General features: G+C 44.0%; 1 protein-coding gene across 2 annotated transcripts; it reads left to right on the forward strand.

Moving 5' to 3' along the window:
* Positions 1-958: 958 nt before the first annotated feature.
* SPAG6 (sperm associated antigen 6) lies at positions 959-60006 on the forward strand. Of its 2 annotated transcripts, none has more exons than XM_004578878.3 (11): positions 959-1116; positions 1200-1295; positions 18863-19029; positions 23679-23862; positions 38240-38445; positions 39311-39484; positions 40917-41069; positions 44344-44535; positions 52441-52557; positions 55096-55241; positions 59801-60006. In XM_004578878.3, exons 1-11 carry the CDS (start codon positions 1092-1094, stop codon positions 59868-59870), a joined length of 1530 nt encoding a protein of 509 aa, XP_004578935.1. In that variant the 5' UTR covers positions 959-1091; the 3' UTR covers positions 59871-60006. The 2 variants fall into 2 exon arrangements, with proteins under 2 accessions (XP_004578935.1, XP_058525304.1); XM_058669321.1 differs by having other exon boundaries at positions 55096-55236.
* Positions 60007-101079: the final 41073 nt, after the last annotated feature.

A 101079-nucleotide genomic window follows, 5' to 3' on the forward strand; every position in this document is an offset into this window, starting at 1 on the left:
GGTGAGAGCTCAAAAGATTCACAGAGAGCTCACTTCAAATAAGTTTGCAAGCTCTTTGCTCTTGGAGGAGAGATACCTAGAAGTTGGCTCTGCTGGCACTGTTCAAGTCCCAGCGGTGACTAGGTACCCCTCCTACTGCTGGTGAAACTGGTTTCTGGTGACACTGAGGTCCACACTGAACATTTGGTAATGGTTTACAAAGAGGAGCTAGGAACCAGTGACAAAGGATTCCTATTTTGTTAACAAAACCTGAGTTAAGTTATGTAAGCTAGGGGCACCTGGCTCCCCAGGTTAAGATTCTCTCTTTTGCAAATGTCATTCAGCCACACAAAAAATGAAGCCTAAACTCCAAGACCATACAAAATTATGTTTTGAAATCAACATGAAAGCAAGGAAACAGCCAATCAGCAGTACTCAGGGAAAAGCCGCGGAACGCAGAGCACATATACATATACATCTAGCCGTGTCTTGCTCTGTTTCCTGTGTATGCGCCGGGAATCCTGAAACTGCAAGTGCCACGCTGGCAGTCCTGTACCCATGAGATGACACTATCAAGTGGGAAGCGTCTCTTGACCATCGAAGCCCGGTCGGCCTTGCAATTTGCTTTTCTCGCTGCTCACCCTCCACCCACGCTCCCTTCGGGTGCGGCGGGGCTCTCCCGGTGCCGGTCCTTGTCGGGCCCAAAGGCTAGAAGCCAGGCAGGTTGGGGTCGGTTTGTACAAAACATGGCAGCCCTTACCGACGCCCAAACTACCCGCCCCGCCGGCCCTGCAGCGGCTCTGGCAGGTGCACCATCCCCGCAGCAGTCAGGCGGGATGGGCGCTCGCCGGGACTGCCCCTGCCGGCGGAGTTCCCCCGGGGCTGGCCGCGTTCTCGCCGCCCTGCGCGGGCGCCGGGGCCCGGCGGCCGTGACGTCAGGCCGGGGACTGGCCGTCGCCGCGAGACGGCCGCGTTCCGAGCCCGTCGGTTGCGCGGGTGACGCTTGTACACAGAAACGGATCCCGTCGGCGGCACGGTGGTGGCTGCGGCAGTCCCGTCGCGGATTCACGGGTTACCTGGGCGCAGAGGAGCCAGGAGCAGCGGCAAGCACCATGAGCCAGAGGCAGGTGTTTCAAGGTAGGGCCGGGGAGCGCGCGGGGCGCCCCAGCGGGCAGGTGGCGGGCCACGGGGCAGCTCCACCGACTCTGACTCCTCCGCAGTGTTCGAGCAGTACCAGAAAGCCCGCGCCCAGTTCGTGCAGATGGTCGCGGAGCTGGCCAACAGACCCCAAAACATCGAGATCCTGCAGAACGCGGGTGAGCTGACTCCCGACCCCGTGGGCGCCGTGCTCCTGCCTCCTCAGCCCGCTGCTCATACCCTGGGCAACCCTGTTCCTTCAGTTCTGCCTTGTACCCTCTCGGGCTATCCTCAGCCTCTCCTCGCCCAGCGCTTCTGGCCTCGCCTTCCCAGTGCCTCAGCTCCCCACCTCATCCCAGCTTCTGGCTGAACTTTTGCGGGAGCACCGGGATGGGGTCGCAAGGAACGCGTCCCTAAGCTTACTACGCCCTCAACCCACAAAGGCTTGTAGAAGCGCCCCTTCTCCTGAGAGGATCCTTGAGATGAAACTTCCAGACTGGTGAGAGGGGCCCAGAGTTCTAATTTCCATCTTCATTGAAGTCTGGCAAGTGCCAGGTTGAAAGTCAAGGCCTTACGAATTGCCTGGAAGTCATTTTACATAAATGAAATCTACCCTAATCAGACACATTTTATCCGGGTGCCAGTGCACCTCACCGTGCCTTTGATCACCTTCGAATTCTTCACAGCAAAGGAATTCCAGAGTGGTTTGCACATTATTTCTCAATTCACATTAATGAAAGGGGAATATGCTTGAACCTTTTCCAAGAGATTTAAAGTGGCTAAACGCCTGCCTTTGCCTAAATCCTTATGATATCTATCACCGCAGTCTCTAAGTCCGAGCTCAAGGAGAAGGCAGTGGGATGGAAGGAGAGAGGGGTCTTATCATCTATGAACATAAACGGACAGAGAAAAATCATGGTCCTCCCTCTGTGTGACTAAGGATGATTCTGCCACCATCTGAACTGTAAGGTGGCATTTTATTACTACATTGTATTACTGCTATTCGTGAGACATGTTGTTTATAGGGTGTGAGGATTAAAACTAATCTGAATCAACAGAGAAATAAAGAATAATGACAGAACAAGGATATTTGTAGAGAATGCTTTTTTTTTTTTTAAGGGGAATTACATCTGTGATTTCCCTTGTCGCTGGGGTTTTGGTGTTTACTCCGCATGTGTTTTGACTGCTGTGTGTGTGTGTGTGTGTGTGTGTGTGTGTGTGTGTGTGTGTGTGTGTGTGTGTGTGTGTTGGGGAGTATTTAGAACAGAGAAGGTGCATTTTATAACCTCTAGAACTTTCTAGCCTCCAGTTGCAGATAATTGCAGATTGACAAGCAGTTGTAACAGATGATATCAAGGGACTCCCCCAACCCCAGCACTCAGTTTCCCCAGTGATAGTAGCTTGCCAAACTGGCAGATCATACCTTAGCTGGGCTGCTGACGTTGATAAAGACTTGTGGAACTTATCCAGGTTCTCCTGGTCTGACTTGTGGTCCTTTGTTTGGTCCAACACTCCGCAGTCAAGAGGCAGCACACTTTGATCATCGCAAGGCTCCCTGGTGCACCACACCCACCTGCCCTTTCTGCCCTATTCTGCATTTCTCAAAATTTTGTCCATCTCCAAAGCGATCATTTTGTTTTGTAGTTCTTTCCTGTGGATGAATTCTGTCTTTCTCTCTCTCTCCCTCTCTCTCTCTCTCTCTCTCTCTCTCTCTCTCGTATGCTTGCATTCAGACTGAAAGTGCCCAGAATTATACTGTGCTCATAGTGTTTCAAATATACAGATTAGATTATTAGAGCACATTACATTTTTAAATGCTGTAATAGTTTGAGTCCACTCCTCACATCCCCAGACCTACTCAATGACCTTGTCAGTACAAAGGAACATTTGCTTTCTGGTCAATATTTGTAAAGACAAATTCAAACTTACTGTTTTAAATGGTCAAATAATTGATATTATTTAAACATTTTATAAGGAAAGATTGAAGTATAGGAGTACCACTTTTTAGCATAATAGGGGCAGTTTGCCTCTTTCATGAGAGTGCAGTGTAGACTATAGAATGGAACTTACGGTGAAGTGATTATTGCAGTTTTTCAGCCATGACTTACTATGAGCTCTTACATTTACATTCTTGCTTAGGAAGGAATGAAACCCAAAAGGAATACAACTTAATGTTTCAGAACTATCTGCACTCCAATGTCTTAATGGCATGCTAAGATTTTTTTTTCCCCCCTGAGGAACAGGGAATGTATTTCAGATTATCTAGGTTAAATTTAAGCATTTCTTTAGTAATTTAAAATACGGCATCCATAAACGAGTATTACACTATTTTTCTTTTAATTAACAAGAAATATGTAATTTTTAATGAAGACTTTTCTTTACAATAGTCAATAACTTAACCATGCAAATGGCTTGTCCTTTTGAAAAAATTACCATGACTTAAATTTTTTTCAATAAGTGTCTTCATTTTGGTATGACATTGCAAAGCATTGCATTCCCAACTTGGGTATATTGCCTGTATAAATGGGAAGATTTTCAATGTTTTCTTCCCTTTCACTATATATAGTATATGTAAATACATATCACAGATCAAGATAACATGAAATATATCATGATGTCCTGATCAAACCAGTAATTCTCTAAGAATCATTGAGTTCATCTATATGAAAAGAATTTTAAAGATGAAGGTTGTCAATAGATTTTTCTCACTTAAAATTTCTGATCTTACTTATTGTGTCTTTGATGTGCTAATTAGATGGCTTGTCTTATTAAATATGTTCAAACTCATTTCAAGTGTAATTACAATGAAGTGTTGTAAGATTTCCGTTCAGAGTGTTTGGAAAAGAATGTTTGATTTCTAATCAAAGTTGCTATGAAATGTAACTTTGTACAAAACGTTTATAACCTTGAAGATTTTGTTTTTTTAAAGAAATTGAGATTTTATTCCTTCTAAATCAAAAGAACATGCATAAAAACACTAAAAATTGTTTATTAAATCTTTTTGTGATCCCTCAAAGCATGTATATTTGAACCATTACATCTTGCAGCTATTTAAAAATTAATTTTGAATCCTCCTCTCCCTTAATAATCAGTAGCACATGATTATAATCATGAAGATAATACACTGTAGCTTATCAAGTATACATTTTCAGAAATTGGAGCTGATTGTTTAGTTTTAAAAATTAAGACACATTTTATGGCATATTGAAATACCATGCCACCCTTAGGTGTGTTTAGGTCTTCTGAAATAAGCAACAAAACTCAGAAAACTATTTTTAAACTGCTTAGTTAAAAAAAAAAAAAACCTTCTTATAAGCCTGCTGTTTATACAACTGAGGTAAAGCTTAAAAATATTCTGTAATGCTTTACATATAACATGTAATAAACTAGTAAGACATAGCAAGTCAGTAGTTAGGCACATTTTCAGAAGAATAGTAATAAAGAACATTACATCATGCTTTAAATGTGCATTGCAGAAAGCTTATTTGCATTTTAACGCAACTGAGTGGATTCAGAATTCATGAAAACAAGCAATATATGTTGTTGACATAAAATTATTTTAAATTTCTTCTCTGGAGCATAGTGAAAGTCTTCAGATAAACTAAGACTCTGGTATGCTATAAAAAGAGTTCTTAGTAAGCATTTATAGTGTGTTTAAAACTATTGTGTATGTAAAATTCTCTTGATAAAAGACTTTGTACTGTGATTCTCTTAAAAACTTGCAGCCTCAATGGGTATTGAAACAAAGGAAAATCATCAAAGTGACTTCAAAAAATTAAACAATCATGCTATTTAAGTTTGAACATATTTTGTTGATATAAAAGAACTTATAGTTATCATTGTAGAGGACAATTTACTAAAACATTGACTTTTTAAAAAAGATAATGATATAGAGATTTATTACATATGTTTAAAGGAAAAAGATGCTGGGGGTTATAGCAATTCTGAACTTGTATGCACCTGACAGTATGTCCTAAGAGCGAGAGTGTTCAGAATTTTCTATGTTCCCAACTCTGTCTACATGGATTTTTTTTAAAGACTTATTTGTTGGGGCTAGCATTGTGTGGTAGCGCAGCATCCCATCCGAGCAGTTCAAGTTCCAGCTGCTCCACTTCCAGCCCAGCTCCCTGCTTGTGAACCTGTGCAACGGAAGCTGGTACTTGAACCCGTCACCTGTGGGAGAGACCAGTGTGGCATTTCTGGCTTTGGGCCTTGGCCTGGTCCAGTCCCAGCAGTTGTGGTCATTGGTGAATGAACCTAATGGATGAAAAATTTCTTTCTCCATCTTTCTCTTCCTTTACTTCTCTCCTCTGACTCTGCCTTTTAAATAAATAAATAAATCTTGGAGAGAAAAAAAAAACAGAGCAAGGGCTAAGATCTGTTGGATTTTAGAAAAAATAGATAATTAAAAAATTCAAGTTATGGATGAACCTATAAAAGTCGAGCTTCAAAATGGCAACTTTTGTAGGTTAAACATTTTTTAAAGATTTATTTATTTATTTGGAGGGCAGAATTACAGAAAGAGAGGGAGAGACAGACAGAGACAGAGAGAGATACTGCTTTACTCATCGAATGCATGCCAGGGCTGGATCTGGGCTGGTCTGAAGCCAGGAATCAGGAGCTTCTTCCTGGCCCCCCACATGGGTAATTCTCCACTGCTTTCTCATGCTAGTTAACAGGGAGGGGCATCTGAAGTGGTACAGCCGGGACTCAAATTGGCACCCATGCAGGAATCTGGCATTGCAGGTGACAGCTTTGCTCTCTGTGCCACAACACTGGTCCCTGCGGGTTAAATTTTACTCTCATAGATGAAATCTTTGATTTTTGCCCCCAAAGTTTTAGAAAAATTGCTTTGTTATACCTTAATTCCATTTTACAGTAGAATGCTATTTCAGGGCCTTTCCTCTTCTGCCTGGAAGTTTTTCCTCTAGTTCTTTGCCCGAGTGATTTCCATTCATTCCCATTTATTCATCTGAGAAGCAAGGAGGGAGGCAGAGAGAACAGTTTTTTGTGCGCTGGCTCAGTCTCCCAGTGACCCCCAATGGCTGAAGATAGACCAGCTTCAGGAGTCAGGAACCCAGTGCAAGTTTCCCTCGTGGACAGCCAGGACCAAACCACTTGAGCCGCCTTTCAGCCTTCCTGGGTGTGTATAATAGCAGGAAGGTGAAATAAAAAATGGAGCAGGGTCTCAAACCCAGGTTGCATTCTGATAAACTAACCACATAAGTAAATGTGGGTATTGTGAGTGCCAGTCCCTGGATCCCTCGCAGTAAATGCAGCGGCGTGATTTATGCTGCCATTGTTCCTGTAATGTCTCTTTCTTACCGCAGCTGTAATTATTTAGTTTGTTTTCCCCCCTCGAGCTTTAGATTCCATGCCTACCACAATATTTAGCAAAGAATAGGAGTTCAAGATGTTTAACGAAAACAAAAAGCAAATTGCTTTTCCAAGTGTACATTTTTAAAAAGATTTATTTATTTATTTGAAAGTCACAGAGAGACAGAGAGACAGAGAAAGAGAGAAATCTTCCATTCACTGGTTCACTTCCCAGATAGCTATAATAGCCATGGACAGGCCAAGCTAAAGCCAAGAGTCAGGAGTTGCATCTGGGTCTCCCACATTGGTCCAGGAGTCCAAACAGTTGCACCTTCCTCTGCTACTTTTCTTAGGTCATTAGAGATCTGAATAGGAAGTAGAGCAGTATATGATTGGGTGTCTGTGTGGGATGCCAGTATTAAAGGTGATGGCTTTACCTGCTGTAACCACAAAGATGCGATGTACGTGCAAACCTGTTTAAAAATCAGAACCTAACAGCTTAGACCTTTCTTAAACCCAAGGAAGCTTGGATAATTGTCCTCATTACAAAGCGAGTTAGTGGCTGAACTGGAACAAAACCTGCTTCTTAATTTCTGTTTTATCTTGTGTTTTGTTTTTGTTTTAACTTTACCCTATAGGAATTAGTAAAGTATTTCTAGATGATTCCAGGAGTTCTTTTTTTTTTTTTTAAGATTTATTTATTTTTATTGCCAAGTCAGATATACAGAGAGGAGGAGAGACAGAGAGGAAGATCTTCCGTTCGATGATTCACTCCCCAAGTGACCCAATGGCCAGAGCTGAGCCAATCTGAAGCCAGAAGCCAGGAGCTTCTTTTAGGTCTCGCACATGGGTACAGGGTCCCAAGGCACTGGGCCATCTTCAACTGCTTTCCTAGGCCACAAGCAGGGAGCTGGATGGGAAGCGGGGCCACCAGGATTAGAACTGGCGCCCATATGGGATCCCAGTGTGTTCAAAGTGAGGACTTCAGCTGCTAGGCCACCACACTGGGCCCCAGGAGTTCTTAATAAATCTTGATGTTAACTGTTGAAACAAGCTGTATGTTTAGGTTTCTTAAAAATAGCTGATTTGGGGGCCCAGTACAGTAGCCTAGTGGCTGAAGTCCTCACCTTGCATGTGACAGGATCCCATATGGGCGCAGGAGGACAGCCCAAAGCCTTGGGACCCTACACCCGAGTGGGAGACCCAGAAGAAGCTCTTGGCTCCTGGCTTTGGATTGGATCAGCTCTGGCTATTGCAGCCACTTGGGGAGTGAATTAGCAGACAGATCTTTCTTTCTGTGTGTCTGCCTGTCCAATAAAACAAAGAACTCATAAAAATAGCTTGTTCTTTCTCTTCTCTTCTCTTTTCTTTTCCTTGTTTCTTCTTTCTTTCCTTTTCTTTCTTTCCTTTTCTTTCTTTTCTCTTTCTTTCTTTCTTCTTTCTTTTCCTTCCTTCCTTCCTTTCTTTCAGTGCACTGTGACAGGCACAGAAGGGTAAAGAGAGAGTCTTCCATCTGCTGGTTCCCTCCCCAAACAGCCACAATGCCTGGGGTTACTCCAGGCAAAAGCCTAGAATTCCATCTGGATCTCCTGCATAAGTGGCAGGGGCCCAAGCACTTGGGCCATCTTCTGTTGCCTTCATAGGTACAGTAGCAGGAAGCCAGATCAAAAACACTCAAACTAGTTATCCAGTATGGGATTCTGTTGTCCAAAATGTTACTTTAACCTGATATGCCACAGCACCAACAATTATGAGATGTCCAATAATTGTGTAACAGGTTGTTGAGGTGTTCTTGAGGGTCATCATGGCAGTTTGAGTGAGGACTAATCCTAACTGGGAAGTTGCTGGTAGTCTGGGGGCAGTGATGTAGTGAAATAAGCAAAGCCTCTGCCCGTGGTGCCAGCATCCTGAACGGATACCAGTTCAAGTTCCCATGTCTGCACTTCTGATTCAGCTCCCTTCTTATGGTCTGGGAAAGCAGGGGAGGATGATTCAAGTCCTTGGGCTCCTGCACCCATGTGGGAGATTTGGCTCCTGGTGTGGACTGGCCCAGCTCTGGTTGTTGTGGCCATTTTGAGTGTCTACCAGTGGATAGAATACCTCTCTCTCTGTAAAATCTGCCTTTCAAGTAAAAATAAACACATTTTTAAAGATTACTGATGTGGCTTGAGAGAGTGGGAGTAATATTTAGGGCTTAAGGGTGGGCCATTAGACTTGCTCTGACTCCCAAGGAAAGTCTTTTCGAACAAAGGGTTCTTTCAAAGCACTTGCAAGTCAGTTACAGAGAGAGAGGGAGGTACAGTCAAAGAGATCTCCCATCCAGTGGCTCCCTCCTCAAGTGGCCACAAACAGCCAGAGCTGGGCACGTCTCCCATGTGGTGCAGGGGCTCAAAGCCTCAAGCCATACTCTGCTGCTAGTTCTGGTCTAGCTGCCCATTTCTAGCTATTCTAATCTTCTGCAGCCAGATGGATGTGATAGGTACATGATGAAAGAGAAAGCATAACAGAAAAAGGACTGAGCCTGGCGCAATAGCCTAGTGGTTAAATCCTCACCTTGCAGGCCCAGAATCCCATATACGCGCTGGTGCATGTCCTGGCTGCTCCACTTCCCTCCCAGCTCCCTGCTTGTGGCCTGGGAAAGCAGTCAAGGCCCACAGCTTTGGGACATTGCACAAGTGTGGGAGACCCAGAAGAAGCGGGCTTCAGGTTGCCGCAGCACCGGCTGTTGCGCTCACTTGGGGAGTGAATCATCAGATGGAAGATCTTCCTCTCTGTCTCTCCTCCTCTCTGTATATTTGACTTTCCAATAAAAATAAATGTGTCTCTCAACTTTCAAACTAAATTGAAATTATGCCTATGTGGAATGATTGTGGGTAAGTGAACAGTTTATTATTTTTTGCCTTTTGAAACCTGGTCTTATTGATTTACTGGTTTTTTTTTTTAATTTTTTAAAGATTTGCTTATTTTTTTTCCCCATTCTTTCTGTAGTTGTAACAGGAATGTCCCCTGTCGGCAGGAGGTGGATGTATGCTGTGGGTAAGCCCCCTTGCTGCACTGGGAGCCCTTGCTTTTGCTTCCCACCACAGTTTTGGACAACATAGCTCTTCCACTGGTCACCAGGAACATCGGCTGCCATTTACTTCTGATGCTAAGTACCAAGTTTGCATTCATTGTGCCCATCAGTGAGTTTCTGGCAGCCAGTGACTGGTGAAGAAACAGCTGGTTGACCTGAAAGAGGCCAGGGAAAAGAGGCCTGATTTTGGGGAGGAGCAGCTGTCTGTTTTAGTGGGAAGATAAAGGAACAAAATTCAATGTCAGTCTAAAAGTAATGTCAGCTTTTATTCATTCTCTTTTTTAATTTTTTTTTTTTTTATTGGAAAGGCAAAGTTACAGAGAGGAGGAGAGACAGAAAGACCTTCCATCCACTGGTTCATTCCTTAAGTGGCTGCAAAGGCCAGAGCTGAGACAATCTGAAGCCAGGAGCTTCTTCTGGGTCTCCCACACTGGTGCAGGGTCACAAGGTTTTGGGCTGTCCTCTGCTTTCCCAGGCCACACACAGGGAGCTGGAATCAGAAGTGGAGCAGCCTGGATATGAACTGGCACTCATATGGGATCCCAGTGCATGTAAGGCAAGAACTTTAGCCACTAAGCTACTGTGCCAGGTCCAGCTTTTATTCATTCCAAAGGAGTTAGGAGTTGTAGACTCAGTTTCAGAGGATAGCCGTGTGACACTGGAGTTTTATCAAATGCAGCAGCATGGCCAGCATTAGTATCCAACTAGGAAACCAAGGAATGGCCGTGGGGGCTGTGCACGGCTGGGCTGTTGACGCCGGCAGGCAGGCTGTTCTGTCTGAAATGGGGAGGAAACAGCACTGCAGCCGTATGTGTCACCCAAGGTACTGCTTGGCAGCCTCACTCCACAGCGGCACCACACACACACACAGGTAAGTCTCAGCACGCTCCCGTTCTCCAGGAACTGTGGCTCACCTGGGAGCATGTCTGCTCCTGTTGCGCAGGTGCCTGTCCGTGAGTTTCTGGATAGCTTCAATGCACTTGGCTGGTTCAGCCGTGGCTGCTGGCCTGGATGTGATGTTCTCTGTGTGTGCCCTGCTTCATTGTCACTTTGGGGAGATTCCTCTGCACACTTCCTTTTATCCCAGTGGGAATGTTGTGATCCTCCAGGGCAGACACAAGGGAGCTACCAAGTGCTTACCTCTGCTGATCCTCAGTAACTTCTAGTTAACAGGACATGAGTGGGTGTCTGACTTAGGGGAAGTGTGAGGGGACAATTTGACTTATGACTTGTCTGAGTTTATTAGAGATTTGTGAATTCAGGGTTACCAGTGACTCACAGATATCTGATTTCCTATTTCAAAAAGTACCTCTCAACATAATGTCTTCCATTTTGCTTTAATTTAACTAATTTACCTGAAAGGAGAGAAAAACCACATCAATGTTCACATTAACTCTTTCAACATTTAAGGAATGTTTGTTGAGTATCCAAGCACTGGATGAATGCTTCAAGGCTGATTATTTGAAAATAACTGCCTGATGCCTGCCCTCAGGGAGTTTATTTGCTACTGGGGAGAAATGTAAATAGCCTTTATTTGAAGGGCACCTAACTCAGGCTTTTGGAAGGAGGGGCAGTGGTCAATGAAAACATCTGGGAGGAGTTGATGCTGTCCGAGCTGCCTTTCTCAGGGCTTAGTGGCATGGAACTGCACTCAGGTGGAGGGAACAACAAAAGGTGGTGTAGACAGAAAGAACCAGTGTGTAGGTGTGGCTGGACCTAGGAGTAACAGAAGGGCGAGGGAGAGGGCAAGTCGGCTGTGGCTGGAGAAGAAAGCAGGCTGAATCACAGAGGGTTTCATGTGGAGCTTAGGTTTCTCCTGTAACTGGTGCAGCATCCCTGAGGGTTTTAATTAGGGCAGTGATTGGGTCCATTCAAAAAGATGATATTAACAGTAGTGTGGAGAATAGGATAGAAGAGGTCACAACTTGGTCGCCAAGACTGTATGTTCCTTTTTATTTCAGCAGTTATGTTGGAGAAGAGACATTGGGTAGGTAAAGTCTGCAGAACCTAGTTCCTTAGGAGACGTGGCAGGTTAGAGGTGGAAGCGAGCTGACCCTATGGCTTCTCATCTCGCAGGCACATGGAATTGTTAACAGGGCTACAAAAGGCATTTCACTCTTACAAAGTTGAGATGCAAGCGTGTTGGAGATATCCCTGTGATAAGCAGGTTGAATGTAGCAAGCTGGAGACAAGGAGAAATCTGTCCTGGAGACAAAGGTCTGGATATGCAGAACTTGTATGATCATATGCAAATGCTATTAAAAGCTTACCTCATGTTTATTCATTCCCATCATTTACTCTGGAGTGTAAGATAAATTGAACTTGCCATTAATGTTTTGATCTGTATTTCCACTCTGTTTACGATCTCACAGACAGTAGTGGCCGTGATCTTGTCAAGGGTCAACTGTATGGGAAAAAAAAAACAAGCATTCTTTTAATACAGCGATCATGGAAGACAATTGTGATAGTTTTCCTGTTAGAATAATAGGAATTCAGTGGATTCTAGCCTTTGGATTGATCCCACACACGTAGGCCAGTTTTCATTGGTTGATGGGGTGTGATTGACAGCGAAGAAGAGAAATGGGAGAGGTCAACCCTGAAGCTATAGATAGTAAATCCTACTTCAGAGGATTGAGTGAGGATTAAGTGGGTTAGTATCCGTGCATTTCTTAGCAGAGTGCTTGGCATGTGGCAAATATGCCAGATAAGCATTTGTTAAGGAAATAAGCAAATCTGTGATGTGGTCCCTTGCTTTCTAGTGAAGTTGCAGGCTGCCTTAAGTTAGTTCTTAACTCACCCTGATAGAAACTGATCACCCAGCATTTTGACATAATTGACTTTATGATTATGGCAGTGAAAAGCAATATTTCACAGAAAACAAGGCAAACAGGATATGCCATACCAAAATCAAATGTAATAGTTGTGGCCAGAGGTATATAATCAAAGAAACCAATCATGACTTGAAAATTCTTGTTCTAAAAAAGGCAAGAGAGGAGCACAGATATTTTCAAGTAAAATATGACCAACAAAGGAAGTGAGAGCAAGTTATATGCAGTTCACATGTGTTGTGAAACTTTCTGCAGTAAAAACAGTCATATAAATGAAGGAATCATTATAGGAATAAAAATGTAAAATTCTCTGCAAGTAAGGTTGATAATTGTGATTATAAACAGACTGTAGTAGAGGAACAAATAATACTGCAAGTAATATTAAAGTGGATGACCATTTCAAGGGCAAAAAACAACATGTGTTTAAATAAGGAGTAGCTGTATAGTCAGACTGTGCTACGTCATTTGAGATGTGGAAAAGAACTTTTTTGCTTTTGCTTTTGTTTTTTTAATGCAAGCTGTGTTCCAGAGATGTTTATGTACTTCACTGAGGCTACAAGAAGTTATTCATGTAAAACAAACTCAAGAACCACATAGTGTGCTGTCAAGGATCGCTGCCATGGTGCACAGCTTCAGGGGAGCAGCTTGCCACCTGACGCACAGGAGAAGCATACCCTTGATGTGTGCAGTGCACAACCAGCATAGCCATACATGGCAGACCTGGGAACTATTCACTCTTTAATGTATTCACCTCCCTGGGAGTGAGTGTGGCAAACATCCAAAGCTTCCTAGCAGCATCCCATCCCACTTGGAACAATATTCCAGGATTTAATGTGAGCCATAGATAATCTAATCTGGCCCACAGATGACCTTTCTGGCGTTATTTCTTGTCACACCAATCCTCATACTTTATTTTTCAGGCCAGTATGAATCTATTGAGGTCTCTTCAATAGTCTGCAACAGGCTTCTTTTTTTTTTTTTTTTTTAAAGATTTATTCATTTTTTTATTACAGCCAGATATACACAGAGGAGGAGAGACAGAGAGGAAGATCTTCCGTCCGATGATTCACTCCCCAAGTGAGCCGCAACGGGCCGATGCGCGCCGATCCGATGCCGGGAACCTGGAACCTCTTCCGGGTCTCCCACGCGGGTGCAGTGTCCCAAAGCATTGGGCCGTCCTCAACTGCTTTCCCAGGCCACAAGCAGGGAGCTGGATGGGAAGTGGAGCTGCCGGGATTAGAACCGGCGCCCATATGGGATCCCGGGGCTTTCAAGGCGAGGACTTTAGCCGCTAGACCACGCCGCCGGGCCCAACAGGCTTCTTTTGTCCAACCAGTAACATGGCAGCATTTCTGATTCCTCCCTCTTCATAATGATCAATTTGTCTTCTAAACCTCTCCTTGGCCATTCACTTCTCTGCTTTCCTTTGGTTGGTACCACTCCCCAGGCTCTCTTCAAACCTGTTCGGTTCCTGTTAACCTCCTATATGGTAATCCCACCTCCACCCTTGTCCCCCTGCCACCCTTTCTGCCCACTGTACCCAGAGTGCGCCTTTCTTACACACAGCAGGTTTGATCCTCTCCTTGCACTGACATTAATGCTTAGGCAAAGTTCTAAATATTTCAGTCATTTTCTTGACACCTCAGAGATGTCTCCATGGATCTCTGTCTCATTTCCCAGCCTCTTACCTCCTCACATACAGTGTAGCCACGCTGCCAACTCAGTTTTATTGGCATGTCAGATGTTTTCTACTTCTGCACATAAATTCATTCTGACTGGAATATTCCCCAGTCCTTTCCCTCTCCACTTGCTCCGATTGGTTTCAGCCAGCACTCAGCCTGACAGCCCTCTGACGTTGGATGTTACTTCTGCCTGGTCACCTCAGTGTTCCTCAAAGCCTGTTATGTATTTGCAGAGATGCTCTATGTGTACACTTGCATACATTGTGTGTTGGTATTATCTTTTACACTCCTTTATGAATTGCTTAAGATCAAGAACATTTTCAGTTTCAACACTTCGTAGATTCTTATTAGTGATTTCATGAATGAATTATTCATTCTATACCAGTTCTACAATATATGGCTTAAAAAAGGACTCTGTCTATGGGACTGTGAAACCTGAAACACCTCGTAATTACAATAAAAGGTATTTATTAATGGGACATTTACAAATAATAAGGTAAAAATACACTCAACTTGGGAAACTGATGAGTGCTTCAGTTTTATAAGAACCAACGGTATTTATTTTACCCCAGGTAATCTTCCTAGCATATTAGAAATTTTAACTTTTCATTTTAGGCCTGGCCCTAGTATTTTTCACTTTTTTTTTTTTTTTTTTTTGCAATTGAGGAAATCAATCACCAAGACGCTAAGTGTCCTTGCGGAGGTCCCAGAGGTAGGCAGTGGCAGAGCCCAGAGTACAACCCAATGCCTCTCCCTCTAGGTGCATGCTCTGAACTACCTCACTCTGTTGCCTCGGGACACAGGGAGACATATATCCTTCTAAAGCAGGAGGTTTCCATGATGCTCTCCATGGATCCCAAACAGAATGCTTCTGTCAGACAGAAACACTGAGAGTTCACCGGTGAATCCTTGGCAGTGTAATTGGTTAACTGGATGAAAAAAAATCACTTCTTCCAAAAGCATGAATGAACAGGAGTTTCATAGCTAAAGTTTACTTCAGCTGAAAATCAAACATAATGCTGGGATTTTAATTTTTTTAAGTTTTGTAAACTTTGAAATAATATCTGAATTTTACTAATTTATACATTTGAATGGAATTGGAAAAAAAAATAAGTGGTAGAAATCATTTTAGGAATAAAACGCAAAGGAGAGCTTCAAAGGACACTACCGAGAGAGTGTAAATACAGCCCTCGGAGCAAGAGAAAAAATTTGTAAGGCAAAAGGTGAGGAAGAGGTGCGTAATCAGAACGTGAGCTTGTACAGCTCAGCAGCAACAGCAAAACAGCCCAGTTCAACAATGAGCAAAAGACTTGAATAAGTTACTTCAAGGAAGAAAAATGACCGATAAGCACATGATAAGAGACTCAATACTCACCAGTCGTTAGGGGAATGCAAATGAAAACCATCACGAGACACCACTTAGTGTCATTAGGATGGCTTCGAAGAAGCCAAACCAAAAGCAAATGTTGATGAGAATGCAGAAAAGCTGGAACACTTGTGCTTTGATGGTGGGAATATAAAACTACAATGGAAAACAGTTTGACAGTTCCTCAAAGAGTTAAACGTGAGGGCAGATGTTTAGCCTAGCAGCAATGTGACAGTTTAGAGGTGCATGAACCCGGATTCTACGTCTGACTATGGCTCCTTATTGCAGCTTCCTGTTACTGTGGATCCTGAAAGGTTACAGTGACGTCTCAATTCATCAGGCTCCTGCCCACTCCCACCCACATCTTCCATGGGAAGTCCTGGATGGATTTCTTGGCTATTGCCTGTGGCTGGGGAGAGTCAGGTCTGTTCTGAATGTTGGAGGCAGTGAACCAGCACATGGGAGTTGATGCTCTCCCTTTCTTTTTCTTTCTGCCTCTCATTTTTTTAATGCAAACATATAATTGTTATCGGATCCAGCAAAAGATAAATATACAATTATCATTTGATCCTTTGGTGTGTACTCCAATGTACTAAATGCCTCTGACTTGTACAGTTCAAATAATAAAAATTCTATGTAAGTTTTACCACAATGAAAAAAATAAATATAAACTTAAAAACTTAATAAATAAAAGGAAGGTGGGGGCAGTGTTGTGGCACAGTGGGTTAAGCACCCATTCATGACACCAGCATCCCATATCAAAGTCTGGACTGTTCTGTTTCCCATTCAGCTGCCTGTTAATACATCTGGGAAAGATGCCCAAGTGCTTGGACCCCTGCCACCCACATGGGAGACCTGGATGGAGTGACTGGCTCTTAATATGACTCCTCCCTGGACAGTTCAATCATTTGGGAAGTGAACCAGCGGGTATAGGATCTCTTTCTCCTTTCATTCACTCTATCACTTTATTTTGAATAAATGAAGTTTTCAGAAAAAAGCAGATGGTAGGATGACTAGGGCAACAAGAAATCTTTACCAAGATTTAAATAGATCAAATGTCCAGTTGGCAAATATTCATGCTTATTTTGTATATTATATTTTACTTATTTTCATTGGGATGTCAGAGAGAAAGCATGAAAACTGTAAACTGAAATTTCAAATATTGAGTGATCTGTGATAGATTGGCTGAATACTATAACTTACAACAAATACTTAAAATTAAGTGCTATAACCCCAGAAAAGTCAACTCACACTTTACGTTTTTAAGAAATATTTTTTTTTTATTAGACAGAGAGGAGGAGAGACAGAAAGATCTTCTGTCTGCTGATTCGCTCCCCGAGTGGCTGCAATGGCCAGAGCTGTGCCTATCCAAAGCCAGGAGCCAGGAGCCAGGAGCCTCTTCCTGGTCTCCCACATGACTGCAGGGTCCCAAGACTTTGGGCCGTGCTCTATTGCTTTCCCAGGCTATAAGCAGGGAGCTGGATGGGAATTGGGGATGGCAGGATTAGAACCGGCGCCCTAATGGGATCCTGACAAGGTGAGGACTTTAGCTGCTAGGCTACTGTGCTAGGAAACTCTTTAAATTCTTAAACATACATATTTAATTTTTAAATAATCCAATGTGAAAAGCTCAGGATGGATTGACTGGATTTATTTCCTAATTGTATCTATAAAAACAATGAACCACGGCCTTTACCTAAATGCATGAAGTGGCCAAGGGAAAGGAAATACTAGAACAATCAGGAAAAAGAAGAGCATGGAAACTATTCCAAGCACACTTTATATATTTTTGCGTCATGAACGAATTTCTTGTGAAAAGTTTGTAAGTTGACTAATTTTGGCCTGCTCCTAAGTGTTATTGCGAATGTTTTCTTTTTGCTGTATTTCAACTATGTCTGCATAGTACATTATAAAGCAATACTGACATCATTTGCTTTTATGCATCACTCAAATATGCTTTCAAGGAAAGATGTAGTGACAACAACTTGAATAACCTGGTGTAAATTAAGTTTGCAAAGTCAGAGAACGCTTTGTTGGGGTTGAGTTGGTCCCACCTTCCCTGTAAACTTAGCCTAACACAGCACAATAAAACAGAAGGAATATCTAATGACTTTCCAGATTTTATAGGAAGGTGACATAAATAAAAAAAGATGGACTACCTCATAAAATTACCAAAATGTGCCTATTGACTTCCTTTTTCCTATCCTTTCGATTTTCAGTACATACCTACATTATTTAACAACGAGGAGGACTGTTTGAATTCTAACCTTACTCTACCATTTATTAGTCGCGGGATCATTTAGCTCTTTTCATCCCCAATTTCCTCATCTGCAACAGACAGATGAACAGGGCCTACCACATAGGTTTGCTATGAGAGTTTAGTGAACTGTTTTGGAAAAAGTCTTAGCCCAATGCTTGTATAGTGTGGAAGTGCTCAATAATTAGTTTGTTTAAACAAAGCTAGCTTGCTTAAAATCACTCAAATATTTTATATCAAAAATCATCAATTGTTGAAATGATAATGATTTGATTCCTACTATGTATTTAATCCTAGGATGAACTGTGTGAGAGCTGATAACACATTTTGCTTTCTTAACTTGAAGAATTTATTTGGTAATAGTATTTATACATTTGTGTGTGTGTGTGTGCATGTGAGGCCCTAGCCAAGTGGCCCTGCCAGTTCCCTCACTCTGAGATAAAATCCTGATAAAATTTCTACAATAAACTGTAAATTCGGTTGGAAAAAGCAGCAGCACCAAGCGAAAGACTTCAGGGAGAAGAAAGGACCTGGCTTGGGTCTCAAAAGACAAGATTTGCAAAGGGGCACAAAACCCTTCCTGCCCACCACGACCTCCGCCTAGGCCACTTGCCCCACAGCCTTCCACAGCCTTCCTCAGGGCAACGCCTCTGACTGGACTCCAAAGCCTTTGTTGCTTCCATGTGGTACTGTGCGTTTCATAATTCTGTGTCTTGGCCAGTTAGATGTATCAGAATATCCTATTAGTTCTTTTTTTTTTTTTTAAAGATTTATTCATTTTTATTACAGCCAGATATACACAGAGGAGGAGAGACAGAGAGGAAGGTCTTCCGTCCGATGATTCACTCCCCAAGTGAGCCGCAACGGGCCGGTGCGCGCCGATCTGATGCGGGAACCTGGAACCTCTTCCAGGTCTCCCACGCGGGTGCAGTGTCCCAATGCATTGGGCCGTCCTCAACTGCCTTCCCAGGCCACAAGCAGGGAGCTGGATGGGAAGTGGAGCTGTCAGGATTAGAACCAGCGTCCATATGGGATCCCGGGGCTTTCAAGGCGAGGACTTTAGCCGCTAGGCCACGCCGCCGGGCCCCTCCTATTAGTTCTTAATGGGTGGTGTGTATGGGTGTGATTTTTACCCTTAATCTCCTTGTCTGTGTAGAAGCTGAATTACATGTTTACTTTTTAATTTAAAGTTTGCTGATTCCTGCTTTTCGGGATTTAACTCAGGTGTAATGTCTTTGCTGCGGCCGCTCCTTCTGGACGTAGTCCCCTCCATTCAACAGACGGCTGCACTCGCCCTTGGGAGGCTGGCCAACTACAACGAAGACCTGGCAGAAGCAGTTGTGAAGGGCGACATTCTTCCACAGCTTGTTTATTCGATGTCTGAGCAGAATGTAAGAATTTGATTTTATTTTTTCAGGGAGCAGAGTCAGAGAAAGCTATCTGCTTGCTGGTTCACTCTCTAAATGGGCACAAGGGTCAGAGCTGAGCGAGGCCACAGCCAGGAAATGGGAACTGAAATGAAGTTTCTCCCATTGATGGCCAGAACCCAGTTACCTGAGCCATCGTCTCTGCCTCCCAGGAGGCTGGTGTCAGCAGCTACAGGTGCTAGTTGAGCCTAGGTGCTCTCCTAGGTGATGGAGGTATTTCAACTAGCTAAGCCAAATGCTTACCCACTAAGGTAATAATTTTTAAAACATGAAGTTGCATGTTTTCTGTCTCAGAGGGTTTTTATTTTGTTTTGTTTGTTTTAAGATTTATTTATTTTTATTGGAAAGGCAGATTTGCAGAGAGAAGGAGAGACAGAGAGAGAAAATATTTTCCATCTGCTGGTTCATTCCCCAAAGGGCTGTAAAAGCTTGAGCTGAGATAATCCAAAGCCAGGAACCAAGAACTTCTGCCTGGTCTCCTATGTAGGCGTGGGGTCCTAAAGCTTTGGGCCATCCTCTGCTGCTTTCCCAGATCTCAAGCAGAGAGCTGGATGGGAAGTGGAGCAGCTGGGACTAGAGCTAGTTGCGGGTGGAGGACTAGCCAGTTGAGCCATCACTCTGCTCCCTCTGTTTTAGAGATTTTTTTTTTTAATTCAGTCGTGTAGGCACTACTGTTTATAGGTATCAGAATTTTCAGAATGATAATACAACCTTCAATTGAATCAAAATATCTCTACTGTTTTTTGCTTTTAGGCTGGTATGTAGGTTTTTTTTTTTTTTTTTTTTGGCCACTATTGTTAATATAGGAAGAAAATGGATTTAAACCTTTCCAGGGAATTCTACAGAGAGTTATATTTCTGTTTGTGAGAGCGTTAGGCAAAGCTCTAGGATCTGTTTTAGGGAATCTTGTTTGGCCCTACACAAATACATGGTTGCTTTCAGGACTCCTGGTATGCAGGTGAAACCTGGTTAGTGGCAACAGTGGAAAGAGGCCTTGAAGCAAGGGTTGAAGGCAATCCAAAGGAGAGAGAGAATGTGTTTAATGGAAGGTTTGATAAAACATTTGTTACCAAGTGTACAAGCAAGTCAGATCTTGCAAGCACTGTGTAAAGGTGCCCCAGCTTTCTTCCCCTCTCTGGCACCACTCAGCGTTTCTATACAGTGTCGCCTGCTCGGCTGCTGTGATCACTAAGGACCTCATGCAGGTAGGGTTTTGAACTGTTCTACTGGTTTTTCATAATCTTGCACTACATCTTTCCTGACGTTTGGCTTTGAGATTAAGTCCCTGTTTGGGTAGAGAAAAAGACAGCTCAATTGAAAAATGGACAAATAATTTAAATTAACATTTCCCCAATGAATATCTACAAAAAGCCAATCAGGATATGAAAAATACTCAAATGGCATTAGTCATTAGAACATGCAAATCAAAATGATAATGAAGTGTCATCTCTTCACACTTAGCAGGATGGCTACAATTAAGAAAATACATGCATCAGAAACCCAAGTGTTGCTCAGGAGGTTGAGAAACTAGGCTCATCATCCCTGGCTGGTAGGAATGTAAAATGATTCAGCTGCCCTAAGAAACAGTTTGGCAGGTCCACAGCAAATTAAACATTGTTACCATATGACTCAGCAACTCCACTCCTAATTCTGTATCCAAAAGAATTGAAAACAGGTGTTCAAATAAAATATGTACACAAATGTTCATAGCAGCATTAGTCACAATAGCCCAAAGGCGGAAGCAGGTTCAGTCCATCAGCAGATGAACAGATAAGCAGAGTTTGCTGATCCAGGTATCAAAAGAAATAAGGCATTGCTAACTGCCTTACAGACGAGCCTTTACAAATGCCATGCCAGGTGAAGGAAGCCAGGCTGGAAAGGCCACAGATTGTAGGATTCTATTTTCATGTAATATCCAGAATATGCAAATCCATAGAGACAGAAACAGATCTGTGGTGTGCCTGGGGGCCAGGAGAGAAAGGAATAGGGAGTGATTGCTCAACCCGCCAGGAGTGGCTTGCTGGGGCGATGACAGCATTCTCAAACTAGGTTGTAGTGATGGTTGCACAATATGGAGAAAGCACTAGGTTTTGCTGAATTGTACACTTTAAAACTGTTAGAAGGATAATTAGAATTACGTCTATTTTACCAGGCTACAAAAATAAATAAAAATAAATCCAAATTTTGTGGAAATTTTCTTTGGTTTTATAGATGGGCAGACCATTTACTAATGCTTGTAATGGCTCAAAAAGGAGTCACGGGAATTCTATTTTTGTTATGGATACTCCTGTCATTGGACTTTCTTTTTCCTAGGCACTTAGCTGTTGCCTTTCAGAGCAAAACCTGCCTATATAGGCCACAGAAAAGGCTCTTGGCTGTTTTCTAGGTGTGGATATATGTCTATTAATTGTATTGAGAGCACAATAAGGGGGGAGCGCTGGCACAACGGCTCAATTGCTTAATCCTTGTTTGTCGCCTGGGAAAGCATTGGAGAATGTCCCAAAGTCTTGGAAGCCTGCACCCATGTGGAAGACCCAGAAGGAACTCCTGGTTTCTGGCTTCAGATCAGCTCAGCTTTGGCCATCGTGGTCATTTGGGGAATGAACCAGAAGATATTTCTCTGTCTGTCCTTCTCTCCTTCTCTCTGGCTTTCCAAGAAAAATAAATCTTAAAAACAACAACGAAACCAACTCAGGGGCAGAAAAATGAGATGGCAGTGAGAACACTGGGGAACATAAGGCATTTTTACGTATGTCTGTCTCCTTCACCTATTGGCTATAAGTAATTTCTCTATATTTAATCTCTTGATTTATGAGGCACCAAGTCTTGTGGTTTTATTTTTTCTCACAAGGGTAATTTGTTTTTATTGGAATGTCAGATTTACAGAGAAAAGGAAAGATGGAGAGGAAGATCTTCCATTCCCCCGATTCACTCCCCAGGTGGCTGAAGCCAGGAGCCAGGAGATTCTTCTAGGTCCCCCATGCAGATGCAGGGTTCCAAGGCTTTGGGCCGTCCTGGACTGTTTTCTCAGGCCACAGGCAGGGAGCTGGAAGGGAAGTGGAGCAGCTGGGACATGAACTGGTGCCCTTGCGCATGCAAGGCAAGGACTTTATCCACCAGGCTATTACACCTGGCTCCTGGTGTTTGTTTTCTTTTAAAGGTGTTTCTTTCTGAGGGGGTAGGAAAGAAGAGTGTTAGGAGGTTAGAAAAAGTGGCAAGGAGAATGAGAAAAGAGGCAATGAACAAGTGTGAATTACAGACACTGCAGTTGGGAGTATCCACTTACTGCTACCCATACATTCTCTCAGTGTGACAACGGCAGTAGGAAAAGGTACATGAGGCAGTGTCTGGAGGTCTATCATCACAACTTGTCCACAAATGGTAGGCAAGACTCCACAGATAGCCACTTCGAACCTCTGATTTTTATGGTAGGTTAGTGGAAACTTGATTGCTGATATAACTAAAGAAACAGAACATTAAACAATACTAACAGCATGTTTCCTATATTAGCAACATATATTGATTTTTTTGCATATGTATTCAAATATGGTTGGGGGCATTTTCTTTCCGTCCTGTAACTTTTACCATATCAATATTTTGACTTCAATAAGTAAAATGTTTTAGAAGTAAGTATTGTATTCAGCTAGGCAAAGGAGCAGAAACTCAGACTTTGTGACACAGGGAATCCGCTAAGTTGCAGGATTGAAAGGAAGTGTTAAGAGACCATGACTAACCAATGAAACAAGTGAGTGGGATAGCCAACAATTTCCTATGTATTTGATTTTTTTTTAGTAATATGGAGAGAAGCATGTTGGTCTTATGTTTCAGTCTTATTTTCTCATTCCGTATTCAGATGAAATTTATATATGATAAATATGATAAATATGAAGTGTATTTACAATGCCCATGATGATAAGCAATTTGCTGTTATCTTTTTGAAAAGAGCCTTTCAACAGGAGATAGCGAGCTTACACCCCATTGCTTGGCTAGCTTATTTGCCAGAAAAAGTTCTTAAAGGCATCAGGAATGTTTTGACTATGCGTCAATTTGATAATGGGCAAGTACGTCTTGGAACACGTTCTTATTTCAGGACAGAGTAGGCCACCAGGAAGAGTAGTTGAGGTCGGGAGAGGCCTGTGGTGCTTGGCGGCCGAGAGTGAGGGAGGGGAGTGAGCTGGCTGGCCGCCAGAGAGATTAGCTGCACATGCTGTCTGTCCTACTGGACCCACGTACCCACACCAGCTTCCCCTTGTAAGGCTGACACGCCCAAGCTGGTTATTTCCTTGTGCATTAGTGAACAAATGCTTATGCTACTACTTTATTTTATTTTATTTATACAATCTCTATGTGCGTGCCTCCAAATAAAGCATTATGCTGTAATTTCAAGTTTACCTGGTTTTCAGTTACGCTGCTGAACACAAGTGCTGGTGAGGGTGGTGGGGACCGCAAACAGCCAAAATGACCATGACAGGATGTGCTGGGATGTTTTCCGTCTTCTGCATCCAGAAGCTTCTGAGCCTTCTCTGTGTTGATGTCACTGATTTGGGCTTCCTGGGCACCCGGGCTGTGGAAGTACTCCATTTGTCTGGGGTTTGCCTGTCCTGCCTCTGCAGCGTTTCTACAAGAAAGCAGCCGTGTTCGTGTTCCGCGCAGTCGGCAAGCACTCTCCGCAGCTGGCTCAGGCCGTAGTGGACTGTGGAGCACTGGATATCCTGGTGATGTGCTTGGAAGATTTTGACCCCGGAGTCAAGGAGGCAGCAGCCTGGGCCCTGGGATATATTGCAAGACATAATGCAGGTAATGGAGCATGTTTTAAAACAGAATTATTACCGCTCGGATTGATTGGATACATCTGGTTTTGCTTACTAAGCCATCGATGGGCTTTTAATGATGTTTCTGTTCATTATGAGAGAGAAATTCTGAATGATGGCCAAGTTGATTGGATCACATATAAAAAAAAAAAGAAAAAAATCTATGCACTTCAGTCTCTCTGAATAAGCCTAAGAGAGACTGAAAGAAGGGGAGGCAATAAAAGTGGAACCGTGGGGGTGTAAGTGGAGTGGAACTGATTTTCGGAGGCCTTGGAAAACTGGCTCAGTTAGGAAGATAACTTTAGTTTGTCAGCCCTCCACGGTTATTGGGTCTTTGTTCTCATGTGTGACGGCGTTCTAGACCACCAGGAGTCATATCACATGTGGACGTGATATATGTCAGCTCTGATGGGGCAGGAAGGAGGAGAGAAGGAGCTCCTTGCTTCTCCTAGGAAGTGACAGCTCAGGGATGTTATCCAAAGTGGCCTTGGCCCCTTGTGACTTACTTAGAAACACATGGGGACCAGAACTTCTCCCATCCCTTTGTCGACACAGCTCATGAACAAACAACCTAAGAAGAAAGCACAGCAGTTTTAAAAACAAATATAGGCAAAAATGAATAACTTTGCCAGTGATCAGCAAACCAAAAATTAAGATGTCAGTGAAAATATATTTCCCATGTACCATGGTTTGGAATTTGGAAGAGTAAAGTAAAATTGTAGCCACTAATACTCGTAGCATCAGACAGATTTGAGTTAGAGTCCCATTCCTGACAAATGGTGGCCGGGTGGCTGTGTGACCCTTGGCTGCTGCATTTGAAGAACTTGTGTGTGCTACATCTTTTCTTATTACAATATAAATTGGCTAAGATAATTTCTGAGTTATAACAATACAATAAACAGAAAGGATCTTCTAGAACTCTGGGCAAACTAGGCAGGAATGTAAAGTACTGTATTTAAAAGGTATATCTAATGTATTAGGTAACTATGCATTGTATTAACTGAAAGATGAATCATGTGGTACATTTTGTACTGGAGAAAAGTTTTTGTTTTTAGTGATTATCTTCCATCTTCTGGCTTACTCCCCATGTGGCTGCAACAGCCAGAGCTGGGCCAGACCAAAGCCAGGGATCAGGAGTTCCCTCCATCAGTCGCCAACACCTGCTGCTTCTGCAGCACATTATCAGGAAGCTGAGCTGGAAACAGGGGTGGGTCTTAACCAGACACTTGAAAGTTTAACCCTCTGTGCCACAATATCTGCCCCTTCCTTTTTTTCTTCTTCTTAAGAACTTTATTAAACCAATGTATTTAATCAATATACTATTGGTGCAGAAATACAGGAGGAGGAGACATATACAGTTGTAAGAGGAAAGAAAGCTCTATGCTCCATCAGATACCTCCTCTGGTAGTCCCTGAAACTCCTTTAGTCAGAGGCTCTGTTCCTGCTCCAGCACCTGTGGGAGAAATAGCACCAAATGTGTGAGGGAGCGTGAAGCTCTGGGAAGATGGCGCTCAAACAGGCTCAAACAGGGCCTCATGGCATGCTTCTTGAGTTTGAACAAATTTATTTCTTGACTTGGTTTATTTTCCGGTCATTCATGTTATCAGTCTACATACCACCTTCTAGAAATTGAAGAAAGAACCCATTTTGACTTACATTTGTGTTTCTAGAAGCACATTAGATTTTGAGGCATGAAAGTATTCCAACTGCGTCCTTATAAACATCTACAAGAGTGTTTATCAAAAGCTCAGGACTTTGTTAGCTTAATTGCGCTTTGAAATAAGACTTGCTCAGCAGTGTGTCTGACCATTGGTTTTTAAATTCATTAGAAAATAAGAGCTGTTATTTCTGTCAGCTAATTCTGCAATTAACTTTGGACATCTATTTTGCTAGTTTGTTCTGAATGTATAGAATAAGAATTGGCACATTTTGTTCAAGATACACACTCTAGCTTGCAAAGATAGCCTAACAGTTTGTGTCTTAGCTATAAACTAGCCATTGAATATTGCTCTGGATCTCCTTAGATTTCACAGGATGATTTAATTACTGTGGTAAGTTACTAGTCGTGTGACTTGTTGCACATTTGAACAAGTGGCTAGTGCTTCTGAGCAGCCAAATTTTAAATGTCATTTTAATTCCTGTTTAACAATTGGAACTCAGTGTAGTTAAGAGAAAACTCGAGGTATGATTGAATCAGTTTGGGTAGTTGAGCCTTCTCCTGCTGTGAGCTTTGTGAGATCTGTTAAGCATGTATGAAAACTAAGCAGCTACTGCACCCTCTAGCAAGAGCAGGCCAGGCTGAGCCAAGGTGCAATACCTGCGGGCATGTGCAAGACTTGGGGCTGGGAGCAGGCGTGGTAGGGGAACTTCGTGAACTCCTCTGCTGGGCTGCGGCTTCCACTGGTGAGTGAGAGCTGGGACAGATCCAGGCAGGGCTGCAGCACCCATCAGCCAGCATACGGGCTGGGCCTGTTGGTGGGCCAGGCTGGGATAGGTTGGGAACATGCCTGGCAGAGGCACTGTGAGCACTCCCCTGCTGGGCTGCAGCTCCCACTGGTGAGTGTGTACATGAGGGCTGGGGGTGGGCCAAGCTGAACAAGGCTGTTGCACCTGTTGGCATACATGAGGGATGGGTCTGGGGATGGATCGAGCTGAACTAAGCTGCAGCATCCATGGGTGTGCATGAGAGCTACATGGCATGTGGGGCAAATCATGCAAGACTGCAGAGCATTCTGACACACTGGGGCTAGGAGCAGACCTGGTTAGGGTTAATGGAGGTTCAGCCCAACTAGGCTATGGCATCCACTGTGTCTGTGAAGACCGATTTTTCATTCTGGTGCAATGTCTAAGAACTATTGAAAGTATTCAAGTTACATCCTTGAACATTCTTCCCCATATGAAGGTCTCTAAGGCATCATCAAAGGGCCATGCCCTATCCACGGGGTGCTGTAGTTTGACATGCCCTATCTCCAGGGTGATGTACTTTTACAGCCAGGAGAGTAGCCCCTCCCCTTACTCCCTTTGGACACAGGAGGAAGATAAATAAATTGAAACATTTTCCCCACTCACCTTCCTCCATACCTCAATCCACCCATCCCTAATTGGAAGCCCACATGGGTGTACATCCCTCTCAACTATGTAAACAATATTAAAAATAAAATTAAAAAAACTAAGCACCTGAATGGAATTTAAAACACAAAATACACACAGGATTCCAGGGTTTAGTATGATAAAAAATAATGCAAAATATTCAGTAAGATTTAAAATATAGGTTGCATGTTGAAATTACATTTCAGACAGATCACATTATGAAATTCTACCCATTTCCTTTTGCTTTTTAAGTGTGGCTACTTCCAAATTCTAAGTTACACTTATGTGGTCCACATTTCTTTGGCCAGTGGAATTACTCTGCCTGTGTTTGGCAGGTATTTGTAAGAGGCAATGGTGGTAGTCTCACATTGTAGTCTCAGAGAGTCACACATAATATTTGTATTTTACCAATGAATGTAAACTAGTACACAGATAAGAAGTATGGAACTAGAAATATCATTGGGGGAGAAGTAAATGTTGCTTCAGCTTCCAGCAATTACTTACTTGAAGTGAGAGCTACAATGTGAGGTATGTGGGCCAAACTGCTGGTCTTATGTATTTATGGAGATCCACATTAAGAAACTCCTTTGGAAAAGAGCTTCACAGCATATGTTAGGCTGGTCTCTATGAAACTACTTGTATTTGACTTTTTAAAAGTTTGTTTATTCAAAAAGCAGAATGACAAATGGAGACAATATCTTCCACCCCTGGTTGATGCTGCAATTTCCCACAGCAGTCGGGTCTAGGTCAAGCTAAAAGCAGGAGCCAAGGAACTCCATCCAGACCTCCCAGATGGGGGTAGCAGAAACCCATGTACTTGGACTGTCTCTGGTGTCTCCCAGGAGCATTAAGAGCAGGCTGGATTGGGAGCCTGGGATAGCTGGAACTTAAAATATCTTTACTATTTTATTGTTTTTGATCAGATAATATCAGTGGTCTAATTTAAGAAAATCAAGAGCCTCAACAAACACCCATTTCCCTCAGCCATTTCATTTCTGGACCTGTAACTTCTTTCTCAGGTGCATACACATATGTGTGTGTGTGCGTGTGTGCGTGTGTGTGTGTGTGTACGTGCGTGCAGGACCTGTTTGCCCAGCCTCCAAGGTCTTGTGTTTTGTCTTAATCTTGATAGCTTTGCGTAGTCCTCTGCATGTGGTCCTAGGGTCAGTTTAAGACCAGCAGAAGTCCTGCTGTGTCACTATTGAGAGTAGACTACGAACAGTGAGAGCATCCATCGGCTCACATGCTCTGGGTCCAGCTGCCACGTCCTGAGGACCCTACAAAAAGGCCCACAGAGTATGGACCTGAGCTGTGCGGCGGCCACCTAGGACCCGAGGCCTCCCAACAACTGCGAGAGCAAGAGGCCGTCAGCTGACTGCCACCGCTGCTCCCAGCGGACTGCAGCTGCACCAGAGGCTTTGAGCCCCAGTTTGTCAAGTGAAGTGGTTCCTGGACTCCTGAGCCACAGAACCTGAGATAACAAGTGATGTTTTTCGTAAGCTGCTAATGTTTGGGTTACATAACAAGAACAAACTGATATGTCACATGAATGCAAAAGAAATTCCTTTCTTCATTGTAACCAACAACCCAATGCAACACCAAACACACGTTCTGAGCTATGGCTGACTGGCTCAGTGGGACGTTCACCAGTAGCTAAGAACAGTGGGTCAGCTCCAGCCTCAGGAGCAAAAGTGGATAGCGGAAGCCCAAGGAACACCTCGGGGTAGGTCATGACCCGGAACTACTTTTGTCAAAACACAAGGCAAACTTTTCCATCCCCCATTGTTCTGGTTCTCTTTCCCGTGCTTGCTGTTTTACTGTTCCACTGTTCCACCTCCTCCATCAAGCTGAGCTCTTGTGACTTCCTAGTCCTGGACGGGAACAAAAATTGAAGAGCAGGGATGTTTGAGTCATAAAATATGCATTTCTCCATCAAGTGTTTTTTTTTTCTTGTCAAATGGAATGCAACATCAATAGGTAGAGCGAAACCACAACTATGGTCGCAAATCACTGGGGGAACAAACCTACTAGACACAAAAAGTCTGTTTTGTGGGGCTCGGCAGTGTGGCCTAGTGGCTAAGGTCCTTGCCTTGATCCCATATGGCTGCTGGTTCTAATCCCGGCAGCTCCACTTCCTCTCTGTCTCTCCTCCTCTCAGTATATCTGACTTTGTAATAAAAATAAAATAAATCTTTAAAAAAAAAAAAAGTCTGTTTTGTAAAGATCTGGTTCTAAGTAATTTATTGTCACTCAATTCTTTGTAAGGATACTCTGGAACCTCTGTGCTGTATCTTATTCAACCTAGTCTCAGCTGTTAAGTCTAGTACTAGAGCCCGCTGGCATCCCATATGTGTTCTGTTTTTAGTTCCAGCTGCTCCACTTCTGATCCAGCTCCCTGCTTATGGGAAAGCAATGGAGAATGGTCCAAGTCCTTGGGTTCCTGCACCCATGAGGGAGACTTGGAAGAAACTCCAGGCTCCTTCAGATCAGCCCAGCTCTGGCAGTTATGGCCATTTGGGTAGTAGTGGATGGAAAAATCTCTCCATCTCTCCTCTCTGTGTAAAATCCACCTTTCAAACAAAAATAAATATATTTTTTAAAAAACCTAGTACTGAACTGGGCTACCTACTGCATTCCATGGTCATGCCCAAGTCATGGTCTCGACCTACTTCTTTGACTTTTCCTTGTCGTGTTTGAAGCTGCTTTTAATTTTTCTTTCTTGAAGAGTTATTTATTTATTTATATTTTTAAAGACAGAGTAACAGAGAGGCAGCCAGAGATCTTCCATTTGCTGGTTCACTCCCCAAATGGCTACAGCAGCCAGGGCTGGGCCAGGCCAAAGCCAGGAACTCTATGTGAGTCTCCCACATGGAACGTCTTAAGTCCTTGTGCTATAATCCACTGCTTTCTTAGGCAGTTAGCAGGAAGCTGGGTCAGAAGTGGAGCTGCTAGGACTTGAACCTTTTATGGGATGCCAGTGACACAGTGACTTGATCTGCCATACCACAAAGCAGGCCCTTGCTCTCCGTGGTTGAGCTCCCTAAGAGCTTTCTATGCATCCCAGCTGATTGTAACTTCTCATTAAGCCTCCATTAACTCTGGATCAATGGCTTATTTGACTCACTTGACTTTTTAAAGGAGCCAGACTTATTTTGTCTGCAACACAAATGTGTGTATATATGCTAACCCTTGAACTCTCAGCCAGCCTGCATATCAGGGTTAAACCAACAGCTCTGAAGGCTGCAGAGGAAAGAGTGGACTTGATGCGAGCAGGAAAATGACATGTGTGTAGCAAGGGGAGAGGAGAGGAGAAATAAAAACCATGTGTGAGGCTTTCTCATAATGAGATGCAAACTCCCTCTGCTCATTTTTCTCACTCCCACCTGTCATCAGAGATGCCAGTCTCGGCTCTGAGTTACAGCTATGGGGCCTGCTGTCACCTGTGGAAGGAAGGAAGTATGGCGCCTCTCTTGTCATGTAGGTGCAGAACACAGGTTTTGTGGGAGCCAGCTTCTGGCAGGTTCCCAGTGGTGCTGCCTTCTGCTACTCACCCTGGTGGCTCCTCTGCCCCGATGAAATGTGGCAGGAGTGAGGTGTGCCACTGTCTACAGCTCCCGCCCTGTGCCTTCTCTTTCGGATTGCTCACTCCGGCGAAGGCCTCCTCCTCCTGTTGGGTCCTTGGGGAGCCCACAGCAAGGAGCAAGGCTTCTGGACACTGCCCGAGGGTGCTGGAGTCAGATCCTGCCGGGACCTCGGGCCGTGCTGACACCTGGATCAGAGCCTGCTGAGAGGTAATGAACCCGACACTGCCCCGCCCCCTTCCTGGCTAAGTTCCTCCCAGATTCCTGACCTGCAGGAACCAGAGATGAGACAAGTTTTGCTCTTTGAAACTTTCAGTTCCCTGTATACAATGAAAGCAGCTGTAAACAGCTGGATTCGACCAAAAAAGGAATTTCCTTTTTAATGCTTTGGAAGCATTGTTACTAAAACCACATTTGGAATATGGTCAACTTTGGTGACTGATTTTATTTTCTTGCATCTTAATTTTACGTAATCATACCAATTTTGGTTGAATAGGGTGGCTGATTATTACAAGTGTAAGCTCAATATCGTCATTGGTAGACACCTTTCAAACGTATTTCTTAATCTGCTCTATTTCAGAAAGGTTTTAGCTTTACATTTTTCAGGGCTAGATGTCAAAGCCAGTCCATTAAAATATTCTACAAGTTTTTTTATCTGAGAGGTAGAGAAAGAGAGATTGGAATTTGCCTGCATGTCTGTTTCCTAGATGCCCGGAGGCAGAGGCAGGGTCTCAGTGTGGGTCCCCCAGTGAGTGACAGGAACCCAGTTACTTGAGTTGCAACCACCTGCCTCTCAAATAAATACATGTTTATCAAATTGCAAATCTGAAAGCAGATCAGTATCAAGAGAGCTGAGGTCCAGAGAGCCCTGGCGAAGGTGTGATCCCCTTAGCTTACGGGGTTGTTGCTGGTGCCAGCCGTGCCCGTGCCTGCTGGTGAGCGTTCCTGCTGTCCTTGCCACTCCTCGGCAGGTGGAACTCAGCTCTCACGTTCTGTCCAGAAGCGTCTGCCAGTAATCAGGTTACACATGTTGTGGACTGTAAAAGTTTCCTTTGCTTAATCCACTTTCTTTCATGTTAAATGTGAAAGTTGCATTGAGACCTTTGTTATTCTATGTTGAAGATTTTGATCCATTAAATTATAATGCTTTTCATACTCTCAGTGAGAGACAAATGCAACTCCAGCTTTCTTTAGATAGGATGAAGCCAAACAAGCCAAAACAAAAATAAAACAAAAAAATAAACAAACCCTAGTTTCCCAGGTAGCCCGGGATGAAATTGGTAAGAACACACAATTGGGCAAGCAGCAAAACTGTGCCACCGGGCCTGGTGCGGTAGCCTAGTGACTAAAGTCCTCGCCTAGCATGCACCAGCTTCCCATATGGTCACCGGTTCTAATCCTGGCAGCCCTGCTTCCCATCCAACTCCCTGCTTGTGCTCTGGGAAAGCAGTGTAGGATGACCCAAAATTTTGGGAGCCTGCACCTGCATGGGAGACCTGGAAGAGGCTCTGGGCTCCTGGCTTCAGATTGGCACAGCTCCAGCCGTTGCAGCCACTTGGGGAGTGAATCAATGGACAGAAGATCTTTCTCTCTCTCTCTCCTCTCTGTCTGTCTGACTTTCCAATAAAAATAAAATAAATCTTCAAAAAAAAAAAAAAAAACCCCAAAACTGTGTCACCGCCAAGGTTCTCGTGTTACCACTAGTCAAGAAGCTGTTATTGTGAAGAATTATGGAAACTCCGAGAGGCAGTGGAGTGTGATGCAACCTGCCACACCTCATCAGTCCCAGGGAGAGCATGCCTTAGCTCCTTCACTCGACCGTGAGCTACTCACAAGGCCACGTAGAACTCATTATCGCTTCCCTGAAAACAGCACACCACCAATGCTGAGGACCAGAAAATGTAATCATCTAGAGGCATGCAATAAATGGCCTTAATATTTGTGAGTAAGAAAGGGGCTAATAGATCATTTTACTGTCTAACAATATACAGTCTAAAAATGGTTAGAAATTAACAATAAGGAAACCATCATGCAAATTGTAAGATCAATAACCCATTCCATACTAATTTTTTTTGGTTGCATCCCATGAGTTTTGATGTTTTTTATTTCATTTTCATTTCTTCCAAATAATTTCTTTTCTCTTGTTGAATTCATCACTGGCTCATGGATTGCACAGCGGTATCATTTCACCCGAGACTTTTGTGTTTTCTTTTTGTAACCCATGCGTTGGTTTTTCAGTGGATGTTTTTTGACTCCATGGTACTGTAATTTTGTTCTTGTTGTAGTTCTAATTCATACCGGTTGTTGAAAAAAAAAAGTAACAGAAATTTAATGGAATAATAAGTGCATGCATTATAGCAGAACGAGTGGAAAAAGTGAATGCTTGATGTTTCTAGTATATACCGTAAAACTTCAGAGAAGAATAGTTGTATGGTTTTTCTTAATATCTGAAAGAGACATGCATTCAGCCATTGTTTTCAAAAAGTTACTTAATTTTATTGGAAAGCCAGGAGCCAGGAGCCTCTTCCAAGTCTCTTACATGGGTGCAGGGTCCCAAGGCTTTGGCCCATCCTTGACTGTTTTCTCAGGCCACAGCCAGGAAGTTGGATCAGAAATGGAGCAGCAGGGGTCATGAGCCGGTGCCCATATGGGATCCTGGTTCTTGCAAGGGGAGGATTAAACAACTGAGCCATTGCACAAGGCCTTGTGATTTTTAAAATAAGAAATTTGCTGCTTTAATGAGAAATAAGCAAAAATTTTTGTATTTGCTTTTCTTTGATAGCAGCAATGGTAGTTGCATGTGTGGGCAGAAGACAGGCTTATCTTTTTTAAAAAAAAAAAAAGCTTAACTCACTGAAGAAAATTTGTAAAATTCAAGTAGAGCAGGAAAATGTAGTATCAATTCTACTATCAGCACAGTATAAATATTGTTAGTATGTTTATATAACGTGTAGCTTTTAATCCTCTGTATTCATTAGTCATCATTATAACCACTCCAATTTTCCTTATTATCTAATAATTTAACAATGAATAATTATGTGAAACGCTGTTACATGTTAGAAGACAAATTTTTTTTTGAAAGCTAATTTTCAGACCAGGCACTTGGCACAGTGGTTAAAGCACTGCTTGGGATGGCTGCACCCCATGTTGGAGTGCCTAGGTTTGGTCCTAGCTCCGCTTCCTTTGCGGTTTCCTGCTATTGTGCATCCTGGAAGGCAACAGTCATAGCTAAAGGACAGACTCCCTGCCCCCCAAGAGTTCCACATTTCTCAGCCTGTCCCAGTTCCAGTTGTGGTAGGCCAAATGAGGAGTAAACCAGCCAATGGAATATCTCTCTCCCTCTAGCTCACTCTCTCTCTGTTATATTATACATTATGTAGTATAAATTATGTATTATTAATATGATACAATTATACATGTAAGATTTATATTAAATACATTAAAAAACTTTTCTTGCAATAGAATATTTTTTAAAAGATAAATTTCTTTTTTTGTTGTTGTTGGTGGTAGAAAGTCAGATGTACAGAGAGGAGGAGAGACAGGAAGATCTTCCGTCCAATGATTCACTACCCAAACAGCCTCAACGGACAGAGCTGAGCTGATCGGAAGCCAGGAGCCTAGAATTTCCTCCGGGTCTCCCACACGGGCACAGGGTCCCAAGGCTTTGGGTCAACCTTGGCTGCTTTCCCAGGCCACAAGCAGGGGGCTGGAATGGAAGTGGGACCTCTGGGACACAAACTGGTGTCCATATGGGATCCTGGTGTATGCAAGGCAAGGACTTTAAACTGCTAGGCTACCACTTGGGCCCTAAATGATGAATTTCTTGGATCATTGTTTTTTGTTTTGTCAACTTTTTATACGTATCTAGGTCTACACATCTTTTATTTCTGAAGATGTATTCTTTGGCTACTTCTTTTTAAAATGTTTGCTTTTCTTTATTTGAAGACAGAGCGAACGAGAAAAAGAGATAAGGAGACAGATCTTCCTTGTGCTGCTTCTCACCCCAAATGTCCACAACAGCAGGGACTGGGCCAGACCAAAGCTGGGAGCCAGAAAGTCCAGCAGGCCTTCCATGGGAGTGACAGGAACCCAAGTATTTGAGCCATTATCTGCTGCCTCCTAAGGTGAACATCTGCAGGAAGCTGCTTAAGGTGGCTTAAGCTGTTGTGCTGCAGTGCCCATCCCATAAGTCTTTTGAGTTCATAAATATCATTAATTGAATATATGTGTAGGGTCCGCACAATAGCATAGTGGTTAAAGTCCTCGCCTTGCATGCGCCAGGATCCCATATGGTCGCTGGTTCTAATCCCAGTGGCCCTGCTTCCCATCCAGCTCCCTGCTTGTGGCCTGGGAAAACAGTTGAGGACGGTTGAGGACAAAGTCTTGGGAGCCTGCACCCACGTGGGAGACCCGGAAGAGCTCCTGTCTCCTGACTTCAGATTGGCTCAGCTCCAGCCGTTGCAGCAGCTTAGGGAGTGAACCGTCAGACAGAAGATCTTCCTCTGTCTCTCCTCTTTTCTGTATATCTGCCTTTCCAATAAAAAGAAATAAATCTTAAAAAAATGAATATATGGGTAAACGCAATCTTAAGTGAGAGCAAGTTCTGTGAGATTTCTCCCATGGGAAATAATAATTTTGGATGTGCAGAGTTCTGTATGCATTTTGGTCCTACTGCTTTTCTTAGGACAGAAAGGTAGGGGGGGAAAGAGGGGTGGGTAGGAAATCAGATTAAAAGAATTTCCCAAAATGACAGCCTGCCTATATTGCCTTGAACATCACAGAAGCTGACTCCCAGCCTTGCTGGGTCCTTGTAATGATGGGTCACGTTCTGGCTGCAAGCTACGTCTTCTGAACAGGTGGACGCTTTCCTCTGACCTTGCTTCCCCAACATCTCGGCAAGTTTCCGGCACACAGTGATCACTTCATGAATACTGAATGACTGAAGGAATAGAGGAAACCATGGACATACGCCATGCATGAGAGAGGAACAAACGGTATCAGGATAGTTTGAGCTGTGAGTGGCAGAATGTCAGTGTCAAGGGACTCCCACGTTAAGGATGCTTTTTATTTCATTGGACACAAAGTTCATAGCCAGGGCAGTCCCGAGGTCCATCAGGCATGTGAACAGTGTCATGGAGGGCCCAGCTGGTTTTCATTTTTGTACTCAGCTATCCTCAGCATATTGGTGATTTTAGAGTTGCAAAATGGATATAGGAATTCCAGATGTGAGCTGCAGGCATGACTATGCCCAGCCAAGAAGAGGTGCTGCTGTCTCCCAGGTGTCTGGGATTGCCACAGAAGCAAACTTTGCACAAGAGCTTCCTCACTGACTTCCACTCAGACCCTATTAGCCAGGATTGGTGCACAAGCCCATGCCTTAGTTGACAAAGGCTACAGGCAGACATCAGTAGCACCTGGGCACAGAAACCGCAGAGAAAGCAATGACAAGGAAAAGAAAGATGTGTCATAGAAATAAGAGTGATGGAGGTGGGACAAAGCAGTTAGCCTATGGAATGTGTCATGCGTAGTATGATGTACATTAGTTACACCTGTTGCATTGTTGGCTGTATATACACTGTCTTACACCAGCATCTGTATGAAGGTGGTTGAACAATATGACTTCTTCTAGAAATGGTTTTCATTTTAATTTTATTTGAAAGGCAGTGTGTGTGTGTGTGTGAGAGAGAGAGAGAGAGAGAGAGAGAGAGAGAGAGAGAGAGAGAGAGAGATTGAGATTTATACAGAGAGAAGTGCTGAGTGCCAGGAACTCAGTCTGGGTTTCTTTGAGCCATCATCCGCTTTTCCCTCAGAGTGCCTGTTAGCCAGATTCAGAAGTGGAGCCAGAACAGCAACCAGGCACCTGCTGTGGGATCCAGGTGCCCTAAGCAGTATACTAAAAAGGGTAGTATACAAAGGGGGAGAAGGAAATGGTACTTGAATTAAACTGTTCAAAGGAAAGGTAAAATGGATGAGAATGAGAATGAGAAAACTCTATTTTTTTAAAATGCACTGTAAGTTTTTGTTAACAGTATTTTAAAATTGTGTGGTTTATTGCATATTTTTTATTGTTAGAAGCTACAAAAGTGAAAACATACAAGTAAATTCATTGATCCTCGCACTCTGGAAACAAAGTGGATTTTTGTACAATGCCTGTATAACTTGAATTTTTAAGTTACTTGTTACTAATTAACAGAAAATATAAGTTTAAGTTTAGACATTACATACATCATACACTCTGTTTCCTGCCGCTTCCCTTGGGTGATGTGGAGTTGGAGAGGGGCAAGAAGCGGCGATCACCTGTTACACCTGTTTCAGGCTGTTGGCAACAGCATTGCCCGGGTTGCTTCTAAAGAGCTGTCCTCTTCCTAGCTTGACATGCCGGCCTGCTTTGCCACTGACCTTTTGAAAAACCCCAGAAACATGTTCCTCTTCTCTACCTCTGGTGTTTGAGACCTCATAAGACCTTCCCATTTTATACCATATTTCACAGCAGATTTAAACATCAAAATATATAGCTGTTAATGAATGTGGTGTTGATTTACAGCAGTGTGTCACCGCCCCACAGTCGAGTGAGCCTGGCACATAATAACCTTGCACGAATACTCGCTTAGTGAAAGAAGTGAATTGTTTAGACAATAGTGAGACTTCTAAGATAATTATGATAATTTCAGCAAAACAATGTTGACATTAACCTGCATGTGCTAACCTTATTTTTGTTCAGAAAATTAGATCTTACTAATCTTTTAAAAAATTAAATACTGTATTTTCTTCAAATTAGAGACTTGCAGTGATATGCTGAATAGATACCTAAGCTTGACAATTACAACATTTGTATATTATTTAAGCACTATACGTCTGGGAAAATAAAGACATGATTTGCCAGGAAGAGAGAATGGAATGGGTGTATGAGATAAGAACAGAACCTACAGAGCTCTATGACACATTATGCCCTTCTCCCACTCTCTAAAAGTTCAAACGTGTTACTTTCACAGCTGTTACTCTTGATCACATGAGTAAACATGTTCAAAAGATACTTGCCTGATTTCTGACATGTAACATAGTTAAGATAAATTTATTTTTTAACATTTATACATATAAAAGTTTGTATATTGTGAATCTCATTTATGAAAGTGTTTTTATATGTACAGTGAAGTGCAATTTTAAGTTTTGTATTGTTTTTTAAAATCTCCTAAAAATCCCTAAAAAAGAGATGAAAAGAACTTAAAAATCAACATTATTGGCACAAGATTCATGTTCATGTTTACTCATGTAAATAGCACAAAATAATGCCTAATTAGTGTGGTGGGTAAATTTTTGGTACTTTAATTTTCTCTGTTATTGTAAACCATGCATAAAATGCTTGCCTATTGAGAAGTGCAGAATTGTCAGAGCTTAAACAGCTGACATCTGCTTACTCTCTTAAAAAAAAAAAAAGAATAACAAGCCATTTCAGCCTAATCTACCTCAAATGTGCTCATGTAAATGGAGGTGCATCTATTGACCTGTGTTCTTTTCAGCTCGGGATTGGCCCACATGGTTTATGAGACCAGGAAGGCGGATTTGAAATGCAGATGTCGAGAGAGTGAAGTACACCCTCCCCCTTTTTCCTTTGCTGTATCTGTCAGGGTGAAAAATGGCTTGCACCAGGGTCAGTCACCCATACTCACTTAATTACTTTTCTTGGACCCACAGAACTGTCACAAGCTGTGGTGGATGAGGGAGCCGTCCCTCTTTTAGTCCTCTGTATCCAGGAGCCGGAGATTGCTTTGAAAAGGATCGCCGCTTCAGCCCTCAGTGATATCGCCAAGCATTGTCCAGAATTAGCACACACCGTGGTGGATGCGGGAGCCATCGCTCACTTAGCCCAGATGATCGTCAGTCCCGATGCGAAACTGAAGGTATCGGGAAGCCAGGGCAAAACCATGCACAAGCCTGGCTTCTGACAAATCCAAAGGAAGGAAGCATGTGTCCACCTAAAACAATTAGCCAGTTATCATGGAAAGCAGATAGGAGGCTATAACATGTTTGGTCTCTTAATACGTGAAGGCAACTAAGGATTAGACAACAAAGATGCAACTGGGAAAACAGTGTGATACTGTATTAGAAGTTGCAACATTGTTAACTCTAACACCCAAAATAAAGAATTGAGAATCTCAGGGTCGGGATAATGATTGAATGTTAGGGTGGGGGGGACAGAAGGTTTTCTAGCCCTCACCATAATATTTATGTTTTTTCTGAAAATTGCTGTATTTATATTAATCTTTGTTATAGCTTTCTAAGATCTAACTTTCAGTTAGTAGACATTAATTATGCCGTTATCTTGTAATAGATATTCTGCAACGTTTTTAAATCATTACTAACTAAACAATGGGAGGTTCTTTGAGTTGTTATCCACACCACGCCCCAAATAAGATGTTGCTCAAGTTTAATGGCGTAAGTACTAAATTATTGCATGCATATTTTATACTTAAGACATGGTGTTCACCCAAAAGTCATATTCTTCAATCATCTGCATTAGATAAAGTTCTGAAATAGTCAGCAGAGAACTCTTACGAAAAATCAGAAAATTTTTAAAGTTTGGGTGTGTACCTAGGATGTGAATGCCTCAAGCCTCAGAAATCTTCAGTTATGTTCACTGCGTTATTGCTTTTGCTTCCTTCTGAAGTCGTTTGGATGTGTATAACGCTGTGACAGGGGCGCCTGGACTTTGCCACGGGCGACCAGAGTCCAGGCCAGCTTGGCTTCTGTTTCTCCACCCGCCAGCGTCAGGTCCTGTCCGCACTCAGTCAGATCGCAAAGCACTCGGTAGACCTTGCAGAGATGGTGGTCGAAGCAGAGATCTTCCCAGTTGTTCTTACCTGCCTGAAGGATAAAGACGACTACGTGAAGAAGAACGCTTCTACGTTAATCAGAGAGATTGCAAAACATACACCCGAGGTGAGACATAAGCAAGGGGCCCAGGTCCAGTAACACAGAGTGAGTCTCAGTTTTCAGTCAAGCATCTGTTTGCTTATGGGTCCCTGAGGACTGAACCCCGTGATCTGGAGAGCTCAGGGCATCCCTTGGATCAGCACGGTGGATGTGGGCACCTTGCAGGGAGAGTATGGAGCAGCAGCTCCCCTCCCCAAGGGAATGACAACCAGGAATGTCTCTGTACTTTACTAAATTCCCCGGAGGAATGTTGCACCCAGTTGAGAACAGCGACGTTAAATTAATGGAGTTGGAGTTTACAACTCCAGTTTCCCATCATTCCAAGTTTTCCATGTCTGAATTGTGGGGCTGTGGACCCAGGTATTGTTACCATTTTATGTCGCCTGGGAGTGATGAGGCTATTACACCTGCCTGCGGCACCCACTCTCACGGCTACTGTTAATAGGTATTTCCTGCTCTGAGTTCTGAATTGAAGGATAGAGTCAAAACATGACTGGGTTGGTTCTGAAGGTATATCTTTTTTCTCTGTGTTTGTGTTGACTAATCCATTCTCATTTCATTGCACTTTTAAAGATCTCATCCTTTATTTCACCTGATTTCTTTATTTGGTTGAGAGTTTTCAAAATTGAAGTGCTCCCAACCAATCCTCATGGCTGGCAAAGGGGGCATCATTCAGTGGACATATTTCAAGTTTGACCGTGTCTTTCTGCATCCAGGGATTAATCTGATTCATACTCATGCACTGTGTCTGGGGCTTCCAGTGGTTAGCTACCCAGGAACTAGCTCTAGGCTTGGTGTCTAAGTTAGGCACTTTGACTCCCATTATAAATTGGGATAAAAGTTGTGCCATCAATGCATGAAAAACTGAAGCACTGAGTAAAGCTCATACTGTTTGTATTTGTGCCCTTGACACAACAAGGTTATTATACTAGTAGACTTCTTTAAGAAATGCAATAATTTCACCAGATAGTATTTCTGTTTTTTTTTTCTTTTAAGATTTATCTATTTTCACTACAAAGTCAGATATACAGAGAGGAGGAGAGACAGAGAGGGAGATCCTCCATCCAATGATCCACTCCCCAAGTGGCCACAATGGCTGGAGCTGAACTGATCCAAAGCCAGGAGCCAGGAGCTTCCTCTGGGTCACCCACGCAGGTACAGGGTCCTAAGGCCTTGGGATGTCATTGACTGGTTTCCCAGGCCACAAGCAGGAAACTGGATGGGAAGTGGAGGCACCTGGATTAAAACCAGTGCCCCTATGGGATCCCAGCATGCCCAAGGTGAGGATTTTGGCTGCTAGGCTACTGCTCTGGGTCCCAGTATTTCTGTTTTTACTGGTTCTTATTTGGTCCTAAATGAGTGCGGCAACACTAAACTAATGTTTAAAGATCATCTTATGCTTTATGGTCCCACTTACCCTGCTCTGTCTTTCCCTTAGCTTTCCCAACTGATAGTTAACAGAGGAGGAGTGGCTGCCGTGATTGATTGCATCGGGTCCTGCAAAGGGAACATAAGGCTGCCCGGCATCATGATGCTTGGTTACGTGGCGGCTCATTCCGAGAACCTGGCAATGGCCGTCATCATTTCCAAGGTTGGTGCCCCTTCATTTTTTTCTAGTCATTACAGTAAGACCACACTTGATATTCTTCCACAGATACCACTTATTACTGATCAGAGCAAACGAACATCCTGAAAAAAAAAACCTGTTTCAATGCTGATTGCAACATTAATTGGTAAGTTTTCCAAAGCAGTCCTTGAAATAAGCAAGTTTAATCAAGTCTTGTGTAGTGTTTAATGTCAATAAGCTGTCAACCCTTTTGAATATTATGTGTGTACAAATGTTAGGTATATCGATATGTTGAAGGATTGTGCCTATTTACACAATGTGCAAGGCATAGTTGGATTAAAGGTAACTGGAGGGGTGAGTGCTTGGCCTAGCAGGGAGGAGATCTATTAGGGTGCCCACATGTCACATCGGAGTAACAGGACTCCAGCTCTGGCTCCTAACTCCAGCTTCCTGCTGATACGTTCCCTGAGAGACATCAGACAATGCTTCAAGTACCTAGGACTCTCTGCCACCCATTGGAAGGCACAGGTGGAGTTCTAGGCTCTTCACTTTCAGCTGGCCTACCCTGTCCACTGTGGAAGTAAATCAGCAGACAGGCACAGCTCTTTCCTTTTCCTTTCCTTTTTAAGATTTATTTTATTTTTATTGGAAAGTCAGATACACAGAGAGAAGGAGAGACATAGAGGGAGATCTTCTATCCAATGATCTACTCCCCAAGAAACCACGATGGCCGGAGCTGTGCCAATCTGAAGCCAGGAGCCTGGAGCCTCTTCTGGGTCTCCCATGCAAGTGCAGATTCTCAAAGCTGTAGGCTTTCCTTGATTGCTTTCCCAGGCCACATGTGGGGAGCTGGATGGGAAATGGAGCCACCGGGATTAGAACCGGCGCCCACATGGGGTACCCTGGTGCATGCAAGGCAAGGACTTTAGCTGCTAGGTCATCATGTCGGGGCCTTCTTTTCCTTCCTTCCTTCCTTCTTTCTTTCTTTATTTATTTATGCTCTACCTCTTAAATAAATAAGCAGATAAGAATAATAACAGAAAAACTGTTGTAAATGGCATACCAGTAGTAACTATGCTTATATGACTACATTTTCCCATTCATCTGAGCAGGGGGTGATGGTGGCTAAGTTCTCTCTCTTTATCCAGTTTCCTTTCTTCAGCTTTCATAACCTGATTTATCTTTTTACATGTCTATGATGTCAGATAGCAGTGTTTCTGTTTATTTATTTCTTCAGGAACTTGGCTAGCTCAATTCACAACTCTGTGTGAGCCTACCGCATTTAGGGCAAGCCCTGTCCCATAGTGGTTACTCAGAAAACATGGGTGTGCATGCTGAGCTGGCCTTCTCACCAGCATGGAGCAGTCACTGCTATGCGGCAGGGAAGCGCAGGCGCTCTCCCACCTGCTCCTCACCCAGATGGCTGCTTCCTGCCTGGACCACAGGGCCCGTCTTTGCTCCTGTGTGCTGCTCTTGTCCTTTGGTTTCTGATGAGAGCAGCAGTGCCCTGGCGGTGACTACAGGACAGCTCTTTTTCCTTTTTATCTTATTCTTTAAAAGATTTATTTGTATTGGAAGGACAGATCAGATTTATGGAGAGAAAGATCTTCCATCCTCTTGTTCACTCCTCAAATGGCTACAAGGGCCAGAGCTGAGTTGATCTGAATCCAGGAGCCAGGAGCTTCTTCCTGGTCTCCCACACACAGGTGCGGGGTTCCCAGGCTTTAGGCCATCCTCCACTGCTTTCCCAGGCCACAAGCAGGGAGCTGGATGGGACATAAACCAGTGTTCATATGGGACCCCAGTGCTTACAAGGCGAGGATTTAGCCATTGAACCATCATGCTGTGCTCAGCAGCTCCTCTTGATCCCTGGTCCCTCTGTGGATGGCAGACAGCACCTTCACAGGGAGACTGATAAAAGGAGCAATTGTTGTTGCCACTGGCCACTCCCAGACTGCTTGTGTTTTCCAGTGAGCGGAAGGTCAAGGTGGCAGACGTAGCTGGCCACAAACCACACAGTACTGTAGTCCTCTCTCTCCTGTATCCCCCGCAGCAGGGTCAGGCCTGACAGTGATTGTTTACCCTCAGGTGGTGCATCCCTGCCGGCTGTGCAGCTTGCTGGTGGAGCACCGAGCTCCAAGGGTGGCCCTGGGGAGGGGCCAGCCCCTGCTCTTCCCTGGTCAGTGTTGTGGCAACACCCTGGGTGTGTGGACTTCCCAGGAAGCTGCTGCATGTGGAGGACAGGTCTGGCCTTTTATGCTGGCAGACACACTAAAGAAAGAGACCCAGGAGGAAATCTGCCAGGTCTCTTCAGGAACGGGTCGTAATAACCACATTAAATTGTGGAAGAAAAGGGTGCGTGATGATGTTGGCACGTGATACTAAATTTAAGGTGATGACCAGAGTCTGGAGTTAGAAAATGATGCCTCTACAGAATCCAGAGTTAGAACTTGGTCTGATTATTTGGTTCTTCTGTGGGTTTATGAACGGATTCTTGCAGGACCCTTCAGCCTCTTCTGCTTTCTTAACTAGATAAAATTGGAAATTGCCTGCAGGGTGAAATGTAAGCACATTCTTATAGCATAACACACAGATCATATCTACTTTCACATTCAATCATGGGGAAAAAAAAGGCAGAAGTATAAAAGTTAATGGAAAATTCCCAGAATTAATTGAAAAAATATTTATGTGCTATCAGGGGGTTCCCAAAGTGTGTGAAAAGTTCATGTTATCTTTAAATTGCAATGAACTTTTTGAAGTTCCCTGTGTTTCTGGAATTTGTGAAAATATTTCATGTAAAAGGCACTTAAGATCCTTTTCTTATGCCATTCATTTGATTTTAATTCTATGATCGTGTTTTGTTGTTGTTCTCAGCTTTGTTAGACTTGATAAAATGGCTACTCTTGAAAGATTCTAAAATGACATTTTTTTTTGACAAAGGCAAATGCAAAATTTCAAAACTCCTAGATGTTTCCTGAGTGTCACAGTAGAATTGGGTTTTGCCTATTTCCCAGTCTGCAGCATCTGTTGTCTGGTTAAATGCTCCGCTATTAGAGGGGGGAAGCTAGTGGAGATATTCTTAGTTGGTTGGATTGTTACAGATAATTAAGGTAATTTAGTTGGAGTCATTTTATTGACTTAAAGCAATGACAGCCGCCGTGATGTGCTCATTTATTGAGCCATTTAGGGGAAAAAAGGATGAAGGCTGAAATGATTTCTTCTTATGTTTGAGCGACATGGAAGACTCTTTAATCCTGCTCGAGCTTCCTAACACTTGCTCTTTTGATCAACACCACAGGGTGTACCCCAGTTGTCAATCTGCCTGTCAGAAGAGCCAGAAGATCACATTAAGGCTGCTACCGCTTGGGCGTTAGGGCAGATTGGGAGACACACTCATGAGCACGCCCGCGCCGTCGCTGTCACCAACACTTTGCCAGTCCTGCTTTCTTTGTACATGTCGGCAGAGAGCTCTGAGGACCTTCAAGTGAAAGTAAGTACATGTTTAAAGCCTGATGCAGGTCTGTTTTGACTTGTGTTTGCAAATCTGTGATTTTAAATACTCGAGGTTGTGTAATGAACAATATTGCTTTTAGGAAGCAAGAAATGCAGATCTATCCGGATTAAGGTCACTCTTTGAACATGGGCTGTCCTTGTCTCTAAAAGAAAAAAAAAATCAGTGCTAGTCTTTAAGAAAAGGGCTCCATAAGTGCAAAATGGCTGATCCAAATGAGGATCTGGTTATAGCATCTTACAGTCCTGTTGGTTTTCCTTACGAGGAAAGATTGAGTTAAAATTTGCTAACAAGAATATGGCTCCATTTTACATTTTGAAAGTCGAGTCTAGAGAGAATTTAAGATGGGATTTAAGACCACATTTGGGAAATGTGATCTGTAAGATAGGGTTCTGTGTGTGTTCTAGCTCTCCTAGCCACAAGACACCCTGATCTTTCAGCTGTATGTCTTGTATTTGTTCTTTTAAAAATAAATCACCCACAAAGTTCACTAACTTGCACATTTTAAAATTGTGTGTTTTTAAAGGCAAATTTTCTGAAAAAATATCATCTCTTTTTTTATCATCTATTAAAATGATTCACAAAATATGAGAAAAAGTAAAATGGATTGTTTAATAATTTTAAAAATTGAGAAAAAGGACAAGATGTCATCCAATGTACCTCTTGTTGGGAAACTGACTTTGAATGCAGCCTGCAGAACTGGCCAAACTGAGTAGAAATCACAGGAAAAAAAAAGCAAACTTTCAAGATAAAATTAATATCAGCAAATGAAGTTGTCTAAATTTTACTTAAACGAGCAAATTAACAAATAGAAAAACGCACTGCTGAAACTTTGGATGTCAACAACAAGACAGCAAGGGACTCTGAAAGCTACATATGATGCATCATTTATTTGATGTAAAAGCTTCGTAATGGTGCATTTACATTTATGTGGTTAGATCTGCGTGTTACTTCTCTGCAAACTCAGTGTGGGAAGTTGATTTCTGAGATTAGCATTTTGAAAATTTGTCTAAGACTTTGTGGATCCGAGTAGCGAGCAACTGAGAGCTCAGGGCTACCCTTACACGTCCCCAGTGCCAAGCGTGGTCCTTGGCAAGGCTTGGTAAAGCTAGAGTGGTAGCCTGTGTGCTCACTTGGGTCTTTTCTGCTTAGACCAATCTCTGACTCTTTGTCAGGTGAGAAACATCCAGTTCTGATTTATCCAAGTGTGCCAATTTACATAGCCATATCATCTTAGACTTTCTCGGTAGTCCCCGTTCAGCCTCCTATTTCTGTAACCCATTATCATCATTTTCTTTCTCCTTTTCCACCCAGCTTTTTCCTCCTCATCCTTTTCTTGTCTCTCATGAGCAGTGGTTCTTGGCCTCTTGGACAGGCTGTCTCCAGGCTACAACAGTAACCATGGAAAATTGTTAGTGCCTCTAAGATGATCTCCATCCTTGCAAATTCCTGCATTTAACAGCGTTCAGTTTCTTTCATGTTTTGCAATGCTGTGGTGCAAGAGATGAGCTGACATGTGACCCACTCACTGTGTGGTGACTGGGGCTGAGAGATCCTTGCAGTCTGTGCACGACCTGGAGCCTTGGAAGCTCTCCATAACTTGGTTTGGAAAGAATGAGCATGATGTTATGTTGTAGAAATGCCTCTGGAGTAAGATAAATCTGACAGCTTCATTTTCTGAAGACAGCTCTTACTGGGTTTTAGTTTAACAAAGGTGATTTTATTAGGTTACTTAATGAAAGTTAAGCTCCTTCTGCCTACATTTGATGCACTATTTGCTCTCAGGAAATAGTTTGGGTTTTAAATCATAAAGTGGCATCTTTGTAAGTCATTCTCTTGTGGACAGTGTTTCCAAGGCTTTAGGTCATTCAAACATTTTCCTATTGTATAGCCTTGATCTTTCTTTTTCCTTCTCCAAAGTCTCTCGTCAGTTGTTTTAAAGGCTTTAGGATGAAGTTCCTTCAAGCTGGTTTAATTTGACATTGTCTCAGTAGGGAAGTGTATCCAAGAGTGTCCTGAATTATCTAATGGTGTTTCTTATTTGCTACTCAGTGGCAGCATCTCAATTATAAAGCCATGTTGAAGTTCACCCTCCTCCCCAGCTCCACAAAAAGTATATCTAGTTCTGTAAGCATATTCAGACTGGTTCCAATCTAAAAAGATCCAGCCAACAGTCCCTTGGAGTTTCTCTCTTGTCACACAGCTTCACCATGTGCCCTCGCCTGGATTATTTCAACAACTCAGTAAGAACTTTTAATACACTTTTACTCAATAAGCTTACCTACACGTATGTTGAGAATATTCAGACATCTGTGTTTTCAATGTAGAGACATTGTGTTGCAGCGTTCCATCTTCGTTTGGCGTCTGAGTCAATTGATTGTTTCATTGCAAAACCATTCCTAAGATGATTCCTTGATTTCATCGTTTATACGAGCATAGTGCCTCCTTCACTTTTTGGTAGTTTTATTGAGATATAACTCATGTAGTATATAACTCATCCGTTTAAAGTGTGGTTGTTAGTAAATGGACAGAATCGTGAGATCATCAATACAATCTAATTCTAGCACATTTCTTTCCTCACAAAAGAAATGCTGTACCCGTTAGCAGTCATCCCACAGGCCCTGTGCCTGGCTCCAGGCAACTGTTAATTTGCTTTCTATCTCTGGATTTCCCTCTCCCGGCTATGTCATTTAGGTAGAGTCACAGATTCATTTGGATGGCTCTTTTACTGAGTCTGAGTGTCCAGGTTCTTCTTGTGTTGTTGTGTTTATCAGTATTTTGTTCCTTCTCATTGGTAAACAATATGTACCGTGTTTTGCTTACTCATTCACTAGTTGTTGGATAATTGGTCATTTTCACCCTTTTGTTGGCTATGATGAATAATTTGCGGTGGAGGTTGTTTTTCAAGTTTTTGTGTGGATATGTTTATTGAGCAGACTTGGGGGTCTCCAAAAAGCTCATGGAAAAATATATATTTTGAAAAAACTATGCCTGGCTTTCCCTTTTTTGCACCAAAATAATTCTCTTTCTCTATAACTTTTTGGTGTATTTTCATTTCCACAAGTGAACATTCTGGGTCATTATTGACTGTCAACCAGACTGTTTTCTAATGTGGCTGTGCCTTCTTACATTATCACAAACCATGTATGAGACTTCCAATTTTTCTTCAACCTTGGCAACTTTATTATTATCTTAATTGTTGCTGAGAACCATCTTAGTGGGTATGAACCGCAGCCTCATGGTTTTTATTTGAGCTCCCTAATAACTAATGAAGCTGAGGAGATTTTTGTATTTCTATTGATCACTCATTTATCTTCTTTGGAGAAATGTATCTTCAGACCCTATTCTTTGCCTATCTTAAAATTGGATTATTTATGTTTTTAATATTGACTTTTCAGAAAGGTCATATAAGATCTGTGATTTGCATGTGTTTTCTCTGGTTTTGTGATTCATCAAAATACTTTCTTGGTGGTATTGTTTACAGCATAAAAATTTCAAATTTTAAGGAAATCAAGTTTATTTTATTGTTAGTTTTTTTTTTTTAAGATTTTATTATTATTGGAAAGCCGGATATACAGAGAGGAGGAGAGACAGAGAGGAAGGTCTTCCATCAGATGATTCACTCCCCAAGTGAGCCGCAACGGGCCGGTGCGCGCCAATCCGAAGCCGGGACCAGGAACCTCTTCCGGGTCTCCCACGCGGGTGTAGGCTCCCAAAGCCTTGGGCCGTCCTCGACTGCTTTCCCAGGCCACAAGCAGGGAGCTGGATGGGAAGTGGAGCTGCCAGGATTAGAACCGGCGCCCATATGGGATCCCGGGGCTTTCAAGACGAGGACTTTAGCCGCTAGGCCACGCCGCCGGGCCCTGTTAGTTTTTTAATGTCAAATCTAAGAGAGCTCTGCGTCACTGAAAGTCAGGAAATCGGGCTCCCCAGACTCTCCCTCCGTATTAATAATGGAAACTCTGAACCAGAATGCTTTTCCAGCTTAACTTTTTGTTTAAGTTTTAAAACATTTGAGACAGTTTTCAGCAAAAATTACCCATAAAGGAAAGCAACAATGAGTATTTCTTATCATTCCCCTTTTCTGTGAAAGAACATTGAAGTAGTAGCAAGTATTCACATAGTATTGACAATTCTATTATGTTAATTACTGTTTTTAGGTATTGCTGAGGTTAAAAAATAGTGGTGTTGTCACCTACTGTGTTTTTTACAGTATCCAATTTCAAAATGTGCCACCAAGTTACAGCTGATGGCTCCAATTCAAGGTGATGTGGTACTTGCTTGCAGAAAAACATAATGAATGGAATTGAAAATATGGAATAGATTTTCTTATGGTTAGTTAATTGACTTTTCACAAAGATGCCAAGGCAACTTAACATGGAAAGACTAGTCTTTCCAACAAATGGCACTAGGACACTTCTTAGATTTTCTTGTAGTAATGTGAATGTGGACCCTGGAGAAGATTGGATGCTGAATGAACCCTGAGACCTTTGTGTGGAAGGCTTATTCAACTCACGGTGGCACCGTTGGGAGATGATGGAGTCTTTGGGCAGTGACACCCTGTGGAAGGTCTTTAGGTCAGAGAACCTGTGCTTCAGAAGGTAGTTCTCCCAAGAGGATTGTTTTAAAAGCCCGAATTTGACCCCACTCAGTCTCTGTTTGTTTCTCATCTGGTCTTACGATCATCCCCTCTCCCATATGCTCGTATGTGGTGCCTTTCACCATGTTGCAATACAGTCACAAAGATCTCCCCAACAGATATATGAGGCCATCTGATCTTGGACTTGGTAGGCTCCAAAATAGAAACTCTCCTTCCTTGGTAAATGGTCCACTGCATGTATTTCACTATGGTAACAAAAAGCTGAGCAGAATTAACTCCTTCACCAATTGAAATGTAAACCCCACAACTACAACCCTGTAGAGAAAATGGAGCACCTCTTCATGACCTTAGATTATGGAATGAGCTCTTGGATATGGTGCCTAAAACTCAAGTGATAAAGCAGAGCAGAGGGAGAAACTTGTTAAAGTTTCATTAAGATTTAAACGTTTGGTCCTTCTAAAGATACCTTGACACTTCTGTAAGAGAACACCAAATGGTGGCAATGCTGGTGCGGCAGGAGGGTCCTGGAATGGGATGCTCTGACAGCAGCATCAGGGAAGTGCTAGGAGTGGCTCTCTGACACTAACCTAGAGTGCCTGGCTACGGACACGAGAACCAAGTCCCCAGAGAAGATCCATCTCTTCCCCCTGCTTGTCGAGGAGTCTAACTGAGATCAACTTTGTCCTCAGGGTATCACTCGAGAATTGGGTTTTTAAGATTGTGCTGGTGCCAGCCAGACCAGGATCAAGGCATTTGCCACCATCAGAGACCACAGTGATCTTGTCAGCCTGGGAGTGAAGTGCTCCAGGGAGCTAGCCACCACTGTCCAGGGGTCCATCGTCTGACCAAAGTCTCCACTGTGCCTGTATGGAGAGGTTGTGGTGAGGAACAAAATAGGCCAGTCCCATACCGCTCTGTTACATGGTGACCAGGGGCTTTGTGGTAGTGCCTCCTTCCTACCCCCAGAGGCAGCCAAAGTCTCGGCCCCTGTGTCCAAGAAGCTCCCACTGGTGGTTGGCACTGACGGCTGCCACATCTCAGTCAAAGACTGCAGGGTCACTTTGGGCCCCTTTGATGCCATCTCCAAGGCTACAGCCGCCTGACCCCTAATCTCCTGACCATGTATTCCTATTAGGAATTATAGAGACCCACACCAGAGTGTGTGTGTGAGAATCCAGGCACTTGCTGTGGCTACAACACAGGTTTTTACAGAAGAAAAATAAAGCGAATTAAGACTGTTTAATAGCAACAATTAAAGAAAAGATACTATTAAGAAAATGAAAAAATAAGTTACCTGGGAAAGCAGTGGAGGATATGTCAAGTGCTTGGGCCCCTGTCATCCACAAGGGAAACCTGGATAAGGCTGCTGGATTCTGATTTCAGCGTGGCCCAGTGCTGGCCATTGTGGTCATCTGAGGAATGAACTCACGTATTGTGTAATTTCATATCTACAAAATGTCCAGAAAAGTCAAATATCCTATAGAAGGTAGACCAGTAGTTGTCTGCAGCTGGTTGGTGATGGGTAGCAGGAAAAGATAGGAAGTGCCTTGCACAGGCATGAGATTTATTTTGGGGGATGAGGAAAAGTGTTCTGAAATTAGATTGAGAAGATGATTGCATAATTTTATAAACTTGCTAACAATCATTGAATAGTGTATTTGAACCGAGTGAATTTAGAGTAAGTAAATTATATCTCAATATAAAGTTGCTAAAAAGAAGTCCTAAGATCAGAATTAGACAAGTAAACACAACCTCAATTAGCTAATAGTGGATGATACAGCTGATTATTAATCACAGCACACACATAATTCCTCTCTGGAAGAATATAGTAGGAAACTGAGTTCTTCTAAATGAAAACCAGTAATAGCTTGTGAATTTCCTGTGTCGTTGAATTCCTTCTAGAATTGTTTGTTCATGACTTGACAGTGCATCATCAACCGGGAACTACTAAAATCAGAGTGTGGCACAGTGGATGTGATTTCTGCTATACAGTTAGTAAATCATGTGTCTGATTGGAGTAGTTAGGTTGGCCTGCTAAGATCTGCAGCGTATCAAGGTGGCTTGCATTGATGCTGTAAGGTGTGTTGGGAACTGAGCCAATGTTGGCTATTCTATTTGTGGGGAAAAAGAAGGGTTGGATTCTTTTTTTTTTTCTTGTATCATTGTATTCCATCTGATTCATAAAACAACATTTGAAGACAAATGATGTTGAGAGATAAGAGGTCCAAGACTCCTCAGTCTGGGTCTCTGGGAAATCTTACATTGAAGAGATCTTCAACTGATAACACACATGCTGTGAAAGTATTTTCTGAACCCATTTACTGATTGATTATAAAACTCATGGTGTGGGAATCAAAGATGCTTTTCTCTGAGAGCATCACTAAGCATTCTGATCCCAAAAGACTCAGAGTGAGAACAGGTTAGCAGCGAGGACCCCAAGGATGCACTGAAGTACAGAACCTCACAGGCAGACCGGTTTCCAGCACAGAGCAGCCACACCCACGTGTTGTGAAACGTCAGGGAAGCAGGCCTTCGTGAAGCCAGCGTGGTCTTGGTGGTAAAGCAGTTACAGCAGGGGTCAGGGGGATGGTACTGTGTGTGGGGTCACTTGGAAGAGAGAACTGGAGAAGTGGGCAGTGTGTGTGTGTGTGTGTGTTCAGGGGGACATTTCCTGTTGCCGAGAGGAGCTTTTCTCAGCAATTGAGGAAACTGGATCTGTTGTGCTTTTCTCTTTGAATGGGTAAGTCTGCTCCGTGATCCGTAGCAGCTCTCTGTGACTGCTAAGTGAGTAATGCCCATAGTGGACCTGTTTAACTGCATGCATGGAAGTTGAAAAATGTTTTGGCGTGGAGAGATTACCTGGCAATGACAGGTTAGAATACACTAAGTTATTTTGCTCCTGTTAGCTGACTAAAAGAAACAGGATGGATTCATTATTTCAGTTTCCATACATTTAAAATTTATATTAGTAAAATAAGATACATCTTAATTTACAGGCTATAGCTTTGTGCTTTAAAACTTTAATTTCCTCCCAGGTCTTTTCAGTGACACAGTGTAGCACTCAGGGCTTAACCCCAAGACAGTTGGCAGGGCTTCATGTGATGACTAATCCAAAGTGGAAGGAGTTTTCCTGACAACTATTTTTAAAAACAAGATAGTTGCAGGATGGACTGGGAAATGCATTCTATCTTCAAGTTCCAGGACTTTGAGACATGATGAATTCTTGAGGTGCTTCCATTGACCCACTCATTTTCTTGTTCACATTTTGCTTCATGTCTCATTAGAGTGAAAAAGCCATCAAGAACATCCTCCAGAAGTGCATCTACCTCCCAGCCCTCGAGCCCCTCCTGTATGACGCACCCCCCAACATCCTCAAGCACGTGCTGGAGCAATTCAGCAAGGTGAGAGCTGCTCGGACCAACCCGTGTGTTTGGATACCTCTGAGCTCTGTTCTGCACTGAGACCTTGCACTGATCTACACCACACACAACAAAAATCCACACACTAATAAAACACTCATTGTTTTCACCAGCTTCGTACTGTTTTTGTCGTCAGTGTTCTGAAGAAGTAAGTAGTATACCAATACACAACGTTTTTAGTACAAATAATTCACATAGATGGTAACTTTGAGTCATGTTCCCCGTGTCTTTTAAGTCTCCGTCACCTTGGAGATGCTGCAAAGGTCTTATAAATGACAGTTAGCCATGCTAGGGAAGACAGGTCAGGCTGCTGGAGGTAGGCACATCCAGCAGAGATTACCACTGCTGGCACCGAGGGATGAGGGATGAGGTGGTCAGGTGGCTGTTAAATCATGCTCCACCCAAAACACTCCAGGAACGGGGGTCTGGGCAGATGACAGAGCACAGCAGATAGGCACTCCAGGCTTGGAGTCAGTCAACCCACCCCCAAAATAGAAGCACAAAGAGTGCTTATTTCACGGGATCATTGTCAAGATTAAACAAGAGGCTCCACAATAAGAACTAGATCCCAATGGAGGTTACACACAAAACCAGAAACAACCAAAAAGTCATTTCTTACATTTAATCTTAACCAAAAGGCTGAGAAGTAGTTTATAAAATTGCTTCTTAAGTGATAAAACATGTAAGTGGCTTTGCTTAACTGGAATGGAGCAATTTCATTTTAATGCTGCAGGAAGCATAGTGCTGTTTGCAGGTTGTATTTCTGAAAATAACAGACGACAGCTGTCTGTCGTTCTAGCTAGGTAGACTTGGTTGTCAGCGCCCATCTGAAAGGCAGATTCTGGAGCCTCAGTTTTCTTAGTGCTTCCCTCGGCCTCCAGCTGCTCAGCCTCCAGTGCCAGAAGTCACAGGAAGCAGCCGTTCTCTTGAAGCTGTCTCAAGGTGCCCTTCTGAGTTCATCTCTTCTTTCCAAGAAAAATTGGTCATTTTTTTCCCTCTTTGAGTTAACTTGGACAAAGGAAATTCACTGGGATCCGCCCTTTAGAAGTCAACTAACAGCCAGTAATGCAGAAAAACAGCTTAATTATCCAGGGGAAAATGGAGCCAGTTCTCTTATTGAGATTGATTGATTGATGTGAAGCAGTTAACAGAGTGAGACAGACAGAATGAATCTTCCATCCGGTGGTTCACTCCCCAAATAGCTAAAAAAGCCAGAGTTTGGAGCAGGCTGAAAGCAGGAGCCAGGAGCTTTCCCCCCAGTCTCCTACATGGGTACAAGAGCCCAAGCATTTGGGCCACCTCCTGATGCTTTCCCAGGCGTGTTAGTGGGGAGCTGTTTAGGAAGCTAAGCAGCTGAGACTTGAATTGCCACTGGTTTGCTGGCTCCTAGGGGATGCCTGCATCACAGGTGGCGGCTCAATGGCTGTGCCACAGGACTGGCCCCTCGCTCAAGTTTTAATGCAGTATTGACTTTCTCACCCCACCCCCCGCAAGCTTGCCTCACCTGTAGCAATGTGCTTTCCACACCATGCACTTTCGCCATGCACCTGCTCACGCTTTAGTCTGCAGCACTTTCACATTTGATCACAACTTAGTGATTAGTCCTTCCTGCCCCCATACATTCTCAAAGGTTGATTTTTAAAATACTCTTTTGGATTTGCAGATCCCTACCGTTCCGATTACTCTCTATCTCCTTAACATCTGTCTCCTTAATCTGCTTTTCTTTGCCCATTGCTTGGCTCACTCATTCATTTGTTAAACATCTGTTGAGCATCTGTCGGTCACTGGGCATGAGGGAAATGACTGAATGAGTCACTGAATGAGTGAATGCATAGTTTCTGCCTTCAGTGACATTTATGCATGACAGACCTATAAGCGGGTAATTAAAATCTGATGTGGCAATGCACTGATAGTGTTTTCACAGAGTGTTTGGGGTGGAGGAGATTGGGGGGTTCAGAGGGACCAGGATCCAGTTCATCCTTAGCGAAGGGTGTGTCTGTGTCCCAGGGAAGACTTCTTTGCAAAGGAAACACTTGAGCTGAGTTTTAAAAAGCTGAGTCTTAACAAGGAGGTGATAACCCAGAGATGAGAGTAGGTGGTGGAAGAGGACATTCTGCCGAGAGAAGCAGCTAGCCTATCGGCCCAGTGTGACTGCTTTGATGTCACTGAAACAAAGCTTGAGATGTGGATTGACCAGTTAGGGGGCCAGGGAGGCTTCTGGGATGCCAGTGCTGCAAGCCCCTGCATCTTGCTCTGCAGGTGCTTGCCTGTAGCATCGCAAGCAGTGCCGTGACCTCGCATGGCTCTCCAGCACCTTGAATGGCATTCACACACCCTGTCATCTGCTTCAACCACCTAAGAAGTCTAAAGGACTTCAGGGGGGACTGCGTTTCACTTCAGATGAGCAGCGGATTTGGGCTCACACGCTCTCCTGCATTCTCTCCGACACACTGTGATGACTCTGCAAGGCTCTGACCCAGAGCAGCAGAGCTAACATGTTCCTGGGGTTCTTCCTTCCAGGTGCTGCCGCATGACAGTAAAGCCCGGAGACTTTTTGTGACAAGTGGTGGACTTAAAAAGATTCAAGAGATAAAAGCAGAACCTGGCTCTCTCCTTCAGGAGTACATCAACAATATTAACAATTGCTACCCAGAAGAAATAGTAAGGTGGGGACAAGGGACTTGGAGAAGTTCTCTCTTACAGGGGTGGGCATTTCGTCCTGTGGCTAAGATCTGTGTCCCCTGTTGGAGTACCTTGCTTCCAGCTGTTGCAGACATCGGCAGGGTGAATCAGTGAATAGACATGCTGTTGTTCTTTTCCCCTGATTCTGACTCTGATTCTCAAATAATTTTTAAAAAAACATAATGTAGTTTTTCTGATTTCAAATCCAGATTCACATCTGCTGTCAAAGCATACACTTTGAAATCCGTGAGGCTAGCGTGTCCTTTCGCGGGATTCCTGATCTCATTTCCACCCTTACAAGCTGTGTAATAAAATGGCGATCTGATTGACACGCAGATTTTCATACCGACTTGGAGAGCTATTTCAGATGTTTTCATTTTACTCTCACATGTGTTTACTAATGAGTACACAAATACGGAGTTGAAATTAGACCAGCAGTTGCTAAGTGGTGCATATCTAATTTAGAAGAGGCCTGTAGATTCAGATTTTCATAGTTCCTTGCCTGTTATCTCTCTGCCCTAAGCTCCCTTGTACATGAACAGGGTTACCATGAGTAAAAAAGGGAGAGGGAAAGGCAGTTGGCATTTAAATACCAAATTTTACTTAAATGATGTTTTTTTTATGATATGCAGTTCCCTCTAGTACTGTTGCAGAATGCCACTTTCAAGGCTGATATGTTCTTTAAAGATTTGTTTTATTTTGATTGGAAAGTCAGATATACAGAGAGGGGGAGAGACAGAGAGGGAGATTCTCTGTCCACTGATTCACTCCCCAAGTGGCATCAATAGCCAGAGCTGCGCTGATCTGAAGCTAGGAGCCAGGAGGCCCGTCCAGGTCTCCCATGAGAGTGCAGAGTCCCAAAGCCTCAGGACATCCTCGACTGCTTTCCCAGGCCACAAGCAGGGAGCTGGATGGGAAGCAGGGCTGCCGGGATTAGAACTGACTCCCATATGGGATCCCGGCATGTACAAGGTGAGGATTCCAGCTGCAATGCTACCGTACCGGGCCCTGATATGTTTTTTTTTTTTAATGACATTGATTTGCAGGGTGTTAGACCTAAGCCCCATAGTTCATATAACCCTAATGGACAATGATACCATTAAACCACAAATAAGTAAAAGCAAAATTGCCTGGAAAATTGATTCCAAAAAACTGGAAACTGAACCTTGATAAATGCTTACAAAAATAAAAACATGCTTGTTTATGCTCCTCTAATCCTTCACATCATTAGTAGAAGACATAAATTTCTGTTTTTTAGGGAAATCTATTTGCTTATTTTGAAAGCCAGAATTGTAGAGAGAGGAGTAAGAAAATGCATTTTTGAGAGGCTTATGAGAACTCCTTGACTAAAATGGTTCCAGTGTGTCATCTCTGAAAAAAATATATATAAACCTATATAATGTAGCAAAAGACTAGTGTAGCATAATGTGCAAAACTACTATATATAAAACATATAAATATGTAAAAAGTATATAATATAAAATGTGTGAACTACTAAATAAAGGAAACAAAAATATTTTAGCAGGAAAAATTAATAAGTTGAATTTTTATGCATGGAATATATGTCTCTTTGGGGAGAATTTTATAAGTTTAAAAGAAAACTTTCAATGCAATTTTGTAACATAAAACTATAGAAAAATGGACCTCCAAATGGAATGACCTATTACAATCAACCAATGTGTTTCCTTTAAAAGAAGGGCTTTTTGAAACTTTTCAATTTATGTTTTTACTACTCTCTTTTAGGCATATTTTAATTGAGCACTGGGGGAAATTTAAAAAGCTCTGTGATATTACAATTTAATCAAGTGTTTTGTCAAAATGCCATGGTCAATTTTTAACTTTTCGAATTCTGTGAACCAGGATATCATTTTAAGAATTGGCTGAGTACACCAGCAGTGATTTAAAGTAGGGGTTGGCTCTGCAAGGTGTCTTCCTCCCAAAGCACGCACAGGCAGCAGCAGCTGTTGGCTGAAGTGACTGGACCCCTACCACCCCCGTGGGAGCCTAGACTGACTCCTGGCTCCTGGCTCCAGGCTGGTCCAGCCCTCCTGTTGCAGGCATTTGGGGAGTGAATCAGAAGATGCATGTCCCCCGCCCCTCTTCCTCTAGAGAAGGGGTGGGGGAGGGGGAGGAGATTAAATCTGAATGAATCTACATGAAGAATTTTGACTGATTGGCTTTTTCAAATTTCTGATGGTTTTCTAAAGTGTTGGAATCTGTAAGATGGTACTTCTCATATTTGAAACACTGTCTTTCTATGAAAACGGACAAATGTAATTTTAAAATGGTTTATTTTTGCAATGATGTAATTCTCAAGACGTGCTGCGGTTGGGGAGGCTGGTGTTGGGGGTAACTCTCCCAAGGGAGGGAGTTCTTTACAAGATAGTTTATGGAGGGATCCGGTCTCTCATCTGTCATTAGCCTAAATATTGATTTTGTATTGCTTTCCCAATTTTAGTAATCTTCAGATGTTTTTCAGAAAGGCAGTTGGTTTAGGAGGAAAGAGGCCCAGGCCAGCCTGGAAGGCTGAAGCCTGGCCCCTTCACACCCAGCAGGTGTTTTTTTTTTAACCCTCCTCTGTCTTTTGGGTCTCTGCCCAGATGAAGGAGGGGAAGTGGCTTTGGGGAAGCATCTAATTTGGGGAAGGAGGCCTTCGTGCAGCCTGCCACTCAGCACACTTCTGGCACCATAACAATCTACTACTAGCCCGCAGTCTGCATGGGTCTGCAAGCAAGGGTACCCTCTTGAAGGCCATTCAGAGCTGGGACAGGCAGCAGCGCCGGCAGCTGGAGGGAGGAGTCCCTCTGTCCTCGCGGCCTCTTTTCTGTGGGTATGGCTAATAACTATGGCTGAGGTGTCACACAGACCCGCACTGGGATCTCAGTAGCAAGTAATTACTGCCTGACTTCAGAGATAATATTTAACCCTTTAAGCCACAGTTGTGCATCTGCAAGAATGTGGATGAAGCTAATTACCTGTTTCATCGAGCTAGAATTAAATGAGATAATGTTTAGCCAAAGGGCTTCCACACAGGAAGAATTCAATTCGGTAAACATCTGTTATTGTCCTTCCGCACTTCTGTTTCTTACTGAAATTAAAGGCATTAGGTGTATGAGACCGAATGTTGTAATGATGTTGGAAAACAAAACAGCAGCTCTTAGCCACAGACTTTTCACTTTATTTTGATGATAAATTCTTGTCAGGTGAATTTTTTTTGTCCCCTTTTCTTCCTTCTTTCTTCTCTCTCTCTGTCTCTCTCTCTGTCTCTCTCTTCAAATACAGAAAATGCAGACATTGCTCTGGTTAGGTTTCAATGACTTTTAATGCTACACAGGATACCAAACTTTTTCCTGATGAGAACTTAGCATCAACTGGGCACTAGTTGAGATGGGGCTTTTGCGGGGGGTGGGCTAGAAATGGAAGCCAGCTCTCTCATGAGGGTGGCCCAATTCCCCTCAGGAGACTGGTGTCAGGAACCCAAGCTGGGCATCAAGTCCCAGGCACTCTGATCTGGGACACTGGCATCTTAACTACCAGGCTGCTTGGCCACCCCCAAGGTGTCTTTTCATGCATGGGTGTGTAGTTGTTTAACCCCAACTGCCTACAAGCACAGTGCTGAGAAAACAGTCCTGATTCGCTCATCCTGACCTGACAAGCTTTGGGAGAAATAAGTGTCATGTCTGGTATGAGCTTTTAAATCAAACATCTAATGTCATGATAACGAACAAAGGACAAAGCAAGTCCCTGAAGTTAGGCTTTTTCTGGAGAAAATGCCTTTGCAGATTTAATTTTTTTGAGTGCTGGGGAAATTGTGAAATTGTTATTTCCCTTAAATTTAAAAAATCCATCTATCATATTCTAGAATGACTGCCATATTTTACTTGACATACTTTTATATGCATATAAGTTCTTTCTGTGGCATGTAATACATCCCATACCTCATTAATCAATAATTTAATATTTTTAGTAAATCATTTATGAAATGTTCAATTTATAAATGTAAATATATGTATACATATGGCCAAGAACCAATGAAAATGGTTACCTTTCTAGATTAGTATGATAGAAGTATTTGTTGACTATTTACTACATAGTTCTTCAGTGTGCGTTACACTCCTAGAAACTGTTTCTATGGGTCACCAGGTCTGATGAGAATCCTTAGCGGGATCGTTAATGCCAGAACTTGATTTACGATAGTCTATGGGGTCTAACTTCCATAACAAGTGTATCAGCTGGGCTCTGAACCCACCCTTAGTCACCCCGTACAATACATAGTCTCTCTGACAAGCTCCCCGGCGTGAGCAGCTTGCCCTTGTCACCACCTGCCTATCCCATCGCTGTCTGGCTTTCCTTTCCCTACTATGGGCTAGCACTCTCTTTTCCTCATGCATCTAGCATGACTGGGGCATCGTCAGCATAACTATTCAGGCTGCATTTGGGGTTTGACAGTAGAATAATTTTTAGATAATTACTTGTATTAAACTTTGGTGCCCATGGTGCCAAGTGTTTCCATGAAGATCTAACTGCAATGTTTGTCTTCTAGGTATTACTCCCCTGGGTTTTCAGATACACTTCTGCAGAGAGTGGACAGCTATCAACCATTTACTAATTAAACAAAGTCGCATCTTTATAGCGAAACTGCAAAGCATCCATGAAAGACGAACATGAAAGCTTTTTCTAAATTTTGTTTTACTCACTGCAAGACACCTTTAGGTCATCTTTTCTGGATTAATGCAGTACTTTAAAAATGCTTTTAAAATTACTTTAAAATTAGTACCTTGAATATATGAGGAACTATTTGTCACTTGTATCCAATAGAACTTTCTCTAAAGGTGGGTTTTTTAAAAGACAATTAAAGGGTTTTAGGACATTGGTGGTTGTTCTTTAAAAGCCACACACACCTGCCCGCATCTGCACACGCACCCCTCCAACCTCCTATGCCTGAGAGATGCTGTTTGGGAAACCCTTCGTTCTTTCGCCAATTCCACAGGCACAGGCAAGCAAAAATGGCCTAGTGAGTGAGACCGACTGAAGCGGGAGGCAGCTGAAAGAGAAAGAACACTGGGCGCTTGACAGAAACCCGGGTGCTCTCTGGGAGGAGGCGAGGCTGAGTCTCAGAGCCCATTGTTACCGTGTCGGGAAGGCTGAGACCCCCCATCACCCGCTCAGCCACGCTGTCTGTCCTCACCGAAGCGAAGGACGCCGCCCGGGTGAGCATGCCTCCAGTTGTGCCTGCGCGAACTTGGCCTTGCCAGCTGGCAAGTCACACATTTCCTGGGATTTAAGAGCAAGGATAGGCATCGACAAGAATGCCATTGATCTCGGGCTCTGCGTGCGTTTTCACCACGGAAGCTGTTGCAGGAGCAGCATGGGTTTCAGTAACCTCTGAAGGACACACAGCATTTGCGCTGCCCTTGTCAAGTCTTGGTTAGTCAGGATGCGCGTGTCTTTTAGAGATATCCATTACTTATCTGGCATGTATGGGCTTCTTCAGGAGGCCCAAAGAGCAGGTGGTGGGCCTAGTGTGTGCAGTCCAGCTCTCTATTCAGATCTGCCACTGTACATTTTTGCTTTTGTTCTTCTCAAACTGCAGTGTTGGTGGCGTTTCCAGGTTCACCTCTATCATCGTTTCCCAGTAGTGAGTAGCTTCCTTGCAGCTTTTTAGAAGCTTCACCAGCCCTGAGATTACCTCATTTGTTTTTGCCCTGTATCGGGCTGGCAGTGCTTAGATTTTGGCTTGTTTGTTTGTTTGTTTAATGCTTCCTTGAACCTATTTTGCTTCTTTGCCATAATTTCCCCAATTCTTGAATAGGAACATGTAACTATTGTTCCCAAGTCTTTCTTGCTGCCCACTTCGCCATAAGAATGTTTTAACAATCTGAGAAGATCATTTTTAATCCGTTTTTCTCGACTGTTTGATAGCTGTGCTGCTCACGACAGAAATGAGTTATCTAGGTTAACGCCTAATCTGATGTTATTGAGCATTGGATGTTATTGCAACATATTTTTGCCATTAAACTTTGTACTTGGAAGGTTTCCCCTTCAAATTTCATTTGATATTTGTCAAATAGAACTAAGCTAAGAAAATAAAATGCTATTGAATAGGGCTCAGATGGGTGTTGTCATTTGATCATATACAATTTAGAAATTGATGCTGTAAATTTTTTTAACAAAATGTTTTGTTCAGTAAAATAAAACTCTTTGTTTTTTGAAAAGTCTATTGTGAGCTTTCTTTAAAGAAAAAATGTCATTTGCACTACAGCAAAAATAGTCTCACATGGATCATGTTCTCTAATATCTATTCCCCTGGCTTTAATTTTGTCATTTTAAATTCTCTGCGGAGAGTAATGCCTGCTGTAAACTCTCCTCTTTCCCCCAGTTTACTTAGAATTCAATTCTCATTCAGTTCTCTCGTTTACTATGTATTTAGGGGAATGAGTTTACGAATAGGACTGGTTGAACTGCAGGCCAGTCAGTTCTGCCGTTGTGGAAGTGAGTGGAAGCAATGGTTCCTGAAAACCTTGGTCCCACCGGCCGGCTGACCACAGGCGCTTAGCTCCCTCACGAGCTGCTAGTGAGGACGCGTGCAGTGGAGAAGGTAACCATTTCATGAATGTTCTATACAAGCCACAGGTGTAATTTACAGGAAATCTGATCGTCAATGACCGATGGACACCATTATAGTCAGCAAGTGAGCTGTAGCTCCCAGGCCCCAAACTCAGATAAGAGGGGTTTAAGCCAAATGATTTATGATAAAGAAAAAATGACATTTCCTGCCCTCATGGAGTTTTCTAATGTAAACTCATTTGTCCAGACACAGGGAGTAGAATAGGCTCAAGACACAAAACACAAAACAGGCACATTTAATTCAGTATGAAGAAGCACAAGGGCCACCTGGTGTTTACAGGACGTTGACCTGTTTTTCTAACCCTTTCCTCTCAAAGAAAGTTCTTTCCCGAAAGAAGGCATGAAAGGTTTGCTTGCTTCTAAACGTGACTTGAAATCCTGCTTAACATAAACCCTGACCTTAAATTCCCGAGGAAGGCCATCTCCAATCAGGGCATCATGTTTAGAAGCTAACCTTGAAAGAATGAGGAATTTTCCTGTTGTGTTTCAAATAACCAGACCTTTAAGGACTGGCACTAGCACTTGTTGGGGCTTGTGCTTAGTTTACCACGAAAATCCCTGTTCAGAAAATATTGATTTGTAGCTATTCTGTTCCTTTTTTCAGAGTTTAAAAAGATCAAATGCCAGTCTTAACTGTTGCATTTCCCAGTTGGTGAAGAGACTTTTGACTTTCAAAACCAGATTTGTTCATGTATTTCCGTTTCTGGTACGGATTGCTGTGTCTTGTTCTTAAAGGGTCATGGGGGACCTTAGACTAGATGTACATTCAGCGATAATACTTGAAGAAAGAGCGGGTATTAGTGTTTTTTGTAAATATCAGTATTTCTAAAAATCGAGGCAATCTATGAAAGGATGAAAAAGAAAAAGTAAAAAAATTGCCCCAGTTCTTGTAATTCAGAAAAGAATGGACATGAACACTTTAATGCAACTCCACATGGCTCCCTGAGGCTTTGTACAATGAGAATATTTTGGGGGAAAAATGTATGCTTTACGCATTAGTTTAGAAATAGTGACAGCAGATTGCATGCTTATAGACAGTTTTTTTTTCCTTTCCATGGATTTTTGAAATAGTGTGCCCTCACATTTAAGGATCAATGTGAAATTTTTTTTTAGGTTGACACTACAGCATTTATTAAAAATAATGCAATGACTTAATGAAAACAGCAATGAACCAAAGAATTAAGATGCAAGCTATCTAAAATCTCAGCTAACACCCAAAAGTGTCTAATGTTTTCATTTGTTAGCTAACTAAAAACTCAAGAAAGACAAGACACCCATCTAACTGTAAAACAATTGGCAATTTTCAATTATCAAAATTGTGTATTTTTGCATTTTGTATCCTTTTGTTGATCAAGAAAAAAGTTTGTTGACTGTTATATAATACACATATAAAACAAAATAGGACAATACATTATAAACTTGTAACAATGGCTGTAAATACATTATCTTACATGTTTCTTATAGGCAATAGGTTGGTTGTGGAACATGCATAGCATGAAACTGCTAAGATCATAAAGAAGAGACAAAAATCCGTGTGGGCTGTGCGGTAACAGACAAGCAGCACTCCCACCTACCCACACAAAAACTACATACTACTGTCAGAAAAAAGTCTTTAAAACTATGTACTTTATAAGAAAGAAAAATTCAGTAAAAAATGACAATACTGAGAACCAAGCCATCCAGAGATTTCGTAAGTTTGTTTTTCAGTTGATCCAAAATGTTATCAAAAGTTTTCAAGTTTGTTCAGAGCCATCATTGCTTGTAAATGTCACACATTTATTACTTATATTTATAAACGGGCTCCTGTTATTCATGATCAACATAGCTCCCATACAAAATTTTTAGCAAAGCCGGTCTTCTGTGGTAGCAGCAAAAGTCCTTGCCTTGCACCTGCTAGGATCCCATATAGGCGCTGGTTCTAATCCCGGCCACCCAGCTTTCCATCCAGCTCCCTGCTTGTAGCCTGGGAAAACAGTCGAGGACGGCCCAAAGCCTTGGGACCCTGCACCCACATGGGAGACCTGGAAGAGACTCTGGACCCCTGGCTTTAGATCAGCTCCAGCTGTTGAGGCCGCTTGGGGGGGTGAATCAACGGATGGAAGATCTTCCTCTCTGTCTCTCCTCTTCTCTGTGTATCTGACTTTCCAATAGAAATAAATCTTAAAAAAATTTTTTTTCAGCAAAATTGGATGAAGAATTTCACGTGTAACATCACCTTTTTCCAAGCAGCTAGAGTCTGCAGCAACGTACCCTTGCTCAAATTTATACTAGAATATACAATTTATGTGTTACTGACGATGGGTCTTTATTAATGTATTTGGGGACATAGTGAAATCCAAACTCTTGCAATGCTATGGTCGTTTGCGTTGAGTTCTTGGTTTTTCATCTTCCTGTAGCACGCACGGTGCTGTGTTAGGCACGCGGCTAGAGCTAACGGACAGAGTGCCCCTTCCCTCAGGAGGGGCCCTGTTCTCCCATGGTGAAATGTGCATGCTGTCTGCAGTCCCTGAGTCTCCTCGCCCTGCGACAGGCACACGGCAGGGATGGCGGCAGGCAGGACTGAGGGTCCGGCTTGCCCCAAACATGGGCAGAGCTGAGCCACTGAGTAGAGACAAGTCTCTTCCAGTCCGCATAGGTCTCAGTTTTCCAAAATATCTTGTGAAGTACAGAGCTCAGCCTGCTCACAGAGCTCCACAGCCTGAGGCAACCAGTCACCAAGGGCACCCACCTGAGGGACTGTCAGGCTCAGAGCGTGAGTACAGGGTGTGGCTTGCGGGAAGCAAGGCCACCATCAAAACAGGTGGGACCTTTGTGGAAATGGAGAGAGGTGATATGTCTCCAAGGCATTTACTTTTTTTATCTGGCAGAAAGTATCATAATGGTCTCATTTTGTTAGAGCAAGACACTTTACTGCCATCTGCTGGAAAATTCTCTTTATAAATATGCAAATCAATAATGGTTAGTATGTAAACCATGCCATCCTGGAAGTGTGGGTGCTCTTGTATAGTGCGCAACCTGCACAACTGTACACATGCAATAAACTGTATTCACGATTCTCTTTCTCATGGGTGAATGAGGTCAGGAAGAGGCTCTGATAAATGGTACAAATCTGGTGGGTGGCACTTAAAAGGTTCATGGAAAATGCAATTAAAAGAAGCTAATTTGAATCTAAAAATTTTTTAACCCATGCATCTTTTTTCCTAACAATATGCATCTTCTATAAATTTTAAAGTCCCTCAGATACATGCATTTCAAAAGTTTTTTTTTTTTTTTTTTTGCATCAAAGCATCCTTTAATTCCAGTTTCTATGAACTTTATGGAGTACTCCTATAAGAAAATTTTAATGTCAAAGAATCCAAGTTAATCTCAGTGAAAGAATCAACATTTCATTACAGATCTTGGAAACACGTGTGCCCTCTGCTTCCCTCACTTCCCACTTCCTCATGGAAAGCACATTCTACAATAAAACCTGCAATTTCAGTTAGTGGAGATAGTCATTAAGTCATTACGTTTGCATTTATAAACACTGGATGTAAGACCAAATTATGGGATGTATTTTATGTGTGCAAAAGCAAGGTATGTTTTGGAATAATACACGCAGAATTTTCATTTTAACTTTAAAAATCAGATCCAAAATACACTATCATGACTACAAGAAGGAAGATCTCTGGTAAACAACCTTCCTTCATCTTGGAACCCAGGTCTGGGTATAATAGGTGGTTCTTCCAGCCAGATAATCCTTATTAAAGTGATGCTTAAACTTTTGCACACATCAGAAACTGTTAGATTTATTCTCTTACTTAGCAGTACAATCATGAAGATGGCTAACTTTCGTTAAGGGAGAGAGAGTTTACTGACAACCAGAGCATTCTCCATTATCAACCTGGAAGGAACTCAAGTGCTAGGAAGGTTCTAGAAAGCTGGGAGAAACAACACAGAGGCAGTGGAGTGGAAAACCAACAAGTGCCATGGAAGACTGGGAGAGATCAGCTCCCTCAGGGAAAAACACACCCGCTGCCTGTGTTTGTAGGCAAGTCCCAGGGACCCAGCACTTAGCCAAGTGAGGAAGGAGGGTGACGTGGTTGAGGGTGTGCTAGTCCTTGCAGAGCACAGCAAGGGCCCTCGGCTGCATGCCAGGTTGGCTGGAGGAGACATTCTTTCATTCAGAGCCCTAACGGGATCAGGCTGACAGAGTCCAAGTAGCAGGGCCCAACTGGCAGAAGCCAGGCTTGCTCAGTCATTCCAGGCAGTAGCAAGATTGGTGTGTGGCACTCAGGGACCCGATCCACAGACAGCTGCAAGGTGCATCATAGAACTCCACATTCCTAGAGGCCAGGCAAATGGGATATCCACTTAGAAGGGGAAAATAAGCAAGAATGGGTGATCAGAGGCAGCTGCCATAAAGAACAGTTCCAGGCACTGGCCCAGCTTTCAGATCCAAGCCAGATAACTCAGACATGGAACCCATTGGCTGAAGGAGTCGTTGGTCCCGGTGGGGACAGTGAGCTCCGGAAACAGCTGAGCAAGCCTTGTTTGGAGTTGCTTTCCCAGCATGTTGGAATCTTATTCTAACCCTCTCATTGGGTAACTAGGCTCTACAGCAGGTCCAGAGACTAGGTCAGCAAGCCCTTTCCTGTCACTCAGCAGAGCCCCTGACAGACAGAGATCTTGGTGGGGAAGGATGCCAAGCAGAAATCCCAGGCATCTCAAGAAGAAACCTTAGTAGAGACTCCTAGGTTTCAGACGCAAGGCCAAACTATCTGGAATAAACAATTGTACTTTATCCAAAAAGAAGTTCCTGTAGACTCCTGGGTCCAATTGAGATGGAGCATTCGACAAGGCGACTTCAGTGACTGCACCGTCACAAATTGCTATCCTGAGCTGATGCTGTCAGCCCCACCACATCACACAGCATTTCATCACAAGACACAAGTGGCACATATAAGAATGCAAGCCGGTGGGCTTACAGGATGCAAGCATGTGGCATCAGCTGGTGGCCCAGACCTACCTGCTGAACTAGTGTTCAGAGCTATTGCACCTCACAGCTAGAGCTGCATGGAGACATCCCAATGGTCAGTGGACAGAGGAGGGAAAGCTGACAGCCATTCATAGATGGATTGGCTCGGACTTAGTGAGTGTTCAAGCCAAAATCGGATGCTGCTGCACCCCAGTCTTACTGAGGGGGACCTTGAGAGACAGCAGAGAGAAGTCCTCCAAGTGGCCATGCACCTGGCCAGTCACTTAGTGTGGGGAGAAGTATGGATCATGGTAAAATTTTATACTCCTGGATGGTGGTGAATGAAGCAGTTTTCAAGGGCTTAACAGACTGGAATGAATTTGAAGAACTTTCCATTTCATGGTAGTAATGATCAGAGCTTCTAGCACCATACTCATGACTGAGCCCCATACATCAGCCAGTTTATCTCTTAAGCTTACTGTCAGGCTGGCACAATGGACACATAACAGAGTGGCCCTCACGGCAGGGATGGTGGCTAGAAATAAGCACAAAAGCACGGACTTCCACTCACCAAGGCTGATGTATCTAACGCTGCTGCAAGAAGCCTGAACTGCCATTCATAAACAGAAACCAAAGCTGACTTCCCAATACAGCACCATCCCTCAAGGACATCAACCAACCATTTCCAAGTAAGTTTCTTTGATGGGCTTCTTCCACTGGGTCCTGGAAGTATGTGCCAGACTGTTGTAGCTACAGTCCTGCATACTCTCATTTCCGGTGGTACTTGTGCTTCTTTATTCTCCAAGTCTGAGTTAAGAATTCTTGGTCGCCTTTGGGAACTTCATCAGTGGACATTATACCTTTGACTACAGTTGCCACTCAATGACTTCAGTCTCCTTGAATCAGGAGACAGGCAGGAAGGAAGTCGTTGTCCTAGCAGAGGGCCTTGATCTGGTCCTGGGGGGAGGCGGGCTCTGTCACAGAAGGCAGGGAGGGAAGAAACTCTGGCACACAGGTTATCCAGCGGGGGTTTCCTGATGTGCTCGCATGCTGTGATGTAATAGTTAACCGACAAGAAGTGTGTCTGGGATAGGCAGACACAGACGAGGCTGGAGTCACTCTGCCAGGCAGTCAATCCAGACCAGCATGGCTACTGAGATGGAGGCTGGAGCAATTCTAGAATGAGGGGGAGGACTTGAGAAGGGGATTGAAATGCCAGACACCTCACACTTGAGGTATGTTACGGCAACAGTGACTGGAGTTTTCCCACTAACCTTGTAAGCCTCCCCAATTACAAAAGCCACCAAGAGTCCCAGAACTGCCCATTACTAGATGGGTGGACATACTTTAAGAAGCAGACAGATTGGGGCCCAACGTGTGTAGCCTAGTAGCTAAAGTCCTTGCTTTGCACGTGCTGGGATCCCATATGGGCGCCAGTTCTAATCCTGGCAACTCCACTTCTCATCCAGCTCCCTGCTTGTAGCCTAGGAAAGCAGTTGAGGATGGCCCAAAGCCTTGGGAACCTGGGCCTGTGTGGAAAACCTGGAAGAAGTTCCCGGCTTCTGGCTTTGGATCAGCTCAGCTCTAGCCATTGCAGCCATTTGGGGAGTGAATCAATGGATGGAAGATCTTTTCTTTTCTTCTCTCCGTATATCTGACTTTCCAATAGAAATAAAATAAGTCTTACAAAAGAAAAGAAGGGGGTGGATTGAAGCAGAACAAGGGATAAACTAAGGGATATATGAGGCCTCCTGCAGAGCACCGTTCCAAGGCAAAGGGTTCATGACTCCTGGGTCTGCTCCTGCAGGTTTCAAATCTCTCTCTCTTTCTAATCACATAAACAAATTAAGCTATTCCTCAAACCACAACCACAGTGAGCCTTGCAAACTCACTCTATCAGGCCTGGTGTGATAGTCTAATGCCTACAGTCCTTGCCTAGCATATGCTGGGATCCCATATGGGCGCCAATTCGTGTCCCAGATGTTCCATTTCCCATCCAGCTCCCAGCTTGTGACTGGGGAAAGCAGCTGAAGATGGCCCAAAGCCTTGAGACCCTGTACCATGTGGGAGACTTGGAAGAAGCTCCTGGCTCCTGGCTTCAGATAGGCAACACTGCAGCTGCGGCCACTTGAGGAGTGAACCAGGAGATGGAAAACCTTTCTGTGTCTCTCCTTCTCTTTGCAGACCTGACTTTCCAATTTTAAAAATAACTTTTTAAAAAAGTAATTCACTATATCTTCAAATTTACACCCTAATTTGAACCAAAAGAAAAATTTGAGAACACTTAGTGCAAATTGGAATCCAACCAAACAGAACATCACACTTTACCAGATCTAAACCCACATGAGACACTTGGCAAGTATCATCTGTGTATACTGTCTGTGGCCTCAGGGCCGTTGCTAATTAGGAACTTCAGACTTTTCCCTGGGAGCATACCTTCTACTTGAGGTTAAAAGAAATGGCAAGAAATTAAAAAAAAACCATATTTTAAAACTTATGTACTTCAGAGGCAGAGAAAGTACACTATCTGAAATGGCTAGGAGCTGGGACCTCAATTCAGGTCTCCCACATGGGTGCAGGGTCCCAAGGCTTTGGGCCATCCTCTATTGCTTTTCCCAGGCCATTAGCAGGAACCTGGATGGGAAGTGGGGCCTCTGGGACTTGAACTGGTGCCCATATGTGATCCCAGCACTTGCAAGGAGAGACTTTAGCCACTGAGCCATCACTCCAGGCCCTAGAATTTTTTTTTTTTTTTTTGAAATTGCTTCTCTTAAAGTTGTTAGTTCAGGGGCTGGCGCTTCGTCTTATTGGGTAAAGCTACTGCCTGATAATGTTGGTAACCCATATGGGCACTGCTTTGAGTGTCTGGAAAGCAGTAGCAAATGGCCCAGGTGCTTGGGCCCTTGCACACATGTGGGGGAAGCCCCTGGCATCTGCCTGACCCAACCTTGGCCAATTTACTCATTTGGAGGGTGAAACAGCAAATAGAAAATCTTTCTCTATCTCTCTGTCTTTCTCTATTGGGCTCTCCCTCTCTCTCTGTAAATTTGTCTTTCAAATAAATACATAATACCTTTTTAAAAACAGAAAGTATAAACCTATTGGTGCAGTGCAGAGAGAAAACTTCAGTTATTTAACAAAGTCTAATTCCACCTTCAAGCACCATAAGGTACAATTCCCATCATAAACTTAATTGTCCCCTGGTTGTGGTCACCTGTGAAGCCATCCCAACTCTCTCATCTGTGGTAGCCTGAGGAGGGTTCTGGACACCAGAGCTTCAAGGTTTTTTGTTTGTTTGTCTTAAGTTCTATCTATTTGAAAAGTAGAATTGCAGACACACACACACACACACACACACACACACACAATCTTTCATTTGTAGATATACTCCCCAAATGGCTACATCAGTCAGGGCTAGACCAGGTCAAAGTTAGAAGCCAAAAATTCCATCAGGGTCTCCCATGTGGGTTGGCAAGACTCCAAGTATCTGAGTCATTCTCTGCTGCCTTCTCACACACGTTAGTAGGACACTGGGATGGAACTGGAGCAGCCAGCACTTGAACTGGTGTTAATTTGGGATGCTGGCCTTTTTTTTTTCTTAAAGATTTTATTATTATTGGAAAGCCGGATATACAGAGAGGAGGAGAGACAGAGAGGAAGATCTTCCATCCAATGTTTCACTCCCCAAGTGAGCCGCAACGGACCGGTGCACGCCAATCTGAAGTCGGGAACCAGGAACCTCTTCCAGGTCTCCCATGCAGGTGCAGGGTCCCAAAGTTTTGGGCCGTCCTCAACTGCTTTCCCAGGCCACAAGCAGGGAGCTGGATGGGAAGTGGAGCTGCCAGGATTAGAACCGGCGCCCATATGGGATCCCGGGGCTTTCAAGGCGAGGACTTTAGCTGCTAGGCCACACCGCCGGTCCTGGGATGCTGGCTTTTTAAACCCCCCCATGCTGCAAGGCTGGCCCCTATAGCATGACATCTTAACTGGAGAACACACCATTGTTTCACAGTTCAGGCAAAAGTCTCAGGGCTCTCCAGCCCACAAGAAACTAGTGTTCACACGGGAAAATATTCTTAGAAGCCCTCAGGTTGCAGCACACACAGGAGACACAGATCTGGCTCTCCTGTGTACCATGAGGACAGGAATCCATCTTTACATCCAGTACAATGTGAAGGATCATTCCCTGGTACTCAGCAGAGGTCAAGAGAGAAGAAAGGAAGAAATGAATAAGAGCAGAATTCCAAGCTATTCCCATTGCTGGCAACTCTCACATAAGCTTTGGCCAATATTTTTAAGACATAGCTTGCCCCAGCAAGACTTGATTTTTTCCACGTTCTGCCTTGTCTGGGCTGCTGCCACTCTGTTATACTGTTAACTACTCAGCTCAGGTGAGCAGTTCCCAGTGCAGTTCTCCCTCTTAAAACTATAAAATGGCAGCCAAAGACACGCTGTAGGGTGATTTTCAGTCTAACGGCTTGGGCTTGAATAGATTCATTCTCTCTCTCTCTCTCTCTCTGTCTCTCTCTCTTTCTGTGTGTGTGTGTGTCCCCATCAGACTCTCCCAGAATTCTTAGATTTACACAGAAAATCAGTGAGAGTGGAATCAGTGGAGTTGATGGCTGGGTCATGAATAAGAGGAACTGACGGATGTCAGCCTTTGGGATCCGGGGAACTGCTGTGGGCCAGCTCCACGTGAGGAAGGCTGGTCGTTCTGTTCTGCCTTGGTTGGAGCCCACTGGGTCCTCCCGTGTGCACCCACCAAAGACACGCTTCTACTCCAGTTCTTGCCAGCTGGTTTCTGTTTGCAAACAGAGGAAAGGCACTTTTGGAAGGAGTCCGGTGGGTGTTAGTGGGGTGCTGACACACAGCCCTGAAAGAAGCAAGGGAAGGAGAACCCAGAAGAGCCGGTGAAGGCGGGGGAAGGAGCATGTTTCTGCCCAGTGCCAGCTGTGGCCCAAAGGCTGCCCAGCAGGCGGTGGAGGGCCACAAAGGCACACACTTTGCCAGGTGGGCCTGACAATTTCTGTCTCAGAACAGGCAGTGAAGCCACCCCTGCGATACTCCCTTCCCTCCATTGAAGTGCCTGGGTTTGCGTGCGCGCCATTTCCAGTTCCACTTTCCAGAGGATGCACACCCTGGGGGGCAGCAGGTGTGGCTCCTGCACTTGTGTCTGTCATCCTCCTGGGGGACCAGGAGGAAACTCCGGCTCTGGGAGAAAGAGGTATTTGGGAGCATCTGAGGATGGGTGCTTACTGTAAAACAAACTAAATATCCATTTCAAAAGCAGCTGAAAGCTTTTTCTTCTTTTGCTTCGGGACATTCAAGGTTCTTACTCTGGCCACTCGACTCCCCTGTCTTCTCCTGCCTCAGTTGTCTTCCACGTTGCCACCTCACACAGCCAACGGGAGGGCCCCAGGGTTCTCTTTTGGATTCCAGGAAATACCTATGAATACGCCTTCTTGTGGAGGCCAAGGAAACAACTCAAACTGTGCCTTCATCCTTGCCCCTTGGGGCCCTAGTTTCCCAAGTATCCCATTGTGAGAATTTGACAGACCGATCCTGCCTCCAGCCCAGCCATCACTGCCGATGAATGTATAGGCAGCTCCTGTGAAGGAAAGGTGAAATTAGCGAAGACGAGAGTTGTGAATTTCAGAACAACCTACCGTAAATGTGTGGGGGAGGAGGGAAGAAGAGCAGGAGGATTTCGGATCCTTTGTTTGCAGGATGTCTTCCTGACAGTTAAACACAGTGGTCTGTTCTGTTTTCTGCCACTTGAGGCTTATTTAATTAACTTCATGACCTAGGATGCTAACCGGTCCCATAGCTAAAATAATCGCTGCTCTGATGGTGAGATGCAAAGTCAGGATTGACTTCACACCCCTCTCCCCCGGGTGAAAGCTCTTGTTTCCAACTCACGGATGTCATTTCCCACCCTCCCCTCCCCGCGACATTCGATCTCTATATTTGATCCCTATTTAGCAGAACACTTTTCGCTAAACAGATGCTTGAGTAATTAAAATCCCACATGGGCACACCCTCGAGTGAGTTGCAACTACTTAACAGTCATCTTAGAAACTCTCCACCCCCAGCCTTCTTCCCATTTTTTGCCATCAAAGACACGACCGGTGTCGTGTGTCACAGGCACGTCTCAGGCTTTAAATGTCAGCCTTCAATGCTGCTTGCGGGCTGTGTTGTCCTGCATGCATGGAGTGGTTCTGCACTTTCCAGCCTTCAGGCTCACATTGGATGAATCATCCTTTCATTCATGCCAGCACCATTAATAATAATAATAATAATATCAGAACAATGTTGCTATAACCACAGATTAAGTGTACTTTTTATTTTTCCCCCCTAGGGCATAACCAAAGTATTTTGGTCTGAGCAATCTTCCAATTTTTTTTAAACCTACTTGAGATCAAATACTGGAAACTTAATTGATAGCTGCAAGGTGCCCCAAGAATTTAGATGGTAAAGAATGCTAGAAGGAAAATAAATGCCTGTGTGGAACAGGCAAAGAAAGATAGGAAGGCCTTACAATAGGAATTTGCTTAGTTTTGAGAGAATGTTTAGGTGGAAACTTATGAAAGCATTTATGCTAAAGAATCATGGATTATGATAAATCTTATGGTAATGATAGACCATTAGACAAAGCTTGAGGATTCTGCAGTAATTTATAATAGGGAAAGGAATTTCCCTTGCAATAGATACAGCCTATTGCATTTAAATTCCAAAAAATCAAACATTTTGACCGAAGTGCAGAATACATGCATCTGTTCTGATATCTATCAACCCAGTTTAAAGTCAAATAAAGCAGTGACAGTTTGATAGCAAAAAGACTAATGCCCTACTTTTCACTAGGTGGGATTCTAGTGCATTTAATATGACTTATTTTATAAAAGTCAATTTTTCTGAATCTGAGTAATTCTTGTGAAGTTCCTTGGTATTCACAATATTTTAAAATTTAAAATGTGATCCAGAAGTAGGCAACAGTTCCAAAGGCTGGGGAGCCGGCTTTTGCGCACCATAAGCAGGCTCTGGCATTGCTTCTGTAAACTTGCTGACCGTGATTGTGCGTAGAAACTTGGGGAACGTCCTATTGTTTGATGGGAATTTCAGGTTTTGCTTGTTTCGATTTATTTATTTGTTTGTTTTATTGGGAAGGCAAATTTACAGAGAAGAGATGAGAAGAGAAAGATCTTCCATTCGCTGGTTTATTCCCCAAGTGACCACAAAAGCCAGAGCTGAGCCAATCTGAAGCCAGGTGCCAGGAGCTCCTTCTGGGTCTCGCGTGCAGGTGCAGTGTCCCAGAGGCCATCCTCTATTGCTTTCCCTCCAAATTCATGGGTCCATGGGGTTTTGTGCTGCTTCCTATACAGCATCATCAGACACCCTGATGGCTCACAAACTGCTGTTTATTTCAGGGTGACTGCCCTTTCTCTCTCTCTCTTTGAAGATTTATTGCAAAGTCAGATATACAGGGAGGAGGAGAGACAGAGAGGAAGATCTTCTGTCCACTGATTTGCTCCTCAAGTGACCACAATGGCCAGAGCTGCGCCCATCTGAAGCCAGGAGCCTGGAGCTTCATCCGGGTCTCCCACATGGGTGCAGGAACCCAAGCCTTTGGGCCGTCCTCAACTGCTTTCCCAGGCCTCAAGCAGGGAGCTGGATGGGAAGTGGAGCTGCCAGGATTAGATGGGATCCCAGTGCTTTCAAGGCAAGGACTTTAGCTGCTAGGCTACCATGCAGGGCCCGCCCCTTGTCTCTTACCCAGATCCCCCTCCATGTGGTTTGCTGTAACTTTTTCAAAGTCAGGGCACTTTCTCTGATTCAAACATTTTTTTAAAAAATGTATTTCATTAATATTAGTGTTATTTATTTGAAAGGCAGAGTTATAAAGAGAAGGAGAGACAAAGAGAGAGTGAGAGAGCGATCTTCCATCTACCGGTTCATTTCCCGAATGGTCTCAACAACTGGAACTGAGCCAACTCGATGCAGGGAGCCCAAAGCCTCCTCTGGATCTCCCATGCAGGTGCAAGGGCCCACAGGCTTGAGCCGTTCTCTGTTGCTCTCCCAGATCATAAGTAGAAAGATGGATATGAAGTGAAGCAGCCAGGACACGAACCAGCACCATGCAGTTTGCTGGTGCCTACTAAGTCATGGCACTGACCCCTCAAAACATTTTAAAATAATGGTCATGAATTCCCACACTCCATTCTGGCTTCCCACTGAATCAATGCAAATCAAGGAGGATACTTCCTGCCCTCCTCTCAAAGAAGCTGCAAGAGTTGCAGGGGTTCCTGCACCCCAGGTTATGGCCCTCCTGTGGGTGAGGAGCCCAGCTCTGGCTCCAGCTGCCCCCGGCTCAAATACCATGTCTAGTTTCCTGCCTGTGTGAATTTCAACAAGTGATTTAAGTTTTCTGTGCTTCATTGCCAGTGTGGAAAATGGCGATCTTAATAAAGGTTCCTAAATCCTGGGGTTATATTAGTGATGGCTGCCTGAGATGATTTGTGCGGATGGTGTCATGATTTTTGTGCTTAGAACAATAATAATACAATTATGATGTTATTTTAAGGCCCTGTCTTAAAGCCCTCGTGAGTGCTTGCTCAGGAGCAGGTGTCACAGAGAGAACTCCCTTTTTAGGTGGCCTCAGGTGTCTCTGTGGCCTCAGGTCTCCGTGCCCTGTGTCCTCCCGGCACTGCTCACAGCTAAGCAGTAGCTCTTGGGTGTGATAGCTCACAGACGGATCCTGGCTGAACACAGGTCTTTTGAAGAGTGGCAGGTGCTTTTGTTTTGAATTAAAAGTGTATTTATTTGAAAGGCAGAGTTACAGAAAGGAGAGACAGAGAGCTCTTCCACCATTTGGCTCACTCCCCAAATGGGCTCAGGGGTGGGCCAGACTGAAGCCAGGAGTCAGGAGCTTTTTTTGGGTCTCCCACCTGGATGCTAGAGGCCCAAGCACTTGGACCATCTAATGCTGTTTTCCCAGGTGCGTTAGCAGGGAGCTGGATAGGGAGCTGGTAGCAGCTGGGACTCCAACCGGTACCCATCTATGCCTGCCCTATAGGTGATAGCTTTGCTTGCTATGCTGCAGCACCAGTCCTGAGTGACAGATGCTTTTAACAACTGCCTCTTTCTGTTTATGATGTCCACTTGGCTTGGCTTTGTCTGTAGTGACTTCATTCAGAATGATTTGCTTAGACTGAGTTTTCAGATTGCTGGCTATTCATGCTACAAAAATACCTGTTTCCTAAGCTAGAGAAAGGTCACAGTTAAGTCTGTACGCCTGGGGTTGTAAGACCATCACTCAGTGAATTTTCCCCCCCACAGGGCTACATTCTGTGAGTTTTCTTAAAACAGAAACTGCAGGGGGGAGGGTCATTTGCAATCTATTTGTCTCCTTGTGTAAAGGAAAAAAGATGAGAAAGAGCAAAAGAAAACCTAAAAATAAAATCCTAGCACTCTAAAACACAGGGAAGTGATTCTTTCACACAAACTCTTCGTCGAGGAGGTTCCCTTGGAGTTCACGCCTGTCATACAATGATGCTGCTCTATTTGCCAAGGGCTGCTGAGCACCTGTGTGCAAATACTAACTCTCTCCATGTTCTGGTGTTTGTGACAAATATCTTTCTGCTTTGCAAATCTTTACTAAATGATCATACAGATAAATCTATGATTTCTTCCACTGTTGTGTGGTTAGTTCTCTCCTATTCAAAAATAAATCAATAAATTTTAATTTATATTTTCATTTAGCACTTGTGCAGTTTCATTTTTGCATTTACCTCTTCAATCGATACAGGCCGTATTTCAATACATAGTATGACCTGATTTTTTTCTCTCCCAGATGATTGGCCAGTTTCTCTGTCCTGGTTATTAATCATCTGTGTACTCCGCACTAACAATGTTTCATTTATGGGAATATTGGATTTTCTTTCAGGGCTATCTGTACTAAATACCAGCTTACTTCTCAGCCTTGTCTACAATTGTTATGGCTTAAAATTATGTATTAATGTCTGGTTGAACAAAACTCTTATTATCTCTTCCTTTCAACTATTCTCTGATATCCTCCATACGTAAAGTGATTTGTTCAACTTTTTAAAAACTCACATTGGAATTTTAGTTAAAACATTTAAGAAGGGGTGGGGGGAGTCGGGGACCGGTGTTGTAGCAATGCTAGCAATGTCTACAGGCACAGGTTTGGGTCCTAGCTGCTCCAGGCTCCACTTCTGATCCAGCTCCCCACTAAGGTCCTTGGGGAAAGCAGCAAAAGATGGCCCAGCTGTTCAGGTCTCTGACACTCAAGACAGAGACCTGAATGAAGTTCCTGGCTTCAACCTGGCCCAGTTCTGGACAGTACAGCCATTTGGGGAGTGAACCAACAGATGGAAGATCTCTTTGTTGAAAGGCAGGGAAACAGGGTTGAGGGAAGGGGAAAGAGAGAAAGGTCTTTCATCTGTTGGTTCATTCCTTAAATGATCCCAATTGCTGGGGTTGTGTCAGGCCAGATCCAGAAGCCTGGGGATTCTTCTACATGGATTCAGGTATCCATGCACTTTAGCCATCCTCCACTACTTTCCTAGGCACATTACCAGGGAGCTGGATTGCAATTAGAGCACCCGAGACTCAAACCTGTGTCTATATGGGATGCGGCATTGAAGGAGGTAACTGAACCTGCTCCACCACAGTGCCAGCCTCTAATCTCACTTTCACAATAATCATTTTTTCTAAGTATGAAAAAGGGAATAGCTATATTTAGAAGTATAATGCATTTTTCAATTTGCTTTCATTTTTCTGCTATTTTTACTTCGATCTCTTTTTACTCTTACTGATACTCTTCCTATGTGAACAGGTACGCTTAAAATTTTTATTTACTTATTTGAGAAGGAGGAAGAGAGGCAGACTACAAAATTCTCTCTGCTGGTCCTCAAATTCTCACCAATATATTGGCTGGTTCAGACCGAAGCCAGGAACTAGAAAATCAGTGAGTGATAAGGGCCCAGCTTGAGCCATCACTGTTATCTCTCGGGGTGCACATTAACACAAAGGTAAAATCAGGAGCAGCATCTATGTTCAAGTCCAGACACACTGATACAGCATGCAGATACAGTCACCTTCAGCTGTTTCTTAAACACCAGGCCCTATGCCTGATAGGATGCATTTTTTAAAATTTCCTAACAAGTTTCAGTTAGATCATTGAAAAAATTCTTGATTAAATTCATAGCTATTTTATAATAACTTTTCAATCAGGCTCTGAATTTTTCTTAATAAGACTTATTTTTATTGGAAAGTCAGATTTACAGAGAGAAGGAGAGACAGAGGAAAACCTCTTCCATCTGCTGGTTCACTCCCCATGTGGCTGCAATGGCCAGAGCTGAGCTGATTGGAAGCTGGGAGCCAGGAGCTTCTTTCAGGTCTCCCATGTGGGGGCAGGGTCCCAAGGCTTTGGGCCATCCTCAAATGGCTTTTCCAGGCCACAAGCAGGGAGCTGGATGGGAAGTGGAGCAGCTGGGACATGAACCAGTGCTCACATGAGATTCCAGTGCTTGCAAGGCAAGGATGTAGCCACTGAGCCATTGTGCTGGGCCCTGAAATTTTCTTAACAAAGTATTAATTGTAAATAAAGGCAATTTTCTAATGCTTTACAACATTCTGTTATTCATGTTTCTTATCTTATTGCTGAACAATACCCTAACTAGTTGGAGGCATTGTTGTAGAACCCTAAACTGGATCCTCTCTCACTATGCACAAAAAGCCAATCACTGACACCAGGATGATGGAAGGAAACAGGTATGTTTACAAAGCTCAAAGCAAGGAGCCAGGCAGCTATTGCTTATTTCCACTGAGGAGCTAGTTATGAAGATTCATAAAGATTGAAGTTGAGGGTGAGAGGTGCATGATCAGCTTGTGTCCAAGTTCCTGATTGGTCAGTGGTACTCACAATCTTCCTGTGATTGGTCAGTGAAGCTGTGCTCTTTAGGGACTTCATGCTGGCCATGTGGGCTCCAGTGTGTCTGGTAGTGACATGAAAATGGTGGTTACATTCTGCCCAGACCTGGAATTCTCCTACACGAATCACTCCAGGGCAACACTGGCCATCAAGGTTCTTATCTGTTGGAGAAGCAATGACCCCTTGCATCTGGAATTAAAATGTGGTAAGGCCAGCCTGATCACTCCCTCACATCAGTGAATTTCTTTTGACAGAGGAGAGACCAGGATATCCAAGGCTGGAGGATACAGGCAGACAGGTTGCCACTTTTACATTACAGGGGTTTGGGTTCAGTCTTACTACAGAGTTATTTCAGCATAACTTTAAATGCTCATGGTGAGTCAGGCATGTTTCTACTTTCGGTGAGAATGACTCTACAACCATATCATTAAATACAGAAATTATAAAATAAAAAAGCATGTTGAATAATAAAATGAGCTTTCATGTGCCCATCACCCAGCTTTAGAAATGACGAATACTTTAACATACACTTTCAATGAAACTATAAAGCAATTCAGCTTTCTGGATGGTAATTTGGAAATCTCTCTCTTGATACCAATTCCGTTGCTGGGTATTAATACTACCAGCAGGATAAGACACTCAAGAACACAAACTGGAGTCATGGATGAGATTGAGGAAAATGGAAAAGGGAGTCTAAGAGGTCCCCATCAGGTATGTGAAAATTTTAGATTCATTCACATAATTGTACTCAAGACTTGTGAAGACTCTTGGTAGATCTATAATTCCAAAAAACTTCAACGAATACAGAATAAAATATATAATATGATTCAATTTGTTGCCCCAAAGGAGTTATTCAGAATTTTTGAAGTTCATGGAAATTTCTGTTAGAATAGTTATGACACAGCCCATAGAAGTTTGGATGTGCACACTTGGGACAGCAGTGAAGACAGCACGTGGGATGCCCATGTCATGAGCTGGAGTCCCAAGCTCTGCTCCCAGTCCTAGCTTCCTGCAGACGTACACCCTGGGAGGCGGCAGTGATGGCCTGAACACTCGGCTGGCTGCCACGCTCGAGGAGTTCTGGGCTTCTGGCTTCAGCCTGGCCCGGTCCCTGTTGTTTCAGGTTTTTGAGAGCAAAGCAGCAAATGGGAGATCTCTCTGTATCTGTCTATGTCTTTCTGCCTTTCAAATGAAAGAAGAATAAAGAAAGGAAAGGAAAGGAAAGGGAAGGGAGGAGAAGTTATTTCTAGGGAGGAACGATGGGGAATTGTGACAGAAGGCTGATGAGTACATATATTTCCTCTTGTAGTTTTGCTGCCCTACTGTTTGTGTGTGTGTGTGTGTGTGTGTGTGTGTGGTGTGTAAGGGGTGCGGAGTGCAGGGACAGTAGGTTAAGCCCACGTCAGATTGCTGGTTTCTGTTCCTATCCCTGCTAATGCAGCTGAAAGTGGCTGGAGATGAACCAAGTCTTGCATCCCTGCCAGGCACTTGGATGGAACTCAGGCTCCTGGCTTCAGCCGAGCTTTGGTTGGAGCCGTTTGGTGAGTGAATCTCTTAAAGTCTCTTCTCCCCCTCCTTCTTTTTCCCTTTCTCTCAGCCATTCAAGTAAGTAAATCTTGAAAAAAAGTAAAATATCTAATGTTAATTATTGAGTTAATATTTACAGAGTTTTTTTTTTAATTTAGTCTTTTTAATCAGGAGTATATGTCAGATTTTCTTTGTCATCTGTTTAAGATGATAGGGTTTTTTCTTACAAGACCTAAGTGGATGATTTGTTTTTATCAACTATTTTTTTACTATTAGAATATTTTGCCCTTTCTAGAATAAAACTTCCCTGATTATGCTAACAATAACTTATTGTATTGAGTTTTAATTTACTGGTAATTTGGGGGAATTTCTGGCATTGGGGTTTTTTGCCAGCTTATTTTTTTAGCCTTTTGTGCCCTTTTTATAGGTCTTGTAATAAAAACTGCGCAATTCATACAATGATGAATTTGATTTTAATATCTGCATGCATTAGAAACCAAAATATGTGCCCTTCAAAATTTGCAAGAATTTTCCCATAAAACGCTAGACCAGAAGATTTTTGTGAGTTCCTCCCAGGCTTTGAGGAACATAGGGGTTTTTTGTTGTTTTTTTTTTACTTTTTGATTTAGCTTGGTGAATTATGTTTGTCAGGAGAACATGTAATAGCAAATACCTAATTTTATGTAATAGTCTCATGTAATTAAAAAAATAACTTTACATTTGCTATGACTCCTGCATGCTTTTGTTTACTTTTTTGATTTTTGTTTACTTTTTTTTTAGATTTTTAAGATTCTTCCATTTCCTTGATTGTTTTTCCCCAAAGAATTGCCTTGAGAATTGAACAATATTTTTAACTGTCTTCTAATTCACAAGTTCTGCAACCTTAATCTCCTTTATGTTGGCATATATTTTCATCTGTTAAAAAAGTATGTCTTCACTTTTTAAAAAAAGATTTATTTTATTATTTTGTTTTAAATTGGAAAGTCAGATATACATAGAGGAGAAGAGACGGAGAGAAGGATCTTCCGTCCGATGATTCACTCCTCAAGCAGCCTCAATGGCTGGAGCTGTGCTCATCCGAAACCAGGACCTTGTAACTTCTCCCGGGTCTCCCAGGCGGGTGCAGGCTCCCAAAGCTTTGGGCCGTCCTCTACTGCTTTCCCAGGCCACAAGCAGGGAGCTGGATGGGAAGTGGAATTGTCGGATTAGAACCGGCGCCCATATGGGATCCCGAGGGCGTGTGCAAGGCAAGGACTTTAGCCACTAGGCTACTGTGCCGGGCCCCACTTTTTTTTTTATTCCTCCCCCTCTCCCAAACAATGATACGAAGCGTGGTGTGGTTTTGAATGACTCTGGGGTATTTCTAAGAATTAAATGTCTCTCAGAAGAAAGGTTTTCTATCACTAATGATGTCATTCAAAAGAATTTGACTCAGATGCTGGTGGCCAATTTCACAAGAATTCTAAAAATGTTTGCGTAAGGGCCAGTGAGGGCAATGCGGGCAGTTTATGACCTCTCGGGAAGGAACAGATACCTACACGGAGACATTCACCCACGCACCGCTCTTCCGGATTGGGGGAGGGTTAGTGCAAAGAGTTAAAGAGAAGCTCTCCTATTGGCTTGTTGGGATACCTTCTGACTCCGTGTTTGTAACCCAACACAGATTCTTTATTGTTTTTTTTGTTTTTTTCCCTTTTGGTGAAAATGTATTTAAATACATCATGTGCATAGTCTGACTTCATTTCTACTTTCAATGGAAATTAACTTCAGAAGAAACGTTTCAAGATTAGAAAGTGTCCACATGGTAGGATGCCAAAGTTTCTCCTGCTGAAAAGCAGTTCACTATGATGCGGTGGATGAAGGCAAAACACACTTTTTAAAGTGATAGGGAAACCAGATAAATCCGTAATAAAAACACTGTGTCAGGGGAAAGGCAAGTTAGCAGGTGTGACCTTTGCCAAGGCACGCAGTAGAAATCATCAGCGCCATGTGTTTGCAGCTTATGTAACCGTTTTTAAGTGACCAGGAAAGGGAGGATTTTGTGGTCAGAAAAGTGGAAATGTCCTATTTAACATATGACCCTGGCCAGACCCATCTCAAATTACTGTTGATGGAGTTACAGATGGTTGGCAGTCAGGTAGGGGGTGGGGAGAGCTCAAGTCAGACCTGACAAGCCTGCAGGAAACAGAAGGGCACAAAGCCAGGGGCTGTTATCATAAAAACATAAACTCACTGGAGCCTCCGACGTGTACACATAATACAAACGAAAGTCGTGCTGGAAAGTATTGTGAACCAGAAGACAGAAGACGTAGCTCGAAAGGCTGCAATGTAGCCTGCCCTCATGACTGCTGCAGAGTTTGTGAACAAACCAGAAACACAGAACTGGACCCCGAGACTAACAGCTTTATGATACTGATTGAAAGTGTTTTCTTTGTTCCGCACCCACACGCATCTCGCATTTTTCAAGCTTCCAGATGCTAAAAGCACACAACGAGCTTACGCAAGAGGCAGAACCGCCACGAGGAAACAACATATGGAAACCCCAGTTTTTTTTTTTTTTTAATCTCTGTCAACAAATAAGGATACAGCTAGACAAGTATATACACTCAGTGCTGGTATCCTTTGAAAGTAGTTCTTTAGTGAGACAGTAAGCCAGAACCAAAACAGAAAAAAAAATCGTCTTGTTTTTATTATCATGGTTGTAAAATGTTCAGAAAAGCTGGGAGCTGGAAGCCGAAGGTTGCTAAAGGATTCCCTCGAAAACAAATTGGAGGCCAAGTTTAAGGGTGAACATTCTATTACAAGGTCCGATCCAGGGCCGGAAGAGTGAGGGGGGAAGAAAAGAACAGTATTCTGTGGAAAATATGCATTATGAAAACACTGTATGGGTTTCCAAGTGTTTTTTTGCACCAAAACAAGCTTATCTTTGAAGTCTTTTTCTCCACCAACTGTCTGAGGCACCCTCATCCAAAGCAGTGCATCACAGAGGTAATAACCTGTATCCCGGGGAATGGACCACATGGATGTCCCCCCACACACCCCAAGGAGGACGGAAGGACAGTTTATAAGGGAGTCCTTTGGCGTCTTCAGGCCTCCAGGCAGTCTGTGGGTGGAAGGGCAGGGGGACAGGAATTTATATGTTGGTCATTTGCTGCTGTCCTCGGTTTCACCAAACCTGGAATCCAGGGGCTTTAACCCCCTCTCCTGGGAGCAGCAGGTGGGGTCTGACCTTGGCAGGCAGTTCTGGAGATGCTAGGTGGGGGTCGGGGTGAAGGGGCTGAGCAGAGGGTCTGGGGAGGTGCAGAAGCTGGCTGGAGTGGGGAGGGCGAGAGTGCCAGGGAAAGGGGGAGGGCAGAGGTTCTCCCGGAGCCTGGGCTTTGCCTAGTGCCAGGGTTGGCTGGTTCTCAGAAAAGGCCCCTCACTTACTGTTTTGTGAAGTGCATTCCTCCTCTTGCCTGCCCCCTAGCCAGTCCCTTATCCTACCACCACCACCTTCTTTAACCCTTTTTCTCCAGCGTTTCCTAAGGGTACCTTTCCCTATCACTTGAACCTGGCCCACATTACCCATTGAGAACGGATGGATTTGGGTACCTGCCTGGGTCCTGTCAGAGGTGGGATTATTCTGCTGCGCTCAAAGTTCCCTCAGCTCCTTTCAACTTCTATTCACTTCCTGCCTCATCCCATCCCGCTGACCTCCTGTAGAATTCCACACAGATGGGACCAAGCAAGGCTCATTTGTCTTGTCCTCCATAGCATCTTTTTTAGACGTGCCTGTTGCGTGTGCTGCTGCTGTGGCAGTGTCCAGTGTATTGGGGGACAGTTGATGGTACATGATAAGTGATTTCATCTGCGTGATCTTACTTCCCATCCTCACTACCTTCCTGGTCACCTGGCAGTGTGCCGTGCGTCTGAGCTTGGGAGGCCCTGGAACCAGTGGGCCAGTGTGGTGCTCTGGGGCAGTGTGGGCAGGAGCCCTGGCTGCTGGCACCTTCTCCTGAATTCTCCCCACTTCCCAGCTCAAACTCTGCGACCTCCTCTGTTGGCCCACCAATGACTCAAACTATGGAGTGAGAACTGGATTAGCCAGCAAACAGGTCAATCTCTAGGCTGGTGGGCTGACTGGGTCTCATGGGAGGCTTTTTAAAAATACTGTTTGCCTGGTCAATCCAGCACCAATTAAATTTGCATCTAGGGAGCACTGGCTTTTCCAACACTTTTCCCAGGAGATGCTAATGAGCAGCCACGTTGAAGTTTGGTGGTGGGCAGCCCCAATTCCCAAGCATCGGGTTTCAGAGTGGCCTGGGAGGCCTGTGGAAGCACAGCTTGCCGGCCTATCCCTGGATTTCTGATTGAGCAGCTTTGTGCTGGCCTGAGAAGCAGCACTGCTTCCAACTTGGCAGGTGATGTGAACGCCACTGGCTTGGGGATTCCACTGGATCCCACTGGATCCAGCTCCCTGTTTATGGTCTGGGAAGGCAGTTGAGGACAGCCCAAAGGCTTGGGACCCTGCACCCACGTGGGAGATCTGGAAGAGGCTCATGGGCCCTGGCTTCAGACTGACTCAGCTCCAGCCGTTGTGACCACTTAGGGAGTGATTCAGTGGACAGAAGATCTTCCTCTCTGTATATCTAACTTTCCAATGGGAAAAAATATATATTTTTTTAAAGATAAGGACATGAAAAGAAAGAGAGAGAGCAGTTTGGATATTTCAAAGCTGTAAAGTCATGTTCATGAGGCAAATCAGAACTATGATTTGTAGCTTAGTATAATTTTTATTTAAAAAGAGGAATGGGGACCAGTGCCATGACATAGTAAGTTAAGCCTCCACCTGCAGTGCTGGCATCCCACATATGGGTGCCAGCTCAAGTCCTGGATGCTCTACTTCAGATCTAGCTCTTTGTTAATGTGCCTGGGGAAGCAGTGAAATATGGCCAGACTCTTGGGCCCCTGGACCCACATGAGCAACCTGGGAGAAACTTCAGACTGGCCTAGCTCTGGCCATTGCAGCCACTTGGAAAGTGAAACAGTAGATGGAAGATCTTTCTCTCTGTGTCTCTCCTCTCTCTTTAAATCTGCCTTTCCAATAAAAATACGTGTTTTTTTTTTTTAAGGAGAGAGAAATGGAACTGTTACAGTTTTCTCATTGTTAAGGGTAGCTTCTACACGCCTTATACCTCATAAGTAAGTTCCCGACAAACCATTGCATTTTGCTGTGTAAACATCATCTTTCACCATCCATGAGACTGATCCTTCACCTGGGCAGCCTGAGCATGACAAGTCTTGGTGTAACCAACAAAGCAAAGCATACACACACACACATACACACACACACACCCCTCACTTCCTCCAATGTGTTTATGTTGACTTCCCAACACTAGGCATACATATTGCATGGTCCAGCCTAGGACAGAGCTGACACCTGGAAAACATGTCAAGGTCCTTGCAGAGAACCTGTTTGAGTTATGGAAATGAAACAGACTTTAGCTTGTGAACAGCTTTGCTATTTGCTTTTGTAGGTTATGCTCTATCAGCCTTTGAGATACTTCCTTTCTACATGGAGAAAAGCAGGTGGAAGAAGCTTATAAACTTACCCCAAACCTACAGTTCATTAGGTATGAAGTAAGGGCTCTTGGGTCCCAAACTCTGCATTTTTTTCCCCAGGAGAGCATGCTGTAACTCAAATACCAGATCACTGGATTTAAAGGGAAGAGGGAAAGGATTTTGTGTAATTCAGGCATTGTCAAGTGAATTGTAAATGCAGTTTTCAAGTCCATGAAACAGAGTTATCCTGTAGTTAGAATTTAGATGCGATTGATGAGACTGGAGAGAAAGACATGAAAGGGAACAAAGAGAAATAAAAAAAGATTTGGGGGAAAAACATCTCTATGACTACCTCTTCCTCCTCAAGGCAGAAGGAAATTTTGGATTGGACGTTAAGACTCATGGGTTCAACTGACTGATGCTGGGGTACAAATCACTTCAAACTGTAGTGGCTTAAACAAAGTGCATGCGATTTGTTTAAAACCCTTTGGGTTAGAAATTGATAGTGTGAGGAACAGAGGCTCTTCTGTGCTCCATGAAATCTTGATGGGGGTCCTTCAGCTGAGGCTGGGGACCCTGGGACCTTCTTTCTCCCCATGTCTGGGCCTCAGTAGGATTGGGTGAGGCAGCTTGATCCATCCCCCTCCCCCAATTGCTGGCTTGCTCTCTGGCTTTCATGTGGTCTTGTGTAAGTCTGTAGCCAGCTCATTGTATCCTTTCATTGTATCCTGTTCCTTAGCAAGCTGGAGGACCAGGGTGGATCCTTAGAGCTGGGCCATGGATTCCACTCGGGATGGTAGGATGGCACAGTGCGGGAGGGTTGTGGTTTGCCAAGTGAAGGAAGCCAGACATATAGAGTGCATTATATATGATCTTATTTATGTGAAATTCTAGAAGACGCCAACTAATTTACAGTGACTGAAAGCAGATCGCTGATTGTCTGGGGTCTTCTGGGATGATGGACTTCCTGTGGAATGTGATTGGGGTAGGGTGGATTCAGGTGGACACGTTCATCAAAGTGTGTGCATTTTATTGTGGTTGTTGGAAAAGTCAACCTCTCAAAAACAAGGTAGAGGCAGGACGGATTTTTGTGACCATCTTCAGAAATAATCTACCACACATAAGCATGTACATCTGAAAGGGCCTTAGGAGAGTCTCTGGTCCATTGTCTCCACTTCATAGACAAAGAAACTGGGACACAGGAGCTTGACGAAGTTACTGCGCTGGTGAGAACCCCAGCACAGGAACCCCACTTTCCTACCAGCCACATCTTCCAGTGGAGTGAGGGAAAAGGACCATGTGGGACTTTTGTCCTAGTAGGATTCTCTCCAGACCTTGCCTGGGAGTGAGCACTGGACCACATGGGCTGTCATGGTCCCTGGCACTCGAGAAGCTTTTAAGGATCTGCAATGATCAGAACAAAAAGTCAAGAGCAGAGATTACCAAGCTCTTTCCTGGTACTGCAAGGCTATAGGCAAACTCTTGCGACCACCTCACGACTCAGTGTCTGTAAAAAAGGAAAATAGAGCACTACTTAGAAATAGGATAAGGACCAGCCCTGTGGCATCTTCCTGTGGTGCTGGCATCTCATATGTACATTGGTTTGAGTCCCAGTTGCTTCATTTCTGATACAGCTCCTTGCTAATGCCCCTGGGAAGCCATGAAAAGACAACCCAGATTCTTGGGTCTTTACACCCATGTGGCAGACCTGGAGGAAACTTCAGGCTCCTGGCTTCAGACCCACTAGCTTTGACCACTGTGCCATTTGGGGAGTGAACCATCAAATGTAGCATCTCTCTCTCTCTGTCTCTCCTCCTCCCCACAAATCTGCCTTTCAAATCAAAATAAATAAAATCTTTACAAAACATAATTTTAAAAAAGGGAATAGGGTAGACTACCATGGGGGAAGAGAGATGAAGGGAGGGTGGCTAGGTCTAAACCCCATATTGTCACCAGAACATTCCTGGGTGTCCTTGGGGGGTTCTAATGGAAGAACAAGGGAAGCAGTGGAGCTGTCCACCGTTACTGTTTACTTGGCTCTCACTAAATTAACAAACCCACTTCTCAGACTGTCATGTGAAAATTCTTGCTCACTCTTGTGAAGTGCTCGGCAAAGGAACACTCATCAATAGTACTGCAGCTCATGGTCTTGCGACAATGTCAGTGTCCAAGACATGTGAAAATGAAAATACAATCTACTCTTTTGAGAACACTTTCTCCACTCCTAAAGGGAAAAAAATGACTTTGAAACCTGTCCAAAGTGTCTCAGACATTTATCAGATGTCTCTGACTTCTTTGTATGCCAAAGAACTTTCAAAAAAAAAGTCTACAAGAGATGTCAGAAGGCTGTCGGCTGAAATGATTTGCTGCTGGTACATCAGAGAGCAGTGCCCCACTGATCCAGGGCAGCTTCCACAAGAACAATGGACTTGAACTGTGGATGGAATCTGAACTTTCTATTAACAGAGCCACATTTGAAAAAAAAATGAATGATTCTACGGGGTAAGCTTCCCCCACCCCCCAAGAAAACACCACAGCTTGGGTTTTTCTTTATTTGAGTTTTCGGTTTAGTGACTTTGCTGGTTTTCTAACAGCTATACCTTTCCAATGATTGCCTAGTTATTAAACATGAGAACATGTTCTTGAACAAGAGAACAGAGAGTGATTTGCATCTGGAGGTGTGGTTGTTATCTGCTGGCTGCAAGGAGCCTGTTGCTTCCAAAATGGGAAACACAGTTACAGAATAAGTCTGCTGACCCAGCACTAATGCCAGGTGAGAAGTGGAACGTGTATGGAAATAATTCAAGCCAAAGCAATCTATTCCTGTTTGGATTACCACAGCAGGTGTCGTGTTTTGACACTGGATGGATTTCCCTGGCTTCAAATTTGAGTTAAGAGGGAAGAACAGCATGGGCTATAGGAGGGCAAGCTTGGGTTCTCTGAGTTTAACCTCAGCAATCCTGCACCATGCAGAAAAAAGTCTCAAAGGCTTTTTAAAAATTACTTACCTTGCAATACTGCACTTTCCAGCATGTGTCATGATTCGTAGCCCACTCAGCTTTTCCCTGGGCGAGTGCACATTTGGCTCAGGTGTTTGGTTAATAATATTGAGAAGGACAACGCCCAAATCACCAGCATCCGCTCCCCCCAATTGCAGATCCTGTAGCTGAATCCCTGTCCACTCAGCCCATGCTCCCCCATCTTCTCCCTCTTCAGTCACCCCCCTATTTGTTGTACTGGTGAGAGAGGGATTGCCACCCTAGGGTTATGGGGTTGACTGTGCACACAGTACCTGACATCCGTCTAATTTACTAGATGCAGATGCTCCCAGCCAAGAGGAGAGGGATGGGGTACCTAAGAGTCAAGAGTGGCTGTGCAGAGGAGCAGAATGAGCAAGCAGGGACTGCGGGAGGCAGGCTTAATAGGAAGTATCAAGAGGGCAGGTGCCTGGTTCCCACAGGAAGAGGTGAGTGGCTTATTTCCATCCCAGGTTGGCTGGGAGAGGCAGGAACAGCACCTGGTCCCTCCGAGGAGGAGGAGGAGGGCTGTTGGGCAGGGGATCTCCTTCACTGGAGTAGCGAGGGAGGAGCACTTCCAGCCAGGCTGGTGGAGGCTCTCCTAGTTTTCCCCAGATGTTCAGGCATACTTAGTAATGGACCTTAATTTTAGCCCACAACTGCAAATCAGGGTGTGACATCTGGGCCATCTTCTGCTATGCCCTGGTGTAACTGGGAGAGAGACAAAAGTGGAGTGAGGCAAGGGACGCAGGCTTGACCTTTCTCATCCACAGTGCTTTGAACTAGACACAAAGTCAAAGTTGACTAAGCATCTTCATGTGCCAGCATGGGGCCAGGCACAGGGATGACGAAGGCAGGTGGATAATGCTCCCAGAGGGGCACGTGCAAATACAGACTTGGGGGCTTGTGCTGCGAGAGTAGAGATGGGAGCTGTTCCCCTGGCCTGACAACAGTGAGGGGCTCTGGAGGCACAAGTGACAGCAGGCTGGGACAGGGTGGCTAGGAATCTGCCAGCCTAAAAGGGGAGGGCTAGGAGCCTGGGCTGGGGGCCCTGTCCCAGCTTTCTGCTTTGCTCACTCCTTCCTACCACTTCTTCCTACCCTCGACCCTCTCTCTGCTCCATTTTGTTCCATCTGCACAACCAAGTTCTTTCCTTGCATAGTTCAGAGTCTTCGTTGGCTGCTGGGGCTGAGTGACAGGGCCACTCACCTGACCGGTTTCCCCAAGGCTGCCTCTGAACGTGGTGGTGAAAGGAGTGCTAGCTGCTGGAGGAGTTACACAAAGGCCCCAGTCACAGAATGGGCCTTGTTGCCACGTGCTCGGACGCCTCCCCACCCTTCAGCTCCTGGCCCTGGAATCTTCTCCCCACACAGGGCTCCTCCTCCACATGGTGAAATGATCCACTTTTTCCAGAGACCTGGGAGGTGAGAGCCAGGAGTCAGGCAGCCAGAGTTAAAATAGGGAAGCTGGCCCGGAGCACTGCCACTCAGGTTCCTGCCTTAAAGGGGCAGCTCTCAGAGCCAGCGCCCTTTTTTTGGGTGAACTACAGTCTCCCAAGCAGATCCTGAGGACTGGAAATGCTCCTCTAAAAACTATACATCTGTCAAACCATGCTTCAAAATTCACTTTCTCTAAGAAGTCTTCCCTGACTGCCTCAGGCAAGCTGTAGGTTTGGTACTCAGTGCTCTTCCTTCAAACCTTAAAACCAAGCAGACTGTGGTTCTGTTTGCAAGAGTTTTTTTTTTAAATCTCTTATCTAGGCATTTTTAGTCTCCATGGTAACCTCCCTACAACAGCCCACCTACCTAATAGGGACTCAGTAAAAGTTAGATGAGGTAAATGAGATAAAAGCCAAAAGAAACAGACAAAACCTTGTATGGGAGGCAGCAGGCTTCCAAGCACCAATCTTCCGAGAACAAAGATCAGAAAACTACTTCCCAGATCCTCCATGCCAGTCAGCCAGACGAAAAACTTTGTAGGACAAAACATCATGCTTGTTTGCAATCAATGGCAGGGAGGGAAAAAGATTGAGGAGCACCTGTCAGCTAAGGAAGAGGCTTAGGAGACATGATGTCATCCGTGATGTCCAGACTGTTGGAGCACAATGATGACTTTAAGAGAACAGGGAATTTGAATGTGGATCGCATCTTTGATGACACAGGATTTGTTGTGAGCCTTGTTAGATGTGAACCTGCTTTCTTGCTTACTTTGACAAGAGAGTAGCCATTATCATTTAGAGATAAGCCCGAAATTGTCCATAAGTGAAATTGTATAATGTCTGGAATTTGCTCCAGAGAAGTATGAAGGGAGGAAGTAGAGAGGAGACTGAGTGGTCGGGCTTGGCAGCTATTTCGGGTGAGTGAAAAGCACCTAAGAAACCACAGTACAGCACCGTGTTTTCATGCATGCTTGAGATTGTTTAAAAACAGACAAGCAAGGGTTCCATTGCAGTAGCCTAGTGGATAAGGTCTTTGCCTTGCATGCCTGGGATACCATTATGGGAGCCGGATTTGTATTCTGGCTGCTCTACTTCCCTTCCAGTTCCCTGCTTGTAGCCTGGGAGGGCAGTGGAAGACGACCCAAAGCCTTCGGACACTGTACCCATGTGGGAGACACAGAGGAACCTCCTGGCTCCAGCTCTGGCCATTGCGGCCACTTATGGAGTGGACTGGCTCCTGGATCAGCTCAGTTCAGCTTCAGGTGTTGCAGTCACTTGTGGAGTGAACCAGTGGATGGAAGATCTTTCTCTCTGTCTCTCTTTCTCTCTGTAATTCTGACTTTCCAATAAAATAAATAAATCTTTAATAAAACACAAAAATTATCCTCTGATACAGTAGTCATTTTTTATTTGTTTATTTGAAAGCTAGAGTGATAAAGAGAAGGAGAGGGAAAAAGGAACAGAGAACTGACATCCATTGACTCACTGTCCAAATGGTCTTATGTCCGGGGCAGGTCCAGGACGAAGCCAGAAGCCTGGAACTCCATCCAGGTCTCCCACATGGATGGCAGAGAACCAAGGACTTGGGCCAACCTCTGCACCGCCTTCCCGAATACATTAGCAGGAAAGCGGATGGGAAGTGGAGCAGCTGGTATTCAGACTGGTGCTCCAATAAGTGATGATGGTGTTGCAGGTGTCACAACAATGGCACCCAGTAAGTATCTTACTAACAAAATTTAGATAATACTCCTCACCTCAAGGTGAAAACAAAATTAATGTTTAATGTATAAATATATGGTTTCTAATTTTATTTTATTTTTAATATTATTAAAATTATTTTATAATTTTAGTCTTAGTTCCCAAAGGGACACTTTCATTTTCAGGAAATTCATTCAAGCTGATCGAACACACCTTTGTTTTCCAGGGCAATGTGCTAGCTACTGTACTCACCAGGAAGCTGCAGTACTGTAAGTTCTTCTCAGCTGCAGACAGTTCTTAGATGCAAAACAAATTTGGAAAAGCAGAGACACTGACGCTAGCAGTAAGTAGATTCCAAAGTTTGTTTACTTCCCAAAGTCCAAAGTTCTTCACGTTAAGCAGTGGGTTTCCAAGGGTGCTTATCAGTGTGGTTAAACAAGGTGTGGTGATACCGACAGAAGCAGTGCTTTGGAACAGAAATTCGTTTAATCCGTTTGCATGATATTCTTAAGAAGAAAATCATGATCTATTTTACTTCAACTCAACATTGTCCTCAATTTGAAAAACAAGAAATGTTTTCCAAAAGCAAAGGGTTGCAAGTTGAGACTTCTGTTTCTTGTGTCCGAATCTGGGGAGGGGAGCTCCCTCCTTTGCAGCTGCTCCTCCATCCCTCGGGCTAGGGGCTCCCCATCATGTGTTTAATTAGCACTGCAGTGCTCTCTGTGAACATTTGGTTTTTAAGCTCATTAACAAACCTCAATTTTCCTTGTACCTCAGATGCATGGACACTTGTGTCTCTGTGTGTTGCACGTGGCTTGGGAAGGAAGCAGCACTTTCCCTGGAAGGGCCTCTCTGCCAGCTAGGGTGCTACGTGTTTCCTGGGTGTTGCTTCGTTTGGTCCTCCCAATACTTGACCAAGAAGAGTTTTACTCGTAATAGTATCACAGCAGGGGTTGGGATGCCACTCAGGAAATCTACAGAAACCTTCAGAGCATGACAGTGGGAAATAAAGGAAGTTCTGCAATCACTGAAGAATTATAGCACACACACACACAAATTTAAGACTGATTTGTTTTTATTTGAAAAGCAGATTTACAGACAGAAGGAGAGAGAAAAAGAGAGAGTGTGTGTGTATTTGTTTGTGTGTGTGTGTGATTTTCCATCTGCTGGTTCACCTGCTAAATGGCTGCAATGGTCAGAGCTGAGTCTATCTGAAACCGGGAAGCAGGAGCCTCTTTCTGGTCTCCCTATGGGTTTAGGGGACCAAGGACTTGGGCCATCCTTCGCTGTTTTCCCAGGCCATAAGTGGGGAGCTGGATTAGAAGCAGAGCAGTCTGGACATAAACTGGTGCCCAAATGGACTGCCGGCACCACAGTCAGAAGAATAGCATGCTGCCAGCCCCCCAACACAAAACTTTTCAAAAACCATGGATAAACTGACAGCAGTAGGGCTTCCTGCCATCCAGGACTTAGGACAGCAAATGCAGGATTCTCCCTCACTCCTGTATGAGGTGTGTAAGAGCTGCGTGATTACCTCAATATGTTAAATGAAGAACAGTCAGATGGTATCAGAGTTCACAGACATTGGGGGCTAGCTGGCATTGTGGTACAGTGTGTTCTATTGCTGCCTACAAGGAAGACATCTCACATGAACACCAAATCAAATCCTGGCTGCCCCACTTCCAATCCAGCTCCCTAAAAAGTTCCAGGGAAAACAGCAGAGTGTGACCCACGTCCTCAGGCCCCAGCCATCCATAAGGGAGCTCCAGGTGGAGTTTAGGATCCTGGTGCCTCTGGGCCAGGTTATTGTGACCATTGGGAAAGCAAACCAGTGGGAAAAAAAAAAAAGGTTTCTTTTTCTCTCTCTCTCTCTGTCTATAATCTGCCTCTCAAATAAAGAAAATGAATCTTACTATTTTAAAAAGAAAGATAGTACTCAAATCCGGCCCACTAAATTACTTCTCTTTCCCCAGAAGGTTGAATGTGAATCTATTTTTAGGAGTTGATTTCTTTCTTCCCACAGCATACACTTGCATTCCCCTCCTTGGGTAGCTTGTTGAGCAAAGAATTCAACTTCAGGGCCCAGCGCAGTAGCCTAGCAGCTAAAGTCCTTGCCTTGCACACATGCTGGGATCCCATATAGGCACCAGTTCTAATCACAGAAGCCCCATCCTCCATCCAGCTCCCTGCTTGTGCCCTGGGAAAGCAGTCAAGGATGGCGCAAAGCCTTGGGACCCTGCACCTATGTGGGAGACCTGCAAGAGGCTCTGGGCTCCTGGCTTCGGATAGGCATAGCTCAGAGCTGTTGCGGCCACTTGGGGAGTGAATCATCAGAAGATCTTCCTCTCTCTGTCTCCTCCTCTCTGTATGTCTGACTTTCCAATAAAAATAAAATAAAACAAAATAATTCAATTTCAGTCTCGAGGCCTCAAGACCCCAAGGCAATATTTCAGAGTGGGCCTGGTAGCCTAGTGTGTCTAAAAGTTCCAGCATAAGCCTTGTCCTGTGGGAGAAGCTGGCGATGTGATAATAGTAGCAGCTGTCATTCCTCTTTCCACATCCTGGAAACCGTTGTAGGCATTCTCTGTACATGAAACTGTTCCGTCTCCCCAACAACCTTACCAGGCAAGCATTAGATTGTCACAGGCACCCTTCCATTTCACAGAGGAAGAGAACCAAGGAGAGCGGAGTACTCTTGTCTGAGGCCTTGGAGGTGTAAGAAGGAGCGTCGGGATTCTGGACAGCAGTTCCCTACTTGGCTCCGAAGTTGCAGGTTCTACCTGGGCAGCTTGTGAGCTGTGGGCTGGGTCTCCCCCGCAGGGCCCCTCTTCCTGTCCAGGGCCTGCTGTGTTGGGGTGGGGATGGTCTGATGAGCTGTCAGGGTCACTTGACATCTTAATGCCCTCCATACAGCCCCTGAGAAGCCTGGGGCAGGCTGGACCTGAGTCCCGCGACTCTCCTTTCATCAGCAATAAACTGAAGGAAGGATGACCAATGCGAAGAAAATTCCATCAAAGAAAGAGTACCCATGGCAGCCAGGCACAAGCTCTCTAGCAAGCGACTTGGCTTCTTTATGCTTATTTTAAGATTCATTTTTTGTTTATTTGGAAGGTGGAGTTATGGAGAGTGGATAAAAGAGAGAGATCTTCCATCGGCTTGTTCACTAGGCACATGACCGCAGTGGCTGGGGCTGTGCCAGGCTGAAGCCAGAAGCCAGGAGCTGCTCATGGCTCTTCTATGTAGGTGCAGGGGCTCAAGCCCTTGGATCACCCTCTGCTGCTTTCCCAATCCATTAACAGGAAGCTGGATGGGAAGTGGAACAGCTGGGACATTAACAGGAGCCTGTATGGGATGTGGGAGCTGTAGGCAGCAGCCTCACGTGCTATGCCATAACACTGCCCTGGTGACTCAGTTTCTTCATCTGCAGAGCACAGGGTTTGCAGTGAAGGCCCCCTCAGTCCCTTCCAAGGCCGAGTCTTTGGGATCAGTTTGTGACACGTTGGATTGTCCACAGGTGGATGAGCCACAGGAGCTCCAACCCTGGACTTGGCTTCTTACTACCCGCTGTACACTCAAGGAGCTGCCATCTGCCTGGGTTTGGGTCTGGGGAAGGACTAAATGAGAAAGGGAGACATGGTTTGTACATGCATGCATGTGATAAATCATCCAGAAGATAAATTAAATGATTTTGAGGGATTATCTGCTCTTTTGCATTACCCACATGACTGCCCCCTCCAATAGCGTTGATAATTGAAACTTGCCTGTAGTCTGATTGCCAACAGCTGAAGGCTCTGCGTCTCCAAGGAGCCCCTGGCCAAGTGCCAATTAACAACCTGCCGAATGATCCCTTTCTGAGTGCTGTTCCAGCACTCCCCCACTCGAGCCCAGCCTAAGGAGTGTGCAGGAAAAGAGCAAGGAGTTCCCGGAAAGAACAGTGCCTGCTTCCGGAGGCTGAGAGACCCATTCACCCCTCCGCCGCTCCTGCACTGGCGGCCCTGCCTGCTGGTGAGCCCACCCCAAACAGTAAGGAGCTCCAGGTGGTTTTCCATGGAGGGCGTCAACCAGGCCAACTGCTTTCTTTAGATAGATGCATACAGAGCTTGACCCAAAGTGCCCTATCTAGAGACCCTGAGAACAATCTGGTGTGGCCAAAAGGCTGAGTCTTGCTCCCAGTGGCCTTATGCTGAGAACACTTCACATAGCGATATTCTGAGGTATTTCAGTTCCAAGTGTCATAAAGCACTCTGGTAGCCTTTTCTAAAGTCAGTTCTTAAGCAACTGGCTTTCACAGGCACAGTCAGCCCTCGCCAGGCTGAGGACTCTGTCGGCAGATGCTCACCTGGACCACAGCACCTGAATGAATGTCCTTGGGCCCCCAAAGTTATTTCTGACCTTAGCAGTAGTAGCTGGTTAATACCAACCATCTTCCTAGTGCACGACTCCATCAGTGGTCCACACGGTCAGCCTGGCTAAGGGATCCAGGCCTGGGTTTTCCTGTGTGTGCCCACCAGGGCCTGCTCCACACTAGCCTGCCGTGGCTCCCCAGTGCTGGCCTCCAGGACCACAGGGCTCACCTGCGAGAGTGCAGCACTCACACCTCCAGCCTCACCTCCCCTGAGGCCCCATTCATCCCCCGCTGTCAAGACCCTTGCCCTGAGAATCAGTTAGATTTTACATATATTTCAGGCAAATGTTTTAAGAACAGGGTCCTGTCCTAGAGGCAGCTGGAGGGAAAGAAAGTGCCTCTTAGAACTTGGCCTTTGAAATGGATTAGTGCACGGCCCCCTGACTTCTCTAAGGTTTTCAGAGATTCTCTTGGAAGTTGTTCTGGGGCTGAAGGGCTGGAAAGCCCAGCTGTCCAGCTTCAGATGGCTCATGCACTGCTCTTTGAAAGCTACAGGAACCGTTTGCTGTGCCAGCTTCCAGGGAGATCTTTACACACACTGCTGCCAGGACCATAGAAAGAAACTGAGCCCATGTTTCTATTAGTACCAAAACTGAATTCTTAGAAATTCGGAGTCTGTGTAGGACCAAAACCTAATACAGGGGTCTCTCTGAACCTTATAAAAACAAAACAAAACAAAACAAAAAAACCAGGTAGCTCTCTGTCTGGATATGGCCCTAGACAGAGCTTATTAGCTTGTCCTGCCTTTCTTCTGAAGTTTCCTCAGCCTTCAGAACACTCACTGATGTTTAAATAACAATAGAGCTTTGTGGAAGTACTTTAGCTTAGTCAAAAGTTGTTTCACTGCTCTGTTCTGCATACACTACAAAGTAATTGGGCAGTAAAACAGCAGATTGATATTGTCTTTATCTGTTCACTAAATTACTTTATAACTTTATCTGTTGCCCTGAGAATAGTTACTGAAAAATATGGAGGCCCATTAAATTTTACTAGTCATTGAAAGAATGTAAACTGAAACAAGGAGATAATGATTTTTACCCCATCAAATTGTTGAGGAAATTACCATTGTCCCTTAAGACTGGTATGACAGCTAGAAACACATCCTGACCCAGAACTAATTTTAAGCTAGAGGAAATATGTTATATACTAAGTTTCCTGCACTATTGTAACTTTTAGTATTAGAAAATAAGCTGAGTACTCAATGACAAAGGAATGGTTAAATGACTATTTTGCAATTTAAAATGGCTCTAATACAGAACAATGGGATTTTGATACTGTTACAATTAAAAGCAGGCATGACATAAGTATGGGCTGCAAAAACAGCTGTAACTGTTTTTAAAAATAGATATAAAAGATGTTTCTGGTGCAGCAAGTAATGCCACTGCCTGCAGCACTGACAGCATCGGCCATGGATGGCGGTCCATGTCTCAGCTACTCCACTCTCCAACCACTCCCTGCTGATGCTCCTGGGAAAAGCAGTGGAAAATGGCCCAAGTGCTGAACCCACCTGGGAGACTCCGAGGCTCCGGGTGCCAGCCTGGCCTAGCCCTGACCGTTGTGACCATTTGAGGTGTGAGCCAGAGGATGTCAGGTGTCGCTGTCCCGCAGCGATGGACTTGGTGCACGGAGCCGATAATAACACGCGTGGACCCTGACTGATGGTCAAAAGCCGTAGTTTATTAGTAGCATCAGACTTTATACACTGAGGTTCATACAGGATTAGGGAGGAAGTATTGAGCACATCAACAAAACCATCAATGCTTTTGTTTGGAACTCTTTTGTCTTGTATATTCCACCAGGTGATCTCATATACATACTGTCCACTCAACTGTTCTTATGCAAATGATATCCAATAAGGTCCAACCAACTGTAATCCTGTGCTCACTGACCTTCTACGGTCACAATGTCCTCCTACAGTCAGGTGCCGTTCTCGCTCGCTCGCTCTCTCTCATTTCTCTTTTTCTGTAATTCTGCCTTTCAAAGAAAATAAATCTGGCAAAAAAAGAAAACTGCCTTGGGAGCTGAAGCCATTCTCGCTCTCAGTCTCCACACTGCTTTGTTCTCCCAAGCTGCCTGCCTCAAGCCTTGGACACATGCAGCCTGGCCCGCTTTCACTGTGTTCATCCGCTCAACTCAGCGCCCTGCAAAACCCGCCTGGAAGCCTGTTTTCTGCCATCTAGTTGATCATTTCAAGTCTTGCATTCTCTAAGTTTTCATGTGCTTGCTTTCTTTTTCCATGGTTATCCGGGGCAGATTTCACACGCCAACCATAAAACACCAGCTCCTAGGAAGCACGTGCTGACTGGGTGAACAAGCCAGAGACGCAGATCCCTCACTGGGGGTCCAGGGAAGCAGAGTCTGCACGTCATGATCCATTGAGAAGCAGAGTAAGGACGCGGTTAACAAGCCTTCGTTCATTTTCTACCACAAGCTGCAATCACCTGGGTTTGCCTGCTCCAGTAGGAACACAGCCAGCAATCGTGTGAGACAAGGAGCTCAGCAGAGCTGCAGCTGCCCTCTGGGATCGCTGCTCCAGGCTCCGCAAGCTCTGCCTGGCCTAGGGACTCCGTGTTTGCTCTCAACTGGACAGCTGATGTCAGACAGACAAGTCCAAAATTGGTGAACAGCAAAGCACGGCACAAGTGCATTAGAGAGTCGAGATAACACACTAGGAAAGTAAAAATGCTGTGTAAAGTGCTTGTGATTAGAAACATATGGGGCGCGGGCTGGGTAAGGTTCACAATAGCAACTACAGAATGTCTCTCAGTATAATTTCTGAAATGCACAATCAGTTAAAATGCTGTCGTGGTCTATCTGTGGCACTCTCAGGCAAATCTCTTAAAAAGAAACCTGTGAGGACATTGAGGTGGTGTAGTGGGCTACTTCGTTGCCTATGGTGCCGGCATCCCAAATGGACTGCTTCATTTTCCATCTAGCTCCCTGCTTGTGGACTGGAAAAGTGGTCCAAATTCTTGGGCCCCTGAACCTATGAGGGAGATCTAGAAGAAGCTCCTGGCTCCCTGCTTTGGACTGGTCTAGCTTTGGCCATCTGGGGATGGAATCTCTCTCTGTGTCTCTCCTTCGGAAGCCAGGAGCTTCTTCCAGATCTCACACATGAAGGCAGGAGCCCAAGGACTTGAACCATCCTGTGTTGCTTTCCTAGGCCATAAGCAGGTAGCTGGATTAGAAGTTGAAGCAGCCAGTATATGAACTGGCACTCATATGCGATGTTGGCACTGCAAGCAGAGAACTAACTTGTATGCCATGGTGCTGGCTCCAAAATACATAAATCTAAAAAAAAGCAAACCTTGTGGCTCTTGCCTATATTCCTGTTGAATTATGGTCTTTTTACTTTTAACTTGTTGCACTTTTAATGGACACCAAGCCTTTGATTATAATATGAATTTAAAATTAAAATCTCAAAATTAAAAATCTATAGAAGAAAAAAAAGAAACTTTATATCTTTTAAAGAATGAGGAAGCTCCTCTTAGGAGAGAGTACTGGCTACTTAAAGCTTTACTTAATTTAAGATTTTCTTTTTAGATTTGTTTATTTTTATTGGAAAGTCAGATATACAGAGAGAAGGAAATAAGAAAGATTTTTCATCTGCTACTTCACTCCCCAAGTGGCTGCAATGACTGGAGCTGAACTTATCTGAAGCCAGGAGCTTCCTATGGATCTCCCAGATGGGTCTTCCATGTGGGTGCAGGGTCCCAAGGCTTTGGGCTGTCCTCGACTGCTTTGCCAGGCCACAAGCAGGGAGCTGGATGGGAAGTGGGGCTGCTGGGATTAGAACCGGTGCCCATATGGGATCCCGACACGTTCAAGGCAAAAACTTTAGCCACTAGGCCACGGCGCCTGGCCCTTAACTTTAAAATTAAAAAATGATGTGAGAGGCAGTGATAGAGACACATACAGAGACAGACATCTCCCAACTTCCAGTTCATGCTCCCATATGTTTGCAGTGGGCAAGGCTGGGTTTGGACAGCAGCTGGGAGTGGGGTTTAATCCAGGTCTCTCATGTGAGGGACAAAAGACCATTTACCTGAGCCATCACCTGCTGCCTTCCAAGTCTGTGTTAGCAGAAAGCTGACAATGGGAGTGGAACTGGGACTTAAATGCAAATGCTGGGATCTGGGGTTTCAGTGTCTTCAGCGGCATCCAAGTCAAATGCCCGTCCCACACCAACCTGTGGAAATCAATAACTCTTAATTATTTTCAGTTCTCATCATGGAGAAAGGAAGTCATAATTTATTGGTTTTCCGTTTTTGTTAGCTGCTCAGAGCATCTGACCAGCATCAGGGACAGGGACTGCCCCAAAGAGCTGATGTACGTCCAAACAGCAAGTCCATGGCAATTTGATGAACTGTGGCTGCTGTTCTAGCAGGCTCATCTCTGATTGCCATCAGGCCTTTTGGAATATTTAAAAGTCTTTTCACCAGCATGAGGGTCCTTGACGGGCCAGGGTTTGCTCCACTGGGCAGGGGAAAGAGAGAAGGGGAAGCAGATTAGTGCAGGTGCTGGTGGTCAGTTGGTAGCTAGGGACCACATACTCCTGTGCAAATCCTGAGCCCACTTTTCCTAGAAGCGAAGAAACTGCTCAACAGTTGACGTACAAGTTCATTGCTTTGAGTGTGTTCACAATGAGTGAGTTCCTTTGTC

The sequence above is a fragment of the Ochotona princeps genome, chromosome 10 (genome assembly GCF_030435755.1).
Source record: "Ochotona princeps isolate mOchPri1 chromosome 10, mOchPri1.hap1, whole genome shotgun sequence".
NCBI lineage: Eukaryota > Metazoa > Chordata > Mammalia > Lagomorpha > Ochotonidae > Ochotona > Ochotona princeps.

Excerpts from the sequence above, each read along its gene's own strand:
- SPAG6 (XM_004578878.3), top strand. The coding sequence starts at position 1,092 with ATGAGCCAGAGGCAGGTGTTTCAAG. Across the intron at positions 23,863-38,239 it reads TATTGCAAGACATAATGCAG|AACTGTCACAAGCTGTGGTG; the intron begins GTAATGGAGCAT and ends TTGGACCCACAG. Across the intron at positions 52,558-55,095 it reads TGCTGGAGCAATTCAGCAAG|GTGCTGCCGCATGACAGTAA; the intron begins GTGAGAGCTGCT and ends TCTTCCTTCCAG.